Source organism: Ischnura elegans, assembly GCF_921293095.1.
Source record: "Ischnura elegans chromosome 13 unlocalized genomic scaffold, ioIscEleg1.1 SUPER_13_unloc_1, whole genome shotgun sequence".
Taxonomy (NCBI): domain Eukaryota; kingdom Metazoa; phylum Arthropoda; class Insecta; order Odonata; family Coenagrionidae; genus Ischnura; species Ischnura elegans.
The window spans coordinates 9,577,703-9,699,598 of record NW_025791657.1 but is presented as its reverse complement, the minus strand read 5'-3'; the positions used below and the strand labels follow the sequence as shown (position 1 = coordinate 9,699,598).

General features: G+C 39.0%; 2 protein-coding genes and 1 long non-coding RNA gene across 3 annotated transcripts; 1 reads left to right on the top strand and 2 right to left on the bottom strand.

Annotated features, from left to right (window-relative positions):
- Positions 1-8,991: 8,991 nt before the first annotated feature.
- Positions 8,992-41,610, bottom strand: LOC124172044. The gene is made up of 6 exons (XM_046551451.1): positions 41,539-41,610; positions 35,533-35,840; positions 29,100-29,290; positions 25,346-25,535; positions 15,274-15,614; positions 8,992-9,229 (listed from the first exon to the last, which is right to left on the bottom strand). The coding sequence occupies exons 2-6, from the start codon at positions 35,818-35,820 to the stop codon at positions 8,992-8,994; spliced, it is 1,248 nt and encodes a 415-aa protein (XP_046407407.1). The 5' UTR covers positions 35,821-35,840; positions 41,539-41,610.
- Positions 41,611-78,291: 36,681 nt separating this feature from the next.
- Positions 78,292-81,036, top strand: LOC124172342. Its single transcript, XM_046551789.1, has 5 exons — positions 78,292-78,987; positions 79,159-79,507; positions 79,616-79,714; positions 80,274-80,490; positions 80,910-81,036. Exons 1-3 carry the CDS (start codon positions 78,808-78,810, stop codon positions 79,702-79,704), a joined length of 618 nt encoding a protein of 205 aa, XP_046407745.1. The 5' UTR covers positions 78,292-78,807; the 3' UTR covers positions 79,705-79,714; positions 80,274-80,490; positions 80,910-81,036.
- A 3,042-nt stretch (positions 81,037-84,078) lies between these two features.
- LOC124172371 lies at positions 84,079-104,647 on the bottom strand. The gene is made up of 4 exons (XR_006868144.1): positions 104,553-104,647; positions 91,130-91,334; positions 89,110-89,164; positions 84,079-84,570 (listed from the first exon to the last, which is right to left on the bottom strand). It is a non-coding gene; the product is annotated as an uncharacterized LOC124172371 (long non-coding RNA).
- Positions 104,648-121,896: the final 17,249 nt, after the last annotated feature.

Genomic DNA, 121,896 nt, shown 5'->3' with positions numbered 1-121,896 from the left:
AACAAAAGGAGAACTCGTTACCCCGTAGGTAACTGTAGTTAACTTATAAACAAGTAACGGAGTAGAAGGATCTGAGCGCCAAAGTATCAGCTGATACCGCTGATCATCAGTATGCACTTTAATTTGCCTATACATCTGGTGAATATCACACCTAAAAACAATAGAATATAGTCTGGATCGTAGAATGAGATCGCAAATATTGTTTTGCAATTTTGGACCAGATAACAAAACGTCATTAAGAGACACATTGGAAGAGGTTCGGGCACTAGCATCAAACACCACACGAAGTTTATATGGCACAGCATTGCGTTTGAGAACACCATGATGAGGTAGATAATAATTAGGGAATTCAATTGGTGATTCACAAAGTTCCATGTGACGTGAAGAGAGGTAATCCGTCATAAAGTCCACGTACATTCCTTTGAACTCCGGATCCTTAGAAAATCTCCTTTCCAAAGCATAAAATCTTCGCTCAGCATTACTAAAAGAGTCACCCAATGCTTGATGATCTTCCTTAAAAGGGAGACGAGTTACATAACGTCCAGTTAGGTCTCTGAAGTGGGTTGATTTAAAATGATCCTCACATTGTTTGTCTATTACAGGTATGAGGCAAGGGGTTTCTTCAATCTCCCAAAATTTTTTGATTGCAGAATTAATATCAAATGTATTAGTTATGAGGGAAATACATTTTTTCGCGTCTTCTTGATTAACTGAAGGAACTGCAGTTGAACCCATCAGTACGAATCCAAAAATAGTGTCCATGGCCACCGGCATATTTTTCCCAAGAGTACATTTTAATCCCGAGAAAACAAATGGAAACAAATCCGCTCCAAGCAACACGTCGATTGGGCCAGGGATATCAAAACTCGGGTCCGCAAATACAAACGACTTCATTTTCTCTTTTATTTCAGGTGAGATAGCAACTCGAGGGAGGTGAGACGTAATATTTTTCAAAATAATCACAGGATGTCCATGAGCGAGAGGTACGCCACTAATTGAGGCTAAGTTCAAAAATGTCATGCCATTTGTTTTAACATGAGATTGAGAAACTCCTGAGATGGAATGATCAGTCCGCATGCGTCGCACGTTCATAAGTTGAGCGCACTGTTCAGTAATAAAAGTACATTGCGCTGCCGAATCTAAGACTCCTCTTACAATTAGAGACTTTCCATCAGAGTTAGTGAGAGAGATGAGGGTCGTTGCTAGCAGCACTGCGGTTTTGTTTTGAGTGGATGATAAAGCAGCTAAGTCTGATGTAGAGGGTTGGTCATTAGAGAGAGAATCACTAGAAATTCCTGCGAATGCTGGAGTTGAAACAGAGGGTTTCTCCGAGCTTGAAATCGAGGGAACAGGATGAGCAACATGTAACAATGAATGATGTTTGTGTTGACAAATTCTACAACATTGCGTAGATTTACACGACTGCTTATTGTGAGATGTTCCCAAACAATTAAAACGCCAACGTTTTGTACGTGCAATGGATTGACGTTCTTGAGGAGACTTCCTTTTAAAGTCTGGGCACTGGTAAATTGTGTGAGTTTCATTATTACAATATGGGCATCCATTAGCATTTAAAGAGATTAATGCTGATTTTGAATGACGCGCAGAAATATTCTTGAGAGTAGTGCCTACTGCAAGAGGTTTAACGCGTGCGTCAACAGAGGCATCTTCTAAATGAGCACACTCCCTTTCCAAAAATTTAATCAATTCCGATGCTATCGGTAATTCATGATTTTCGTTCCGAGTATCCTCCAGTCTTTTGCGAGTTCCAAAATCCAGTTTTCGGAGCAAAATGGTCACCAACAGAATATTTTCTTTAGTTATGTCATGACCAAGTGCGGAAAATGCCTGAATATTCTCATGGTAGGTAGAGAGAAAAGATCTAAGAGACACAAAAGAATTTCCAGAGAGATTGGGCATATCCATAATCTTAGTAATATGCATTGAGACCAATTTTCTAATATTGTGGTATCTTTTCCTTAACAAGTCCCAAGCGATAAGGTAATTTGAGTCCGATAGTGGCAAACCACGAATCAACTCCAATGCCTCTCCTTGAAGGCAGCTGTTAAGATATTGAAATTTCTCAATACGAGAGAGAGAGAGGCTCTGGTGAATAGTGGTGTCAAACGTATTGTAAAATGACATCCATTTTACGCTGTCTCCCGAGAAGCGTGGCAATTCCAACTTGGGCAATCTAACGGCAGTAGCGCTTTGCGCGGCATCATTCTCGTTATCTACCGTGGGAGTTTAAGGATTGCCATTCAGCATGGGAATTAAAGAGGAAATGATTGCTCTACTTTCACAAACTAAATCACATATTTCATCTTGAAGTTTTAAAACAGTATCCTCGTCGTAATCTGAGGGATCTTCGGAAAGACACAAATTTAAAATATGTTCAAAGTTCCGTTTCTTTTCCACAATTTCTTCATGATAACCAGTTAAGCGTCTTATTAAAATGTCTGTGAGTGAAGACTGGTTGACCGTAATTTCAATTTGACGAACGGCATCATGACACTTTTCACACCTACGTTTTAGGAGATTTGCCTTCCGTACAAAAGTGGCAAAATTCATGATGATAATTATGGGCGGCCAAAAGAACGTAGAAAAGATTTCGTCCTACCATTGCGAATCCAACTGCTGGATGGAAGAAGTCCAATACGTGAAATGCGATGTCCGTCCTCCAGCGCGGTCGAGCATCTCCCGTAGATTAACCTCCAGCGTTGAAGATTGTCCCGCTTGTCAAGTAGGAAGAGGGGTAAGGAAGGTCAAAACTAAGGAGAGGAACAATATTCATACAACAATGAGTAACCAAATATAATACCATCAAACAAGGAAATTCGTCAAGAACATTACGCGAGCAATGATCAATTAGTTGAATTATAACAAAAGCAAAACTCAAACCGGAAGTCATTTGACTAGGACAGGTCTAAGCAAATTGACGAGCACGTGGTCCAAGTTACAATGTGCCACTTTCTCTAAGAACAAAACATTTTTGAGAAAATAAGAAATATCAAACACGCAAATAAATCCGGCTGCAATCCAGCCACTGATCCGGCCCGAAGGACCAAAACTAATGTGGGGTAAAAGAATAATCAAGTGGACTGTATAAAGCGGAAGAGAGACAATTCCCACATTTAATTCGGTTAAGCAATTAAACAAATAATGAACAATTAACACAAAAAATACATAATAGAGAATCCTGGAAATACAGGTCACGGAGAGTCGGAGCAGCGGTGAGAATGCGTTGATCCGGCGAGCAGCATGCAGGAGAGGGCGAGCAACATGCAGGAGATATGCGAACAGCAACGTGCAGGGATAAGCGGGCAGCATGCAGGAGTAGGCTAGCAGCATGCAGTCCGGCGGAACACTCAGCTACGCTGGGGAGGGAGAAAGGCGAGACTGCCTCTCGGGCCACTTATTCGTCAACTGCTCGTCAACTGCAACTGAACTGCACGACTGAACTGCATTGCTTCACCGCGAAGGAAGACGCCAGGAGACTATTAGCGCCCTCCTCGGGAACACGGGGAAGCCTACAGCAGACGATAATAACTGAAGAACGAAAACTATGAGAAATAATACGCAAGAGTAACAGTGTGTTTTATATATACAGTAGATTCCGTTTAATGGGTCCACCAGTTACTTGGGACAGCCGCTTAATTGGGGCAGATCTTGAAGAACAGAACCTAATAGAGGAATATCCCTGAGTATTCTCCACTTAATTGGGACAGCATGCCGCTTTATTGGGCCATGAGTCGGTAACATAGTCTCTATACTAGCGACGAAATTAAAACTTTGGTTTTCAGAATACTACTTTTTTATATTTTCCTCCTTTGATGTACTCTTATTTTTCACAAATGTTCCTATTCTTGCCCTATTTTGAAAGCTCTTGTTGTTATACTATCCGCAAGAGAATAGGACTCAGTAAAAGATATACATTCAGCATCAAAAATGATAAGAAATTAATTAAACTCGCTGATTTATTATTCAAATTCAAAGTTTAATAAATTTATGTTGCATTATAAACATTCTTTAGTCTTCTTTCTATCATTTCAACGTTTGTTTATGCCCATACACAGGATAGTTCACCTAATTGGGGCAGCTGCTTTATTGGGGCAAAGTGCACAAGTCCCGTTACGTCCCAATTAACCGGAATATACTGTATTTTGTATTGGTGATATTTTGTCAAAATGTAACTGTAATTTGTTTTAACCTGATACAATTAATTGTAATGATACTCAGGTTTTGGTACAGGATACTGATACAATTAATTGCAATCATTCATTGTACCTCCCAAACCAATCAGAGGAAAAGTGATAGGCATTCACAAATTTTTGGAAGCTAGTTTCCCATAACACCATAGAAATTGTTGAACGAATACAATTTAAATATTTTTCGTCCAATTAAATTTTCTACCACCCTCCCAAATACTTTCTAAACAGTATTAATAAATAAACTGGGAAGGAATTAAGTATTTTGAGTAAAATATGCAAACCTGATGATATTGGGTCAAATTGACCCACTCGGGCATAATAGGGTGTAAGGATTGGTGGGGCATGCTAGTGTTAAATGTTGCTAACACTATCCTCTTTCATTGATTATTATATCACAACCTGAATCAGTACACACAGATGGTTCAGGAATGACCGGAGTAGAGCAACCATTAGTTCTGGTGCATTCTGGGTGATCACTGGAAAATCCCATTGACGATTTTGAAATTAAAAATAATGATTTTTTGCGAAAGCCTGCAGCCCCACATTATGTTTCCATGTTGGTATCACAGAAAAGTTTGGACAGTGCCCTCATCTTCAGATGAATTCAGAAATTGAACGATCACCCTCTTTGCCCTGCAAATTGAGAACTTACCTATTTTAGAGGGAATAATACTATGATATGCGATGGACCAGGAGAGAATTAATACATGCTAACAGGGGCGGATTCAGGATTTATTCTTGAGGGGCATAAGGGTCCGACAGGTCATCCCATATTTGAGATTTAAAACAAAATGCAGCAATTTCTACAAAAAATATTATTTTTATTTTGACATGAAAGTTATTAAAAAAGGTGCACCCTGGGTGATCTCATTACACTCACTTTACTACAGTGTACTGAGTGAAGGGTCTTAAACGACCTGCTTGGGCAATAATGGTTTATGTACCTTTGAACTGACTATGGTAAAGAATTATCTCATTGTAATGCAGAAGAGAAATGAAAACCTGTGTTTGGTAATAATTGAGAAAGAGGCCACTAGGTGTTGGCCTATCACATAATAGTGTAGTTTACTTCATCAAAGAAAACGAAATGCATTGATTGCGATTCGTTACCCACCAATAGTGTATTCATAAAATACAAATTATTTGGTTTTAGAAATCCCAGTTTAGACGAATGGCAAAGGTCAATTTTAACCTAATTTGAAAAAAGCCAGATTGGTGCCCATGCGATTCCACTCCACGTGACATCACAGGGACCTAGTTTCTATACGAGTAGATAGGAGTTTTAAATTGTCCGAGATTACCAATGCATGCATCAGGCACAGAGCTCAGGGAATCATCTCTTTATAATCACCCATTGAAATTACGTAAGTTTGGAAAGTTTCGTTCATTTGATAGGGTAAAAATAATCCTTATTTAAGCCAAGCGCTACCTGCTAGCAGGGTACTCTGTCACCTGCTAGCAGCCTGCATCGTATCAGTGCTCAAAGCCTCGCCCCAAGGTTACCTCACATGGTGACAGCTGGAACCAGAAATGCGTCATATGGGGCTTTCCCAGCATTCATACTTAGCTGTCACGTTTTCACCCGCTTGAAAATTTTCACTTCTTATTTCATCGCAAAAAATAGTTATCGCCATTCGAAAATCTAAGAGCGTGCGTGAAATGCGTATGCCAGGAGTAATAGTATTTCAATTTAGGCAATAAAGAAATAATAGGAAACCACCCTATTGCTCCCATGGATAACATAATAGCTCTCAGGGTTGAGAGGAGCGAGGGAGTTCAACTGACTCACAAGTTAGTAGAGCCTTGTGGGCCAAGCAGAATGGGGCAGTATGTGGTGTGACGAGGACCTCGTCCCTAATCATTTGGGGAGAGGAAAGATAGGTGGACGTGGGGGCGTTGTCTATGTCCTATTCCTAATCAGAATACAGTCCATTTTTTATAGTTATTTTCAGGCGAATCTTTAAATTTAACATTTTTGTGAAATTGTATTGGCCCAAACAAGCTGCACTAAGACTATCATGCATTCAGAATTTTCCGCGGTGCTAAATTTCATAATCATACAGCTGTTATTTAGTGGAAATACGTTGCACTTGAATCAGTAATAGGTACAGAATAAACTCAAGGAGTGTAGGTAGCCAAAAGTATTGCCACGTTCAGATAACGATCATTCCAGAAATTCTTGAAACTCGTGCATTCACGCAAGGATCATTAAAACCTGTGCTGCCCTCTAGTGCTGACATCTAATGTGAACGAGAAATTGATGGTTAGCAAAGCTGTAGAGGTACACAGGGTCAAGAGATTACTGTGTTCAACGTGTATTTACCGAATAATTATTCTTCCGCCCATATTCTTCCTTCCAAGGACAACTCCATGAAAACAATACAGCAAAGAGAGCTTCGCAAACTTTTCATCTTTCTCTTGTCGCTTCCTTTTCCGGTCTCCAAGCGCCTTATCATCGTAAAGTGGCAACGTTCGGAACTACGTGAACTATTGTCAGGACATGCATTCACACTGCTAGTTCGGCCAACCATCGTTAGGACGATGGCTCGGACAATCGTAATCCTAACGAGGCGTTTAGGAAGCCAAAGATATCTTGAGCTACCTATATTTTATCGTACTGAAAAATAATCAAATAGCATGCAAAGTTTACAAAATTTTTATTTAAACTGGTTGTACACATATACAAAACAATGCCATCTTATAATATTAAAATTTACAATTTAAATTCAACGATGTTCGGTAATTCAGACCCCGCAATAGTCGTACCCAGCGAGGGACAGGGGGGTGATTTTTGCTTTTAGGGGGGCTGCTGCCCCCCTAAAAGCAAAAATCTTAAACCAAAAATCGCAAAAGTCTTAAAGCATGATCAGTACTGGATTGAAACTAAAGCATGCAACAAATTTCCTTTAAACCCTTAAAAAATGTAATGTATTAGTAAAAGATACGTGACTAAATTAAACTATTTTTTCAAGGAAATAATCTCATAAACTAATATCACAACTTGGTTTGCCACCCCCTAGACCATGTCTTACTCCCCCTTAGTTATGTACGTGGCCCTTGGGCTCCGCAATGTGGGGCGCTCCGTTCAGCCCCCCCATATCTATCAGCAAGGCCGTAGCCAGGGGGGGATCAATCCCCCTTGATCCCCCCCCCCGAAATGAAAAAAATTAAATAGATACTTAATGCTCGCTTGGTGCTCACACGACGATACTATATAGTGGTGCAAGGACATCTAGTGGTCCAATGCGATTTAAGTCAATAATTATCTGAGCGAATTTGTAGGTGCAGTGTGTGAAATAATAGTGCTGTGAATTAGTAGAGAGGTGAGTGACTTATGAGCCTCCTGAGGGACCACAGAATTGACATCGACACCGAGGAGTTAATTCATTTGTTCGCTGCAAAAAAAAGCTAGAAGGCTAAATTCAATTTTATTATAATATTTTTATAAGTTCCTTTAAGGGTTTATAATAAGTATGTGTATTTAACTGTATTCGCTATTTTATTTATCTTATAAAAATAATTGTATGTTTGTCTACTATTCCATAAACCCCCTGAAAATATTTTCTGGCTACGGCCTTGTCTATCAGCCACTAAATTTAATGGATGGCCTTTTTACTTTTCACTATGGTTTTCACACGCAACACGCTTCAACCAGTGGGGTAGCCTGGAATTTTGTTGGGGGGGGTCCAAAACTAGGGGGAATTTTTTTTAAAAAGGGTTAATTAAGTAATGGGTTTTAAACTAATTTCAACACTCTTCATAATCGAAAAAACTTCATTTCTGAAAGAAGTACTTTTTAAATTAGTGATTTTTCAATATTCTGTTTTCTTCTATGAAGGATAATAATTATATTTTTATATTTCGGGGAGTTGGTCCAGACCCCCGGCCCCCCTCTCTGGCTACGCTACTGGCTTCAACACTTCAGTACCATCTACCGGGTATTACGCAAGTTTCAAGGCATCTTTAATCCCTACACCACTTTCTCCGGCTGGATACAGAATGTGATGACATAACGAACACTTTTAATACTGATGAGTGAAAATAGTTGCATTTGGATGATGATATCATCAATTCGAATTAACCTTGCATAGGTGCTGATATGTATGCTATACTGTAATTTTCTGTGTTTCAAATTAAAACTGCAAATAAGGACAGGTCGGCCAAATGTCAATTTAATCTACATATATCGTAACAAAGGCTTACCCAGAATAAAAACTAGGGGGGAAACTAGCTGTTCTCATTCAGGTTTTGACTTTTTTGCACAGAAAAGGTTAATGAAACAGAAATTTTAAGGAATTTTTGAAGGTTTATACATTTGTATTATTCCTGAAATATAGTCAAAACCCTCATTTTTTCTACCAGGCGATATTGGAATACGGAAATTGTCAATTGACTTGGTGCCAATTTTTGCAAAAATAATTAAAAATATTGCTCAAATCATATATAAAAATGCTCAACAAACTGTAGTAAACACAAACTAAACAAAAAAAATTTCCTGCTGATTCTAAAGACTTCCATAAAAATCAGTCCTGCGTTGAATATGTTAAGAAACTTGCCCATTTATACGCATGACAAATCGATGAAGAAAGTAGTTACGTATAATTTCATGAAGTTATTAGCTCCAAGTTAATTACATCTTGGATCTTCGATCAATGTGCATTTTCTAGGGGGGGCAGTTTCCCCTCCGCTGGGTACGCCCATGTATCTCAAGAATAAGTGGTAATACTGTTATAAGATAAGCGTATTGAACTGTCATTTTTCAATGTAATTTGACGTTGTATCAAGCCACATTGTCGCAGGTCTTTCTCTCTTCGCTGGCGTCGGCTGGTCCTTCGGCCGCCATCTTGAGGAAGATGTCGTATCGTGGGTCGTCTGGCGTGACGACGCTGGTGACCTTGAGGAAGGTGTCCCTGAGAATGGTGTTGGGGCCAGAGTGGAGAGCGTAGATTAGCGATGACGTCACCCGCAGACGGTCCACCGCAAAATCACCGCCTTGCCTCAATGCTTTCAGCAGGCGCCTGCGACAACAATGAGCGGGGGCAATTATGTCTGAAACGAATGAGAGTCTTTGAAGGATACGTTCGATAGGGTGGTTTCCTTCATCAAAGAAAAAGAAATGCATTGATTGCGATTCCTTATCCACCAACAGTGCATTCATCTACATCTACATAATACCCTGCGAGCCACCTCTAGGGTGTTTGGCAGGGGGTGATCAATCACCAGCATGCAATTGGACTCAAACACGCATCCACACAGTACTAAAAACGTTACGCATGCTAACAAATTTAACTACCATGTGCTGTTAGAAATAATAATAACATTAAGAAACAAGAATTAAGTTTTACATAGGTTAGTTGGCTACACCACAAGTCATGCAATCTATTTATGAGTTCTATCGCTGCCGTTAGAATCTCTTATTGATCGTGGGAAAAATGACATTCTGAATCTGTCTGTTCTACAATCTATCTCTCTTATTTTGTTTATATGATCTGATATTCCGCAGTATGTTGGCATCCGTAAGATATGCTTAACTTCGTTAGAAAAGACACTACTCTTGAATTTATCTAAAACGTTTCATAATATATTCATATTCATTTCATACCCATATTTCATATACATAATATACAAATTATTTGGTTTTAGAAATACTGGTTTAGACGAATGGCAACGGTCAATTTTATCCTCGTTTGAAAAATGCCAGATTGGCGCCCATGCGATGCCACTCCACGTGATGTCACAAGGACCTAGTTTCTATACGAGTAGATAGAAGTTTTACATCGTCTAAGATTACCAATGCACGCATGAGGCACAGACCTCAAGGAAACATGTCCTAATAGTCACCTATTAAAATTTCCCAAGTTCGGAAAGTTTCCTTCGTTTCATAGGGTGATAATGAACATTATTTAATAATATATAATAATAGTCACCTATTAAAATTGCCCAAGTTCGGAAAGTTTCCTTCGTTTCATTGGGTGATAAGGAACATTATTTAAGCCAAGCGCTACCTGCTAGCAGGGCACTCTGCTACCTGCTGGCAGCCTGTATCGTAGCGGTGCTCACAGCCTCGCACCAAGTTGGCCTCACACACCGGCAGCCAGAACCAGAATGACGTCACACGGGCTTTTCCCAGCATTGATACTTAGCCGTCACGTTTTTGCACGCTTGAAAATTTTCACTTTTCGTTTAATCGCGAAAAATAGATATCGTCATTCTAAAATATAAGAGCGTGAAATGCGCACCCAAGGAATAATAATCTTTCGATTTATGCAATTAAAAAATAATAGGAAACCACCCTATTGTTTTTCACTTTTCATTTAATCGCGAAAAATAGATATCGTCATTCGAAAATATAAGAGCATGAAATGCGCACTCCAAGAGTAATAATCTTTCGATTTAGGCAATAATAAAATAATAGGAAACCACCCTATTAGTATTGCCCTCTTTTCACATAATTAGTTTTCGCCCGTGCGGAAATAAATCTAACGAGCCTTATGCCCTGAAGTCCCTCGACACATAAGTAGGCAACAACACAGGAGTGGCTGAAACTATGCAAGCAAATTATGGTACTCAGGCACTCGTAGTTATCTGTAGGACTAGGTAAATTAAATCAGTTAAAGTAATCGTTGTTTACGGGCAAGTAACGATCACAACGATAGTAACTATTCCTCTGTAATTATAAGGAGTAAATTAGAAATTAAAATTACATATCGTTAAAAGTAATCGTTGCAAGTGATCCAGTTACCTTAAATCGATCACCTACCAGCACTGCGTATAATGCCCTATTGTGGAATAGCCCACAATCATCTTTCATACGGTTTATGTTAATTTTGAAATAGCATTTTGGTTTCCTTGCGTATAATATCCCATTGTAGACTAGGCATTAGATTGGAAGGAAGGGCTAGACGGTGAATATTGTTATCCCTTTTGGGACGGTGGAATTCTCTCCTTTGCATGTCTGTTGAACTGAGCCCCAAGAGATTCTTCCGTTCCCTTCATACGGAGTATTTTTGCAGGACATTCGTTAACCCTTCAACTGCGGAAGCGTCAAACTTTTGCTGCCACTGTGTGCGGGACATGATCGGGAAAGATATTTTTCCGTCGACCTCGGGCGTGTGTCTAGCAGACAGTGGACCCTCATAATCCGGGACTGCCCACCTTACCACCTGACGACAGACTACGTATATAATGTCCTTGGTAATTATGCAGTGATGGAAGACCCACCACCGATAGTTTAAGAAAGAGAGGCCAATGCTTTCAAATAAGTTTCCCCGGCTAACTGGCGTGACAAGGTATATGCCTGGAGGGATGGGATGGTCTGGGATGGCGAGTCCCTCCTCCGGGAAAATCTGGGAAAATTTTAGAAAAATGACATGCCAGGAAACACATTTTACAACATTTTAGCTCTAAAAATTGAACTTAAAGCTGATGCAGTTATTATATGTCAAAAATAGTCAATAGATTTAAATATTTTTGTTATTTTTCTGAGGTTTTGGGGGAGATATATATCCCTAACCCCCCATAATTATGCCACTACCCCGGCTAATGGACAGTGGCAAAGTCAATAAATTCCTACGAAATTCAAGGATTCGTTGGAATTGTTTTCATCGCGAATGCGCTGCGGGGAGCATGGAGCTCTTACTCTCTCGGAGAAGGGATAATCCGGGTAGGGCTCCTCGTGGTGAGGGTGCCCAGTCCTCGAAAGATGCCTTTGTGCTCTCTGGTTGGGCCGAGTTTAACCTTTTCCCTACTATACACGTATATATACGTGAGGACGTTTCCTGACCCGGGAGACGACGGGCGTATATTTACGTGTGACATTTCCTGGCCAGGATAACGGAAGCCGTATATATAAGTTTTCTAGCTCTCCCCCTGTTAGGATGGTCGCGGGTTTACGTCGTCTTTGTCTCGGGACCCAACATTGCGGGGTTTAGCATTTACCCTTGGAATCCGGGAGCAAGTACCTGGACCCCTCCTCTTTTATAACCCCTCTTAGCGGTAAGGGACAGCGGTCATACAATGGTTTATCCAGTCAGGTTTCGGAATAAATATTTGTTCATTTCTCAAGAAAAATAAACTAACAATTGAATTATTTGTCTTTTGAGCAGCGTTTGCAATTTTTAAACGAAATTCTACGATAAATATTAACTTATATCTCGAGTTATGTATAAAAATCAACATGGAAATTGTTACTCCATTAAATGCGTTAATAATGGCCTTAGAACTTCGTTTAAAATTCAACAATGAAAAAATGGGGAATTCAACTCGAAGTCTGCAATTTACGTGCAAGCAACAATTATCCATGTGCCAAATACATATAAGCAATACATAAGTTCACCGCGAACCAATGCCGCAGGTATTGTCGTAAACCCGGAAAGGAGGGAGCACAACTACTCTCGGAGTCCGAGATAATGCAAAGTCCCAGCGTGGAGGGGTCTAAAAAGGTTTAACGAGACCCTGCTTAACGAATGTCCTCCAAAAATGCTCCGTACCACGAGAAAGAAGGGTCTCTTGGGGCTCAGTATAGCAGTCATGCTGAGGCGAAAACTCCGCCGTCTCGAAAGGGTTAAGCAACTGCGGAAAGAACGGCAATAAAATCTCATGGAAAGGCTGCCAGTTGTAAGAAAATCTGGTGAAACGTTGAAAGAAGTTTTTCACGCATTCACCATCCAGACCGTTCAAAAACGTTCCCGTAGCCTAAGGGTTAAGAAGGGTCTCGCGGATAATCACACATTCGGAACACCAACCTTTTTCGACCCTTCCTAGCGGAGACTCCGCACTATCTCGGACTCTGAGGGTAGTTGTGCTCCCTCCTTTTGGAGTTTATAACCCTACCAGCGGCAAACATAATGAAAATACACTTTTGTATGTTCCACAAGAGCTTTTAATACCGACCCAGGTTTTGGCAGTACACACTGTCATTATCAAGGTGAATATACAAAAATTTTGCGAGCTTACATATACCTTAGGGAGAGGGGGGTTAAGACAGGGAGGAGGTGGTGATGGTGGGAGGGGAAAAGCTAACGAGGAATAGTTTCCTCAAGGTCAGCGGGTTAACTTGCTGAGTCCAGCAGGACTGATAATAAATGGGAGGAGTGTGAGGGGTACAAAAGGTCGTTAACCACCCTTACATTTTTGTTTCGACATGCTCTTAAAATTTGTAACTGCTCAAGAAAATCCATCTTTTTACCTTTACACACATTGTGGAGAACCTTGACATTAACCTACCAGCGGCATTGGTTTGCGGTCAATCATGCTTTTTTATATGAAATAACTATATGGATATATGGTTCGTTTAATTGCTTAAACTTATTTTGTTACAAAATTTATTATAATTTCATTTCATGTTAATTTTCCTATTACTGTATTCTAATCGTATTTTGTATGTTTTCAAGGTTGTATACATGCACATGGACAAATGTTTCTATGAAGGACTCATAGAAGAGCCACTTTTGTTTAAAAGTTAATATAAAATGTACTGCCGAGCATTGCCTTATTTGTATGTAATGGCAACCCCTAATCAAGACTCATCTTAAGGGGTGTCTAATTTCACTGTTAATGTATGACATATGTTGTAATATTTTGGGGCAGTGAAATAAATATCTTTATCTTTATCTTTATAATTGTTGCTTGAACGTAAATTTCACACTTCAAATTGAATTCCTCGTTTTATTCTGAGAATCATCAAATTTTGAACGAAGCTCAACTCTGTATATTAACGAATTAAATGCGGCAACAATATCCATGTTGCGGAAAAGTTTCTCGGGTCTTCCACGGGTTGATTTTATCCATGTCTCCCGACGTTTCGATCAGCGACTTCCTGATCATCCTCAGGGGATCTTCCGAATGCCTTTCTTTAATATTTGTCCAGTATATATGCACCCCCATCCGTGGTCAGGTGTAACCTTATTGGTTCACGCGTGTTGTGCTTTTTCCGCCATTATTGTTGTATATAAGGGACCTCAATATTGGTCTCCATGCATTGCTGACTGGGAACCCAGTGTCTCGGTTTTCGTTGTTGCGGTTGATTCGGATCTGAATGGCTTCCTTGACAAGGCGGTCCCAGTAGCCATATCAGCAAGTCGCTGATCGTAACGTCGGGAGTCATGGACGAAATCAACCGGCGTAAAACCCGAGAAACTTTTCTGCACCTGATACGTCGGGTTAACCTAAGATCATACAATATCCATGTTGATGTTTATACATAACTCGAGATATAACTTGATATTTATCGGCGAATTTAGTTTAATAGTTATGTAAGCTGATCAAAAGAAATATTTTAATTTTAGTTTATAATTTTTGGGAGAGAAACAAATATTTATTTGGAAAAATGACAACATAAACAATTGAATGACCGCGGGTCCTTACCACAAAGAGGGGTAATATCAGGATAAGGGGTCCGAATACATGTTCCAGGATCTAGACGATACGGCCAAAGTCCCACCTTTTTGGGTCCCTAAACTAAGACTTCGCGAATGTCTCATTCACATTACGATTGTACAAGCCATCGTCCTAAAGATAGTTGACCGAACTAGCCGTGTGAATGCATGTCTTGACAATAGTTCACGTAGTTCCGAACATTGCCACTTTACTATGGTTAGGCGCTGAGAGACCGGAAACGGAAGCAACAAGAGAAAGACGGAAAGTTCGTGAAACTCTTCTTTTTTCATGTATATGTCCTAGGAAGGAAGAATACTGGTGGAAGAAAAATTATTCGGTAAATACACGTTGAACACAATAATGTCTTGTCCCTATACCTCAACAGCTCTGCTTACCGTCAATTTCTCGTTCACTTTAGATGTCAGCACTAGAGGGAAGCACAGGTTTTAACAATCGTCGTGTGAAAGCACGATAGTTCCGACAATCGCTGGAACAGTCGTAATGTGAATGAGGCAGAACCCGTGTACTTCATGAAAGGGGGAGAGCAAGGAAACGTATATACTCGGCATTCCTTCACCTGCGTAGGAAAATCTCCGACGAAAATTTGCGCCTTTCGTCTCCTGGTTCGGGAAACGTCCTGCCGCATATTGTCGTCGTTAGTAGCGAAAGGATTGAATGTACCCACCTGTGTACGACCACCAGCTCCTTGAGGCTAGTCTCGCTGGCCTGGTGACAGTTGATGACGGAGGCCAGGAAGTGCGCGTCGTGGTTGCGCAGTGACGAGTGGAAGCCAGTCGCCTTCAACTTCAGCGCCGAGTAGTGCGCCATGCAGTCCCTTCGCCTCAGCAGTGATGAGGAGAACCTGGCGGCGAAGGCAAGAACTTCTGGCGGACAGCTGCCGCGCATGAGCCGCACGCAGAAGACGTTTAGCAGGCGCTGGGCAAGGTGGACGGAGAATTGGACCTTGTCGCGTTTGAACTGCTCTTCGATCAATCGAATGGTTGACTTCAGGACGTCCATGTTCTCCTGCATTGAAAATGGAATGGTTTTTTATGCTAGGGGACTGCATAGGCCCAAGCAGCATTACGACGTTGGCCCAGAGTCGGACCATTGTCGGCTATTGTTGGTTATAGTTTGGGCCAATATCAGTAGCCGACCTCGGGCTACAGCCCCTATGACACTTCCCAATTTATTGGCCAATCCATTGGTTATTGCATTTTGGTCCGACTGACACACACTAATTTCTATTACAGCATCCTTTTCACAATATTGGACTGATTTCTCGCCCAATTTGGAATTAAGAACAGGTTCTATATTCTCGCGGCTAACCTCCAATCAGAAGTCAGTTTTGTTGACTCCTAGTGGCCAAAACAAGAAGCTATTAAAAAAATCCGACTTGGCTGTAAAAAATTGGTTTTGTCCCCAAAATTCGCTTGAAGTTTCTAAAATGGGGACGAAAGAAGTTGTTTCACTATTGATTGAAACGTATAAAATCACAAGGATACTTATACAGCATAAAATCATTGAAACACAATGAGGTTCTCTAGCAGGATATTAGAAAACTATTTAGGCCATTATTCTACATCGACTTCTACATAATACCCTGCGAGCCACCTCTAGGGTGTTTGGCAGGGGGTGATCAATCACCAGCATGCAATTGGACTTCAACATGCACTCCCCACAGTACAAAAAAATCACGCATACTTACAAATTATATTACTATATGCTGTTAGAAATAATAATAAAATTAAGAAACATGCATTAAGTCTTACATAGGTTAGTTGGATACACCACAAGTCATGCAATCTATGTACGAGTTCTATCGCTGCCGTTATAATCTCTTCTTGATCGTGAAAAAAATGACATTCTGAATCTGTCTGTTCTACAATCTATCTCTCTTATTTTATTTATATGATCTGACCTTCCGTAGTATGTTGGCGTCCGTAAAATAATGTTAACTTCGTCAGAAAAGACACTGCTTTTGAATGTATCTAAAATGTTTAGTCTATTTTTCAATCTATTGTCCGACAGAGATTCCCATCCGAGTTTATCTAAGAGGTCAGTTACACTAACAAGATTATCGTAACGACCTTTCACGTACCTGGTGCAAATATTGATAGGTGTCATACGGTACGTAACTTCCAATATTTTTTACAATATAGTGCGCCAATTTGTTGGCCAATAAATTGGAAAGTGTCATACGGGCTTTAATACTAGGAGGACTACGGTCTGTAAAAAAAGTCAGACACCCGAGTTTGATGAGCCCTATCGTCTAAATGAGGGAAGGAGGTGGGCAGAACTAGATCCATCAATTTTCAGTTTTCACGAGTAACCTCTACTTATTCAATGAAATATGTCGGGATTTTTTTTCGGTCGTCTTCATTTTTTCGTGCTTTAATTTCTTATTTGTTGTACGTATTTTATTATAATATAATTATTTTTTCGCGTAGAAAGGGAGTTATACCACCTGTCTACCTTGATAGACCAACACCGGCCATAATGACGTGTTTAGCGATTTCATTTCATTTGTAAAGGTAGCGCCTGTTTTATTCGGGAAATTGCTATACTTTATTACTTCTGGCCAATTTGATGTTTCACCCAGCACATTTATGCATTTAAAATTCCTTATTACCAGTGGCGTAGCCAGGAATTTCGTTCGTGGGGTTTCCAAAACCAGGGGGTAATTTTTTTGAAAAAAAAGGGTAATAAGTAATGATGTCCACTTCCTCTACGGAAGTGAGGCATGGACAATGACCGCAGCGGAGAAAGCAAGGATAGAGGCCTATGAAATGTGGTGCTACAGAAGAATGATGAAGATCAAATTGATCGACTGTGTTAGTAACGAGGAAGTCCTAAGAAGGGTAGGAGAGAAGAGAAGCCTCATGAAACTCTTAATAAGAAGACGGAACAACCTTATAGGCCACATCTTGAGACATGATGGCCTGATGAAGACAATCGTCGAAGGACAGGTGGAAGGCAAGAATGGAAAAGGAAGACCTCGAACAAAATATATGGAACAAGTAAAGAGAGATGTGAAAGAGAAGAAATACGTAGGAGTGAAAAGATTAGCTGATAGTGGAACTGAGTGGAGAGCTGCATCAAACCAATCCTAGGATTGTTGTCCAGTGATGATGATGATGAATAAGTAATGGGTTTTTAACTAATTTTAACACTTTCAAAATCGAGGTTGCCAGGAATTTCGTTCGTGGGATTTCCAAAACCTGGGGGTAAATTTTTTGACAAAAAGGGTACTAAGTAATGGGGTTTTCACTTATTTTAACACTTTAATAATCCAAAAAACTTCATTTGTCGGAGAAATCTTTAGTAAATCCATGATTTTTCAATATTTTGTTTTCTTTTATAAAGGAACATAATTGTGTTTTTATGTTTCGGGGGGTCCGGATCCCCTTTGAACCCTCACCGGCTACGCCTCTGCTTGTTACATTTTGAAGTGAAATAGGCAGCATATCTTTAGTCCGTTTTACACGGGGCAAGGAATTGCGCAGGTTAGAGCTGCATTAAATTCTAAAATGGCGTGGAATTGCGCGTATGCATGAACGAAATTAGAACAGGGGCTATTTTGCCGTCTCGCATCCACGCATTCTCGCATGTGTTCTAGCAATTCACCGCTTTACACGACGCAACTTTGATTGCACCTTCGCAACGTACGTCAGATTGCGCAATTCCGTGTACCATGTAAAACGGCCTTTTCATACCGAGAAGCGTGTGGGAGGACAGGACAGGAGAAGCAGGAGCAACGTGACCGCTGTCTCTATCAATCTTTTACTGTGAAATTATTTGGATAAAAATTACTCGTTAAAGTTGAAAAATAAAGATAAAGATTATGACTAATGAAGTTATCAATTATTTTAAACGCAAGCGAAGAAAATTAGCAAAAAATTACGGCCCGTTAAATGGTGAATATTGGTGTTTGAGGTAGCCAAGCAACCTCCGTATTTCCAGAGTTGAATACCAATAAGGAGTTTAACTGGGCGTAGCAACGGAGCTTATTTCCAGATCTTCATGTGTTAGGTTAATATATATAAATCGAAGCCATCCTGTCTAAATATATTTTTAAATTGTGGAATGATTTGAATAAAAATCACTCATTGTAAAAGTAAATGAATAAATAAGATTTATCAATAAATTAAAACACAAACAAAGAAATAATTTAAATAAACATTTCCCTTTAAAATGACGGATAATGGTACCTCCAGATGGCATTGCCGCACATATCTTTCCAAGAAGGCCACCGATGTTTGAAACATAGAGGTATCTGGAGGGGGCATAAGGGCTCTGAGGTGAAGCCAGGCATAACCAGGCATAACGGTACTTTTGCGCATTTAGCCATCATGCTCTTCCCCGCTTCGTCGATTTGCCGTAAGCTTACATGTTAAGTAAATATTGTTTTTTTCTGAAACCAGTGGCTACAGAGGTCATATAAAGGTACGTAAATATTTATTAGTGTGTTTATTTTCATGGATATTATTATCTACATCCGGAAACATTCCGTTAGGCAGATATATGCTATTTAAACTTTGCATTCGCAGATGGTTTGCTGCTCGGCTTACGGGTGCAATAATCGCACGGAAAGGAAGAAAACAGGCCTTACTTTCCACCGGTGAGTAAAATATAGAATAAAATAGTCAAAAAAAGGCAATATAGCGTGAGATGTTCGCTACACCTGATACATATTGAATTTGTTACCTACAACGTGCTCGCGTTTGGGGTGCCTTTTAATGTGAATAGTTGATAATGTTATTAGTCAACGGTAGTAATTAAGTATTTTATTTGTATTTTAAGTGTCATGTTAACTATTTTGTTGCGAGTATAATAGTAACGATGGGAAATAATGCGACTGAAACACGTGTCACACACATCTTTTAGATGGCTTGTAAGGTATTATGCGGAGTTATGTGGTGTTCTGTAATTTTTCAGTTAAAATATTGAAGAAGACATAGCAGTTATGAGGCAATTAGGTAGAATACACTTCATTGTTACAAAGAATATGCGGGCAGTTAACAATGTCAATTTTCTCATAAGTCCAGCTTCTGCCCTTTTTAATTACCTTAAGGCATCACAGAACACTGTTAATTACGTTATTTGATTGTTATTCCCAGCATATGTTAAGCTTTACGGGGCAGGAAGTGGTAATTATTGCTAGTACCTTAATTTAAATACATTAACTATAGTAATATTTTTTGGAATTGGTGTATTTATAAAAATAATGGTTATTGTACAGGAAATTTCTTTCCACCTATACATATTCACTTTCGCAGACTTTCTACTTTTTTCAGGATATCCTTGGAAGTTTGCTGGTCCTTTTATTAAGCCATTTCCGAAAACCTTTCACCATTTACTTTCCTGTGATGAATCATGAAGAGTGGCAGTTGCTCACTGGAAAAATTATGAATTGCAATCGCCTTAGCTGTTTGCATTTCGGTTTTGCATTTTTGGCCTCACCCATGCATTGTGTACGTTAACATTTGCTGTTGATCTGCCAAAGTTGAATCTTGTACTTGAACAATGTGAACATTTTTTGTGTCGTGAATTAATCTTTTTGTAATTTGCCCATTAAATGAATTTTTATGCTTGATTTTGTTTTTCTTTGAAAATCATAATATTTCGACCTTTTCGTCAAGTTAAATTTAGAGGCACGCACTCAGACGAGTTCACTCGCGTGCAAAGGGGCATTACTTGATGTAGTATGGATATTTTCCAGGGGCTTGGGTAGTAAAAATAAAATAATTTGTATCGAAAACGTAGTGATTTCGCAATCTTTCGTCCGTCAATCTTACTTGAGCATGGTCAACTGCGGACGTACGCACTCGTAGTGCATTAACTTGCATTACGAGAGGTAGCACCGTTCTTTTTCGGGGGATTTGACAGTGAAAATGGAATTATATGAAACAAAGTCGTGAGTTATTTCTGCGTAATGTCGTAAAACTTATTTTAACTTCGGGTTTGGTCAATATTTCTATCGTACAGGAGCAGTTCATGACGAGTTCAATGGTGATTACTATGTTCGTAGAAGTAACGACGAAGCATAGCAACACATTCAATCGATCTTTAATTTCCGGATTAAGATTCATTAAGTTAAAATTAATGCAATTTTCGAATTGCCAGCCATTGTTTAGCTAGTAATATTGAGTCAATTATGCTTGACTAAAAACCTCATTGTCCGTTGATTATTGTCTTCCTGCAGGTCACAACGGCTATGATCCAGCATAAATTTATTCTTTGGGCATGTATTACTATTTATTTTCATCGTACCTTTCGCGAAAAATGCCTAAAGGTACTATTTAATGAGTTAAAAGCAAAAATTTGTCGTTGCCCCGTAAGACTCTGTGTTATAGCAGGGCAGCGCATCATGGCTAAATGCGCAATTTGGCCACGCCCCCCTGGCTTCACTTCCCGCTATTTGAAAGGATAGGGCGCGCCCCCTCCAGTAACCTCTATGGTTTGAAACCATATCTTTCCGTGTTGGGTAAATCTCTATAATTTGATCGCGGCTATCCTTGTTTATTCTCTATCTTCATTATATACTGGCCTTAACACACCCGACCGTTTGCTCCTAATATTGTAAGAAAGGACAAAGGCACAAAGGCTAATAGTCTGACTGAGCTGACGAAACTTTTTGCTTAATAGAAGATTAATTAGAACCTGCAGAACAATAATGTGTGAGGATCTAGTGCAAGCAGTGATACGCCTTCATTGCGCGGTACAGAGGTCAATTTTGGTGTTTCCACATGCAGCCTAGAAAAGTTTTCCATCTTCCAACTTTCTTCTCCAAGCAATGAGAATTTACTTGAGTGAGTAATTTCTGGAGGGGCTCCCCACATCCCAGAAGACTTTTCTAACTTTTCCTTCTCCGATGTTCCCTCACCAAGTCCAGAGAGGGCATCACCACTGGCAAGACGAGCAGCAAAGCAAGGGAATAGGGTTGTTTCCTTCATCAAAGAAAACGAAATGCATTGATTGCGAATCGTTACCCAGTATTAGTGTATTCATAATAAAGAGATTTTTTGGTTTTAGTAATCCCAGTTTGGAGGAATGGCAATGGTCAATTTTAACCGCATTTGAAAAAGGCCAGATTGGCGCCCATGCCATGCCACTGCACGTGAAGTCAGAGGGACATAATCTCTATACAAGTAGTCAGGAGTTTTACATCGTCTGAGATTCTCAATGCATGCATGAGGCACAGAGCTCAGGCAAACATCTCTTGATAATCACCTATTGAAACTGCCTAAGGTTGGAAAATTTCCTTCGTTTGGTAGGGTATTAACATTCTTCGTTAAAACTTTCGTAGGTGCTCGTCATTCCGATTAAAAGCTTTTGGGTTATGTCGCCGCGTCAATTCTTGGGTGGCCCCAACGTTTCCCGATCGATGCTGGTTGCTTTTTCAAGGGATTATGAAGAGATAGGAATTAAAGATCTTTTTATATAGGTATCTGCGTCAGGTGGTGGGGGGAGGGGAGCGGGAGGTTGGGGGAGTGCGTTGCTGCTTGTTTTTTTTCTTATTACGGGTTGCCAAGTACGGCTAATTTTACTGCCCGCAGTAGAAGAGATGAAGTAGAGAGATGAATAGGCTCTAGAAATAATGAACTGAAAACATTGATTAGAATTTATAGATGAATGTTTCCTAGTTTTTAATGTAAAAAGTGAATTGTTTATGGTTAAAAAAGGTCCAAATCCGTTAAATTTATTTCAATTTTGATATTTATTTGCAAAACAGTATCTATTTATTCTGAAGTACAACTTTGAAAACTTGCTTTCATCACTCCTTGTGGGTTAGGTAAATCTTCTACAGGGTTTGTCCGGAAAGTAATAGGACTGAGTCGATTTAAAAAAAATTATTGAGCCAATCGTTACAATTCCTTAAAAATTTTCAAAATAGGCTCCTTCTGCGTCGATGCATCGCTGCCAGTGCGATTTCCAAGCATTGAAGGCGTCACAGAAGACATTCTTCGAAATAGCCTCGAGAGCCGAGGTGCATGCTGATTGGATCCCCTATGTCGTCTTAAAATTCTTGCCTTTCATCGGCCATTTCACGCAAGGAAACAAAAAAAAAGTCTGGGGGGCACATCTGGGCTATAGGGCGGCTGCGGAAGCGTTGGGATGCCGGCATTGGTTAATTAGCTGTTCACATGAAAGGCGATGTGAGCCGCAATTTCTAGTCGTCAGTGAGCACTTTTGGGACCATCTTCGCGCACACATCTTGCGCATGTTCAAATGCTCCGTCACAATGTCATGAACCACAGATTTTGATAAATGTAACATCTGGGCAATTAAACGAATGCTAAGTCGACGGTCTGAGTTCAAAACTTTGTGCACACGAGTCAAAATGTCGGTGTTTGCCGAAGTCACAGGTCTTCCAGCACCGTCTTCATCAGCAACCTCTTCCCGGCCCTGCAAAAAGGCCCAGTGCCACCGAAACGCACCACTTCTTGCTAAAGCAACATCTGGGTAAGCCTATTTGATCATAACAAACGTCTCTGTCGCATATTTACCGAGTTTCACTCAGAATTCAATCGCGTACCTCTGCTGTAACGAACGCTGCATTTTCGGCTTGCACCACTCACAGAAACACGTCGTGCAAAAACGTCTGTCCTGACTCTCCAGGTGCTCGCAGACAACTGACCAGCCACTCGTTCGTTAGCTAGGAACACCCTCTACCAAATACAGTCGGTGCAAACACGCTCCGAAGAACAGTCACGGTGGAAGAAAATCAGTCCTATTACTTTCCGGACAAACCCTGTATATTATTTCTACTGTATAGATACTTTTTTCTCAACTTATACTCAACCAAACTCTACAAATGAGGTACCAAAATGCACAGAATTTATCAGAGAACATGCGACGGCATATCCTACTTCCTAAATATTGCTATTGTTTCCTAAAATTGGTTTTTAATTAATTAAAAATACGGTAAATATTCCTGACGTTAACGGAGCATAAACTGATACATTTGTTCATTTGCAACAATATCTCGAATTATTTAAATAACTTTTATCAAAATGCGGCTGATTCCACATTCAAGTCTCCTGTTGACACGTAGGTATGAGTCATCATGTGCGTTTAACAGAGGATAGTGTAATTACTTCCAATGTTGTGTTTACAGAGGTCCTCTGACCTCAATTAGTACATGAACATTCCAATTAAATTTGTACCTTAGACCCTTGCTTTTTTCTACATTTTACAATTAGAAACGCGCCTATCCCTCTGTGGACCTGCATTGAAAAGAGCGGGGGAAGCCCACTGGGAGCGGGCGCAGCACGCTCGTCGAAAAGTAATTTTGCACTCGTTGTAGTTTCTTCAGTTACAAAAATCGTGTAGTAAGTTAGTACCCATTAGCAAAGTATCCGAGAGTGGTACGATCAAATGGGTATCCCCATTCCGAACTAATTATAATTCTGTCTCAAATAAGTTTCTCCGCATCTGGGGATAAAACTGTTTGTCCACACGCAGGTTTCATGATCGGATTTTTCATATGTCGTCTGATGACCGAGTGAGGAATATAATATTCAGGGGCAGGTCTATAAATACTACCCCTGATTTCACAGCTTCTATAGCCTGATTGATCACTTCGGAAGTTCTTTTAATACTAGCATGTCCGACCAATCCTTGCACCCTATTATGCCCGAGTGGGTCAATTTGACCCAATATGACCATGTTTGCATATTTGACTCAAAATATTTAATTTCTTCCCAGTTTATTTATTAATAATGTTTATAAAGCATTTAGGGGTGTAGGAGAAAATTTAATTAGACGAAAAATATTAAAATTGCAGTTGTTCAACAATTTCTACGGTGTTATGGGAAACTAGCTTCAAAAAATTTGTGAATACCTATCACTTTCCTCTGACGGGTTTGTGAGGTACAATGAATTTCTATTGTATCAAGTTCAAAGAAATAGTAACATTTTGACAAAAAATCAGTGTGAAACACACCGTTACAGAGCTAATATTGCATATTTCTTTACCTAAGCTTCCCATAAACAAACACCAATTCGAAATCGTCGGCGTACTGCCGCCTTCACGCAGAGAAAATCCGACAGGTTCAGTTTTTCTGCGACGACGCAGCGAGCTGGAGACGTGACGTCATCAATTCTCAAAGACGGGCTCTGATTGGCTCGCTAGCCGCGGCATCAACGCAATGCCGAACTGTGAAGGCACCCTTAGTACCATCTGCTCGAACTGTCGTGCCTGCGACTGACACGTTCTTGGGACATCGCCAACTGCATAGCAAAGTGCCGCTCCACCCGCGGTGATGACACGCCGATCAAAGCCCTGAAGACTGTATTGGCGAAAGGTTCGTGCTTGATGGGTGGCCCTAAGTTGGCGGATGGCCCAGGACTCGGCCCGCCTTTGATCTGGTCCTGGTTGCCACCAACGGTCATCGGATTCACGGATCTTGTATATCAATTACAATCTAGCGATTTGATCGATGGATTATTCTTCCTCATAGGAACATCCTCTAAAATCGCTGGCACATTAATGGCTTTGCCTGGTTTCGCTTATAGTAGGACCCTCTTCGCTTCTATAGCGTTGATGTGCTTTTCCCTGTCCCGTTCCTTCCGCTCCTATCGACGTCGTAAGACTCCTATCGCGGCGGCGTCTCTTTCCTTTTCGCTTCCTCTCCAGCCCCTCCCCGGGTGATCGGGCTTATAAGCCACGGGCTTGGTTCCCGGCCCCGGTACGTTGCATCCTCGAAGAGTTCTCCCAGAACCCTCATGCTCTTTGTACATCAATTACTCACATTGTTCTTCAAGTCGGCGTGTCCGAGGTGTCTGTGGCAGAAGTATTGGACAGCTTCGAGGCGTAGGTTCATGGCAACGAGAGACAGACCGTACGCGAACCTCAAGCTCAGCGTGACGACGCCTTCCATCTCGCTGTTCACATCATCCAACATGGCGTCCCGGCGCATCTCCACGAACACGTCCACGAACCTGCGTATCGAGGGCAAAAAAAAATTTACATCAACTTGTAGTTCATGCGATCCTTTGTGTAAGTTTACGAGTCCAGGGAGATTATTCTGTGTATACAAAGAAAAAAACAAATTTTGAGAACAGGTTGATCATAAAATGAGCCGTTCAATGAGTTTTTATTGACGCTTAAAGATGATACGATGGAAATGAAAGTTTCCAGTGAAACTGAACCGTTTCAATAAGCAGATAATAATTTACTTGTTTCAAGGGTTAGTCCGTAATTTCGGATGAAATTGGTTATTCTGAGAGCTCTTTGTTCATACAATGACCCGCTTGGTTTGTCATTCATTGATTTACACTCAACGGATGACAGGATGGAAACGAAGGACGATCCCGAGGAAATGATTCATTCATATGAACCGTTGAAGTGAGACCAAAGTCCTAAAGATTGCCTTTTAATGACTGCAGAGTGGATTCTTAGCTGCCCGTTAATCTTTGGCAAATAATAGGGTAGTTTCCTTCGTCAAAGAAAGCGAAATGCATTGATTGCGATTCGTTACCCACCAATATTGTATTCATAAAATACAAAATTATTTGGTTTCAGAAATCCCAGTTTAGACGAATGGCAATGGTCAATTTTAACCTCATTTGAAAAATGCCAAATAGACGCCCAGGCGATGCCACTCCACGTGACGTCACAGGGACCTACTTTTTACACGAGTAGACAGGAGTTATACATCGTATGAGATTACCAATGCATGCGTGAGGCACAGAGCTCAGGGAAACATTTCTTAATAATCACCTATTAAAACTGCCTATGGTCGGAAAGTTTCCTTAGTTTGTTAGGGTATTAATAATCATTATTTAAGCCAAGCGCTATCTGCTAGCAGGGTACTCAGATACTTGCTAGCAGCCTGCGTCGTATCAGTGCTGAAAGCGTCTCCCCAAGGTCACCCCACACGCCGACAGCTGGAACCAGAAATACGTCACACGGGGATTTCCCAGAATTCATACTTTGCCGTCGCGTTTTCGCGCGCTTGACATTTTTCACTTTTCGTTTGATATCGAAAAATAGATATCGTCATTCTAAAATCTAAGAGCGTGAAATGCGCACTCCAGGAATAATAATCTTTCGATTTAGGCAATAAAAAAATAATAGGAAACAACCGTAATTGATGGCGCACTCTTTCGAAAATTCGGGTGCCGAGACTTGGATTTTTAAAAAATTTGGAATTGAAAATGAGGACGAATCGACTATAGAGCAGTTTCCTTCATCATAGAAAACGAAAGGCAAGAGGATTGCGATTCCTTACCCAACATTAGTGTATTCATTATACACAAATTATTTGGTTTCGGAGTCCCAGTTTATATTCGTGTTGTATGGCCTTTTAGGTTTGTTTAATCACAGAAGCGGTGCAACCCGATTGTTTTCCCTTGTGTCGACTAATGGTGAAACACCTGCTTAGGAGACCACTGGCCCAGTGGCGCCTATCCTCTGACAGAGAGATCAGGACTCCGAGGTGGGTCCTCTGAAAGATACAACACACCGGTGCCGGGAACCAAGTGCTCGCGCTCCCGGGGAGGGGTTTGGATGGGAAGGAAAAAGGAAAGAGGAGCCGCCGCGATAGGAAACCGTCGACGCCGACGAGTTGGAAGGGATGGGAAGGGGAAAAACAACTTACCGTTGCCGAAGCGGAAAGGGCCTACTTACTTGCGAAACCCGGCATCAGCCATTAATGTGCCAACGATTTTTGAGGATTTTCCTAATAAAGAGAAAAACCTAGCAGTCAAATCGTTGGATAACCTATCCTCTGAACTCCAGTTTTTTTATATATGGTTACATTAAATGGTGATCGAGTGTGACACGAGGTCTACGTCACGTGGGCTGTGCGTACTGATCCGCAAAGTAAAGTAATGTACTCCACCTCACTTCACAATGGTAATTCCTTCACTGCAAAAAATCGAGGTATATAAATTTCCTATATATATCCTAATTTGAATGACGCCTCATTCACATTACGATTGTTCCAGCAATCGTTGGAACTGTCGTGCTTTCACACGACCATTTTTAAAACCTATGCTGCCCTCTAGTGCTGACAACTAAAGTGAACGGGAATTTGACGGTTAGCAAAGCTGTTGAGTTATGCAGGGACAAGATATTACTGTGTTCAACGTGTATTTACCGAATAATTTTTCTTCCGTCCATATTCTTCCTTCCGTGGACAAATCCATAAAAAAAGTAGAGCTTCACGAGCTTTTCGTCCTTCTCTTGTCGCTTCCGTTTCCGGTCTCTCAGCGCCTAACCATCGTTAAGTGGCAGTGTACGTGAACTATTGTCAGGACAGACATTCACACGGCTAGTTCGGCCAACTATCGTTAGGACGATCGCTCGTACATAGAGTTTGAGGGTTCTAGGTGAACCCTTCGCAGGATACAACCCACCGGGGCCGAGAACCAAGCCAGTGGCTTATACGCCCGATCACCCGGGGAGGGGCTGGAGAGGAAGGAAAAAGGAAAGAGGCGCCGCCGCGATAGGATCCCGACGACGCCTCTGGGAGAGGCAAGGTGCGTTAGGGACGGGACGGGTAAAACATTTGAACGCTATAGAAGAGAAGAAGGCCCACTAAATAGCGAAACCAAGCATAAGCAATTAATGTGCCAGCGATTTTAGTGCATTTTCCTATGAGGAAGAAAAATCCATCGATCTAATCGCTAGATGATCGCTCGTACAAGAAATATGAGGGTTCTAGGTGAACCCTCTCAAGGATACAACACACTGGGGCCGGGACCCAAGCCCGTGGCTTGATACGCCCGATCACCCGGGGAGGGGCTGGAGAGGAAGGAAAAAGGATAGAGGCGCCGCCGCGATGGGAACCCACCGACGCCTCTGGGAAAGGATAGGAGCGGAAGGGAGGGGACGGGTAAAAACACCTTAACGCTACAGAAGCGAAGAGGGCCCACTAAATAGCGAAACTAAGCATACGCAATTAATTTTCTACCAATTCTAGTAGATTTTCCTATGAGGAAGAAAAATCCATCGATCGAATCGGTAGATGTCCCTCGCCAATTGGATCCACCCTTGCTGTCGTCACATCCGTAAGTTGACGATCGAAAAGTGCACGAAGGGTGAATAACTGCGAATTGGAAAACGGCCGATGTTTAAAGTACTCGTTTTTTAAAATCGTGCAAGGCAAAAGTTTATAGCTTATTACTTACTGCCCAATAATAACTTATTACTTAATTGAAGAAAAATGTGTATCTCTTATATTTATTTGGTTGTTTGTTCTTTTCTTCATGTTACTTAATGCTATTCCTACAACTTCTTCCTCGTTGTATCTGTGATTTGTCACTGGAAAATTGCGTATCATATGTTTTTCTTTGTATAATGTTGTTGTTGTAGTGTAGTGATGTTATGATTACTTTGTTAAATGAACTCTTTTGTTATATTTTCCTGTTAGTTTATCTATCACGATGAGTAAGTGGAGTTCATTTCATGATATTATGTTTGATTAGTTCTATGTTTTAATCTACTCTATGAATTTGTATTAGTACAATCGTACAATCGTAATGTGAACGGAGCATTACCTTTCGGCGACTATGAGGAGCTTGGCCCTCTTCCGCCTCATATCCCGCGATTTGATGAATCGCCACCCGAACTTCCTCTCGTAGTAGAAGTTGGTCAGGTCGTACATCTTGATGGCGTCGTCGAAGAGTCTCGAACGGAAGTATTCGTCTCCCAGAAGCTCGGCCGCCCGCAACAAGTTGTAGTTGGACCACTGAGAGCGAAGGATGGAAAAAGAAATGCAATAATGCGCCTTGTCAAGGAAGCCATTCAGATCCTTATCAACCGCAAGCACATCAACAGAGACACTGGGTTCCAAATCAGCGATGCTTGGAGACAAATATTGAAGTCCCATACATACAAGAAAAATGGCGGGAAAAGCACAACAATTTTCGAAGAACGGCATTCTGAAGATCCCCTGAGGATGATCAGCAAGTCGCTGCTCGAAACGTCGGGAGACATGGATAAAATTAACCCGTAGAAGACCCAAGAAACTTTTCTGCAACTGATACGACGGGAAACCCCAAGATCATACAAGAAATGCAGTAATTAATACTAGGCAGCCGTACTGCCGTACTGCTTCCTAGAAGGACCAGTCGGGCAGACCGGGTAAAACCGTACGGGGAGCAATACCGTTGGCCATAATTTTAGATCCGATAGAGTATGGCAGTGGCGTAACTAGAAATATGCTTTTGGGGACATAAGGGACCTAGTGGGCGACTCCCTTCCCCCAAAGCAATAGGGGTCCGAGAAAATTTTTGAAAAATGGCATTCCTGGATATGCATTCTACATCATTTTGGTACTTAAAGTTTAACTTTAAGTAGATGCAGTTGTTAGATATCAAAACAAGGCAAAAATTTTATAATAATTTTTTGAAGTGAAAACTTCTTTAGTGGCGTTAAGCACTTTTTCGGGATGGGGAAAAGCATAGAACTCGCGTGAGCGTCACCGACCCGACACCGCGATCGCTACAGCGAGATATACATTTCCGTCTTAAAATACGTCCCTTAGTATCACATCCTCGGTAGTATAGTGATCAGTATCACCGCCTGTCACGTGGAAGACCAGGGTTCGATCCCCTCTGGGGAGGATTTTTTTCTCAATCTCATACAATTAAAAAAAAATTACAATGGATATTTCAACTACGCAGGCTGACTAGGTATAGTAAATAGACTTTGTTAATATATAGACTTAAGTCTTTTTGTTTTAAAAATATTAAAATTGAAAATAAAAATCTATAGTGTATATTGTATAAGTTCATTAAATATAAAGAGCTCATGCATGAACGTGCAGAAGAGTGTACGCGCTATAAAAATACAGGTCAGTACAATTTAAGGCAGTTTTTTTTATGTGCATAGTGAACAATTATAGGTTAGAAGCATATTAAATAAAAGAAATAAAAGCATATTATATTTTAATATGTGAATGATGTTACTTACTATTCATACACATCGTATTTTTAATTTAACAATAAACAGTTTGCTGAAAAAATAATTTAAATTTTTGTTGAAAAATGAGTATTACTGGAAAAATTAGTTCTTTAATAATATTAAATCTATATAAAAAATAAACGGATAATAATTATTTCAGTTTCCACTTCTGTCGGCCAGTCCCACGACTGCCCCGTTTTTTTCTCTGTGGCTTTTGGGGAATCTATGCCACTCATCCGCCCCTTAGTTACGTCACTGGAGCATGGGCTAAAGCGCTGGGAAGTGCTGAGGCGATTATTATTATAGTATTCTACCGATTAAGGTAGGTTTCCATGGAGTATTCGAGAAGCCATCTGGGAGCCTCCCTTTCCTTCCAGCACTGCCTTCTTTAATTCACTGTAAGGCCTACTCTCTTTCAATCTATCCAAAAATCCTATTCTTTTCCTTCCCCTCCCTCGTTTCCCTAACATTCTACCCTCCAACACCATTTTCAACCTCCCCTCACCGCTAAGTACTCGCTCCATCCAAACCTTCTGTCTCTTGCGTATCTCATCTAAAAGCTGCCCCTCCTCGCCAACCATATCCAGCACTTCGTCGTTCCTTTTCCTCTCCGTCCATTTCACCCTCTCCATTCTTCTCCATACCCACATCTCGAATGCCTCCAATCTTCTCTCGTCTTCTTTCCTCAGTGTCCACGTTTCCGCACCGTAGAGAGCTACACTCCAAATCAAACTCTTCACCAGCCTTTTCTTTAAACTCTTACACAACTATCCTCTCAAAAGCTCCTTCCTGTTCATAGCGGAAGGAAAAGAAAAACCGATAAAGATAATTATCCAGGATTATAATCCAGGAGCATCTGACTCTAAACACGTGCATGCAGTGGCGCCAACTCCATGGGGCCTAAGGGGGACGGAGCGCCCCTCAAAAATTCGTTAATGGTGTGAGGAAAAAATGTGTCAAGCCTTTCGATTTTCCCCGGAGTGTCCAGATATCTAGATTCGAGTTATTAGGGATCTAATGCTGATCATATGACTCTTCTAAAATGCAAAAAAAAAGACTAAAACTCACTGCTTATAAAGTGTCCCGGGTAGTAATACCGCACAGAGCGGTATTGCCCCTAACTGATGATCTATCTATGGGTATATGTGCATACTTAAGTTTTCTTGATATGATTGTTTGAGTTAACTTCAAGATTTCATTTCCATGCCCTGATGTGTAAGTTGTGCTGAATTCCATTCGGAAATATCTGATATATTTTGTGATCTCTTTTGTATGTAATATTCATCTTATGTTCTCAATGGACAATTTGTCCAAGAACAATAAATATTATTATTATTATTTGAGTTTATGCACTTTCTCAGCTGATTAAAACCAGCTGGATATATTCACCTATCCCAAGGTAAATTTAGGATTAGGCTCGGATGCTAAGGAAGAGAATTCACCCTATCCTAAACTGTCCGATCATGCCCGAACCAGGAATCTTCTCACGATCTGGCAGGTCTGTAGTAAAACAGCTTTTTGCCCGAGGTTAATCAGTTGTTTTTAATTCCCAGGTCTTCGACTTCTTTTTTGAATCTTTTAGACAAGACTCCCTCCGCAGAGAATATCAGTGGGTGTACGCTGACGTCTTTCAACTTCCAAATATTTTTTATTTCACCGGCCAAATTCTGATATTTTTGTATTTTCTCTCTTTCCGTAGACTCAACATTGTGATTTAGTGGCACTGCTACATCGACTATGTTCTCTCTTATTATTATTATTATCTACATCTACATAATACCCTGAGAGCCACCTCTAGGGTGTTTGGCAGGGGGTGATCAATCACCACCATGCAACATGCAATTGGACTCCCACATGTACACCACCCGGTCGAAAAAACGTCACGCATGCTAACAAATTGTACTATCACTTGCTCTTATAAATAAAAATAAAATTGAGAAACTTGTCATATAGTATACAAGAGTTAGCAGGCTACTCTACAAGTCGTCTAATCTATTTATGAGTTCTAACGCTCTAGTTATAATCTCTTGTTCTGTGGCTTAACTATGGGGGGATGAGGGGATAGATCCCCCCCCCCCCCAAAGACTCAGAGAAATAAAGAAAATATTTCAAACTATAGTCTAGTTAAGACACGTAATAACTGCATCTTATTTGAGCTAAATTTTAAGTGCCAAAATGATGTTAAATGTATTTCCAGGCAAGTAATTTTTCAAAAACTTTCCCGGACCCCCTGTTGCCTCACCCCTAGACCCTGCCATCCCCCCCAAAGCATATTCCTAGTTACGCCACTGATTTTATTGATCGATAATCGATCGTGATGATGAACGATATTGCAAAGAATGTGAGGGAAAAAATAAAGATGGAATGTATTATTTAAATTTATATTCCATCATCCAAATAAGTAAAACATAGCACAATAGCTTACATTAAAATTAAAATAATACCAAACCCCTTATCTTATTTCTTGATTGAAGCGTTCGCGGCTCATGGCGATGAAAAGAGAGTACATGCCGCGTGTCATAGTGGAGATTGCACCGACGTTTCGCGACCAACTGCTGGTCACTCTCTCAAGGGAATGGCGTTGGGATTTGCTTTTTTTTTCAAGATCGTCTCTGGTTTTCAAGATCGGCAACATCCTCCGGAAATTTGACACTAAAGCCATTTTTAAACCACACGCCCAAGTACGACACCTTCTGGGAAATGCCAAGGATAGGACGCCACTTCAAATTGAAGGAGTGTACGAAATTCCTTGCGGAACTTACGTGGAGAAATACATCGGGGAAACGGACGAACGGTCAAAACTCGAATAGAGGAGCACAAGCGGGCCGTTCGACTGGGTCTCTCTTCAAAGTCAGCCGTAGCGGAACACGAAGCCACCGGACATGCGATCGACTTCGAAGAATCAACAGTCTTCGAGACAATGAAACATTTTAAAGCCCGACTCATCCGCGAGGTCATAGAAATAAAGAAGAACAAGAACAACTATAATAGAGATACCAGATTCAGAATCAGCAGTACTTGGAACCCAGTCATCCGCAACATTTCGTCATCTCCCCCCTCCACTCCTCACACCCTCCGCCCACCCCTCCCACCTGAAATTTATAAAAAAAGGCAGCAAAAAACCAATCCCAACATTATTCCCTTGAAAAAGTGACCAGCAGTCGGGCGCAAAACGTCGGGGCAATCTCCAGTGCAACACGCGGCATACACCCGTATGTGACTTATTTTTAATTACGTGTTGCTTGATGGAATTACTAAGTATTAACGGCAGGTAGGGGCAATTTCTGAGGCCATTTCTCTTTATAGGTGAGAAGGGATTTCGCCAGGTAATTTATTTGGACTGAGCGGTTTCAATATATTTTCTATTACGTGCGCACTAACGTCAATAGACGGCATCTTTCGTACGCAGAGATTGTCGACTGTTTCGGATGAGTTCTTAGAAGGCCACCGGAAATACGATCGATCTCAGGCCTGAGGGTGACGCAGTGCGTTGAAACTATGGTAATTATCTAGTAAATATTTTATGTGGAAAAACATAGTTTAATTTTCATTCGACGGGAAAAGAAAGGCCAAGAATGCACTGGAATGAAGTTAAGAAGGATGTGAGAAAGATGGGAGCCCAGCTGGGTGTGGCGGGCGACCGGAAAATGTGGAGGCACCAAGTTGGTGAGGCTAAAGACCTTCTAGGTTTCGAATGGCCATAGGAGTAAGATAATGAGTATTTAAAAATACATTTTTTTGAAATGCAGCCCAGTCCTGCTTGGGGCGGGGGTTCGCAGGACGCTAGTCGTAAAGAAAAGGAGATGCATGTGCTCCCTTCCATTCAGCATTCATTTAAACACATTTATTGTGGTGGGGAAAACGAAGTTACAGCCGTTCGGCCTCGTAATAGGATAGTTTCCTTCATCTAAGAAAACGAAAGGCATTGATTGCGAATCGTTAGCCACCATTAGTGTACTCATAATATACAAATTATTTCTTTTTAGAAATCACACTTTAAACAAACGTCAATGGTCAATTTTAACCGCATTTGAAAAAGGTCAGATTGGCGTTCATGCGATGCCACTCCAAGTGACGTCACAGGGACCCAGTTTCTATACGAGCAGATAAAGGTTTTACATCGTCTAAGATCACCAATGCATACATGAGGCACAGAGCTCAGGGAAACATCTGTTTATGATCACTTTTTTTAAATTGCCTATTGTCGGAAAGTTTCCATCCTTTGATAGGGTATTAATAATCCTTTTTTAAGCCATGCGCTAACTGTTAGCTGAGTACTCAGCTACCTGCTAGCTGCCTGCATCATGGCGGCGCTCATTGCCTCGCACTAAGGTGGCCTCACACGGCGACAGCTGGAACCAGAATGACGTCACACTGGCTTTTCCCAGCATTCATACTTAGCCGTCGCGTTTTCGCGCGCTTGAAAATTTTCACTTATCATTGAGTCGCGAAAAATAGATATTATCATTTAAAAATCTAAAAGCGTGAAATACATACTCCAAGAGTAATAATCTTTCGATTCAGGCAATAAAAAACAAGAAAACACCCTACTTATGCCATCCGTGGGACCTAGAAATTAATAAAGATACGAATGTCATGTTTTAGCGCGACAGACTCCGTATACCGGCGCAAAACATATTAAAGTCGACCTTGAATTAAGTATACGGAGCATGATGTCATGAAAGTAAAGTAAAGGGTCTACGGTGGGGCTCTCGGTTACGCTGTTACGTTTATTAGAAACTACTCTATAAATATCGTGAAGAACGTATAGGATTTTCTTGTTGTCAGTCTGAAATTATGGATTTCTCAATCTATCTTATCCAAGCATTTTCCTTACGAGTCTCTTGCAGCTCTTAGAAATGTTATAGTAAAATCTGTGTTTTACTTTCAGTCCGATCATAGTAGGTTTTGGCGAAACATGGATTAGCTTGGAATATTTGTAGCCGATTAATCGGTTCGCAGACCACCAGTGCGGGCGAGTCCAAAATAACCTAATTTTTTCCTTATTTATTTTCGTTTACTCACCGATTCCATGGTGACGGGGACCTCCCCAGGCATGAGCAGCCAATCAGAAGCGTCGCCCGCGTAGCGGAGGCATGTGACCCTGTTTTTGACGTCATTTCCGCCGGCGTTGAGTTTGCTGAACATCTCGCGGAGGGCGTTGAGGTTCCAGTCGTGTAGGGCGGGTGGCGCTCTGATGGAACCGTCCGTGATCACGCCCCCGAACACCCTCTTTCGGGCGGCGTTGAAGTCACTCGTTGCCGTGGCAACGGTGGTCATGTTGTTTGCGCGGGAGACCCCGTTTGCCGACATCAAAAGGTATTATAAAGATCCTTTAAGAAGTAGAAATGGGTCTTTACGGACAATCAAGGGCGCGCGTTGGTACGTCCGCAATAAATATATGCATGAAAACCTTAACATTGAAACAATACCACAATTCCTGCACGTCATCGCTAAAGCCTTTGAAGACTCCCTACGAAAAACACAAAATACACTATTAACACCAGTCTGGAATTACCAAGAAAACCCGCATTTTAAATATCGTAGATAAATAAGAGCAATTAATCACCCTACCCAGTAAAACAAATAGCTATGTAACTCATGAACCCTTTATAACCCAATGCTGCTTCTAAGCAATACCAAAAATATTTAAACTTTCAGCTCCATTTAGGAGATATCTAAACTAAATATTATTTTGTAGCGTAAATTTTATTTATGAAGCATTTAGCTGGCATTGTAATTATCATTGAGTGTAAAATTTTCGAGTTTTCAAAATGAAAAATCTTGAAATTTGATTTTTAACCAGAAACAGCTCTGGGTTGGAAAGGGTTAGCGCCAAATTGCGCAATATACCGAAAGCCTATTACCAGCAACAGCTGGTTATCAGGTACAAAACTGCTTATCAAAGTTACCACACTTGAGTTGCGTTACAAAGGCGTGGCGTCATCGGGGTGAAGTAAATAATAAGCAGATTAGGGAAGATTGGCAGTGGCGGATACAGAAAAAACTCAAGGGAGGCACTAAGTACATCTTCAGTTGTCTTTACTTTTATCGTAACAAAAATTCTCAATTCAGAGACAGAGTATAAAAAAATTATTTAAAGTGATTATAAACATGTAAAAACAATACCATCTTATGATATCAAAAAGTTATAATAAGGTAGTTTCCTTCATCTAAGAAAACGAAAGGCATTGATTGCGATTCATTATCCACCATTAGTGTATTCATTATAAATAAATATTTTGGTTTTAGAAATCCCAGTTTAGACGAATGTTAATGGTCAATTTTAACCTCATTTGAAAAAGGCCAGATTGGCGCCCATGCGATTCCACTCCCCTGACGTCACAGGGACCTGGATGCTATACGAGTAGATAGGAGTTTTACATCGTCTGAGATTACAAATTCATGCATGAGACACAGAGCTCAGGGAAACATCTCATAATAATCACAGAGTAAAAATACCTAAGTTGGGAAAGTTTCCTTCGTTTGATAGGGGAATAATAATCCTTATTTAAGCCAAGCGCTACCTGCTAGCAGGGTACTCAGCTACCTGCTAGCAGCCGGCGTCGTATCAGCGCTCAAGCCTCGCCCCAAGGTCACCTCGCAAGCCGACAGCTGGAACCAGAAATACGTCACACGGACTTTTCCCATCATTCCTACTTAGCTGTCGCGTTTTCACGCGCTTGAAAATTTTCACTTTTCATTTAATCGCGAAAAAAAGATATCGTCATTTTAAAATATAAAAGCGTGAAATGCGCACTCCTGGAGTAATAATCTTCCAATTTAGGCAAAAAAAGTTATAGGAAACCACCCTATTGTGGTTTTGTAATGTTAGGCAATACTTACGGGTGGATCTGCAAGGGGGGCGCGCCCCCTTCAGTATCCGCCCCTGAAAATTGGGCAGATTATGCGGGACATAAAACATTTGTACGGCTGACTTTTCCCACACATAGTCATTGGGCTCTGAACTGTAAAAAATCGAATCTGATATTTAACCAAAGACAAAAAAATCCGCCCCAAGCCGTCTTGATAACAACCTCTAGAATTACGCTCTATTTCCACTAATACGGAAGAAAAAATAAATAAAATTTGAAATTTTTTCTCAACTCATGATTCGGATGAGGTATGGGACTGGGCTCAAGGGCGCCGACTGCATGGGGCCTGAGGGGTCTTGAGCCGCCTCAAAAATTCGTTATGGGTGTGAGGAAAAAATGTGTCAGGCTTGTCGATTTTATCCGGAGTGTCCAGATATCGTGATTCGAGATGAAAGGGTTCTTATTTTGATCATATAACTCTTCTAAAATGCTTCAAAAACTTAAAACTCACTACTTATAAAATTTCCCAGGGCAAGATCCCCGGTTTGGGCCCCCCAATATTTTTTGTAAGTCCGCATCCCTGATTGGGTTGATACATTATTTGTTTCCCCGGCGACAATCCGTCAAACAGTCGTTATCAATCTGATACTCTGTCATACTTTCAGCATGTAAAAATGTCAAAGTTAACTCCTACAGTTCCTGAATTGATGACGTCACCCTAGCTTCGGTGTAATTAATCAACCATGAATAATGCGTAGCAAGGTTTTCGGGTTTCCGCGTCGTTTAATCTTCATGACGGCAGTTTGACCGGCGTTGCAGCTGGCGTCTTCAGGTTCGAAGTGTTTGATGCAGGTTATTGCCCGTCCTAAATAGGCCTTGGTTTGGGCTAGGTGCGTTCTGATTGGTCCGTTTGGGTAAGAGTCTCTTCCAGGTGTTTGAGAGCGAATAGCAGTCCTCCCTGTTGAATGTGGATGTTTTCGCTATTTCGATAGCCTCTCGTATGAGTCGGGGAAAGTAATGCTTTTCTCTAGCGATGATTTTTGCATTTTCAAAGTCCACATTGTGTGTTGGTCCTTCCCATACGTGCTCGGCGATTCAACAGGGAGGACAACTATTCGCTCTCAAACACCTGGAAGAGACTCTTAACCAAACGGACCAATCAGAATGCACCCAGCCCAAACCAAGGCCTATTTAGGACGGGCGGAAACCTTCATCAAACACTTCGAAACTGAAGACGCCAGCTGCAACGCCGGCGAAACTGTCGTCATGAAGATGAAATGACGCGGAGGTCAACCCAAAAAGCTTGCTACGCATGCTGCACCACCCCGCGAAAGTCTCCATCAACAACCATGAATAATATTTCAGAGAAATGAAAGGAGGCGCAAACTGGAGTGTAAGTGAAAGCGAACCAACTGAAAAGACTGACGATGAGCGGAAAACGAGAACATTGCTAAGTTGGTGACGTCAATACGCGAGGAAGAAGCTTACACTTAACCCTTAACCGGTAACAAGCGGTCTGAGAGACCGCTGCGTTTCTAAAATTATTAATATTTTCAAAATATCAGTCATAATGATAATGACATAATATATATAATAAGGACATGGCACTCTTAAAATTAAACGTTCTTATTATTTATTTCTAAAAACATGAAACTGAATTTGAGTAGCGGTCTGTAAGACATCGCGTCACTAAATTGGAAATCCAGTAAACGTAATGCTAGTGGAAATGAATCAAAAAGGTATTTAAAACAATTCCTAGTGATTTTTCAAGAATAATAATTATATAATAAATTGATAAGGAAGCTTTTTAGTTGCATAACGTGGATAATTAAGTAGTTCATTAAAAAAGTAGCAGTAAAAATAATAACTCAAGTGTTTTTTATATCAGTTTTTAGATCCTGTTTCAAATAACAATTTTAACTGGAAAAGTTTGGAATGCATAATAGTAAATAAAAGTTTAAGAATAGTTCAGAGGCCAAAGAAACATTCAACTAAAAAATAAAAATGAATTTGCAACATTTTACGAATTTTTGTTTTCTTGCGGTCTCCCAGACCTCACGTCACTGGTAGTAAGTATAACAAGAATTGCACGTCATTGGTCAACGGTTAAAGGAAAAGACGCGTTCACGAGAGCTTAAGCTACAACGAACCACCCTGTATCCATACAAAAGACGGAGAAGTAGTATAGAAGCGGGAAAGAAGGCCAGAATGATCTCTTGACGTCATCAACTCATCCAATAGGCTACTATATCGCCGCAAGGAAACAGGGAGCCACTCGGAAAGAGTGACGTCGTGATATTTTCATCAAAAGGGATACCTCCGTCCACTTAACGCCGAGAATAGCACGAGAAGATAGTTTTTAATGAAAAAAATACGGGTCGTTTCACTTTTCAATCTCTGATTGAATTTAAATTTATGTAAAATGGAGGAAGAGACCTTTCGCAAATAAAAACGTATCTGGTGGGCGCTCTCATTGGGGTTCACATATTTATTTCACTTCAGCACTGCAAGAAAGAAGTAACTTTACATCTATATAATACCCTGTGAGCAGTGGCATGTCCCCCCCCCCCAAATATAAAAAAACATTTTCCTTCGTAAAAACTAAAAATACAAAATATTGAAAAATCATGCCTTAACAAAAGATTTCTTTGACAAATGAAGTTTTTTCGGTTCATAAAAGTGTTTAAATTAGTTTAAAATCCTCTACTTTGTACCCTGTTTTCCAAATATGTCCACCCATGATTCTAAATCCCCCCCGGACGTAATGCCTGGCTACCCCACTGCATGCGAGCCACCTCTGGGGTGTTTGGCGGGGAGTGACCAATCACCAACATTCAAGTGAACCGCGACATGCACACCACACGGTCATAGAAATATTACGCATTCTAGTACAATACGCCTGCTTATTCATTAGACAAAACTTGCCAAAGGTTAATTATTCCTATAGGATATGCATGCGAGGTTAGAACATATGGAAAAAATTCCATGCAATGAGTCATCCTAGCGAGTGACGCCTGTATTCCTATAAATTGAGACAACGTTGCTATCCTTATTAGTACGAGGGAAGAATGAAATTTTAAATCTCTCTGTTTTGCTGACTATTTCTTTTCCTTTCTTCTCATGATCACGTCTACCATAGTACGACTGTAAACGAAGGATATTATATACTCATCTACCTGCTCTGCTACCTGATAACAGCCTGCGTCGTATCAGCGCTCAAAGCCTCGCCCCGAGGTCACCTCACACGGCGGCAGCAGGAACCAGAACGACGTGACACGGAGTTTTCCCAGCATTCATACTTAGCCGTCGCGTTTTCGCGCGCTTGAAAATTTTCACTTTCCATTTTATCGCGAAAAATAGGTATCGTCATTTAAAAATGTAAAAGCGTAAAATCCGTACTCCAGGAGTAATAATCTTTCGATTTACGCAGTAAAAAAATAATGGGAAAAGACCCTATTAATTTTTTAGTACGAAAATTATGTGAAATGTATTTCCAGGCACGTTATTTTTCAAACTTTTCTCCGAAGGGGGCGGGGGATTACCACCGCAGGCTATCCCATCCCGCCCAAAGCATAGCCCTATAGTTACGCCACTAAATCGCAGTCAATGCATTGGTAGCTAATCTCAGACGATGTAAAACTCCTATGTATTCGTTCAGCATCTAGGTCCCTGTAACGACACGTGGAGTGGCATCGCATGGCGGCCAATCTGGCCTTTTTCAAATGGGGTTAAAATTGATCATTGTCATTCCTCTGAACTGGGATTTCTAAAAGCAATTAATTTGTATATTATGAATACTCTAATGGTGGGTAAGGAATCGCAATCAATGTCTTTCGTTTTCTTTGATGAAGGAAACTACCTACCCTATTGGTGGGATGCAGCGTGCTAATGGACACTGACACCCCATCCAACTCGATGAGAAATAATTTTAAATTCGGTGAAAATAATTTGAAATTGTATCGAAATAAAAATAAGAAAAGTTATTTTTCTACTTTTTTTGCAAAAAAAACAAGCTATTCCTTCTTACATAACCATTTATATCTTGCCTACAGAATGGGACTAAATGATACTAAACTTATGAAGAGCCGCATTGTATGCACTATTTTAAAATAATTTTAAAATCCTGAAAAAGCCATGAATTTGGCCATTTATGTAATTTAGAATTTAATATAATTTTAAATAGTGGAATGGAAATAAGTATATTTGTTTCACTTACTTTTATGTAGATCCTTTTGAGGTGCACTTCTTGATGTACTCTTGAGATGATCACAACAAGAGAGTATTCCTACTTACTGCGATAAGGATGAACTGTGAATAACTTTACCGCGGAGCCACACTCATCCTACCGCGGCGAGCACGGCGCCTCCTCGCGTGAGTGGCGGTTAACGGAGTCGAGACAACAAACGGTGGGCCGTGATTGGTTGAGCGGATGCAGGGGGAATTCATAGAAAATGTGCCTGACGTCACATCCGGCCGTTAGTAATAACATTTTCAGCTCCTGGGAGATAACGTCGACATTGTTATTATCGCTCCGGCAATTTCGCCGGCATCGGCAGAAAAACAAGTGACTGTGGAGGTGATTAAAATATGTGATAAAGAGCGAAGCCATAACAATGATCTATTCTTAGTCGCGCAATAATCGGGAAGGAATGTTGAATCATGGTATTTTTCCGTACGTGGAATGCGGGGAGCAAGAGTTGCTAGGGGAAACGCAAGCGTAAACAGTGGTGTTTCACGCCACAGGAGACTTGAAAGGGTGTTGAGAAGTACCATATATTCGAGTGAAAAAATTTCATTCTCATTTTTATGTCGAAATTTTTTTGCTACTTGGGATACTTTCCAGGTACATTTGAGTGGGCAGTGGTTCTTATAGTCAAACTGCACATCACATAAACATCTCCTTACCTAGTTTTTGCTGCATGGAATAGGGTGGTTTCCTATTATTTTTAATTGCCTGAATCGAAGGGTTATTACTCGTGGAGTACGTATTTCACGCATTTAAATTTTTTAATGACGATATCTATTTTTCGCGCTTAAATGAAAAGTGAACAATTTCAAGCGCGCGATATCGCGACGGGTAAGTATGAATGCCGGGAAAAGCCTGTGTGACGTATTTCTGGTTCTATCTGCCGTCGTTCTGGTTCCCGCTGCCGCAAGTGAGGTGACTCTGGGGCAAGGATTTGAGCGCTGATACGACCAGGGATACCGACCTACAAAAAATATTGGGGGGACCAAACTGGGAATCTTGCCACGGGAAGTAGTGAGTTTTAGGTTTTTTAAACATTTTATAAGAGTCATATGATCAACATTAGAACCCTGATAACTCGAATCTCGATATCTGGACACTCGGGGAAAATCGACAAGCCTGAAACATTTTTTCCTCTAACTCATAACGAATTTTTGAAGGGGCTCGGGACCCCTCAGGCCCCATGGAGTCGGCGCCACTGGATACGACGCAGGATGCTAGCAGGTAGCAGGATACCCTGCTAGCAAACTACGAAAACGAAGAAAACTTTCCGACTATAGGCAGTTTTAATAGGTGATTATTAAGACATGTTTCCCTACACTATATATAATATTACACTAATGGTGGGTAATGAATCGCAATCAATACCTTTCCTTTTCTTTGATGAAGGAAACTACCCTATTGAAGGAGTATACGAAATCCCCTGCGGAAAGTGCCGGAAGAAATAGATCGGGGAAACGGGACGAACGGTCGAAACTCGATTAGAAGAGCACAGGCGGGCCATTCGACTGGGTCACTCTTCAAAGTCAGCCGTAGCGGAACACGAAGCCACCGGACATGCGATCGACTTCGAAAAATCAAGAGTCATCGCGAGGGTGAAACATTTTAAAACCCGACTCATCCGTGAAACACTTCAAATTAAGAAGGGATACCGGATTAAGAACTAGCAGTACTTACTTGGAACCCAGTCATCCGCAATATTTCGTCATCTTCCCCCCAACAGTCCTCACACCCTCCGCCCACCCCTCCCACCTGAAATATAAAAAAGGCAGCAAAAACCAAATCACAGCATCATTCCCTTGAAAAAGTGACCAGCAGTCGGTCGCGAAACGTCGAGGCAATCTCCATTACGACACGCGGCATACTCCCTCATGTCAATCTCATTTTTTAATCACCACGAGACGCGAAAGCTTCAACCAAGTAATTCGGGGCCGTCTCTTCTTCCCTTTCACCTGTCCTTCGACGATTGTCTTCATCGGGCCATGTCTCGTAATGTGGCCAACTATGTTGTCCCTTCTTTTGTTTAGGGTTTTTAGGAGGCTTCTCTTTTCTCCCACTCTTTTTAGCACTTCGTCATTACGTACGCGGTGGATCCATTTCATCCTATTTTGGCATAATCATCCATTTTCAGCGGAATTCCCCAATATGGAACTGTTTCAGACACATTAATTTTCATTCATCTCCTTACTGTGACTCAATTGCCATCAAATTTGCTCGTTATCTTTTCATTTTTACCACAAACTAAACAATTTAAATGGAAAATTCTAAATTGAAAAAAAGTGAGAATATGTTGGAGCATGCTTTGCCGTATTTCCTAGTTTAAGAATAGGGTGGTTTCCTATTATTTTTATCGCCTAAATCGAAAGATTATTACTCCTTGAGTTCGTATTTCACGCTTTTAGATTTTTAAATGACGAAATTTATTTTTCGCGATTAAATGGAAAGTGAAAATTTTCGAGCGCGCGAAAACGCGACGGCTGAGCATGATATGCTGAAACTCCGTGTGACGTCGTTCTGGTTCCCGCTGCCGCAAGTGAGGTGACCTTGGGGTGATGATTTGAGCGCTGATACGATTCAGGCTGCTATCAGGTAGCAGAGTACCATGCTATCAGGCAGCGCATGGCTTAAATGAGGATTATAATTACCCTATCAAACGAAGGAAACTTTCCGAACTTAGGTAATTTTAATGGGTGATTATTAAGACATGTTTCCCTGAGCTCTGTGCCTCAGCATGCATTAGTAATCTCAGACGATGTAACACTCCTGACTACTTAGATGTATAGAAATAGAAATAGAATAGATGTCCCTGTGACGTCACGTGGAGTGACATCGCAAGGGAACCAATCTGGCCTTTTTCAAATGAGGAAAAAATTGATCATTGTCATTCGTCTAAAGTGGGATTTCCAAAACCAAATAATTTTTATATTATGAATACACTAACGGTGGGTAACGAATCGCAATCAATGCCTTTCATTTTCTTTGATGAAGGAAACTACCCTATTACCATATTCGATTATACTCGATACTCGTAGTTTTCAACTGGACTCGCGGTCAAAAGGTGCTACTCGCACATCCCTACTATGACTGCTATGTCGTCAGCAAATCGCAGCATAGGTGCTCATTTTTCTCCGTGTATATTGACACCCGAAGCTTAAATTTATCATTCCGCTTCTATTAACCCATTATAGCCCAGTGTTGCTCCTAAGCAACATCAAAAATGCACACATATCCTAATGATGTACTTAGCAAATATCTAAACTACCCATTATTTTGTGGTGTAAATTGTAATGACGAGATATTTAGCGGCAACGATTATTATGGTTGAGAGCAAAATTTTCGAAGTTTTCGAAATGAAAAATCTTGAAATTTGATTTCTCCCAAATCAGCTCTGGGTCAGAAAGGGTTAATGTAGGATGTGATCAATATTCCATGTACATTTACTGCAAACTTGCACCGGTTTTTACCCTTAGTTTTTACAAAAGTTATTATAGTTATGAATATTAAGTGGACTACTGTCTGTAAAAAAAAGCAAGATACTCGAGTTGGAGGAGCTGTAGCGTCTAAATGAAGGAATCGATTTCAATGCAATAAAAAGCATACGAAAGAGTATTCAGTTCTACGTTATACCATGTACTTAAAAAATTCTTCGGCTCAATATTATATCCTATATTTAATTTTTTCTCAAAAAAGTACCCGTTTTTTGCGCGTAAAATCAAAGTGCCCAACTTTGAGCGCTTGGCATTCCCGTAGTTTTCAATCCTATAACTTGTAATTTTGATATAACAAAGCCACATCTATTGCTAGCAGTTTGCCGAAAACAAATTGTTTATACCACAAATATTAATGGAGTTGTTGTAAACAACGCAAACCTCTGCTAACTTCCAAACCAGTGAGCCAATTGAAGATTGATTGGTACTGTTGTCTTTCGTAGAATGTTAGTAATGCAAGCACATATGAAATGTATATTAAATATCAATAATAACGTCAATATCACTTATTATTAATCTAGATGTTTCTATGCGCGTACCGGCAGCTCCGTCGTGGGAGGGGGAGGCGAAAAGAGGCGCGTGGTTGCCACCGACTCAGCAGAGGGCGCGCTTCCTTTAAATGACCGACTCGCACAATGAAAGTATCGTTGTTGCACCCTTCAGGTAAACTTAAGGTCAGGTTGGGCTGAGCTTCCATCAAAATGCTTTTCTACGACGTAAATTCTAAGCCATAATAGCGTAAATTTTATCGGATGGTAAAAACTTTTTGTACCTAAATCCCATGTCTAACAGAATGGATCTTAACTTTGGGAGAGAGAAACGTGGGAAATCGGGAACATTCTCTAGCAGGTGATCCATCATTCTGCGTAACGTAGGAAACATATTTCTCAAATAGAAACCGTGCACTGTCCTCCTTATTACTCCAATCGTGAAGTCGTCGATGAAGATCTTCGGCCTTCCCAAAAGACGAACCCTCTTCTGTGCCGTAGGAAGGTCACCACTTGTGTTCTCCTTTTCACAATCCTTCTGTTTAGCCGCGACTCTTTTCACTGATATCAAGCTGATGCCAAGACAATCAGACACAGTTTGATACACAGGATATCTTTTGTCCATACTTTTTTCTGCTTCGCAGCGAAAAAAGCAAATTGCTCTCAATACCATTTGGACTTCCGTCTCCCAAAATCCCGTTCTTGGACGATTGATTCACCGAGGGAATCTGCACTAACAATAGTCGAATCATCCCTAAAGGTAAACGTTTTAAAGCAACCAGCGAATGATTCATTAACTGCTAGGGTACTGTGAGTCACGATGCGCTATGCGGCAACTGCGCACGACTTCGAGAGACTTTCTCTTTTCTATTGCTTTGTTTAGGCCATTCCCGTCAGGCAGGGAGAAGGCGACAAGAAGAGCTAAAAACAAAAATAAATATAAAAAGATATTGAATATACTGCTTACATTTAACGTGTATGATCTATTTATATACATTACTAACATTCTACGGAAGACAACAGTACCAATCAATTTTTAATTGACTCACTGGTTTCGAAGTTAGCAGAGGTTTGCGTTGTTTACAACAACTTCGTTAATTTTTGTAATATAAACAATTTGTTTTCGGCAAACTGCTAGTAATAGATGTGCCTTCTTTATATCAACATTGCAAGTTGCAGGAACAAAAACTACGGGAATGCCAAGCGCTCAAAGTTGGGCACCTTAATTTTACGCGCAAAAAACGGGCACTTTTTTGAGAAAAAATTAAGTACAGGGAATACTACTTAGCCAAAGAATTTTTAATGTACATGATATAACGTAGAACTAAATTCTCTTTCGTATGCTTTTTATTGCATTGAAATCGATTGCTTCGTTTAGACGCTAGAGCTCCTCAAACTCGAGTATCTTGCTTTTTTTACAGACAGTAGAATCTGGGGAAAAAAGGTACTAGTTTATCAACTTACCGGACAGCGTTTGCACTAACGACTGGAAATTGTACTGGTTATCCAACGGAAGTAAATGTCACTGGTAGACTTCAAATTGTATCTAGCAGGGACGCATCTAAAAAGTGAAACAAATGAGTCCAGATGACGTACTTCGTTGCAATTCACGTCCATAAACATAGAAATGGGTAGGCCATGTAATTAATCGCGGATTCCTGAAGTATGGAAGGACACATTTGGCTACAGTTGAAAAGTTATGCTGCCGATGTGACAGTGTAAAAGACAAAACATATATGAATGTACAAAATGATGTGTTCCATAGCACCCATAATGCTTTCATTTATTTCATAAATAGTCATCCATTTTTGTAATTCAATCTGCAATGAAAAATTAGTGTCAATTAAAACTTTGAAATACATGCTCTTCTGAGAAAATATTCGCTTTGACTGATTTCTTTCAAACCGTAAAGCAGGTCTTTTTTATTGTGGATTTAGGTTGAATTATAAAAAATCTCACTGTAAGCATATTATTTAAGAATTTTAATAATCATGTATGACAAAATCTGTCAAACAAGTGGCATTAACAGGCTTAGGATTATATCTGACAGCATAAACGTCATATTCCCATGAGATGGCAATATATGGTAATGCGGGTTGCATAACTGCATATAGATACTGAATTCGGCCAAAGTTGCGGAAACGCAACATTAATTTTTTATCATAAGAAATTTTTTTAAGGCCTATATTTTCAGTTTATCCTATTGAGCATGTTATTAGGCAAAATTAAGAGAAAAAATTATATTTTCAAGTATTTCTTTACTCGGCCGGTACTGGGTTAATAACTTCAGATGTTTGCTTAATTATGCATTTAAAATAAACATTGTATTTTGGATCTGGTGTTGATAGCTTTTATGCACTATCTCCATCCAATCGGTAGTGCAATACATTAAGTACAGGTTCATCCATCACAAATCTGCTGTGTCACAGTAAATGTGATCAATACGCCAGAATGTCCCTACTACTTGTTGCAGCAAACTCCAGCGTCTCCCCAATCCACTATTACCATGCTCCAGTTCTTCAGGCAGTGCGTAAATTGGTTCTTGTAGGAGAAAGTGGCCAGGAGTTAAAGCCTCAAAATCGTTAGGATCCGAACTAACTGGAGTAATAGGCCTTGAGTTTAGTACAGCTTCTATCTGTACTAACACCGTGTAAAATTCTTCGTACGTCAGCACTTGACCGCCGAGTGATCCAAAATCTTGGCTTCCTCACTTAAAAAATCAAAAAATGTTTGTAGGGAAGGCTCACCAACGTTGAGTGCTACCTTTTCCCACCGCTCCCGTAACACGGAATTGAGTTTGCGGCGCAGCATAAAAAGCATTGGGACCGACCAACTTTCGATATTGTGCCCCACAGCGCTTAACGCACCAACATACTCGGTAATTAATGTGCAAAATTTGCGAATAGCTTGACCTTCCCGGGTGATCGGGTTGATATCGAACAAAGCCGCCAGATACGCATTAGTCAACCTGTTTGAGTCCATATAGCGTGCTTTCAAACTCTCCCACGCGACCGAGTAATTAGTGATCATATGGTCTTTTGGGCTGGATTTGTCGTTGTAGAATCAGTGTTGGTGTTAGAATACTTTTGGTTTTCCCTTTCTTGGTTGGTTTTATTAGGGAACGTTGAAAATGCCAGCGATCGACGATGTAGAGTTTCGTATTGCATCTCTCTTAGCGAAGATGGGTCGTATTGATAATGTCGCTAAAGATTTCGAAAAGAATTTGAGTGATGTAAAAAAGAGGAATTTATTACGAGCTATGACAGACCACGTTGATAGTCTTTTGGAGGAATTCAATGAGGGTATTTTGAAATTAGCCTCGTTGTACGCGAAAGTCCCTCCCGTCGAAAAGGACAAGGAATTGCGTAAGTCTACGGAGGAGTTCGAGGCTATGTTTTTTAATACTAAGGCAATTCTTCTGACACATTTCCCAGATATAGAGCCACACTTAAGGTCAACGAGCCATCCTGCGACCGGTGAAAGTAATTCAACTCATACCGCAGCTCTCCCTAAGCTCGATTTAGTCGCGTTTAATGGCGATTTAATGCAATGGCAGTCATTTTATGATGTATACCTATCTGCGGTTCATGAAAACCCGTCCTTGAGTGACGTGCAGAAATTTTTGTATCTCAAATCTATTCTTAAGGGGGAAGCACATTCGTATGTTTCGTTTTTACCTGTGTCCTCGGCGAATTACTCGGTCGCGTGGAAGAGTTTGAAAGCGCGCTATATGGACTCAAACAGGTTGACTAATGCCTATCTGGAGGCTTTGTTCGATATCAACCCGATCACCCGGGAAGGTCAAGCTATTCGCAAATTTTGCACATTAATTACTGAGTATGTGGGTGCGTTAAGCGCTGTGGGGCACAATGCCGAAAGTTGGTCGGTCCCAATGCTTTTCATGTTGCGCCGCAAACTCAATTCCGTGTTACGGGAGCGGTGGGAAAAGGTAGCACTCAACGTTGGTGAGCCTTCCCTACAACATTTTTTGATTTTTTAAGTGAGGAAGCCAAGATTTTGGAAGCAGCCTCATCGTTACATTCAGATACTTGTCTGAATAAAAGGCCCCATAAGCCAATGCAATCTTTAAGAAAGTCTACTAGTATGGTTGTTAATACTGATAGAAAAAGGGTTCAGAAACCGTACCCAAATTGTTCGTTGCCGCATTCTTTGGAAAAATGCAGGAAGTTTTTGAAATTGTCAGTGGGATCTCGGCTAAGATTAGTTAAGGCTAAAGGGTGTTGTTTAGTTTGTTTCAGCCAAGACCATTATTTAAAAGATTGTGAATTCAAAATGCCATGCCCTAAGTGTAAATTGCCTCACAATGAATTAATTTGTTTTGCCAATCGTTAGGGCTCATGTTCGAAATTAGATAAAGATAATACTGCGGTAGAGCAGAAGCAGAAAAACCCTCAATTAATGAGCGCAGACCCAGATGAGACGAAAGAAAATCCAGTTCGAGAGGTGTCTTCTTTCCAAACGTGCACTCATCGGTTGGGGTCTGTCGTGATGCTTGCGACTGCCAGGGCGATCGTATTGGATATTGATGGCAATGACTGCGTAATTACACTCTTGCTTGACACTGCAAGTCAGGGAACCTTTATCACGGAATCTTGCATTCGAAAGCTACGGTTGAATTCCAATAAAATTAGAACTCCTATTTTTGGGTTCGGAAATAATAACTCCGTGATATCGTCTGCAATTGTCAGTTTGAAAATGAAGCCTTTGTCTGAAAGCACGTTGAAATTGGAAGTCAAAGCTATGGTAGTTCCTCATATTGCTCAATGCCCAAAATTATCGGTCTTTAACAGATCATGGCCTCATATAAAGGGGTTGAAACTTGCGGACCCGAGCTATTACGATGAGGAAGAAATAGACGTATTATTGGGGGCAGAATGGTTTGCACGCGTGGTGGTTAACGCGCCGATAATTGGTCCTCCAGGGACACCAGATATTTTGCCAACTGTTTTTGGTCATTGCCTAATGGGGAAAATCGAAAATAAAGTAAATCAAATCCGAGTGTTCTGCTCAACACTTGGTGATAATATTGAAGGTTTACTGCGAAAGTTCTGGGAGTCTGAGGAACCTCCTAAGAGATATCAGTGTAGTACAGAAGATGATGCTTGCGAGCAGCAATATAAGAACAATATTTCTCGTGAATTGAAACAGTATGTTGTTCGTTTACTTTTTATCTCATCTACCCCTGAATTGGGGCAAAGCCATGGTTCCGCGCTGCAAAGATTCTATATGCTAGAACGCAGATTAACCAAAAACCCCGCTTTACGCTCGAAATATAACGAATTTATGAAGGATTATTTTGAGCAAGGCCATATGATTGTGGCAACGAGTGCCCCATTGAGAACATCTTATTACATTCCGCACCATTGCATTTATCGTTCAAAGGCGGAATTATCGCGATTTAAAGTGGTTTTTGATTGTTCTATGAAAACCACTAATGGCATATCATTGAATGATGTGTTGCATAAGGGTCCCAAGTTACAAGTGGATCTAATCGACATTTTGATGCGCTTTCGATTGCATGAGGTTGTGGTGATCGCTGATATACGCCAGATGTATAGAAATATTAAGCTACACACGGCCGACTATGATATGCAACGAATATTTTGGAGATTTAGTCCCGAGGAAGAGCGCCAAGAATATTGCTTGACCACTGTGACTTATGGAATGAAATCAGCTCCATTTTTGGCAATTCGGACACTTCATCAGTTGGTATGCGATCAAGGTGCAGAATTTCCACTTGCATCTCGAGTAATTCGTGAAAATAGTTACATGGACGACATAAATTCCTCAGTTCGAACCATTGACGAAGCATTAGTATTGCAGAGCCAATTAAAGAAGCTTTTAGATCGTGGAGGATTTGAGTTGCGCAAATGGTTGAGTAACCAGTTGGAACTGCTATAGAATGCACCCTCAGAATTTTGCATTCTGAAGCCAGAGTGTTTTACTTTTCAGTATGAAAGCCATGCCAAAGGTGTTGGATGAGCCATTTTCCATTAAATGTGACAGGGCTAATAAATCCAAGTGGATCAAATAAGCGAGCCACCTCCGACAATATGGTTCTTTTCGTGATGACACCAAATCCAGCATCAAACTTATATGAACACATGAAGCATATCAATATCCGCTACGAAGCGTGTACGAAAAGGATACGAAGCGCTCAGGTATACAGTAGCGACGTCATTCTGCCAGCAAAGAACTTTCCCAGCTATCACGCCCGTGGACGTTTATCTAAACGTCCGGAGCAAAATATGAGCAACTGTTTATCGTAATGTGTTGTCCCGATATTGCCAGAAACATGATAGCAACAGTTGAGGTAGACTTGCTCTATAGTAATGGCTGCCAGGTATGGCGTACCTTAGTTCGCGCATTTGAATGTAATCTGCGAGTAATTAACTAACCACTTAGTACCTTTAATTAATAAAAACAATATACCGAATGCTTGCAATGGATAGATAGTTATTATGATGAGGATTTTGTGAATGTATGTATAGAAACATCTACCGCCTTCTCTAAGGCAACTCGAGTTTTATGAATGAACATACAATAAACGTCAACCAAGGCGATAGAATATCCTGGATTGCGAAATAAACGGAGTGAATTTGATTCTTATTCGAACAATAAGTGATTGGTAAAAATGCATTAATTTCCTTTCGTTTATGGTTTCGTCTGCTGGTTATTCTGAGCTTGCGCGAGGGCACTCTGGGTAGAAGAAACCGAACGTGACACGCCGCCATCATTCCACTTCAATCTGTATTTATCATTCCCATCCGTCATATTTCATCTATAATTTCATTCACATTTTTATCGCCGTGGATTTCTGTGTGAGATTTTCACTTACGTATTCTTTTGAGTGATTTTTACACTCGCGAATTCGCGTTTTCATTCGAAAGCGATCGGTGACGCTTGAAGGGAATTCTAGCTTGTGGTTTCGCCGGGAGACACATAAGGTTAGTGTAATTAGTTATGCCCTTCCTGTGGGTCATTTGTTACTCCCTGCTAAACACTTCTGGTCTGGCTCGCATGGCATCCTGGTTTCAAGTTAAGAATTTCCATCGTTACGTCAGTTCCAGGCCATTGCTTGGAGTTGCTTATAGAATTTCTTGAGCCAATTTTGCCGAAATGCCCATGAGTGGTAGTTATATGCCTTATGACTTCATTTGCGGTAGGCAGAGACTTAGGCGTTCACGAATGGAAGCACACACTGTAAGAGACAGTAGTGGGTCGGATAGGGGTGGTGAAGCTCCAGAAATGGTTCCGCCGGCATCTGTTAATGATGCGTGTGCCCCGGGGGTAGCTGGGATTGTAGGTGGTTTGAAGGGAGGAAGTGGTTCTGAAGGTGAAGGCATGCAGCGAGGGTCTGGGGAGAGTAATGTGGAGTACGAGAAAAGTACCTCGGAATACTCGGCTGACAGCATTGATACTGACGATTCCAGTGCCACTTTCTACTTCGAAGTGCCCTCGCAGAGTGGGCTGCAGATGGCGTGGCATTGACTAAGGTAAATGATTTGCTGCATTTACTCAGGAAAACCGCCCAGCTTGAGAGCCCTGCCGGGCGATGTAAGGGCCTTGCTGAAGACTCTCAGAACAATTTCATCAAAATTGATTGAAAGTGGCACTTATTCCCATCCTGGCATTAGGAAGCCTTATCCACCTTGCTTAACATTTACCCCTGTATTGGTGATTGTGACTCGCTACAGTTGCGATGCAACATCGATGGTCTTCCACTATCGAAAAGCTCGGGAAGCCAAGTGTGGGCCATATTATTATGTGTTGAGGATTTCCCTGCCATTTCACCATTTCTTGTGGGACTTAATCATGGTTATGAGACACCCCAGTCATGCAACGAGTTTCTGCTCGACTACGTAGAGTAAATGATTTCTCTGAAAAATGAAGGGATTGAGCATAGAGGAAAAGTTATTAATCCTTTCCTCCGGCGACTACAGCAGGAAAACTTTTCGTGCTATGAGTAGCATAAGAATATTTTAAACCTCTGTACGGAGCTTTTTTTTGGAGTAGCTGCCTGGTTATTTTCGTCTCTCAGTTTTGGGGCCCAACTCAACCCAACTCCCTTACCCCGGCCACTGGTCAAGACCCTCTTACGCTAAAATGAACGAATCCACGGTCAACATAATGCGTTACCAGTGTTTTTTCAAAAAAACCTTGTAGTTAACCCTAGAAGGGCACACTGGGGTCCGGTGGACCCCAGCAGTTTTTTTCTTTGCTCTAACTTTTGTGATGCACAAAATATTGAAAGCTCATACCAATGTAAATTTCCTTTTACATCTTAGTAAAAGTTTCTAGTGTGTGTTGATTTTTTCAACGCGCTTATTGCTTTATAATTTAATATTGAAAATGGTCTGGGGTCCATTGGACCCCAGTGTGCACTTCATGAAATTTTTTTGAAATTGCGAAAAAAAAATTAACACATTTGTTTATTGCCTTTTTTGTTGCAAATACATTTGTTATAATCGTATTTATACGTTTAAAGTAAATAAAATGCCATTTATCATTTTTTATCACTTTGGGATATTTGAGGACATCAACTTTTTTTGTGAAATATCTTGGTTTCCTCTTATGCAAATAATTTAGGAATTTCGGAGTGAAACACGTACGAACAAACTTCAATGGAATGGATTGTAGAACAATAGTTTTGAACATATATTACTCATAATAGTAAACTATTCATCAAACATTGACGTTTGAAATCATTTGGAGATCGAAAGAGAGAGCGAAATTTGGTTTAGGATCTGCCTGGACCAAAAGGAGCAGTGCGCGACGTCAAAACTCCCCGGCAAGCTTGGGAATTACTGTTGGATAGCGCTTTACGAAATAAAATAATGACGCACACAAATGAGGAAATACAACGGCAGCGTCAAAATGTCACAATTCCTCAATCGTACCACGGTGATGCAGATGTTGAGGAGATTGAGGCTTTTTTTGGACATCTATATTTTTCTGGGGTGCAGAAGACGTGCAACACTAATTTTTATGAACTGTGGTCAACTGAGTTTGGATCTACGTTGTTTTTGCTGTCAACCTTGCGTTTTGATGATAAAAACACGAGAATGCAGCGCAGAAAGATCGATAAATTTGCGCCAATTCGTGAAATTTGGGAAGGGTTTGTAGATAATTACAAGAAATATTACACTCCTCATGAGTATTGTACTGTAGATGAAAAACTTCTCGGTTTTCGAGGCCGTTGCCCCTTTCGGATATATATGAAAGGAAGGCCAGATAAGTATGGCATAAAACTTGTAATGATGAATGATGCAAAAACGTTTTACATGATAAATGCCTGTCCTTACATAGGAAAAGTAGTTACCAATCCAGATGAAACTGTTCCGAATATTATGTACGGACATTGTGAAAACCAATTCATGGCACGAATAGAAATATTACGCGCGACAACTGGTTCACTTCTGTTGAGCTTATAAAGGAGATACTAAAAGATTATTCAATAACGATGGGGGGCAGCATTCGTAAAAACAAGCGTCAAATTCCAGTGGATATTACAAGAAGTGCTGTTGTTCAATCTTCACGATTTGCCTTTGACCCTGACATGACCCTGGTGTCTTTCACACCGAAAAGAAATAAAATAGTGCTTTTGTTGTCATCTTTTCATTTGGATGGAGCTATAAATGAAGAATATGGAAAGCCCGAGATTATTTGCATGTATAATGCCACTTAAGGAGGAACAGACACATTTGATCAACTGTGTCATGAATATACAACAGCCAGAAAAACCCTTCGATGGCCAATGCGGATTTTCTATGGCATGCTAGACCAAGCTGGTATGAACGCAATGGTTCTTTACTCTCATATTGATAGTAATGAAAAAATAAATCGGAGAAAATTTTTGAAAAACTTGGCTTTGTCACTCATCAAACCTCATTTGCATCAACGGATTTTGAAAAAAAACTTGTGTTCTTCAATCAGGAATACCATTGCGGAAATTTTAAAAATTGAAGTATCAGCAGTTCATAAACCTGAAATCCTTCAAAGCAAAATACGACGCAGCTTATGCCCAAGAATTAGAGACAGAAAAACAAGAATTATATGCTGATCGTGCCGCGCTCCGATGTGTGACGAGCACCGAAGTTATCAGTGTACTACCTGTACTGGAGTGAGAAATTAACAACAAAGCATTTTTTTCTAAAACTTTATATTTTACCTGTAAAATAAATAATAGTAATGTACATATTGGAGCTATAGGAAGTCCTAATGAAATTTGTGAAAAAAAATTTTAAAAAAATTCACTGGAATATATTCTTGTTTTCAATTGTTGAAATTAATACGTTTTATGGAAAGAAAAAATATGAAACATTTTTTTACATGATTTACATAATGTAATACTTAAGCTGTTAAAATTATTTGTCTGTACATCTACAACATTTGTAAGAGTAAATAAAAGTAGGATTAGTGACTTTCTTAAAGAATTTTTATGTTTTTAGAATGAAAAATATTTTTTTACTTTCATTTTAATATGTTTAAATAACTTATATTTACATAATTGTGTTAGAAACACTTCTATTATTGATATTGACTATATTAATAGTAAAAAAATATCAGGGGTTTGAAATTAAAAAATTTTAAAGTTATGGGGTCCGCTGGACCCCAGTGTGCACTTTATGATTGAAAAAAGAAGTGTGCACTTCTAGGGTTAATGAAATGGCTGCACTATTTAAAATGATATTTCATTGTTTGGATTCATCTCAGCCCTGGATAACATGAACAAACATTAAAAGAGAGACATTTTTCTAAGACTTGGCAAAATTGCAACAGCTTGAAGTTGGTAAAAACTGAAAATTAAATATTTTTTTGTTTTTACCAATTTAATGACAGAGCTTCGTAAACAATTACACTTCGAATGTTAAATATATTAAAAATATTGCAATGGTACAAAAACAATTTACTTCGAGCTAATTATAAACTCAGCTCTAGTTGACACTTAACTATCATATTTGTAAACTAATCTCCAAGCTATTGTTTACTATAGGTATTATCTGTATTCTTGTAGACGAATTAAGCAGTTTGATTTCACTTCCTTGAAACCTTTACAAATTCGTTTCATCGAGAGGTGAGCTCAATAACAAAGTGTTTCCAAAAATGATTGATCACCACAAAAATCACAAACGGTTAATTGAGCGAGGAATTTTGATGTCCTAGAACGAAGATGTGGATTACTCAAACTAGTTAAATCAGGATTAGTTGGTACTCCTTCAATTCAATTCATTCAAAGCTATTGACTGAGAAACAAACAAAGACACGGAGTCACCAACTACCCATCTAAATTTTTTGAGTCCTTGGATGTACCTGGCTAGCCACGGCACAAGTCCCAGCTAAAGGTATAAGGCTCTGTGTTCATAAACTTTCAAAACGTAAACTAGCCAAAACTAGGCAACGGAATGTTTTCGGTGATTAAAAGAGCTGATAATGAATGTGATTCATGGGACTATACTGAAACAGAAATTGAAAGATGAGGAAGTTCTCATTCCCTGGATTCCGCGATCCCAACTTTTTCCATAATAGTTTTTGAGCGTCCACAAATTCAATTTCCAATTCGTGTAGCAGTCGTTATGACGATTAACAAATCAAAAGATCAATCTTTCATGGTATTTGTTATTTGTGCTCATGTGTTCACAAAAAACATGATTTTATTTTTGATTTGTTCACAAGTTGGTAAACCATTCGCTTTGTCTCTTTCATTGCTTCGCTACATTATTTCCCTTCATCCACTTTATCTTGCACCTGATAGAAAAACAAAGAATGTAGTATATCAGGTATATAAGGCGCTTGACTAAAGAGAAAAAAAAACGAATATATAGGGTACAGCATTGTATGTTTACGCACGGAGCACGTTCATTGAGTTCACTTTTTTCTAGCTGAGTTACCATGATTGGGGCGCCAAACGTCATTGCATATTAATGCTGCTCCTAGGGGCTGTTCTTCCACGATTTTGAGCATCAGTCTAGCATCAGTTAAGCACTGTGTAAACTTACCAAGTTTACGCAACAGACTTGGACCTAATATCATTTTGTTTTACGGTTAAAAACACAAATAGCCAACAACTAATGCATAAAATTTTGAAATATTTTGATTAACTGCTTTATAAGACCACAATGTCTAACATTTCACAAGTTTAAACATCAATATTAGCGAATTCATTGAAAACAAATTTGCGTAAACTTGCCTCGTTCTACCCTATGTCCATTGAATAAAGAATTTGTCTTTCTGACACGCAATTTTGATACTTGTTTATCTAGTTTTATCAACCTCATTTCCATATCTTATGATAATTAGTCACAAATGATTAGAAACGGCGCAGCAGCTCTTGATTTATAAATGGTGCTACTAAACTGTTCATTGATTGTTAGGCAGTATGAAGTGTACCGGGTCAGCTAGTTTGTGTGCGCGATTATACGCTTTCGGAGCGATTGCTTCTTTCTCAACGTCTGAGAAAAAATGGGGAACAGGAGCAAGGAGTATGTTGGACTAGGGAAAGTGGAGAAAGGAGGGGGCGCGATGTTAAGTCCAAAGAAGCTATCTTCGCCCAACTTCTCAATTTTTTATTATTTTTCCCTGTTGTTAGTTTCAACCTGAATTAAGAAAAATGTAAAATACTAAACACCCGTTGCAAGTACTTTGAGAGCGCCTCCGTAAAATTGTCACCATTAATTAAAGCTATGCAGGAAAATTTGTATGATATTTTTCTACTTTGACAAGGGAACAATGCACAACACGTTAATGTTACTATAATGGGTACCTCGGCAAGTGACCTCCTTTTTTGCCTCCTCTGCTGGCACCACATCATTAACAGTACACTTCTTATTATCGGGAGATTCGGCACGGATAATGGAAAAACGGATAATCCAAACTTTCACTTAAATGTCTTGTAATGTTCACAATTTATGTAAAACAATCGATCCATTATTATTAATGCCGTTATTCTGTTATTTAAGAGTGCTTTTTTGCCAGTTCGCCATCTTTTTAACGGAAACAACATGGTTGTTTTCATATTATTAATGCTCCATGAGAGGCCCCCCATTCCAATGATGTTCCCCCATTCCAATGATGTTCCCCCATTCCAATGATGGATGCAAAGTTGAAAATAAACTGATTTTTCAGGATTAAGAAAATAGGAGACCTTAAAATTATTAAGGAGGTTTCTGCGGTGAGTTAATCGGTGATTGTTTTTCGGGTACCTTCCATGTTGACTCATATTTTGCGGTATTTTCTTCTCGTGAAGCTGGTCATAGCCAAAATGGTGTGCCCCCAAAAAAGTGAGTGTTTTGTGCTCTCTCTCTATCTCTCGTCCGAAGAAGAGGAAAGACCAGTGTTTTGTGTCAATCACTCATTGTTCTCTGTTTTCTCAAAGTTGCATTGACGATAATTCGTCTTTCTCAAACAAACTGACATTGCTAACGAGTGTTGATCTCACCATTGTGGATGGGTTGGTTTAATTTGCCTTAAAGACTAAAATACTGCTCTTTTTCGAAGGCATTAATTAATTATTCGCAATTTCGTTGTTTAATCAATATTGTGTACGAGGGTTTATTAAGTGTTAAGGTATATTCGTGTTTGAAGGTATATTTTTTTGTGTTTTTATGGAGGGTATTTCAATGTCTATGGGGTTATTTTTTGTTGTTATATTGTTAACTGTCCATTAAAATGGATTTATGGTAAAAGGAAAAGAACCGGAATATAATTTATTTAAGGTGGGAATTTGGTCACCGCACATAGCGATTCTTCTGCCCCCCACCAATTTTACTAGCTTTATTGCAAATCCAAAGGCGCTGGCCGCCCGAAACCGGTGTTCTCTAACCCCGGATCGGAGGAGGGGAGTGGTAGACGGAAGCAGTGACTCCTCCGACTCGGGGAAAAACAATTACGTACGTGTCATCTCGTTTGCAAAACCCACTCGTCCTAACGGATCGGAGGAAAGGAGGTGGGGGGTTTTGGGCTAAACCATACCAGGGAGACGGGACCGGCACAGTACGGAGCATTTTTGCTGGACCTTTGTTACGAAGGGTGTCACAGATAACCACACACTCTTCAGCCCCAAGCCTTTCTACCCTTTCTAGTGGGGACTCCGCAATATCTTGGACTCTGAGGGTAGTTGGGCTCCCTTCTTTTGTAGTTAATAACCCTACCATTGGCATTGTTTGCAGTCAATCATGCTTTGTTTATTTTAAGTATCTACATGGATAATTGTCGCTCGAACGTAAATTGCAGACTTTGAATTGAATTCCTTGTTTTATTCTGAGAGATTTTGAATGCCTTGTTTTATTCTGAGAGATATTGAATTTCGAACGAGCTCTCCCATAAATATTAATGCAGCAACAATTTCCATGTTCATGTTTATACCAAAATCAAAATATGCGCTAATATTTATCATAGAATTTCATTTTAAAATAGTTAAAACTGCTCAAAAGGCAAATAATTCAATGCTTATTCTATATTTTTTGAGAAAAGAACATATATTTATTTTGCGACATGACTGGACAAACAAATCCATGACTGCAGTCCCTTACTGCTAAGAGGGGTAATATAAAATGAGGGGTCCAGGTACTTGGTCCGGGTTTCAAGAGTAAATCCTAAGCCATGCTGTGTTAGGTCCTGACGCAAAGACATCACACACCCGTGACCGTCATAAATGGCGAAGAGCTAGGAAATGTATATATTCATCATTCGTTCACCAGTGTAGGAGAATCTCTGACAAAAATATGTGGCTTTTTGTCTCCCGGGTCAAGAAATGTCCAGATGCATATTTTCGTCTTTAGCGGGGAAAAGCAGGGATGGCAAGCGAAACTAAACGAAACGGTTTAGTTTCGACCCGGAGGGAAACGAAAATGCGATGCCAGGGTTTAGTTTCGTTCCTGCACGAAATTAAAATCACAAAGGAGGATAGTTTCGACCCGGGACGAAATTTTATCCCTAGGAATGAAACTAAATTAATCTAACTCCGCTACTCATAGTTAAGTTTCCATCCCAAAGTTGATTGGAGGGGGATACGAGAGAATAGTTTCGATCCCTCACATTTGAAATACTTGTAGAGAGGAAAAAATATTCTGCTAAAAATCGAATGGCCAGTTTCCGTTTACCGTTCAGCCGTTAGTGGTAAATGAACTGACCACGTAAGGTCACAGTCAACGTCATAAGGACGGCAAAAAGAATAGCATACCAAAAAGGTGTCGATTCTTGGGTTTTAAAGAGTGCCCAAGTCACTCTAACCATGGTATTCTCCAAATACCCGTATTATCCACGAATTGCCCTTCAAGATAAATACGGAGGTCAAAGGTCATAGAGTTAACTGCCTGGCCATCATGACACCAACGCGTCGAACCATAGGTTTTAAAGGGTGCCCAAATCATTTTTGCAGTTCATGGATCCGTATTGTTATTTGTTGACCTTCGGAGGTCATAATGGGGGTCAAAGGTCAGTGAGTTAACCGCCTGGCCATCATGACAACCAACATGTTGAACCATAGGTTTTAAAGGGTGCCCAAGTCATTTTTGCAGTTCATGGATCCGTATTGTTATTTGTTGACCTTCGGAGGTCATAATGGGGGTCAAAGGTCAGTGAGTTAACCGATAATGACAACCAACATGTTGAACCATAGGTTTTAAAGGTTGCCCTAGTCATTTTTGCAGTTCATGGATCCGTATCGTTATTTTTTGACCTTCGGAGGTCATTATGGGGGTCAAAGGTCGTAGAGTTACTTTTTTACTGAAGTTACTTTGACGTATCACCATATTACCTTTAATGAAACCCTAGTATGTGGGAACGAAATGATAATATTTATGATAAAGAAATATGTCTTACTAGTTACAACATTGAGACTCTTGTTAGTCTCGACTCGATGCGGGCAAAAGAGAATATAAAAAATATTTCATTTAATAATGTAAACATAAATGAATATGTTTTGCAAACCAAATATATACTTACTAGCTAAAAACTTATCGCATTTGCTGTAGTAAAACACTTATACAATGCTTTATTAATTACTAGAAACCGAATTATAATCCACCTATCATTTATAAGAAATGAATACATTTATATCTAATCTCAACAATCAACGCAAAATGATCAATAACTCCGGTGCTCGCTTGTATTATTAGTAGTACCACGATCCTTGCGTACGAATGACCATTTCGCGTTCAGTGTTCTATTTGTGGTCAAGATATGAGTGCACAAGTGCCCCATGCAGCAAGAGGCACAAGGCCGAGCCTCGCCTTCATTCAAAGCTGCTTTTCATTTGATGAAGAAACCGGCTGCTCTACCTGTACCATTGAAGACGACAAAGGAATGAAATGTGGCCAAACATTTAAGGTAAGTTGATATTTTCCATGCATTAATAGAAATGAAAACTATAATTATAGAATAAAACGGTATGAGATAGTTCGCCTATTATATTAATGCTGTTTTCTTTTGCAGGGAAAGGCATCGTGTAAATTGGAGTAGCATGTGCATACTAAACATCCTGCATCAAATGCATTATGTGCAATTATTAAAGCTAGGATAGAAATGGAGAAAGAAAGGATTCAGAAAAATAAGTGGCAGCGTTAGTTTTTCCGAATAAATTCTAAATGAAAGCTAAGTGAATTTGGCTTTATTTTTCAATGATTTATAAAAATTATGTTATCAGACATAGCAATATTTAGATTATAATAGATTAATAAGACGTTGCAATATATCCATAATTTATTTTAGCACGACACCACAACATTCTCAATTGTTGAAACAACGACATGCATCATGCTTAAATAAATTTAGTGGAAATACTGCAATACCTTATTTAAATAATATTAAATTCTTCCACCACATCTTATAACATATGATACAAGATATAATATAAAATAATTTCAATTAACTTGAATTCGTCAAGGCTGTGTTTACAAGCTGACATTATTCTTTGTTTCTAAGCTTGGAACAAAATATGAACAGAATAACGTGGACAGATAAATATGAACACGGAAATGAGGTCTGCTGTTATGGCAAATTGCGTCACGGATGAAGATTACATTCGTGGGAGGCCTCATTGTTCCTCAATTATTCTCATTCAACGAGTAAAGGTTAACTTTTTAATAACTCATTTCTTTTTCAGGGTATTCTAATGAACACAATGAGCAAGAGAGGCAGATCAACACTCCTGGACCTTCCAGAACAACTTTTTCGGCCGTGAGAAAGTGCAAGGCAGACACAATCACGATCAAGATGTCAAAGACTCGACTCTTCGAAGCCTGTAGAGAGCTCACGACAAAAAATGGGCGTCCATTTAGTGTTGTAGAGGATCGTGGGATGAGGATGATAATTGATCCCATAATAAATGCACTAAGGGAACAATCTGGAGAAACCAACTTATGCGTCAACCGAAAGAATATTCGGGATAGTGTTCAAGAAGAGGTCGCTGCGATGCGGGAAGAGATTAAGGCAGATGTAATTGGTAGGCTAATTTGTTTAAAATTAGACTGTGCCACAAGGTTAGAGAGATCTGTCATAGGAATAAACATTCAATTCATAATGGAAGGGAAAATAATCCTACGCAATGTTTGTGTCAAACAGCTTTATTGTGCACATACGGCTGAAAACTTGAAGACCGAAATAAAAAATGTACTTCATTCTTATGAGATTTTGTTAAAGCAAATATATTCTATTACAACGGACAATGCATCAAATATGGGTAAAACAGTTTCCTTCTTGAGAGAAGATTTTATGGAGAGCTGTTCCAGCGAAGAGGAAGAACCTATGGAAAGTGATGAAGATGGTGAAGAACTGGACGGACAAAAAGTGGATTTAGCTTTAGGAGTCGATGGTAATGATGAATATTCAGGTATTAGCACTGATTCCTCGGATAATGCGTCTTCATCCTTATTGCTGTGGCCTAAAACAATCGATGATGTACTACACTCTCTTAAAGAATGTGGCATTATGGGCCAACGGTGTGCGGCCCATACCCTTGAGCTGGCAGTAGGTGACGCTCTGAAAAGTCACAGGGGAATAATAAATAAAGCACAAACCATGTGCAAGTCACTAAGAAATCCCTCGTCGTCAGAATTTCTCCGTGGCCTAGGGCTCGCAAAGCCAATAATTAACTGCGAAACTCGTTGGCATTCTACTGCTGACATGTTAGAGTCCCTATTGCGCCTGAAAAATGTAAGTGCAGAGGCAATGAAAAAATGCCGCAGAAAAGTTTTCTTATCGGAGGCGGAATGGGATGAATTGTCCAACATGAGTTCTGCCTTAATTCCATGTAGGATAGCCATTAAGAAAGTACAGGCCGAACATTTGACAGTGGGTGAATATCTTGAAGCGTGGCTAAGATGTAAGCTGACTTTAGCGGGAATGACCTCAATACAACTAGCACAAGATATTTTTGACGCGATGCAACGCAGAGAAAAGACTATTTCACCAAGATACAGTTATTGGAGCGATTTATATGGATCCTAGGTATCAAGTGTTGCTGTCAGGGGACGAGAAGGGAAGTGCCATAGAGTTCCTCGCTTCATTGTGGTCGCGTCTACAGGAGTTGGCAGGTATAAAAGAAGCTCGGAGAGAACCAGCAGTTTCTGACGAAGAATTAGTTGTACATAATGACGAAGATCCACTTGAAAGCCTTATGAAAAATAAAGAGAGAATCCAGAAGCAAAAATCACCAGGGTACAACCATGGAATTTCCATTAAAACGTTATTGGAAGAGTTCTCTGGGGTCCCGAGAATAAGTAAAAGTCAGAACATTTTACTGTATTGGGAATCACAGAAGTCAAAGAAACCTGAGTTGTATGATTTGGCTAATGTAGCATAAGCCCTACCGATGACGCAAGTTAGTGTTGAACGGATTTTCTCGTATTTAAAATTCGTTCTCAGCGTTCTGCGCGGTAAACTATGTCCTCAAGTGGTAGAAGACGTTCTGCTTGTCAGATGCAATAAGTTATTCAAAGATAGTTAAATATGAACCAATTTTTCACTACGCTTCACGGAAGTGTTTGTTATGTTGATTTTTTAAATAAATCTTAAAGCGTTTGTACCATTAATGTAGTGTCACACCTTTCTGCCATTTATAGAATTTATTGTTTAAAATTTTTGGAGTTTTGGCATACAAATATTAAAAATTCTAATTTTAAAAAGTTTGTTTTCTTTAATGCGGATTAGCATCTCCAAACTTGTTCTGTAGTTGAATGCTATTTCTTTGTAATACAGTGAAATGCAATTATCGCATACGCATATGTTACAAAAAATTACACTTATACATATACTAGGGTTTCAATCAAAGATAATATGGTGATACATCATCGTAACTTCAGTGTTGGCACCAAAGATCCGCTCTCGCCTCCCGAACCCTGTAACCCTAAAAAGTTGGAGAATGAATCCCGAAAGTTCGGAGGCAAAGGAGCAGGTGGGAGGTGTTAGGATTAAAAAGCTATATTTATTTTATTTCTATTGCCTTATGTTGATTGTAAAGCAATTAGAGGAATGTTAAGTTTTTTTTTTGTAAATACAAATTCACTCTGTTATTATTTGGAATGTGTGAATATATTGTATCTATTTTGCTACAAAGAAAAAAAAACAAATTATTTTCTTTTGTTATCTCAGCCACAAATTATTTTCTTTAGATTTCGTATTTTTTTATCTAAGTTCATTGCCTCTGTAAATGGGAGGAATAAACTCAAATCCGATAGCCACGTACGTCAATAATCAAGTGTGTTTTGTTTTTTTATAAAGTTGTGTGCATGTATTTGAGGTTTGTGAGCACTCAGGACATCGGCGATCCACGGGTCCGCGGTTGAGGGACTGGTCACCCCTGGCCGTGGTCTGGGCGATACCCGCCTTCTTCTTCTGACGGCTGACCACCGCAAGAGAAAAGGTCAGGCTAACGCATGGCGCAGACTAACCAAAGCGCCCAGTTTGGATTCCCGCCGGCGAGGAGGCGCGCGCAGGTGTATGTGCCACCGGAATGAAGCGTCTGCTAGTGTGCGATGCTGCTGCTGCCCTCTGTGAGGGAAATGCTAGAGAGAAGAGCTCGCCATGAAAAAGCTCTCTTTGGCCAACGAACTTTCAGGAGTCCACATCTCTCCATCAAGTGTGCTTAAAAATTCAAACCAGTGTGTGTGTGTGTGTGTGTGAGTGAGGGATTGAGGTATGTGGCTAAAGGGCTTTGATGATTTCTAATGTTCAATTTTGCTTTTCGTGATTTTCTGTTACGTGCCCGTTATTGGGATCTAAATTCTTAGCGTTGATTTTGGTTTGTGTTCCTTGCTGTTTCCAATTCATGTGCATTTATGTCAGGTCTTCGGGACCACGTGCGCCTTATGCCAAACTTTACTTTGTGGTTGGGATTTCTATAGGCCTCGATGAGGCGAGAATGTATTGTAAATTTGTCGTTCTTTCTGTGAGCTGCCAAATATTAAATTAGTTGGGGGAAAACATTATTTTGTGATTAGGATTGCTATATTAGCCGATGAGGCGAGAATGTATTTTAAAATTGTTGTTCTTTCTGTGTGCTGCCAAATATCCAAAATAGTTGGAGAAATAAATATCTTACCTTGGCTTGTAACAGCTACTATTGAAACGTGTCGTTTTCTTCAAGGTCATTAGAAACCCTGGATAGTACCTTTAATTATTTCCGTTGCTTATTATCTTATTTGTTTTCTTATTATTATTCACTCCACTTTTAGCTATCCGCGTGCTTACGTGGTGGACGGGCCTCAAGTCGAAATAGGCTGAATTTGCAAATCCGACGAGAGACACCCGTAACCAATGGCGCCCGAACAGGGACCCTAATGGGTCATTTAGATCATTTATTTTTGTTATAGATTTGTTGGATATTTGCTTTGCGTTTAAGGGGAGTAAACTGTGTTTTCGAATGGTGACATTAGTGCTCTGTGGTTTATATCTTTGTTTGAAATACTCATCGTGATGTCGGAGGAAGGTATTGAGGAGTTATTACATTTAGACAATCCTTCTTCAGCTGCAGGAGGCCCTACCCCTCAGGTTAGCTGGGTATATCACCTTCGAAGAAGTGGTTTAGTGGCAGAAATGACTGAGAGGAATTTGGTTTCCACCGGGAACGTGTCTCAGTTGAGGGCTCGGCTAATTGCACATGTGAGGGGAGAATCAGGCGAGATAGCGGGAGACGCTAGGGCGGATGAAGTTAATGTGCAATTGCTGAACGCGTCTCCAAGCCAGATTAGGTACATAATGGACGTCGTGAGGCGCTGGAATTTGAAGTTTTCAGGGGCCAAAGGGGATAGCGTCGGAAATTTTCTGATTCGTTTACAAGAATTAAGGGAAGGCTTTGGAATTACTGAGGATCAATTATGGATGGGTATGCCTGAACTTCTGAAAGATACGGCTCTTTATTGGTTTCGTTTGAACAAATGTAAGTTAAATTCCTGGTCTGAGTTTGAGTCCGCGTTGAAAAGTCGATTTACCGATTACGATTTCCAGGAGCAGTTGGAACGTGAGATAAGGGAGAGAACTCAAGGGCCAGATGAGTCATTGGCAGACTATTTAACGGGTCTTGGTACGCTATTGAATAGGCTTGAGCAAATTCCTAGCGAGGAGGAAAAGCTTAGATGGGCGTATCGCAACATGAGACCAGATTATAAACTATTCATAAGGCGTAGAGACTTCCATACGTTAGACGAGTTATCCAGTCTGGGGAAAGAATATGAATATATTCACAAATTAAAAAGCAATTTCCGATCTCCACCAAATGCTGCTCAGTCGGTAGTACCGGAGGCCGCATATAAACCTTTCAAAGTTCATAAAAGCGAAAATTCATTTCATGATAAAGCCTCTCAAGGCAAGCACTATCGTCAGTCGATTGAAGCCGTCACAGTGACGAGGGGAAGTCAGGGCGTTACTCAGAATCTGAGAGTAAGACGGTCGGTGGAGAAGGGAAGCTCTGAGGAGGGGCTGGAATTCACACCGCACTCAAAAAGTTTAGAGCTCAATAGGCCGTCATGTTGGAATTGTGGTCAGGTTGGTCATAGATTTTCTCAGTGTTCATTGACTCTAGGTCGTTTCTGTTTCGGATGTGGTCGGCGCGGGGTAACGAAATTTACGTGTAAAAATTTTCAAACGGGAAATGGGACCGGAGTTTCGTACGGAAGGGAGCACGGAGCTCCAAGCCCTTAATTCCCTTCTCATCCTTAAAACCAATTAAGGAATAAAGCCTACCAAGAATCTCGTCCATTTTCGAATTTTCAGGTTTCAGGTGATGGTAGGTGGTATTTAGATTTGACTATTGGACGCAATGTACTTAGTGCCCTGGTAGACTCTGGTTCCGGTAAAACTTATTTGGGCCTAGGGGGTTTAAAGGTAGTGAAAGACATGGGTTTATCAATCACTCTAGTGCATGATATGAAGGTTACTGTAGCGAATGGCACCACAGAGCGTGTTTTAGGGTCAGTTGACTTAGCTATTAACTTAAAAGGAAAGACGAAGGTAATTAAAGTGTATGTATTGCCTTGTTTATCTGTTCCGTGTATCGCAGGTAAGGATTTTCTTTCGCTATTCGCCCTTATAATAGACACACGGCAAAACGCGTGGAGTTTTGATTCTTCTCCTAGAGTGCGTTACAACTTTCGGACTGAGGGTAAAGTGACGGAGCAGATTCAAGGAGTTGTGAATTTGAATCATTTTGAGAAAGAACAACTGGAAAAATTTTTAGAGAGGGAATTAAGACTGTTTGATCACTTATCGGGTTGCACCAATTTAGTGTCACATCGCATTGACGTCGGAGACAACCCTCCGATAAAACAAAGATATTATCCGGTGAATCCCCGTATGCAGGAAGTAATAAATCAAGAGGTTGATCGTTTGTTGAGTGAAGATATTATTGAACCGTCGCAAAGTTCCTGGTCGAGTCCAGTGGTTGTAGTCCGTAAGCCAGACGGGAAGTATCGTTTTTGTTTGGATTTTAGAAAGGTAAACGCGATATCCAAGAAGGATGCATATCCTTTGCCGTACATGTCGGCCATTCTAGATAAATTGCGTAATGCGAAATATATCACAAAAATTGATCTGCATCAGGCTTATTTCCAAATCCCCTTAGAAAGCGCTATTAAGGAAATCATCGCTATTACGGTTCCGGGGAGAGGTCTATTCCAATTTAAGCGAATTTCCTTTGGTCTTACAGGGGCACCCGCGACCTTCCAAAGGTTGCTTGATAGATTAATTGGACCGGAGATGGAGCCGCATTGCTTCGCCTATTTAGATGACATAGTAATAGTTACAAAAACATTTGAACATCACCTAAGGCTATTAACCGAAGTTTTTCGGATATTGAGGAGCGCCGGATTGAAGATAAATAAGAATAAATGCGAGTGGTGTTGCCAAGAGATTCGATATTTGGGGTTTTTAGTCAATAAACACGGTTTGTCGGTGGATATGGAGAAAGTCAACCCAGTTGTAAATTATCCCGTGCCACGGAATATTCAACAATTGCGCAGGTTTCTTGGCATGGCTTCCTGGTATCGACGGTTTGTTCGCAATTTTTCCTCTATCGTAGCACCTTTGCGTCACTTGTTGAAGAAAGAAATTGTGTGGAAGTGGGATAAGGAGCAACAATCCTCATTTGAGAAAATAAAAGAATACTTGACTTCCACTCCGGTGTTATCGTGTCCAGATTTCAAAGAGACCTTTTATTTGCAAACGGATGCTAGTTCTATCGGTTTAGGGGCCGTGCTTACACAGTTCTTAGAGGGCTCTGAGAGGGTCATTGCATTCGCGAGTCGCTCACTTACAGCACAAGAACAAAAATATTCGGTGACCGAAAAGGAATGTATGAGCGTGCTATGGAGCATTGAGAAATTTCGCTCATATTTGGAAGGCTATCATTTCGTGGTCATTACTGATCATAGCAGTTTAAAGTGGCTTCACAAATTAAGTAATCCAAGCGGTCGTCTCGCTCGTTGGTCATTATCCCTCCAAGGATATGATTTTGAGGTCTGGCATAGGAAGGGTTCGGAACATGTGGTGCCGGATGCATTGTCTCGTATCCCAGAATGTATAGATTTGGTTAATATGGAGACGGAGGAACCACCTAGTGAAGACACATGGTATAGAAAGCGTTTTCTTGGAGTGCAAAGTAGTCCAGCGAAATATCCGGATTGGAAAATTGTTAACGGGGAATTGTATATCCATGGAGAACGGGTAATAGACCATTTGTTAGAAGGAAGTAGTTGCCCATGGAAATTGTGTCTTCCGAAAGAAAGGATAAAAGCAGTGCTAAAGGAGAATCATGATTGCCCTCAAGCGGGTCATCTGGGAATAGAAAAAACGTGCTCTCGAATCAAAAGATTTTACTATTGGCCTGGTCTTGCGTTAGATGTAGCGCGGTATGTCCGTAAGTGCGACGTCTGTCAGCGGTTCAAAGTTGAACAACAACGCCCAATTGGCAAGATGAATACACGTGAGATTCAGGAACCTTGGCTAGTAGTAGCAACTGATATTATGGGACCTTTTGTACGTTCATCAAAAGGAAATCAGTATGTTATAGTATTCCAGGATTTATTTACAAAATGGGTGGAATGTAAGGCCGTCAGGCGTGCGACGGCCGAGACCGTCAAGGCAGCGTTGCGGGAGTTAGTGATTTTGCGATGGGGAGCACCCAAAGTTTTAGTTTCGGACAATGGCCCGCAATATGTTAATCGTATTATTTCACAATTGGCGGAAAATCATGGCATGTCATTATCGTACACCCCGCCCTATCAACTGCAAGCTAACCCAGTTGAGCGGGTTAATAGAGTCTTAAAAACTATGATTTCATCTTTTGTAGGAACAGATCATAAGAAATGGGATGTCCATTTAACCGATTTTTGTTTTGCGATGAACTCAGCTGTTCATCCATCCACAGGATATTCTCCCGCGTTGTTAAACTTCGGGCAAGAATTGAATATTTGCAAGTCCGAGAGAAGGTCAAGCGAGAGAACCGATGAGGTTGAAAGGCGCTCAGTAAAAGATTGGGCCACTCGCTTAAATAGATTGAAGGAATTACATGATTTAGTGCAGCGGAAGCTTACCGAGGCATATTCGCGGCAGAGTAAATATTATAATTTGCGACGAAGAGGTCGCAAATATTCGCCTGGCGAATTGGTACTAAAGAGAAATTTTGTTTTATCTTCGGCAGCTCAAAACATTTCATCCAAATTATTGCCAAAATTTGTGGGTCCGTTTCGTATTAGATGTTCTATTTCCCATAATGTTTATGAATTGGAAACAGAGAACCATAAGAGTATTGGAAAATGGCATGTTAAAGATTTAAAGCCATATCTCAACCCAACCTCATAAATTTTTTTTTATTAAGTAAAGGGGGGAATATGTAACCCTCAAAAGTTGGAGAATGAATCCCGAAAGTTCGGAGGCAAAGGAGCAGGTGGGAGGTGTTAGGATTAAAAAGCTATATTTATTTTATTTCTATTGCCTTATGTTGATTGTAAAGCAATTAGAGGAATGTTAAGTTTTTTTTTGTAAATACAAATGCACTCTGTTATTATTTGGAATGTGTGAATATATTGTATCTATTTTGCTACAAAGAAAAAAAAACAAATTATTTTCTTTTGTTATCTCAGCCACAAATTATTTTCTTTAGATTTCGTATTTTTTAAATCTAAGTTCATTGCCTCTGTAAATAGGAGGAATAAACTCAAATCCGATAGCCACGTACGTCAATAATCAAGTGTGTTTTGTTTTTTTTATAAAGTTGTGTGCATGTATTTGAGGTTTGTGAGCACTCAGGACATCGGCGATCCACGGGTCTGCGGCAGAGGGACTGGTCACCCCTGGCCGTGGTCTGGGCGATACCCGCCTTCTTCTTCTGACGGCTGACCACCGCAAGAGAAAAGGTCAGGCTAACGCATGGCGCAGACTAACCAAAGCGCCCAGTTTGGATTCCCGCCGGCGAGGAGGCGCGCGCAGGTGTATGTGCCACCGGAATGAAGCGTCTGCTAGTGTGCGACGCTGCTGCTGCCCTCCGTGAGAGAAATGCTAGAGAGAAGAGCTCGCCACGAAAAAGCTCTCTTTGGCCTACGAACTTTCAGGAGTCCACATCTCTCCATCAAGTGTGCTTAAAAATTCAAACCAGTGTGTGTGTGTGTGTGTGAGTGAGGGATTGAGGTATGTGGCTAAAGGGCTTTGATGATTTCTAATGCTCAATTTTGCTTTCCGTGATTTTCTGTTACGTGCCCGTTATTGGGATCTAAATTCTTAGCGTTGATTTTGGTTTGTGTTCCTTGCTGTTTCCAATTCATGTGCATTTATGTCAGGTCTTCGGAACCACGTGCGCCTTATGCCAAACTTTACTTTGTGGTTGGAATTTCTATAGGCCTCGATGAGGCGAGAATGTATTGTAAATTTGTCGTTCTTTCTGTGAGCTGCCAATATTAAAATAGTTGGGGGAAAACATTATTTTGTGATTAGGATTGCTATATTAGCCGATGAGGCGAGAATGTATTTTAAAATTGTTGTTCTTTCTGTGTGCTGCCAAATATCCAAAAATAGTTGGAGAAATAAATATCTTACCTTGGCTTGTAACAGCTACTATTGAAACGTGTCGTTTTCTTCAAGGTCATTAGAAACCCTGGATAGTACCTTTAATTTTTTTTCCGTTGCTTATTATCTTATTTGTTTTCTTGTTACTATTCACTCCACTGTTAGCTATCCGCGTGCTTACGTGGTGGACGGGCCTCTAGTCGAAATAGGCTGAATTTGCAAACCCGACGAGAGACACCCGTTACATTGTAATTATTTATACGCATTTGCGTTATTAAGAGAACGAAGACCCTCTCAGTGAAGGGAACTATCCTGTGCTGTACACATCAGATCCACCAGGAATTTCGAGTAATGCCTCAGACGCATTGGCCACTGATGACCTGGTGAGTGTACTTCAGCTTTGTTTAGCACAGTTTTACTACGACAAAAAATCAGTCCTCCATCGATTATTCCGATATCAGTGGAGCCTGAATCACACGATGATTTTTCGTTAATTGCGAGTGATCACTTCAGCAGAGACTATGAGGGTTCTAGGTGAACCCTTCAAAGGATACAACGCACCGGGGCTGGGAAGCAAGCCAGTGGATTATACGCCCGATCACCCGGGGAGGGGCTGGAGAGGAAGGAAAAAGGATAGAGGCGCCGCCGCGATGGGAGCCCGCCGACGCCTCTGAGAAGGGAAAGGGACGGAAGGGAGGGGACGAGGGAAAAACACCCCAACGCTGTAGAAGCGAAGGAGACCCTACTATTAGCGAAACCAAGCATACATATGCAATTAATTTTCCGCCATTCCTAGTGGATTTTCCTATGAGGAAGAAAAATTCATCGATCGAATTGGTAGATAATGATAGTAGATAGGTAGATTATCTACCGATCACTTCAGCAATCAGTCTGTGTCGAATCTAGTGATGACTCTGAAGTGAGCATCGGGTGCAATTGTTTTTTTTTTGCGATCACTCCAGTGATGAGGATTGCCATCACTTTTTTCATCACTCGTTCGGTGCTTTTGTCCGTTGCTGAAACCGTCACTGACACCTCATATCAGCCAATCGGAGCGCATTCCCGTATGGAGCTATGGCAGTGCAAAGTTTGACAATCATGGGAACGACAGAGCTCTGACATAGGAGATGATGCGAAAAGTGACAGCAGGAGGGACTTTGTAGTAGTAGTGTTTCTTTTATAGGGTGCGTCGGCGGCTAAGGCCATTTTGCACCACTCACTGACTGGTATTGATAAAGGGGACTTTGTGATTCAGAAAAAAAAGGTCACGCGAGCGAACACTTTTCTGGTCTGGAAAAGTGATCACTTCCCACACAGCACACTCAAAATTTATTCCGTATAAAACTTGCATAAATGGATAGGTATAATATGCAAATAATATGCCAGCGATTTTGTTCATAAAATTCGAATAATATGCACGTTATATTTAAATATTGTGCCGTCGTAAACTGTGATTAATATTTACATTATATTTACATCATTACGTGGTTAGTAACATTTCATCGTTAATTATGATTCTTTGCGTTTTTTAGTTGCGCCATGGCCTTGCATGTGGTCTGCTGCGCTCATCCGCCGCATCATTTGGCATCTTTGAAAGCCATCTGTTGGATAAAATCTGCACTTAGGAATCTGGGAGTTTCTATATATTCCCTCATTCGCCCATCTACGGTGACTTCGTGTTAAACCTGGTGTTTGGCTTGCCGCCTCCTGCTTTAACTCGATTGGGTTTTTCGTCCTTTGCACATACCTCAGCGTGTTTTTCTCGTCCATCATCATTCATATATTTCTCGTTTCATCTTCATTCATTTTTCATAACCGTCATTTCATTAACCTCGCAAACTCGCCGCCACGTACTTATCGTACATAACCGGTGCGTGAGCGTGCCCAACGCTGAGAAGTGAGAAGCTAATCGGTGAGAATCCGTCGCCATCTCACCTCATTTGAAGAATATTTCTTCAAATACAATTGCCGCTTGAAGAGGATTCTCGAAGGTAACTTAATTTAGACGTTATAAACTTTTTATGAAGTACTTACGCGGTCATAACTGAGCACGCTTTGTGATAAACATCGTGTTATTGTTCTCTCCCTTACTAAAGTTGCATTCCATTCACTGCTAAATTGTTTTGGTTTATATTGGTTTTGTATCTCTCTATAATATTTGGCTTGTGCAGTTAAAATATGATGCCGGAATCGGTGCTTAATTTCAGGCGGAAAGGCTTTCCGGCACCTCAGCGCGGAAATTTTTGGGTTTCACATTTCGACGCTGCGCCAGCAGTTACGAAAAGGTTTTTTTTATGTGGTAAAACTTGATTACTCTTTGTAATTTTTATAACTACGCTAAAAAATCGAAAGTTTCATGACTGCACGTCGCAAACATAGACTAGTAGCTAGGGAGAAACATGCTAGCTCATCCAAAGTGAATCCTGCCAGTGTTGATATTATAGATGAAGCAAGGGAAATGTCTCTAATCGTTGAGGATGTTGAAGTGGAGCCAATGGAGCAATACGACTTTTCTAGCATGAATGCTTGTGATGAGGCAGGAGGAGCCTCAACAGGCAGCTCTGACGATTGCATCACAGAATAAGATGAATTTGTAGTTTCTGATTTCGTAATGGGAATTGCAATCTGGGCTTCAGATAACATAACTCACAGCAAGGTTAACTCACTATTGAGGCTTCTACGCAAAATTCCAGCCCTTAGGTCACTATCACTTGATTGCAGGACTCTGCTAAAACGCCTCAGTCAACTGTGGTGAAATCAATGGCTCATGGTCTCTATAGCCACTTGGCAATTGCTACCAATAGCGAAAGGATTTCTCAGGTTAATCCTGAAGTTATGGACAAGGGTACCATTAGACTCAATTGCGATATTGATGGCCTTCCACTGTTCAAATCAACAAGTAGCCAATTTGGCCCATAATGATGTCTTTGGTGGATTATCCACAGATATCACCTTCTGCTTTGGCCATTTATCATGGAAGCGGGAAACCGCAGTCATGTGATTAGTAGTTGTTTGAGTTTGTGGAGGAGATGAAAGCTCTGAAGGAATCAGGCTTGTTTCTAAATTCGAAGCGCTTTGAAGTTGCCCTTGATGCGTACATTTGTGATGCTCCAGCTGAAAGCTTTATTCGTCAAACTGTTGGGGATACTGGATACGCATCTTGTACCAAATGTACCGTTTCAACAACAACAGTTTCATTTTTGGAAATTGATTGTCCATTGAGGACTGATGAGAGCTTTGCAAAGTGTGAAGATGCAAAGCACCACAATGGATTGTCTCCACTTCTACAGATACCTGGCACAAAACTGGTTAGTCATTTTCCCCTTGACTATATGCACATCATTTGCTTAGGGGTGATGAGGAAAATGCTTACAGCTTTCTCAAAAGGGAAGCTGACTGTGTGGTTGTCACCAGTCCAAATGGGACAAATAAACAGTAGACTGGAACTTGTGAAGAATTTTATTCCCTCAGATTTTGCAAGGAAGACGAGATCACTGAGAGACCTTCCACGATTTAAAGCCACCGAACTTAGGCTTATTTTGGTCTATGGGGGTCCATACGCTTTCAAAAATGTGTTGAGTGAGGATGTCTTCATGCATTTCTGCTGTTTGCATGCTACTGTGAGAGTTTTACTCTCAGCAAGGGTAATGGGCAAGTACCTGGACTTTGCCCATGACCCAATGAAGTATTTTGTTTCCTGCTTCTCTATATTGTATGGGAGAGAGAGTGTCTCCCGCAATGTCCATAATCTCATCCACATTGTGGAAGATGCGAGACGATATGGCCCTCTGGATGACTTCAGTGCATATAAATTTGAGAATTTCCTGCAAAGCCTGAAGAAATTAGTAAAAAAAGTGAAAGACCTTTGCAGCAGACAGTGAGAAGGTTGGCTGAAAGGAGTTGTGCTTTGGAAATGAAAGAAAACTCCGATCAGAAGCATCAAGAGCCAACTCCAAGCAACCTTCCTATTCCGGATGGTTTCAGTGGCCATGGATTTAGGAAAGTGTGTGAGCAATTACGTGCTTTCTACATACTCTCCAAATAACTGTTTTTTTGCATTGTGGATCAATTATGCTCATAGACTCTATAGGAAAAAAAAGACTCCAAAATAGCTTTCAAAGGAAAAACGCTAAAAAAATCAAGGACTTCTACTCTGAGCCTGTATGATCAGAGAAAGTAGGAATTTACCTGGCTGAAGTTTTGTCTGAGCAGATCATTTGTTGTGCAAATGATATAAAGTGCATGCAGCTGCCCATGGAGTCTGGGAATTTCTACGTGGCTGAAATACTTCACTGTTAAAGGGAAATGCTGCAGTGGAGGTATGGCTTCTAGCAATGGATGAACAAGAAATCTCAACATTTGAATGAGATGATTGAGTTTCACTCGCTTAAACAGGTGTGGTGGTGCATTAATAAATTTGAATATTTATATATTAATGGCTGAAAATATTTTCCTAGATGTCCCTCACCAAGGATTTTGTGGTTGTGGAGATTTTGGAGGACAGCAGGACTGTTATTTCAGTGGTGCCAATGAATTGGATATGCCACGTTCAGGGCAAGAAAATCCTCCTCTGGCCACCTCAGGCCAGTGGAAATGAGCTTTCCCTAATGAAGTCTTTTGCGGAACCTGACCGGAGTACTTGGAGAGAGTACAATGTGCTTGGAGAGAGAACAATGTGCTGAAAGCCTCAAAACCCATTGGTATGTAGCACTTCATATACATATTCGATTTATGTACAAATCCTGGGACGTAATTGGAGGTGGTGTCGCCTCAGACAATGATCTGTTATTTTTAAATTTTAATATATTCCCCACTGTTAACAAGGTTATTTTAATTAAAATGATTACCAATTATGTATCACTGATAATTGGCGAGATATTAAGCATGGAAAATTTTATCCTCGAATATAATAAAATAAAAATGCCAATTTTAAATAAAACTTTTGTAACAAATATTTTAAAAGACTAAAACTATTTTTATATAATTAAGATTGTATTCAAAATGTACCTTTTGAACTAAGAAAAAACTATTTGTGTGTTATGTGTTTTTTTCAGAATTGAGATTTTGAATTTATATAAACTCAACAACAAGAACAATGAAATTTTTTTAAAACTAATGGGTATAAAAATCCAAACAAATATTAATTGCAAAAATATTGTACAAAGCATGATTTGAAAAAAATAAAAAGATATTATTTAAAAAAAGCCTCAAAACCCATTGATATGTAGCACTTTTTACTATATCAGTTATCCTTATGCATGTATGTGCATAGACAAATTGAGTTACTTTTGTTTACTACTAGTTTGTATGTGGTGTAAAGGAGTATGATTTAATTGATTATATCTTGAGGTATTTGAAATTTTAGGAATTTTTACCGATGCGGTAAGAATAAAAGAGTTGGCAATGAGAATGAAGAGTTTGCAGAAGGCAGAAGAGTTGGAGAAGTCGGAAGAAACTGGGAGGAGAATGCATGTGCCATAGTCATCTAGGTATGGTTTCGAGTCGACTTCAGAGGGAAGTGCCTTGGAAGAAGACTGCACTGCTTCCGCTTCTTCTCCAATGCAGAAGGAAAGCAAGAAATTGTTGCCTCCTCCACCAAAGTTTGTGCCGGATGCACAGGTAGCAAAGAAGAGGTCTTTGGAGAATGGTAGCTATTATAGATATGCAGATAGATTTAGAGCCTTGAATTATATTTTTAACTAAGTTTGAACCCCTGAATTCGATAAGCAATTTTTTTCCGATCATGATAGAAGCTTGGGGAAAAGGGAGGTAATCAGGGATATCACTGAAGATAATAGGTTCCATAAGGAAATTTATATTACTAATATGAGGCATGTTTAATTCTCTCTTCGCGTCAAGTTAACTGTTTTCTTGCTAAAATATTCTCTTAACTTTTCAGATGACTACCCTGAGGAAAGGACTGGACAGGAGAAAACTAAAGATAATGAACACACTGATTTGTATCAATCTATTTCAGGGTCAATATGTTGTGACAGAGAGACTCTGATGTTAGATAGTATCTGTTTCCAGCATGAAAGCCCTTTTCATGAGGATTTTTTTCCTTTCAGATGCCAAAACTGCGGCTGAGAAAGGTGATAGTAGGAAGAGTAAAGGTAATCATAGGCGGATCCAGGGGGGGCACGGGGGGCAGGGGGGAAGTCACTTAAGCATTGGATACGGAATCAAAACTGATATCTTTACCAAAAAATAAACTTTTTATGGATTTACGAATCCAGAATCATGACACCACATGCGGTAAGAAATAACGTACGTCAATTGTTTCTTGCAGCTCAATCGCGCGCAAAAACTTACTTCTTCCTGCTTCCGGTTCATAGGAATTAATGGTGTGGTCGTGCATGTACTAGCTCGTGGTGTTTACAGGTGAAGGCTTCGTTGTTGTGAGACATCCAGTCCGAATTTCGCTTATAATTTATTACGTAGTACTTATTCGTCGTAGAAGGTTTATATTGTGATAAAGGTGCAGTCGAGAGCGGCAATGTACGCCTATTTGAGGTATTTGGATGATGATGTTCGGGTGATTGTGCATGTATCGCACATCCAGAACTTCTCACCCAGTTCTACCAAAGACTTTTCTAAAAACAAAATTTATTATGCGTTATGGAGTACATGTGAGAAGGACCGAATCAAGGAGCGAGGAAGTTAAGGCATGGAGGAGGATTTCTACAAGTCCCAAATTCTCTAGTTGGACGGTGAGTATTTTCTAGTATAAATTCTCGGTATTAATTTTGATGTATTTGCAATTGCCCAGATGTATTGCTATCTCGTACTTTTCAGATACGCTGTTAGAACTGCGAGCAGCAATTAAGAAATCCAGGGTACCAGTCACCAAGATTCGATTTTCGGATGAGGAGTCTGTAACCGATGATGAGGATTTGGCAACCAGTAGAAAATCTGTAAAGGATGTTCAGGTGAGGCTAATGGTGGCATTCTTTGCAATGGGAACTTTGTTGTGCGCATCACATCGCCGTGTGTAACGCATACGGCAGCTTCCGTTAAACGTTTCATTAAAATTTCAATTTGCATATTTTCCTTCGTGTTGTTGATGTTAATACGATCTTGTCGTTTGTTGGATTTTTCAGGCGGTTAAGAAATTGAGAACCTCAGAGGTGGCCACTGAAAGTTTTAGGGAGATATTGAAGGAAAAGAAGAAAGAATTAAAGAAGAATTCCTCATTCTCAAGACCTAAATCTTCCAAATTTTACATTGCCGAAAATACTTCTGATGAAGAGGACGGAAGAACTGCCTCTGGGGAACTGGAGGTGAAGTACAGTAAAATGATGTTGGCATATAGAAAGAAAGCTTCGGAGGCGATTGAAGCCAAGGAGGAGGTGAAGATGCTCCAAGATAAGCTTTCCAAGCAAGAGGAAGAGTTGCAGACATTGAGGAAACTCAATATTGAACTGCAACAGGCGTTGCTGGGAAAGTTAGGTATGTTTTCTTTGTTGCAGAGGTGGTAGTCCATGGAATTTATCGACAAGTAACATTCAAGATCTTTTTTGTGTACATGTGTACAAAGTTCTCAAAAATCTGTTACAGGAGCTGCACCAGTACCTTCAACTCCTCCAAGGGATGCAATGCCAATAGATGTGCCATCAACACATTCCACCAGGCAAAGACTCCATTGAAGATGGAAAGGTGAGTAGTCAGGCCTAGTTATGTCTGGAGAAGGTAACTTGCTGCATTTCTTATGTTCAAAGTTATAAATTGCATGGTGTTAGGCAGTGGCATAGCCAGAGGGTCCAAGGGGCCCGACCCCCCCTTCCCGGAAGTACAAAAAAAAACAATTATTTTCCTTCATAATAGAAAACAAAATATTGAATAATAATGAATTAGTCAATATGTCTTTTATAAATGAAGTTTTTTCGATTATGAAAATTGTTGAAATTAGTTTAAAACCTATTACTTGGTAGCCTGTTTATCAAAAATTTTCTCCCATGGTTTTGGACCCCCCAACCCAAACAAAATTCCTGGCAACGCCACTGTTGCTAGGTAAGGTTCAAAGGGATTTTTGTCTTTGAATGGAGAGTTAAAAAAGAGTGCGATTTTCAGGTTTATTAACCAGTGTAGATTTTGAAAAATAACTGAAATTAGGGAGTTTAGGAGGTAGGAATCGCATGGATAACAACCTAGGGAATAAACATGAGTGATTATCAAGCGATCCATCTATGAACTGAAATTGACATTTCTTTTTCAGGTGTTTCTTGGTGGCAATATCTTTATGGAGAAAAGCAAGTGGGATGTGATCTCCAGTAATATGAAGGACACCATCTTCGTGAAGGATCTTGCCACTGCGACATGGGGCAAAGAGAATTTGAGGAGGAGTATAGAAGGCATTCCATGCAACCGGTTGAAGAGCCAGGGAGCAACAACTTAACCCGCCTTAACTCCTGAAAAGTTAGCTGTGGTGAAGGGTAAGTGTGCATGTAAAATAAGTCAAACATTTGTGCTAAGTGTTCTGTATAGTCTGGCAATTTTGTAACTGTTATTTCAAAAGATCACGTAGTACCTGAATTTTACTTCATTCATAAGGTTGATCTATCAAAATTAACTCCTTTATAATGGTATGTTTACTTGCGACTTCTTTGTGTGTATATGGGAAGCTTCAGGCACTTCTCGTTAACTAAGTATGTAAACTCACACATTACTGGTCCCGACAGCCCATTATTTTAAGTATTTTTGGCTATTTTTTTAATTGTTTGACTTTGTTTTTCCAAACAAATTTGATAATTAGTGAGTGAATCCGATAAAATTGAATGAGTTATTCATGAAGTGTAATAACAGTAGTACTTGTTAGAAATTGTCTGTGACTGGGGTATCTTTTTTGTTTTAGATACATTTGAAGATTGGCTGAGGAGTAAAAACATTCAAGAAGAGGAAATTACATTACGCCTTAAGAAATATAAATCTTATATTTCTGATAAAATTATGTATGTAAACAGAAAATATGTAAAAGAAAATGCAAATCACGAAACTGTGAATGACACATCAAATTTGTAATTATTTTAAATTTTATATGAATTACAAGGTATCATAAATTGTAAATAGTTTTTAATTTCATTATTTGAGAATCATATTTGTCATCTGTTTATAGATGATGTTCGATTGCCTACCGAACCCGGTTGGTTACAGATGATGTTCGACTGCCTACCGAACCCGGTTGGTTACGGATGATGTTTGATTGCCTACCAAACCCGGTTGGTTACGGATGGGGTTCGGTTGCCTACCGAACCCGGTAGGATGTTTAAAAAAGCTTTTAGCCTACCGAAACCGGTAGGAAAATTTTCCAGCTGGGTACTTCCCTGCATTTTTTATTTCGTTGCTAAGTAAACCTAAGTATCAATATTCTTGTTTTCATGTATTTATATAATTTTAAACAGCCTCTTGCCTGTCTTTATGAAAATTTTTAAAGTATATTTAGCATAACCACCAGTGCTAAGTGTAAGATAGACACAAAAAATAAGGGTGATTGCTAACATTACAGTACATTCATTGCAGAGGCTATACATAGGAACCAACTGTACAAAGATGCCTCAGAGAAAGACATCGAGCTGGCCATCCCTTTGCTGCACCGTCACCCTTTTAGTCGCCTTCTGCGACAAGCAGGGATACTTGTTGGACTTTCTAGTCCCCCATTCCCAGGGAATGCTTTCCTAATGAGAATGGCCAAGAACATGCAACAATCAGAACTAAGTCCATTATGCTTTCATCATGTTTGCTTATTCGCAATCCATGCAATGCAATGTCAAAATGTTTTCACAAGGTGGCGTACTGAATACCAAATTGTTTTGCCACAGGTTAGAGCAGTGTAAAAAACTGATGTGCCTATAGGAGGGTATGATTAGCTGTGTACACCCAATAGCTATTTAATTAACAATTCAGCCATCATAGGGTATATTCCGTTGCTGTGCCACTAAGTTGCAATAGTTACAACCAACAACCGTTGCTACAGCATCCACCAGACAGCCTAGAAGACCCATTTTCAAAGCACTGTATCCAGTCATGTAACTCATTTGTCACGCAATGCTACGCCTTACATATTCTCTCCACAAAGTTCAACCACCACCAGCACTCCAATTGAACCAAGAATATTCACCTTCATCACTATAATATCTTAAAACTGCCCACGACGAATTTTGAATCAGTGATGGCATTGATAGGCATTAAAAGCGTGACATGCTAATGACATGCACTGCAAAAGAGACTGAGGTGTGGGACAGAGAAAGTGAAGTGATTTTTCTCAGATCTAGGCGATAGCGACAAAAATTAAAAATGACTGTAATGATATAGATATTCATCAGTGATTCTTGGTTTTATTTCCTCGAGAGTAATGACATTTAATTTCATAACGTAAAAGATGCGATCACATTGAGCTTCCCCATGTGATACCAAGATGTTCAGGTTTTGTCCATGCCCACACCTCCAGCTCACAAAGCAGACCAAACTATTGCTATCAGGCACCTAGAAGGTACTAAGAGCAATCTGTTTTTATTTAACTTTCCGAAAGACTTCTGTAATTGAATAACAATGGATTGAAATTGTAGACATTCCTGAACGTTTTTGGTTGGATATCAGGATGGTGATATTGATGTGTAAGCCAATAAATTCATGTGAAAAACATACAGGAACACTTAACTTAAGCAAATAATTTTGAGTAATAGATAGTACATTCAAGCCATGACAAAATTATGCAACATTACGGGCTAAAAACTTAATTTTTGTTTTAATTATTTTCTTCCTTATGAGCCAGCACAAAAAATGTGGGGTGCTTGTGACTAGTGAGGGCCCGGCTTACTAAAGTATATACTATCTCTACATTTTTAAATTCAGTGCTACACTGCACGTGTTAGCATTGAGATGAATAGTTAACTGTTTTTTGTATTTCTTGTTTCCATGACTATGATCCACTTCAATTTTTTTAACTTTTAAAATTCAAAAGAAGATAGTAAGATCTATGCATAATGATAAGTTCAGGAGCCATATCCGAAGTCTTTTTAAAAAGTTAGAATTGCTTACTATACCATGTATTTATGTTTGGTGTACATGAGTTTTTACACGGGAAAATTTATCTTTGTTTGTGAAAAACATGTACTACCAAGAAAATATAATACCAGACAGGTAACTGATCTATACCTTCAACAAAATTTTTAAGTCTCTTCAAGGAGAGACCTAGAGTTGTGTATTAAATTGCGCAATGTCCTTGCAGTGCATCTAAAAACACCCCAACAATGTCTGAATTTTAATGCCAGCTGAGGTCATTCCTATAGTCTAAGTATTTTCACAGTGTGGAGAATAACTTCTTGTAGTTTTAATCTGACCTGTCAATTACAAGGAACAATAACTTTCATAGTTATTGTGATTCCAACCCTTTTAGTCGCCTCTTACGACAAGCAGGGATACTGCGGAGGTATTCTAGAATCCCCTCTCCGCAGGGAATACTTTCCTAAACAGCTACTATAAAATACTTGTTACAATAAAGAGTATATCTGATGTTTTATTTTTCAAGAATAATTTATAAGGAACCTAGGTCTTTGATTGTGAAACTTCGAGAATAAAGGAATAATATCAAGTTGCTAATTCACAATCAACATTTTCATTACAACTGAAAGCAATGTTGCACGTGAATTGCATGTTTTCTCTTCCAGAGTTAGGAGAACAAGTGTAACTGCTATGTAGAAGTAAAGGTATTCCAGTACATGCAGATTGTAAAAAAATTAACGGTTTAAGAAAACTGATTTGATGGCCCACTGTGCTGTAAGTATAGGGAATATACACTTTTACAATCGAAGACAATGACATGATGACACCAACAAACTAATTTAAATGTGATCCTACAAATTAATCAAATTCTTAACTGTATACCTTGAACTGTCTGGGGTAATACTTACTGAAAAATACTTTGGTAGAAGTCATGAAGTAAAATCAAGTAGTCGACACACATGTAAGTATTGCAACACAGTTACAAGCAATGTAAGGATAATGAGATTATTTAGCAAGAGCAGTAACAAAGGAGAGATTAATCTTTATTTATCACAATCAATCGAATTTTTTGCCAACATTTACCAATGGTTGTTTCACATTTTTTTTAGTGATTTGGGTAAATAGTTCAAATTCAGGCCATTTTCTTTCCTGCAACAGCTATGCCATTCGTTCCTTTCCTATTCCTGAGGTGACATTTGTGAGGTAAGATACTACAGCAGTGAAATACACAGGTGGACACCATGGGTTTCCCCTTCTGGATGCTCAGTTGTATGCAGGCAGATCAGGACTGCATTCTTGTCATTAAAGCCTGGATGAAGATGAATGCCTCATACTTAAGTACTTCTGGGTTAACATCCATACATCACTTCACAGCCTTGAGTTGAGCCTCTGGGTCTATTGAGGCACAAAACTCTTCAGTGTATCCATATGTTGTTTGGATAGACAGAGGGATGAGATTTCCTGTTGTCCAAGTTTGCCTCTCCTCTGCCCTTCACATATCTTAAGAAATCCATCTGGAACAGTCAAGTAAAGATTACCTACATGACAATAATTGGACAAACAAACTGGACAAACTTAAAAACTGCCTCATGAAATTATAGGTTTTGGAAATAATGATTAAAATTATGATACTTATTAAGCATATTAGGAAGTTTAATAATCTAATAATGTGGATATACTATAGTTGTAACAAGTTAAGACCCTAGAGGCGATTCCACTGATGAGACTACATAGCCACTAACCACTTCTAGCCATTGCCTAGAGATGTTACAGCATTTTGCAGCCTCTTATTAATGGGAGCGGTAGGAAGGGAAGTGGATGAATGAGGGACTGTTCAGGCCTACTGAGGGTAGAGATTATACCAGAGGTTACATAGGTCAAATTCCAATCATTACCAACCTCTTTATGGAAAAACTCGAGGAGAAGGCCCTGCGGACACATGAAAAAACCTCCAAAAATTTCCTGAGATATGTCGACGACACTTTTGTCGTGTGGCCGCATGGAAAATCTGAACTGAACAATTTCTTACGGCACTTGAACATCCAAAACAGCTCCATCAACTTCACCATGGAGATCGAAGAAAACGGTCGGTTACCCTTCTTGGATGTACTTGTCTCCAAAAAACAGAACGGAAGGCTTGGCCACTCAGTGAACCCTTAGCCAACGCACACAGATCAGTATCTGAATGCCAACTCCCACCACCACCCTCAGCAGAAGAGAGCCACCTTTAGCACTCTTTACCAACGTGCTTTTTCGATTTGCGACGGAGACTCCATTGAGAACGAGAAACGCCTCATCATCAATGCCTTCAAGAAAAATGACTTCTCTGTCAACACTATTGTCAACATGGTAGCGAAGGAAGAGAAGAAGCACAAACAACTTGCCCAAAAAAACGACAGCTGAAAAAACGGAGTGGGATATAGAAGAGAAGAAAATCTTCAATTATGCCGTAATTCCCTATGTAGCTGGGACATCGGAAGAATTCTGGGGAAACATAATATAGTGACACGTTTTAACTGTGTCACGAAGACACCCAACCTCCTATGCAAGGCCAAGGATCGCGTGCCCATGAATACCCAAAGTGGAATATACGAAGTTAAGTGCTCTTGCGGAGACTCATACATCGGCCAAACACCAAGAGCCATGAAAATCAGAATGCAAGAACACCTAAGGGCCACCAAAAATAGACAGTTTCGGTCATCCGCCATCGCCGAGCACGTATGGGAAGGACCAACACACAATGTGGGCTTCGAAAGTGCAAAAATCATCGCTAGAGAAAAACATTACTTTTCCCGACTCATACGAGAGGCAATAGAAATCGCGATAACATCCACTTTCAACAGGGAGGACAGCTATTCGCTCTCAAACACCTGGAAGAGACTCTTACCCACGGACCAATCGGAATGCACATAGCCTAAACCAAGGCCTATATAAGACGGGCAAAAAATCTGCATCGGATACTTCGTACCTGAGGACGCTAGCTGCAACGCCGGTGAAACTGTCGTTTTGAAGATGAATCGACGTGGAGGTCAACCCGTAAACCTTGCTATGCATGAGAACTAACTACATACAACCAAAGCCCTTGTACAACAATACAGCCTCCAAAAAAGTATAAACCAAAATAAATCTCTTAAATACCGTGTTGTGCTGAAGGATATGCATCAAATTTACTGATAGAAATGGCGAATTGCCAAAAAAAGACCATCTTAAAATATGAAACCATTGCTGAGAGAATCATTGCATATACAAGATGGTTGGTGGAATTATGGCAACTGCAGGATGGAAAATGAAATGTGTGCACAGAGTTTCAATTTATACGTAGTACCTACCTTATGCATATATTATTGATGAATCACCATAGAGAAATATTAAAAGGTACTATGTATCACCACTTAAGTGAGCAACAATACTATGAATAATCAACCAGTCATAACCAAAAAAATGCATAAAATTGAACAAAAATTTAATATACTTGATAAAAATTTTTAGTATCTTAGACACACAACACGTTAACATATTAGAGTTGAAAATAAGGAGATGAATTTACCACTTGAGGCTTTTGAACATGAGTGCATTATATTTAAAAATCCAATATAAATGAACCCATGCCTGCCGATCCCTTCAGTTTCACCAACTGGCAGGATCCCCAACCATGGGTGCCCTAATGTCACCATAACTCGAGAACCCTTCTAAATAGGCCCTAAAAAATACTTTTCCCATTAACATTCATGATAACATAGAAACCGGATATCAAAGATTAAAGGAGAATATTCCACCCCTCCATGTGACAACAGAGCTCCACAATCCTGTGTAAAAAATGGCTGTAATGGGTAGATAGGCTATACAAGTGTACTCCAAATAACCTCCTTCAAGAGCTCATGCGTTGATATATGATGCAATATGCTTCTTATTCCAGCACTCACTGGCAACATGTCATGTAATGATATATTCGCATTGCTAAAATAAAAAAAATATATTTCTCGCTGTTATGGTTTTTATTTTTTTTATTACATGCATTAAGTGCTAGTGATTCATAGCATTGAACAAAACATTCACCACCAGCCATGCAGAACTGCCACGAATTTCAACTAATGCCAAAATCATATCAAATAACTCATACAAGGGATCAGGGTAAGTTGATATGATGTGAATAAATTGTACAATAGCATGCTCCGAAGAACCTCCTTTTTGGAGCTCATGCATTAATATATCGTGCAAGGTGCCTCTCATGAAGGCAAAGGCTATTAAACTAAAATAAATCTATTTTGTAATGATGATCAGTTTGTTAAATATGCCACTATAGCACCTATACCAATAAACACACGATCACGTAATATTCGTGTTTCATGCACACACATGACTTTAAATGCATAAACAACCAAGCTTTTCAGTTAATAGAAGAATTAACTCGTAACAGATGAGCCCAGCTGTAGAGAAGACATGGTGAGTGGTCAATATGGACGTCAAACTTGGCAATCGACAATTGATTATCAGCAAACAATAAAATATAGTGAAATCTCCAGCAAGGAATTGATAATATCCTCTGAAGAAGATTGCAGGACAAACAGTTACAGGTACGTTAGTCTTTGACAGGGAAAATGAAAGTGCAACAACAATACCTGGAGGGAAGCTCAGCCAATCAACACCGCCCTCCACAAACCATGAAAGAACAGTATTGCAATGCATTTATTCAACAATTAAAAGCTTCTTCCTCTCATGCACTGGCTATTGAAATCGAGAGTGGCTTCATATGCTACAATGAGTTTAATTAAACTGCTGTCAGAGTGCAAATTAAATTATAATTTAGCGACTTCTACAATATTTTCAATGCCACCTACTCATTAAAGCCTAAATGTTTTCACTGTCTTCGTTAAAGAAACAGCTATGGTGGCATTGACCAAAAACGAAGCAATGTGGAAATGGAAAATGTTTTTCAGAATCGTAATGTACAGTAATATCCATCACTTCCCGAGTTTAAATAACCACATAAGGAAATGCAAATGCTGAACTGGTATAACGATGTGTTATGGAAGGAAAATAATATCATTAAAATGTTAATTGGTATTGGCATACAATTGGTATGAAAATAATGGTTATGGGGTACAGGTCGCTTAGTAACCCAATTTTTTGAAGCGCTCTTTCATGGCTGACTAAACGAATATGTTGTATTCCTGAATGAATGTATCAAGATGAAATTAGTGTAAATGCTTTTGATTCTTAATACAACAAACACATTGACACCCAAATATTTCCTCTAGCTTCGAAGGAAATCAGCAATTCATTTAATGATAAAGAAGTTTCGAAAATATTGTGAAGACTGCCTTTGCATGTGTTTATGGTACTTTATGTTGTAAAACCCTGTGTAATAAACATACATAGTTAAAAAAAATGTTGATTCACTTCCCTTGACTACCAACAGCATATGTCACCACCTATTCTCTGGTTATTCCACATTACCTATCGAGGTTATCAGGCAAATGTTTCTTGATCTTATACAGGAAATTACCCCAACCCCCTTTTACAGGCTTACTATGAAACTGTTAAAAACCATGCGTTTTTACTCCATTGTAAAATACTTAGGAGAAAGCACATGCCTTCCTGGTTAAGGTGGACACCGTCCGGCCCCCTGCAGTAAATACTCCTCTCTCACCCGACAATCCCAAAGAAAAGGTGTGATAACGTCTTGAAATCCACCAAAGGTATTTGAAATCACCAGAATGAATATCATGTTAATGCATGAACGCAATGGCAACTGTAACACAAATGAATAATTTACATAATTATGAATCAAGTGAGTGAAAACGTCTTAATCTCCCTTTTTAGTATCCATCAGCTGATGGCTACATAATGACGCCAATGTATTGTTTCCCCATTGGGCTGGAGCGGGGATCATGCTTAATAGAACCACCCTCAATGTCAAGCAATGAATCCTGAGAAGTATCCGATGGAAATTACTCATCAGGTGGTGAAATCTTACGTCCCTCCTCAAGTCATTGTATCCTATTGATAATATCATTAGAGAATAGAAGCATCCAACATCCAGCAAAACTCACCATAATTCCACCGTGCTCTAGCCGGATACGCAAAGACCAATGGCAGCGGGACAACCTATGAGCAAGGGAAGCATTTAGCATGGAAAATTAGTTGCATTAAGGATTCGTTGAAAAAATTCTCCTTCCTCTCTCAAGGTGGTACCACCTTGAGGGATGCCAACCCCAGAAAATGGCTGTCTCCCACCATTATGTGCCTGTAAACCTCGGGTCTATCCATGGAGAATCCAAACCAATAACATGTGGAACACTACCAATTGACTACGAAAAGGCAAGTGTGGCCACGATAGGCAGGGTGAAGATCAGCCAAATAACTCCCCCTTCCATGCCTCATAAAAAAACACACCCACAATGCACTTGGTTGAAAATCAGGACGACCTCTGTCTCTCATCTCCCGATTGGCATAATAAGCTACTCTCAAGTTCAAACAGGCAACCGGATAGAAATAAAAATGTTAGCGACCTCTGCATTATTTCCAATGCCACAAAACCCATTGATGGCAAAATGCTCAATGTGAAAACGCATATAGTGACACCGAATATAAAATGAACACCGTGAACGTGTGTAAAATGTTTTTAAAAATAAAAGAATCCAATAATATGCCCATACTTCAAACTGAGTGACAAATTGCAGAAATATTTAATCACAGCAAGGAAACATGGAATAGCAAGATGGCAATCCATTGAACACATTGCTAATTTTTAAAACAACATTAAAAGCCATGCAAAATAGAACTGCTACAGTAAGTATATAAATAAGGTTGAGTAACAGTTTGCAGCAAAGCACCTTTACATGGTTGATAGTAAACAACAAATTCGTGTGACTAATTCAATATAATAAAAATATATTGCTTTCAGTGCATTTAACCTTTTCTCTACTACAGACGAAAATATGTGTGGACATTTCTTGACCCGGGAGACGAAAGCCGTATATTTTCATTGGAGATTTTCTTATGCAAATAAATGAATGCCGAATACATACGTATCTTAGCTCTACCCCTTTTACATACAGGTTCCTGGAGGGGCATAAGCCCTCAGATGTGAAGCCGTGCCTAATGGTGCTCTTTGCGCATTTAGCCATCATGTCGTGCCCAGCTTTGTCAATTTGTCATAAGGCTGCATGTTAAGAAAATATAGTTTTTCTGAAACCAGTGGCTTCACCTTGCATTCTTTAGACTAATGCACCCTTTAGACAAATTAAATGCAAGAACAATGACTTTCGACCTGTGAATTAAAGGAGATTATAGGGTTACCACTCTGCCTACATATTGAAAGTCACAGTTTTTTCCAGGTTTTCATGGTTTTTTCAGGTTTTCAGTCTCAATGTCGTCAAATTCACAGTCTGTTAATAAGCCAACAATAAAACAATCACCGGCCCTATATCAACTAAAAATTAGCATATGCAACAGATGCCGTGAATGTAAATGCAGCAATGAAAAGTGATATCTGTTATGACATCACCTATTGTTTGCAAAATTCAGGAAGGCCCCACCCAACTCTTGCTCGGACTGTGCTTTTGCCTGGACACTGAATACCAAAAGCCTCTTTTAATATGCTATTGCCCTCAGGACCTTCTTCCATCTGGACACTGGAAGTTCTTTATTAATTCCTTGCCAAGAGAATGTTTTTTGTGCACTTTGTTATTACCGCACAGTAACCAGATTTCCCTTATGCAAATCTTTCAAATTTTACAGGGAATAGAACATGTAAGGTATTTTAACATTAGTATAAATTACTGTGAATCGTAAATAATATTTCTATTTGAAAAAGTACCTAGTAATGCAATAATTTGATGGTGGACTCATGGGCTACAGGATCTAGTACAGCTCCTATGGTAATAGCCGAGATGCCCATTGAGTTGTGTCCCTAATCAGAGGGAAGCAAACACAAGAGAAGTTTACTCCTCACAAAATTACACCTCAATAGAGACATTTAAAATATTGTAATGCTACTTGTATAATGGCAGCAAGATTTAAGTATGCCATCTTCAACATGGAGTTTGCCTTAATCAATAACTCACTGACCCCAGGATCTTGCTCAACTCCAGCATCAAGCAGCTGTTTTTCCCGTGGCCTTTACTCTCCAATCATAACTATTGCTGGAAGGTGGAGTGTTACTCAAGACACTGGGGATTCTGAAAACACAGTAGTCCTCATAGATACTGTTTTACGTCAGCTTGTCCAGACAGACAGAACAGATGCACCTCCGGAAGCCATCTGACTGCGCAACCTACAAATCAAGATGGAAATTTTCCATAATAATAATAATAGGTCCAATGAAATCCTTTCTTCAAATTTTCCTCAGTCACAATTGTGATCGTTGAACAATGATGCCAAGTCAAGAAAGTCAATTGATAGACAAAGTATGGCTTGATTAGGGCTGAAGTGCGTGAAAAAATTCCTTAAAGTTTAGGGCCCCACAGTGACAATATCTCTAGTTTTGTCTAACAATTACACCTCGACAATTAACAAAATTCTACACGCATTATAGAAATAAGCAAGAAAACTACTTACTTCAATTTGATATAAGTCACAATCACTCAAGAAGTTTTTTAAGGATGCCCAAGACAGTGGAGCAATAAACATATCCCTCTTGTTAGTTTTTGACCTCTGATGAATACGTAGGGGTCAAATGTCACAGAATCTTTCACAGGAATATCAGGACAACTTCCATGACAGACAAAAGACTTTAAAAGTTGTTCCAAGGTATGTTGCTGTCCACATATCATAAGGTAACTCTACATAAATTACGAAGTTACACATTGACCTTATTATGTCTTAAAAACTGTTTGATGCATTTTTCAAGTATTTTCATGCAGGCCACCTTACCTCAGCAACAATGTTACCCATTTGGGAAACTCTTCAGCTGCATGTCTCTTTGGCATTGGCTTGTCTTTAGTCATAGTGGAAAGAACCACCATGAAGAATCTTACTCCTGCAATCAGGGCAGATATAATCGAGACTTACATATTAAATGGAAAGTCAGTTATCAAAACGATTCCTAAAATTTTCTTTGAGCATGGTTTGCCTTAGAAGCACAGTGGACCACAGGTTATACGACAAATGCAGGAAGGGAAATTGTTTCATCCTGGAACATCTTAAGAAAAGGAATTGTAATGGACACCCAACAATGTTATCAAAGCACAGAAACACAGCTGTGGCTTCAGTCTTCAGCCATCAAGATCCATCCACCATCGTGCACTTTTATTGGGCATTTCCATATCTGTGTTACAACACACTTTAAAAATTCTAAACTTGGAGCCTTATAAAGTGAGAATGGTGCAGGAGCTTTGTGAAGGAGATCATGACTATCAAACTCATGGAAATGCTGAGAAAGTGTGGTTGCAGCAGGATGGAGCTCCTGCACACAGGTCTTAGGCAGTCATCCATGGGCTGAAAGAGAAGTTTGAAAATTGGCTGGTGTCCATGGGGACAGAAGTTGAGTGGCCACCAAAAAACCCCAATCTCACTCCGTGCGATTTCTTTTTATGGGGATTTTTAAAGCAGTTAGTGTATAAGAAACATTCAATAATGTTGAAGAACAGAAAAGAGAGAGAATAAGATGTGCAGAGTTTATTACCCCAATTATGCTTGAAGACATTTTTACTGGATCATTTGTCAAGTGAATTCAATTATGCGTGGCACAGGAGGAAGGGCACATTGAATAATGGGTGCTTTATATTTATTTTATTATTATTTATAAATACGACTTTGACTTTCTCATTAATATAAACCAAAATTTTACTTTCACTTTAATGCACAGTTAAGTTTGAAATTGGCTCAAATCAACCCACCGTCCCTTCTTAATCACTAATTTAGTAACATTGAAATGGGAATGGCACCACCCTTTCCAACACATTTGAAATTTAGAATTTAGCATGGTGTTCACCACTCCATTGTCTTGGGCATCCTTGAAAACCTTCCGGTTAGCAGGTTAATTCCCAGGATATTTTTGTGCAAACCTCAGTGAATGTTGGCCACCTTATGACCTCAGGAGGTTAACGACTTAACAAAATGGGTACTATGTGTACCACGCAACTCACTTGGTCACCCTTTGGTTGGCGACATTAGTTTCCTTGATATATCAAATCATGCCTTTATGACTTTTGACTCCCATTATGACCTATGGAGGTAAAAAAATCAACAATACTAATAAATAAACGAACTGAAAAACTATCGTAATTACCCTTAAAAACCTATGGTTCGACGTGCTAGTTGTCATGATGGCTCGACGTTTACCTCTAAGACCCTTGACCTCCTAAGGTCAAAAAATCAACAATACTGATAAATGAACTGCACAAATGACTTAAGCACCCTTTAAAACCTGTGGTTCCACACGCTGGATGTCACGATAGCCCGACATTTACCTCTATGACCTTTGACCTCAGTATTAGCCTTGGAGGTCAAATACTGGAGAAGACGAGTATTTGGACAATCCCAATGACTTGGGCACCCCTTACAACCTTTGATTGTATGCTATTCTTTTGGTCACCCTTATGTCCTTGACTGTGACCTGACTGGGTCAACAGTTGAATTTTCATGAACAAAAGTGTTATTTTCGGTTTCCTCATGTCCAAAAATCTAAGAAATAACATTCTGATCAATGAAATTCAGACCTTTTTCTAACTAGATTTTTTTAACATTGAAATCCTATTAGGCTAATTCAAAATTTTGGTTTGGGCTCACATTCTGAGGTCAAAGATCAAAATTATAAAATTTTGCTTACATTTAATAAAACTTAGGACCTTTCCCCATAAGTATGCCAATTTTGATGAATATTGCAGGAGTGGAAGTTACTAAAATTAGAGGTCAAAAATGACACACGACTGTTGGGACAGTCTGTACAATAGCATAAATCCAGGAAGCGAGATGTATAGATCATTATTCCTGCAAAAAATTTTGAGGAAGTTGGTAGTCATTTATAAGAAGAAGATCGGAAATAAAATGATCTCAAATGAGCTGAAAAGAAAGACTGCTTATTTTGCTGATTTATCAACACAAGAAAGCGCTACGAAGCAAAGAAAAGAAAGAAGTAGTAATGTATCGTATGTCCACAGAATAAAGACATTAAAACAAAATTGTTCCCTTGCTCGTGCAATAGTTGGATGTGCGTGAGCAATATGATTTATATTTCCAAGACTGTAAGAAAAATTCTAAGGATCACTAACGAGGAAAATAAAGGGTAAAAATATCAATATGTGTTTATCTATATTAGGAACCTAGACTACGAAACTTTGATAAGCTACGGAAATATGAGTCAGCACGCAGAAAAAAAGGACTACCCTGCTTATGCCATGATAACATTATTCACAGTGCATATTGAAGATTCTGAGGAAGTAAATCTTGTAGATGAGGATTAGGTGAGAGATTATGAGAGACAGATGAGGATTAGGTTATAAATTTTGGGGGGAACACCACCCCCAAGTACAATCTCAGGATAATCCAAGTATTATCAGGTATGTATTGGAAGCGTGAACAAAAATTTCTCAGATGGAACACTGGGTCACAGTGGTCATTGCTTCACACATGTCAACCCTACAATCGAGCATCGTTTTTCTGGCCAAATGTGAGTCACCTCTGCCACGAGAATGACACTCTCCCTTCACATTAAAACAGCAAGTAAAAATTGATTTAAATCATAATAAGTACTTTCAGATGATTAAATGACAAACTCAAACTGAAATTTTTCCCTTCTATTAGATTCCTTCACAATAAAATCTAATTCCACTTGTTCACCTCTATTGTATTGTATTTGGGCACTGATAATAACAATAATTAAATTGTTTATTCCTTTATGGGATGACCCATTGTAGATTCATTGATGCTATACTTATAACATTAATCCTGGTAATTTTTTCAAATAAAATATTGTCAAACCCATTTTTTTAAATGTACTATGTGGTGTCAGGAGCACCCCCCTCGAGTAACCTCGATCGGTAATCTCGCGTGAGTTATGCCGGGTTATTATAAGCTAAAACTAAAACTATACCAAACTGTCTGTGATGACTCAAAGATTATAGAATTCAACATAAATTTGTTTCATTCAATTCTAACATCAAATTTATGGGTTATATTTGTAAAAATTAATCAACTCATGTATTTTTTTGAATGCTGAACATTTTTCACTGCTTTGTCGATCATTTTTAAGCTCCTTTCATAACATTTAATATCATTAATTAACAACTTTAAAGCTCCATTAAGTTTTGATCTCTAATTGATATGCTTTTTCGTAAATTTTGCATGTAATACTTTGATGCAGTCACTATGTATTACATACTTAGTACTAAGTATTACACTATACTTTGGCCGTCGTGGCAAGTGATTCTTCAAATACAAGATTTAGTTACTTTTTCAATCTATTGCTATAATCCGTCAAGCCCACATATACAAACAATTTGCTAAATTTTTCATTCTCGTTGATATGAACTTCAAACTATTAAGGCCGGGCTACATGGTACATCAACATGAACAAGATAATATCTACTTGCGCGAATTATTTCACATTATTTGAAAGTTACACAGGGCTTACAATGAAAGAGAAATGAGAATAAATCACTCTGAAGTAATTTCCAGACAAATTTTTCTCAGTTCTGTGTCAATTTTATGACAAATATTTCTAAAATCAATTGAATTTGATGAGCTCTTTCTAGCACAGTGTGCATGAAGTGGCAGGTTGGCCATCTCCAACAGCAACCTACGAAAGGAATGAAAACATATGCAAGAGATTTTAGACTTGTCATGGAAAACATGCCCATTCAACGGAATAAAACAATAACTAGGGAAATAAATTAAATGTAACCCCACAGTTACTTATTAGTCGATGAAATCATACAAGGCATCCTCTACAGTTATCTGGCCCGCCACATTTGAAGTGAATATGTTGTAATAATAATCATTTTTCTTCATGCAAAGTCTGCACAGGAGTGCCCTCGGAATGGGGAATTCTACTGGAAATGAATGATTATGTGATAAAAAAATATCCTTTGTGCTGTAAATTTAAGTGAAAGCAGTTCTTCTCTAAGCTTCGTATAATTCGCAAAATTTCACTTTGAAAATTATATAATAATTTTGCGCTCAAAAGGACCCATTGCCATGTTGGCTGAGCGTGACATCAGAGGCCAGTAAACAATAGGTTTATGTGGTGCCAGTAGACTATTTGCCCCAGTTTTAGTAAGACCTATGCGTCTCTCAATAAAATTTATTTTTTAATATCTTAATTTCATCATCAGTCATGTGAAATATTTATCCTGAATAATTGACAGGTTTAAAGAATGTATGTAAACTGGAAGATGCAGCACCATCTTGACTAATAGCGCTTATTACTTTCTCATCCTCCTCATCCACGGCGATTTCCCCAGTATATGCTTACTGTTCTCACTTAATGTTCTGGTGTCAACTTAGCCTCAACAGTGCAAACATTCAAACATTAACATCACATATTTCAATATTGCTCCAAGTACACATGAAAAACAATGAGTAAATGACAGTAGTTACATGAGACACAAACCAAGCTTTAGATTACTAGTGAATGAGATTATTGATTTAATTAATATTACATTTCAATTTCGAAGCTTCTCAACTCCACACCAAGAAATCTTCATTACTGGAGAAGAAATAAGTGGCTATGAATTAATGTACTGATTTGTGAATGAAAAAAACTTTGCTGTTTCTACAATTTGGAACTTTATTTCATTCACAAATCAGTAAGATGGATTTCTACAACGTGAAGGTCTCTTGTATTCAGTGCATCTATTAATCTACCTTCAGAATGTTCCTAAGATGAGTCTTTACGAAGTCGGAGTCAACCATTGCACAATACAAGCACCATAAATCTTTTAAACAATTCACACATGATTTCACACACCCTTCAAATAATGAATCAGTATCGTTGTAGATGTTTGTTATCGTCATTACTGTTTTGTTATTGCCAAGGAGCAAGTCTGCTTCCTCGCTGATGTCACATGGCATTTTTGTAGCATGAAAGAATTTGGTAATTGCTCCGAACTTTGAAGCTCTCCAGCAACAAGAATATTGAGAATCATGAATTATTTATATTGCATATATATTTTATATGCAAAAATATTAATTTGCATACGCTAATAACTTTAACTACACAAGTTATTTAGTCAATGCGTGAATGACTTTAGCAGACCAGAATGAAATATGTACATATGCATTGACCATATCAGAACAGGATCTATTTTCTATTCATGCATTCACCCAAGTTGTGTGGTTACACGGTGCATTTTTGTTTACATTCATGGATTTATTTATTTAGATGATAACTAGTACAGGTAAATGCATTGAGTAAACAGACCTTTAAGGAAGAACGGTAGCGCAACGACCTCTACTGATTTAAAAAGCAGTACAGAGTTTAATATCCCCTGCCAGAATTATGAGGACTCTGCATGGGAAAAACATCTAAATACATTAAAAAAACAGTATATCACAGCAAAAACCATGTCTTAGAAATAGCATACCTATAGAAATGAACCCATTTTCCCCAAGCAATGAATGTAAACCACACTTTCATTTTTGACAGCACCAATATTATGTACACAAAACATTATTAAACAAAAAATTATTTGAATAAACATTTTTTTACCCGAGCACATAATTATTTTATAAGCATCTGACATATATAATTTTAACAAATAATAAAGTTATCAAATCAATCAATTACGAAACAAATATAAAAAATGCATATCTATATAATTCTGTAACATAGTAACGAACAAGTACACTAAACAGCCAGGTATCTCAAATCAATTTTCTCAACTTCTTTTAAAATATTTAAATCGATTTGTTGAAATGCCTCATTGGATATTTTTGCAGTAGAATTATTCTGTTGTAAAAGCAAAAAGGAGGTAAGAGGCAAAAGAAATACATCGAAAACATATTCCACAAAATTCTTCACGTTCATTGATATGTGTTATGAGTTGGTCATTGGTAAATTCAAATTATCCACTTTTTTGACTGATTTTAAGACTTTAAACACTAAGTTATACCAAAAGAGAAAGTGACTTCGGTCGTCACCATTGAGGTACCAACTGCGAGTTAATTAACACTAGAATGCCGAAGGGTGTCATTTTGACACCCTACTCCTACATTTGTTACGGAGTTGGCCCTTAGAGTGCGTTGTAGAAAAAAATCTTTCCTGACTTTTATTCATTTTTAGATCTTAACAAAAAGACAGTAAAAGGGATAACCCTCCTAATGTTTTTCGTCTCAAAAATTCAAATTTACCTTGAATGCCGGGTGGTGTCATTTTGACACCCAGTATATTATATCAATTCTTTCTTCGGTTTAGGTGTCTCGTGGGATGCGGCTTGATAATTATTTGTCAAATTAGTATAGTGTATTACATTATCTTCATGTGTAGTACCTTTATGTAAAGTAAAGTATATTTTAGTATAGTATATTACCTTCATGATTGATTGTTTTACATAATTTCATTGTGCCTCGGCTGAATACTACTTTTTTCAAAAGTTTAGTAGCTTGTAAGGTAAGTATATTCCGCTGCCTTTTGCAAATAATTCGCCTACAAACCAGCTAATGTGTTTACCGTGGTTTCACTTATTTTCCCTGAAACATATCAGTGAAGTGATGCGCGCGACAATGCAGAGCTGCTGCCGAGCCTCTGTGTTCGGCTGCCTGGCTCACGCGTGTGTTTTGCGGACTGGGTCGCTAGTGTGTCGCAACCTGCTGCTTGACTTGCTTCAGCAGTTCTGTCTTGATAATGGCACTGCATAGACGTGTTACGACGGAGCAAATTATTGCAATACTAAACGATATTTCTGGAGATGTGTCGTAGAAAGGGTCTGATGCAGATGTTGAGTCGGAAAACGATTGGGTTGCACAGGAGGTGCAATTTAGATCATTCGAAAATGATGAAAATAGTAAGCACGGTCAGTGTCAGTGTTTTGTATATTTCAGTTTAGTAATTTAATCACGAAAGATACACATATTTATTTTACAATACGCATATACACATAATTGAGTTACTAGATCTGCACTGGTTATCGGACAGAAAAGAAATTGTGCGTGGTCGTGACATGGTGTGCCGACATGGAAGGGGCACTGGGTAGACTTCAAGGCGACGTTAACTCCTTGTTTAAGATCCTAAGGAGATGGCCATGCTGAAGAATAATAACCTATAACCATAACATAACCATTGACGAACAGCTGTTTCTAAGCAAAGCTAGACGTCCATTCAAGCACTTCATGGCATCAAAGCCTGATAAGTATGGGCATAAATACTGGTTTGCAGTATATAAAGACAATATGTATTTGGTAAACTAATTCCATTAACTCCCAGATTGACCAGAGGTGTCCAGGACGGCTCTCTTCAAGCTGGCGATCACGTTTCAGATCATGTTGTGTTGAAACGTATGCAACCCTACATGAGCAAGGGCAGGAATGTAACCACTGGCATTTGTTTCAAATCACTTATGCTAGCTCTACTCGAAACAAAAGGGTACTTGCCTTTCGGGAACCGTAAATAAGCGAAGAAAGGAAATACCTTGTGAAATAAAAGCTTCTCCGGAAAAGTTACAATGAACTAAATTGAACAAAAATGGGTGGCGAAACACTGTTCATAAGGGCAAACAGAAAAAAATGTGTTCTTGTTCTATTATCTCTTCGCCCTCATATTGACATTAGTAACAACTCTAACAAACCGCCCGAAACTATAAGGTGTTGTAATGAGATAAACTTTGAAGTAGATATTATTGATCATGATATGATATCATTGATGGCGGAAATATTTGGTCAGAACCAGAACCAGGCGATTGCCTGTTTTTTCTTTCCAGAATACTTTTGACTTGGTCACTATAAATTCCTGGATAATATATATAAGGAAATAACTCCACAAAAAATGTCCCAAATTATTTTTACAAAATTTATCAGAATAGCTTGCTTTTCCTTACATTGCGTTAACTAACCCATTATTCCCCAGACTGCATATAGGGCTTTTAAATTAGGTTACTTGGTATTTTACGGTTTATTTTGGCCTAATTAAGATTAATTTTCAGAAAAAAATATTATATTCATCATAATATATGATTTACATAATGTTGCGTTTACGCAACGCTGGGAAAACTCCGGTAAATAAAAACAAAAAATAACTTTTTAAAACTTAGGTTGTGTATTTTATTTTTCATCGTCTTTTCTGATGTATGTTCAATAATATTCAGCGTGGAATTAAACGTAGCACTTTTCACAACATAACTTATCTTTGATTTGCACACTCGACATCTTTGCCGGGAGTTATAAGTATGCTTGCGGATGAAATGCCCAATTCTCCCTTTACGGGCATCTCTTGGTATGTCATTTTTCCTAAGGTGTCCCTGGCATTAAAAAGGTGACCTAATAATCGGTGCCAGCGGGCACCGATTTTTATGCCAATTTAGCATATTCATCAGCATTGTATTGGAAATGATTACTTGCCTCAGTAAAATTTCACGATCTCAGACCGAAATTCTAACAAAGGAATTGCTTTGCCCGTGACTTTGGCGTAAAATCACCACGGAATCACCTCTGCACTATCAACCCCTTTTCGGAATAGAGGTTTTTTCCCTAAATCTGGATATGGTAACATGCAACATAATTATCGAGTAAATCTACCCCTCCCATTCCCTGATTGTAATCGTTAATGATGTTTCGATTTTCCTCGGGAATCTTCGTGAACACCGGCCCTTTCTATGTTTCGTCCTTACTATGGGTTCCATATTCCCGTAATTTTAAGCAACAGCGATGACAGAGTTATCATGTCATCGTACTAAGAGAATATGTTTTGACCTGTCAAACTAATAGTGGAAATTCCCGTAAGGTTCTTTTTGGTCAAATCTCTCGAAGACATATGTGCATAGTTTTCCGTTCTATTTTGTCTTACTGCTTCCGTTGCAAAATAACAATTATAACTTAAAAGCTGTTGATAGATTGTAACTGTCGAAGAAATTATCAAAATACTCCGCATGAAATGTTGGAGACCTACAAAAAAATCTGCAAATTTAGAACAGCCCGTTCTCCTAGTGAATTTAGAAATCATATAAATATCACTTTCAAGTTCCGCCTCTCCATATGGCAAATAATGATAAAAATAGCCTGTAGAATAGGCCAGACACCACAATGTATAACCTACTCTGAATTGTTCCCCACGAATAACATTTTAGCTGTGTGCCACCTGAAATATGGAACCATTTGTTGGGAAAATTCATAACTGAATGGAATTTTCGTTTAGTCTGTTGAGAAAAGATCCGACTTTCAAAAATTTATCACTTTGTGTAGTTGAGAATTAACGGAGAGCTGTCGATATTTATTTAGGTAATTCATCAAACCGAATCCGCGTCATACATTGCCTCACAATTGCGAGAGACATCTCCTCTTAGCTTGTCCAGTACAACTTAGTGCGCGGTAATATATGATACCCCGACAACATACCCCGATACCCAATTATATTTTTTTTAATCTGCCTTACTCTTAGTAAATGCATGGTTATTTATCTCCTCAGCGTAGATATTTGAGTACCTAGCTCAAAATAATTTCAAGTAATTTTCGACTGAGAAATAAGTGACAGATTGGTGAGTGGCCTCCATACTGAGTAATAAGTGTTTCTATTACTTTTTTCACGCAGAAATTTTTAATTTATATTATTTAAAAATTATATTTCACGCAGTACTACTACGGAGGTAGATTCTATTTTTTCACATTTAGATGAACCTGTTTGTTCTCTGCATCTTTTGCCTGGGCGTGTGCGTTTACTGGACGATATTTCTTTAGATACTACTTGAGTAAATTGTGATTTGCCCTGAATTGCCTCCCGCAATCATTCATATTTGAAATACTGAGAAGATGTAATCCCCATTGTAGTTACAAAGTTTAGAAAATATTATAAATCGCCTCTCCTGTTAATTTATATTCTTCAGGTACCTTCTTGACCGATCTTCTAAAGTATACGTCTGAGGCGCAGATATAACGGGTAAAATTTTATTCACATTTAAATCTGAATGAAACCCCTGGATGAATCATTTTGCAAAACGCCGAGCAAAAACTACTGCGGTATTATTGATATAATTACTGGATGAGAGATAAAGATGCATTTCAGAGGACTATCTAACTGATACGAACCAACTGAAGCTAGATTATTAGCCTTACATCACCTAAGCGGTAAAAGAAAAAATAGGTAACTAAGGATTGCACGGAGAAAATTATTTTGAGCGACTAGAGGAACGCTCCACCTTCCATCACAATCCTGCTTCAACTAATACGTTTCTCACCCTCTCATTCTACCACCTCTGAAACTGAATGCACCTGAAGCTGGATTTAACGTCTACTAAGTAATCCTTCCACTCAACGACATGGAAGTGACATTGCCCTGTATCGGTTCCACGTGTGCGCGCAATAGTGTGACTCCACGAAGTACCAGAGAGTTCAATGTAAAATTCTTACCGATGCGATGGCCATTTTGGAATTCAAGATGCCATTCACCTTTTACTTTGTAAACTCACAACCTCTGAGTGCCAAAAATGCAGCTAAACTGCCTCCAAAAGACTAAGTTGTCGATTAAAAACCACACTGACGAGTTTCGTTATGCTTTGAGAAAAGCCCTCTGGTCTACCAGAGAATTCCCATCGTTGCGTAAACGCAACATTATTTACAACAACCATATTTATACCAGTAACAATGGAAGTTGGTGACAAAAATAAACATGATGAATAAAGAAACTTCGAACCAAGAGAAAACATTACCTATGGTAGGATTACTCAATAAATATTAGTAAAAAATTATTTACAATATGTAATACTTCAACGCTTCGAAATAGGCAAATTTCTAAGTAAAATAAATATTATTATTTTTATGAAAATTTTTCCAAAAATAACTGAATAAGAACAAATGGTATTTCAGAAATTCAGAAAACCAGAGAAAAAATTATCCTGACGCAAAGGTTTTTACTAATAATTACGATTCTATAATGTTGCGTTTACGCAACGCTGGGGATTAATGGGCTAATATCTGGCAACCAAATCCAGAACTGACTAGGGATTGTCAAGTATAGATAAAATGCAATGAGAACAGAACTGTTGCTTTTTGTATGCTTATTGAAAAGTCAGTAAACCTATGGCCAAAACAGACCAAAAGTGCCAGAATGTAGAGAATCTACTATTTAGAGGAAGCTTTTTGTAAGCCTGTATGAAAAAGCATTCAATTTCTTTTTGGGTTCATCCTAAGTTTTTGTATTTTATTTTTAAAAATTTCGTACTTTTGTGGCCGCAATGGTTTTATTTTAATTTTTGTCTTTTGAAGCACACTTATAGATTCTATGACGAAAAATTGATGAAAAAAGTTAGCAACAATAATAAAAGAAAAACAATCCTGTCATATTCATTATAATTGTTTTATGCACATAAATTTTAACCAATTATAGTGAACTATAAGTACTGATAAAAAAGTATTCAATGATTATATATAGGTATTATTACACTTTCATGCATCCTTTGACGTTTCAGCGCAATCTTTTTGATAGATGCCGCATTCCAGGAGAGAATTTTTTTGTAACACTTTTTTTACTTCAATGGTACTCTGCTAAAACATTAAGTTTTTTTTTAACATTAGGACACAAAATCAGTATTAAACAAAAGTTGACACTATCGACTCAGAAATAAAACTAATCTGCAACGTAACATGCATATAAAAACATGGGTGTCAAAATGACACCCTCCCGGCATTCTAGGGGATACAATTTTCCCGGCATTCTAGTTTTAATGCCTTGTCAGGATTCGGAAACACTATGTGGGAAATTGGACTTTTTACACTGCTCCGTCGATCATTGGCGAGGTCCTTTCATTACATTCAATATTTTTAACTAACAAATTTAATGCTACATGCTAAAGTTTTGGTCTCTAATAAGAAGTGCTTTTCAGTTATTTTTTCATGTAATACATTTATGCAGTCACTAAGAATTAAGGCCTGTTTACACGATACATTAACAGGTATGAGTTAATGCACGTTTCCGTAAATGAATTATGTGGACCAGAACGGTACATGTACGAATGCACGAACCAAATTGGAACAAGTCATCTTTTCTGTGCATGCATTCGTACAAGTTGGGTGGTTACACGGTGTATTTTGGCGTTCATTCTCGCGTTCATACATTTAGACACCAACCCGTACGTGTTAATGTACCGTGCAAACAAATACAATACCCGTCGTATACTTCGTAATCGTATACACAATTAATTACATTTTCAAGTTATTGCTAGAATCTGTTGAAACCACAAGTACAAACATTTATGAAAAACTTCATTCCAGTCAATATGAACTTTAAACTATTAAGGCCGGCCTACACGGTAAGTTAACACGAACAAGTTAATATCTGGTTACGTGAATGATTTCACATTATTTGAAACTTACACGAGGCTTCCAATGAAAAAAAATAAGATGCACTCACCCTGAGGTTATTTCTACACGAAAACTTTGTCAGTTCTGCGTCCGATTCATGACAAATATTTCTGAAATCATTGACTTCGATGAGCTTTTTCAAACAAAATGGACATATAGTGGCAGGCAGGCCATCTCCAACAGCAACCTACGAAAGGAATGAAAACATATGCAAGACTTGCCGTGGAAAACATGCCCATACAACGGAATATAACAAAACTAAGGAAATCAATAAAATGTAAACCCTCACTTACTTGTAAGTCAACAAAATCGCACTAGGCATCCTTTACAGTTATTTGGCTTGCTGCAAACGAAAAGAATATGTTGTAACAATAATCATTATTCTTCATGCAAAGTCTGCTCGGAGAACCCTCCGAATTCCTTTCTGAAGCCTCAGAGAAATTCCCAGCGGTAATACTCACGTTTTCACAGCAATAACTCATTCTATCTGTAAAATCAGTCAACTCCTCAAACAAATCATCCACACAGCACTCAGTTATATACAAATTTCTAATACATTACGTTCATTTCTATGACTTACGATAACGCAAAAACTTGAGAATAATCTAGGAGAAGAAAAAGCTCACATTTACATAGGACCTCAAAAATAAATCGCATTTCAACAGAAAATACATCAAATATCTTACACGAATTCCATTCTCATTGACGCTCTGCTTTCAACTGATCAATATTAAGGATTAGCTTGCATACCGGACTTCATTTGCGTATTGCACCGCTAGAGGATTGCGTATGCAACAGGCCTAAAATCGAAGAATGAAATATTTCCAACAATAGGTGATATATTGTGCTTGTTTATTGTATTATTTGAAAAAATATATATTTTAAAATTTTTTCATTCTACATTGTAGAATTTTGGAACTCCTTCTCATATTTAAAGACTGGGGATGTAATCTGACCTTGTGGACACCGAAGTTGGGCTTAAATTTCGTTTCCGGCCAGGTGATAGAATAACTTTTAACGAAACATTTTACACTACAATTAGTCTAAAATTTGACGAATTTGAAATGAAATGGTCCGTTATTTTTTTTAATGGAAAGAAAATACTCATCAAACACTGATGTTTGGCCTGCTCTATAGGTGTGCTGTTGGCGGATAAAGTGGCAACTAGAAAACATAAGTTCTATACTGAGGTTGAATACATATTAACAAGTGAACGTTGTGGATTTAATTTGTCGTGGATGCTTGTCCAAAGACTTTACAATTGTATCATAAATTGTTGAAAAGTTTCTCAATCCATGCTATTGAGTCGTGATATATCTTTCCGTCGATTCATCATTTGTTGGATTTTGTGTTCCTTTCGTTGAGCATTCTAAAGTATTTTATTTTCACTCAGCATCTTAGTCAATGTAGTTTCCTTGTTGGATTTTGTGTTCTTTGTCAATGCCGAGTAGGTGATTTCTTTGACGATAAACGTGATTTAAAAAGTGAAGGAGATTTTGAATCGAAAACATGAGTCGCACCATCGGGATTTTCACGGAATCTTCACATAGGAATCCAGAAAGAGACCTTTGCAGACTTTGCAGGAAAAATCATGATTGTTGTTACAGCATATTCACTTCGAATGTTGCATGCAAAATAACTGTGAAGGATGCCCTACATGATTTAGTTGGTTTACAAGTAAGTGGCACATCAAATTTACTTGAAATGTAACAAAATAATTATGAATAATGCCTTACATAATTTAGTCGGTTTACGTGTAAGTGGCACATTAAATGTTTTCGTTTTTCTTGACAATGGTGCTTACTTCATTTTATGATTTAATTCCAAACTATTGATGTGTAACTTGTTTATTAATATCTCAGATTGCTGTGGGAGATGGCCTGCCCACTACCATGTGTCCACCGTGTTTGAAGAAACTTACGGAATTCAGTGTTTTCAAAAAGATTTGTTTAGAATCAAACGCCATTCTGAGAAAAAGTTTGCCGAGAAGTTGCTTCAGGGTGAGTACTTATCGTTTTTTTTTCTTATTTGAAGACTGGTGTAGTACCTATAAGTATTGCGGAGTTTAAGGTGAAACTCTGGTTTATGTTGACAACGGTTGGAATAAAGAAAGACATATTTTGCGAAACTGTTTACGGAAAAGTGTAACAAGTCCAATTTCCCGTAAATGGTTTTTCCCTATCCTTCAATCCTTGGCAAGGTCCTATTAATGTTGCTGATGGTGTTACAGTGGCGACGATGGAAGACATTTTGCCTTCTACTAAAATTAAGTGTGTGCTAAACTACGACATCCAGGAAAGTATGGCATTCAAAGTCACTATTTATCAACTCAAAAAGGCAATCTACCCACTAGGCTATACCACGCTACCTTTTTAAGTATTTGATTAGGTAATCGGAGCATGTTAAAGGGAACAACAAAATCCCGGACGATTTGCTGGTAAAGATTGAAGTGTCAGAGACCCAGAAATTGGTTTGTCTATGCGTTGTCAAATAAAGTCAGTTGCACGTAAATATATTACCTTTCTTTAGCTCGGGACCTCTTTCTTACCTTTAACTATGATCTCATGAGGCTATGGTTATGTATAACTAAAAATATCTTTGCGAAGTTTCGGAAATTGATTGTTTATTTTCAAGTCATCTTGTATGAGTAGATGGTGGTTACAATGAAGGCAAGATTGGCAAAGTATTAGAAATTAATTTGAGTGCAGAGAAATTAACCCGGGTAACATTTTCATCAACAATGTAAAATTTGAAAGAAAATTAGGAATTTTGATGTGGCATATCTTTTCTGTATTTGTTGGGTTTGTTTTTATTTTGTTTACTATTTTCCAACATTGGAATATAATTTTTATATTTGCATCAACTTTGATTTTTTAAATCACAGCATATTTGGCTAAAACCATTTCTGTTAGTGGCTTTATTAAAATTATTTGCATTTGTGCTTCTAAAAACCGTTATTTACACAATCTTTTAAATAAACTATTTTGTTTCTAAAAATACATTATAAAATTTGAAAGTTTTCTCCAATTTTTATGGTTAGCAAGTTTAAATATGACCTTAGCATAAATAAGTTCTAAGGTTACCCGTGATAAGAAATACATTTTTAGGCACTGAGATGTTTATCCTTCATAAAAGTCTTCAAAATCTTTGCAAAGAATATGGCATGCAGAAGCTTACTCAAGAATTCTCAGATTCTCCTACTCCATCATGGCCAACATTTCTATTTCGACGAGTTGTCCTGGTGCCCCGATGACGATGGACAACTCGTACATCGAAACTTCGGCTGATTGTGAGATAGAGTTGGAGAACCTGACCCACTGGAATTCTCATGTAACCTTTAACGATTCTATACACAGGGAAAACCTGTGATAATTATTTTTATGATATGCATGCCGGGCAAGGTTATTGCATTCTTAATTTTTTTGGGGCTATCGACGTAAATAAGAGCTATAAATTCATGCTCAGAGTAGCTCAATTCTTACTATCTATTTTTAGGTATATTCTCTTCAAACCTTTTTTATTTCTTTTGATAACATTTTTTGTGTACTGATTGCATGATATTTGGAATGGGATTCTGTTTTAAATTGTGCATCAATGTTGCTCAATGAGTGTGGAGTGTGTTGACAGAAATATTTTCTAAGTGCATGAGGAATAATTCATGCTTTTTGCTGATTTTTTAGAATACATTTGAATTTATGCAGGTAGCTGTGGTGATAAATTGTTTCACCCAACTGTAGAGTTAAAGATTTAGTTTGTGATGAGTATTTATTTTGTATTTTAATGTTTGATGTGATTAATAATTCATAATTGTGGTTAATTAATAAGGCTCTGTCCACCCTATGATAGGAATGTAGCTATTAGAATATCTTATGGGTGTTGTGTATAAGGAAGGATGTTGTCCATTGCTAGCTGCTGTTTTTCCCCATCATTGTGGCAGGGCTTGAATACTGTAATGGTTGAACGGTTCATCTTGTGAGGCTATGCATGAATGAAGCCATTTTTCAATGTATTCATATGAGTGCAACTGCTGATCTGTCAGACCATGTAATATTGAATGCAACAAATAATGATCAGATGATTCATTGTCTAGGGAATTTGGTGGGTGCATTCAGCCTTTGCATTTGAGTGTTTCCAGCTAGGTTTTAGTGTTTAATTGTTCTAGGCTAGTAATGTGAGGTTGAGCATTTCATGGTGTGGAATTACTGTTGAATCATTGGGAACACAATTTCCTTTCTGGGCACTAAATTCGCAATGCATGCAATCCCTTCGAAAAAGCTTGGGAAGAAACTAAATACAAAGTAGTCTTCTTGATAATGGCATTGACCTTCATTGAGCAATGCCTCTAATTGATTTTCTCTGGAGGTTTTTGGCCTTTCTTCACATAGACAGTTGTCATCATTGAAATGATTGTCTTTGAAGCAATGATACCAATTGTCGTTGTTGGTCAGGTTCGACCGTGTGCAATTAAAAGAATGCAATTATCCATAGATGTTTTTTCGGCGAGGTCATACAGAAGACTGCTAAGAATAGTATGAGGTTGACAAACAGGTGAGGTGGCGCTGATGCCATCTCACGGCCACTGTGGCAACTACATCAACACCAATCGTGTAACAGTGTTTCTGTTATAGCAGCATTTCGGTTAACTTTATGGTGCTCTTCTCTCAACACTAAGTATCTAATGATGTGAAATATTCATCATGGTTGTTGAGCTGTTTGTTTACCTAATGTCTAAGCTTGAGTCGTGATGATTCTGGTTGCTCAAAATTGACCAGCAATCAGTGCTATAGCCATCTATTGACAGGCAGTAGGAACTCTGTTTCGAGCGTAATACATAACTGCTGTGTCATTGATTTTGCATGTTTTAAGGATAATAATAACAGGGTAATTTAAAAAATTTCATGAAATAGTTTTGGAAGAGAAGATGATTTTGAGGTCTGTTTTCTTTCTGCATAAGTATTACACCCTGTACTCTCTTCCAGAGTTTATATTTGAATATTAACCGGAGGTAAAAGAACATAATAGGTACATTGAAAACATGCTCCACATGTATTTTCCATGATTCTACAGAAGAAAGGCGTCCTGACCACCCTCTTCCATCGAGCCAAAGCCATATCGGATGACGCCCACCTAATCCAGGAAATTTCACATCTTAAGTCCACCTTCAGAAAGAATGGCTACAACCATCGTGAAATCCAGGCGGCCCTAAAAAGGACCTCTCTAGAAAGGAACAACAGAGAAGAAAAGGAGAAACCGGTAGCCAGAGCCTGTCTCCCCTACATCTCCAGTGTCAGCAACAAAATATCCCGAATACTCAAGAGACATAACATAGAAGCGATACACAAACCGTCCAGCAAGATAAAGACCTGCATCGGAACACCGAAAGATGACCTGGGCCTCAAGACGTCGGGAGTATACAGCATCCCATGTGAATGTGGCCACGTTTACATTGGGGAAACAGGCCGCACCATAGAAAAAAGGCTGACGGAACACGAACGATGCATACGCTTGTTCCACCCACTGAAATCAGCGGTGGCAGAGCATTGCCTGGACCTCGGTCACCGAGTGGATTTTAAAAGTATCAAAGTGCTATGCCGCACAGACAACTACTGGGATCGAATTGTCAAAGAAGCCATACAAATCAACATACACCAAAAGAACCTAAACAGAGACAAAGGCTTCCAGTTAAGTAATACGTGGAAGTCAGTGATCAATCACTATAAATCACCCCAATTCAGAAAGGACCAATCAGGGCCCACTTGAACGGCCCTCTTGTGTATAAATACCGGAGAAAAAACTTGGCTCAACATTAACCCCTGATGACGATGACGGACTTAGTCATGGAAACGTTGGGAACTACAACCCGATACGACACCCGGTGGGAAACCCGAGAAATGTTCCTACATGATTCTACTGTTGGGAAAAGAATAAAAAGTGATTTTGGCCTTTTAACAGCTACTACCACAAAAATGATAATTGCTGAAGTAAATTGAGTGCAAGAATAAGAAACATGATGAATTCATTTTCATAGCTGCAAAAAATTGAATCTTCAATCTCTCTTTTGATTTCTCATGATTTGAAAAAAAACGGGAAAATGATACATCTGAATAATCTCCATTCTCTGTCGTGTATTTTGCTGTGATGGGGCAGTTTCCATGGCCCCTCAGATATTTAGAAAAGACACTGTGTGAACTTGGAATATCAGGGATCTTCTTGTCAATTTTTTTCAGTTTGTGCTGAAGTTTTTCAGTATTTGATTAATGGGCATGCAGAGACCAGGCTATTTTTATATGTTAGCAGAGGCTATATGCATAATATTCTTCTTCGTTATGCTTAGAGTATTCCATATATGTGTTTTTAAAGATTTATCCATTTAAGAAAGGTTTATCCATGTTACTTTTTCTGCAGAGTTTTGAAGGAGGAGGGGCAGATGATGAGGAGTCAGAGCCAGGTTTGGAAACTAAGGACTGCATTCAAGATGTCATTGGGAACACTTCAGAGTTCGCATGCTCAGCCCAAATGACTGAAGTATACATTCCTGTGCCAGACTGCTTATTGCCCAGGGAGGATAAGTTGGTAAGTTATATTCTCATTCACTGTGAAAACTGAGTCTAATCACCTTCAGTTTTACAAATTTCTCGGTTGTATGAGGAATGGGGATGTGTCTGTTATAAATTTAAGTATTTTTGTGGGAAGTCACTGGCATAATGCGACCTTCAGATGTTCTATTTCTAGTGGTGACACATGAAGCAGGAAGTGGAACCACACAAATGTTTTTTCTTGCAAGTTAATAGCAGTTGTACAGCATAGATAATCTGTTTACAGAAATGTCTCTTATCCCGTGGAGTATAATTTTGGATACCCTTGTCAAATCTCTGTTCAAGCCGTTAGTGGTGGCTATTACAAGGCTGTGTCTCATGATTGCCCTCAATTTGTTCAAGCCATCATCCTCCATTATTTCAACAGAGGAACCAGTATAAACTCTTGTGTATCCTTTTCATAAGCCTAGGCGTAGAAATGATGAAGACAATTCAACGTACAGTGGAACCTCGATGTATCGTTCCCACTGTGGTGCCCTTACTGTAAGTGGCCAATACTCTCATTCTAACCATTTGATGTTGGTGGCATAGCTCTACCCTCCCTAGTTGAGTATTTATTTGCTGAAGTTTGATCTGTGAGTCGCAAGAATCTCATGAGTATTTTGGCCAGCTGGAGTGGTCTCAATTAAATGAGGACTTTTCATTATCAAACGAGGTTATTATTGTTTGGCCTTTATTGAGTGACGCCCATTATTCTGTTCTAGTTTCATGTGAAAGATGAGAATGAAGACCCTCTGAGTGAAGGGAACTCTCTTGTGCTGTACACGTCAAATCCAGCTGGAAATTCGGGTGATGCCTCTGATCCATTGGCCACTGATGACCTGGTGAGTGTACTTTTGCCAAGTGTAATTCAATTTTTCTATGGCACAATGTCATTCTTTTATGCATCATTTATTTATGCCTCTCAGCAGAAACGTACTGCATTTTGCCTTGCTTGTTCAGTCATGAACAACTACAGAAAAGCTTTCATGTTTGAATCATTTAAATTAAATGTAATGAAGTGATTTGGTGTATTTAGCCAAACTGGCTGCTCAACTTTGCTCACTGAGCAAGTAAGCTCTCTGACATCTCGGCACTAAGCAGTCATTTGTTATGTGATCATACAAACACAGTTTCACTTCAGTTTACCATGGAGCGTAAGGGGGGATTGTAGGAATTGAGAGTTAAACTGAGTACTATTGACTTAGGTACAGTGAAACAGATTGACCGTGACATCGTGATGTAGCTGCTAGTGAGATTCAACCTCATAACTCGCATTCCTTATGAGAGATTGATGTTCAGGGGAATCAAATTGATGCAGATTTGGATTTTATGATGAATGTGAAGAGTAATTAACTGTGGGGACGAGGGACATGTTAGACCTTCTTTATCATTTTTGAATTGAGTGTTGGACATCGGCGATGCAGGTTGATAGCCAAAAGATATCAATTTTTAGTGATGTTAACACTTTCAATGCTGACCATGCAAAACTCAAATAATCCCCCTGTGCAGCTTCCGTTTTTCCCCCTCCCGTCAACTGCACAGCGGGATAGACATGTGATGCAAGTTGCACAAAGTCAGCTATTTCCCCGTGCCATGGTTTTCTTCATTTTTTCCGCACGATGTGTCCAAAAAAGTACAAGGAAAATTTATTTGTAATGTTGTAATTGTATTGCTATTGGTATTTTGCCACTGCCATAGAAAATTTGTGGTTCGGATGGATGTACACCCATGCCTCCTATAGCTCAATTTGGATGTAGTGCAAGTTCGTTCCTTGGGGAAACATCGAAATGCAGTGTAGGCTAATCAAAAAACTTTATCGCTCTCATGATAACACATGAACTTGCGCTCATTACACATCAAAGTGCTATCATTATTGCTTGCCTCAAATCTTCTTTGTTTAAATATTAATTGAAATCCATTGCTGTGCAATGGACAAAAGCATTACTTGTCATTGGGTCTAGATAGTCGGCCTTCCGAAGTAATTTATCTCCTCGCCTTAACAGAATGACAATAGTTAATTTAGATCATTAATTATGCGTGGAGCTAGTGTAAATGAGTTGTTTTTAAGCAATACGGTATGAGATGTAATTTTTGCCATCATAGATTATCAGGCGATTTACTTCCAGGTAGAGGATCTATGCTAAAGCCTTTGTGGTCATCGGTATTCACGCGGAAGAAATGGAGTAGTGGCCGAGTTGTGTATGAATAGTATCAACACATAAAGGGTCTGCCTTAGTTTCAAACACATTGGCATCATTTCCTCCCAGCAGTGGTAGGCCCCTTGTGTCACAGGAATACAGTGCAGTAGTAGGTGGTTTTGATAGAGCCATACAGAGGGAAAACCAAGAGAACAATGGCCAAAAATAGGAATGGGTGTAAAAAAATCAATAAGTTATCAAGAAAAACCATTAACCTTGTAGATAAAATGAAAGAGGTCAGTTGCTTTGAATATAGAGATCATCAAAGCAATATTGCGTGGAAGTTTAAACTCACGATTATCTCTTTACTGTTCTGCAGCTCTAAATTTTGAATCCACCATTTATAAATGTGTTCTATACTTAGAATCTGATGCATTGTTTCCTTACCTCTGTATTTGAATTCTCAGCTTTGAGTAGATCATTTTTTTTGTAGAATGCTACCTGTGCCTTTACTATTCCAATTGATAATTCTTTCTTGCTTCATCCATTACTGGTTGCTAGACTTTCTGTGGCTTATCAATGAACTGGTTACTCTGCTTTGTGTAGCGTAGCATATCAGTTTGTTTGTAAGCTTATGAAACATGAAAATCACATATTATTGAAGCCATGGTAAGTAGTTGATTTATACTTCAAAGTGGTGACGTTATCATTTGCTTGTTATTTTTTATCATGGATATATTCCTTTTCCACCTGAAACAACTTCACTGTTTGAAAGCATTGTCTTATACCTTTTCAGCAAATAAGTTGTAAATGGTTCAGTTATTTCCTGGAAAACTAATGATGTTCTACTTAAATTGCATTGCAAATTTTTATTTAGTCCCTGGATGTAAAAATATCTCAAGAAAACACCACTTATGGGTAGGGATAGGAATTTTTTGGTGGTTTGAGAGAGAGAAAAGCTGCACTTTGAAATTGGAAATTCGGTTCTTTCAAATAGACATTTTGGTGTTTTCTCAAAAACTGCAAGTTTAAATATATACTTAAATTATTTTTTATTTCGAAACCTAGAAAAGGGTCAGTACCATAGGTTAACCAAATATATCTCGGTTATGTGACACTTTCCTTGTAGCTATGTCATGACTGCAGACAATCACCTCAGTGGTGTAACCGCGAAAGTGGATCTCAGTTGAAAAGTACGTTGTAATACCTGTCGGTAGTGAAATGGGGAGTGTGACATGTGTAAAAATTGCATTCTGTTTAGTGTGGTTAGTAAGTATTAATTATTTCTAATATGTAAATTTTAATCTAAATTACTTCTTTTACAAATCCCACTGGATCTAGAATAACATAGGTAACACTGTAGAGTCAAATCAAGCCTCCAGGATAGCTGCGAGTCAATGCCACTCAACATTTTGCATACTTACACTACATGATCTACTATATTTTGTTTCTTTCAACCTTCAAAGTATGCTTCAAGAAACAGTTCTAGATTCTCTTGAGCTAAATGATGAGGCCTATCACCCAACACTCTTGTGTATGTAGAAAAGAACCGTTCACAGTCGACATTTGCTCAAGAAATCCAAATCGATTTCAACACAGCTGCACTAAATGTTGGAAATGTTAGTGACATCCCTAGCAATACTGCTGTAACATCTACCTTTAGCTTTCCAGTTACAGGATTCTTCACAAAAGATTTCAGTTCTTTGTAGCATCGCATTACATCAATATCATCCAGTTTGGAACACAAACTTATTCTCTTAATTTTCTGCTCAAGTTCTTCAGTGATAATCATTTTTATTATTTCAGCCGGGTCAAATACATTGATTTACTTACAAAACTGTTAAGTGGGATCATTAGCCCGTAACTCCAGTGGCTTGGTTACAGCATGGGAAGCTGCAATGGACAGGACTGCACTCATTTTCCCCTACTTACTGTCCTTCCACAATCCTCTAGCAGTTTAATAACATTGCTCCCCTAACTCCTTCATGCAATGAGTTCAAGTGCTTGCTGAATTCCCCTAAGCAGCCCATCTAGAATAGGTACAGGTGGCTGTGAGTGTCCTTCCAGAAATGTGGTCATTTCAACGAAGTGTTTGCCATATTCTGTGATGAACATAGCCTGTATTTGGATTGATTCCTAGTCTTCTTCTGAAATACTATGGAGAAAATCAACCCATCGTTGTCACGTGTCATGTCCTCACTGTGCCTAAACCCTACAATGGCCTTTTGCATGTGTTGCAAGATATGCCACAGATTCACACCATGAGCTCCACCTGGTTAAGAATGGCTGAGGAAATAGTGGCACTTGCTTTTAAGGGTAGGCTGTATTCAAATATGTTATCTATAAAGGTGCTTCCTTTTTCATGTGTTTAGGAGTGCCATCTTCACTTTGGATACTGCTTGATGCAAAATATGCAGATGTTTCCCAAGAGTATACAGTACTAAATTAAGTTCATGGGCCCAGGACTGAATTATCAGAACATTGTCTGACAACAAATCCTCCATTGCATGAAAACATTTTGTCATGTAGCGAGCAGAGTCGGACACTAATGATGTTACATTATCGGGTGGTATTTTATACTTCTTCAGTGTGTCTAAAATTGTTCTTGAGCATGTTTTTGAATTAGCTGTTTCCAAAGTACACACGTCACCAACTACAATGTCCAATGCATGTATCAAGAAGTTCAACAATTTTTAGCTAGATCACAAAAACATTTTCTTCTCTCTTGTCCATTATTTTATTGCAAAAAACTATCACCTACTTGTCCTTCAGTTGAGTCATCATGTTGGCCTTTCATTGTATTTTAGAACAGGAATATATTTGTCCCTTAGTTGACGAATGCATGAAATTTCTCCAGCACCTGTAGCGAGGTAAAATTATTCAAAGTGGTAAATAAAATGTTAGTTTTCCTATTACTATGGAAAGGATTAGAATGCCTTGACTGAATTTACAAAAGGCTGCTGTAATGGTATACTTGCCATCAACGAATTCATTCAAAAATAATAAACAGTAGCGGGTGTAACTTTGTGGAAATCCATAATCGCAGGAATAAAAGGATCAACAACTTTGCTATTTCCACATGGTAATTAATAGAGACCGACCATGGTTTCGTCACAGTGACCTTGATAATTTTACGCTGCAATGAAACCATGGTCGGTCTCAATAAATCACGATGTGGAAATAGGAAAGTTGTTGATCCTTCTATTCCTGTCGTTCAAAAATGACTTCATGTGCTCATTTTCCAATTGGTAGAGAAGAATGTCAGCTTTGAGAAAGTTTCATACTACCCACTTTCCAAAATGATGATCAATTTGGTTTTTTTCATGGCAGCAGTTGATGCAGATAGAGATTGATGTTTTTAACTTTAAAGAATATCCATACTTACCAAATTTTGCAGCAGTTAGATGCTTCGAAGATTTCCAATGTTTTTCAATCGAGTCTTTCCTTTCCCAAGCTACCTGACAATTGCAGAATTTGAACATAACCATACTTTTATCGATACAATAAAATCCATCCTTTTGATACTGAAAATACCTGTCCCTTTTCTTAATTTTTTAGTCGGCTCTACAATAACTCGTCAAAATAACTAGAATGTCTGACACACCAGCAGCAATACTTAACAATGGACACTGGATAAACAGTTATTTGACAGACATAGCTTAGAGGTAGAAATCGAAACAGCAGGTATTCAGGCTGGTGCAGTCCATGGGTGCATTCATCAAGCTAGCGCCGGGCTAGGGGACAGTTCTACTTGGGATTTACCGCTGAAATCTGATTTTAATGCTCACGGAGTGACAACAGTTCTAGTGGCATACTTCAGATTCCTCTACTAATGTAATATTCCATTCGTGATGTTGATAAAAAAAATTGCATATATTGCTCTTCTATTGTTCAATTCAGAGAGCAAATATATGGTTATTCCCTCAGAGTAAGGATGTGAGATTGCCATATATTGCCTAGTATTGTAGCAAATCGAAAACACACGATGCCATCCTCCCGGGATTGTATCGTAACATTAGTTATCCTCTTAGGAACTGCACTCGTCCACATACCTAAGGAATACTCGCACTTGTGTTAATATTAATCGAATTGAAATCATTCTGTGTAATGTAATGCTTGTTCCTGTGCTTGAAATTATAGTTTCAAAATTTTCTCCAAAAAAATAAAGATTCGTATTTTGGGACACAATTTGTGACATTTCCTGAGTTCAAAAGTCTTATCCTCAGTTACTTTGAGTTAGTTTGTAATGTCTTACCTTTACCAGGACACTTTGTGTCTAAATCTGCAAAATTCATGATGGCAAAATTTTCCCATCCCTACTTATCAGTTGTCCATGCAGAGTAAATGAACCTTCATATTTTCACATTGAACCTATGTAAGCTTTGTTCTATAAGGAGTTTATCTACAGATTTCTCTTTTTTGTTAACTCAGAATGGCCTTCTGTTACATCTTGTCTGAGTAAGTTTAATTTATTATTCAAAATGTTTGATGTCTCTAAACTGAATTATAAACCAAAATATACACTAAATTTATCCTCCATTTTTGCCCCTATTTCCATGAATGTATGTTATTACCTATGAGCTCTGGATTCTCACGCAAAGTTCTTTCGTAAAATAAGTTACAGTGACAAATAAGATTTTATCTGGAGTTCTGCATCTCCAGAAATGATTGCACTGAGGATCATCATGTGGCTTTTGGAGGGATTTTGCGATGAAAATAGGAAGTAATAGGAATAAAGTAAAGTGATAATTTTAACAAAATAAGTATAAATGTTATAAATTCCTAACATTAATTACCTTGAGGCAGCTTGCAGGGTAGTATGAAGACTATATCCATTTGAAACTAACTTTAATTTTATTTGTGTGATAATTCTGAAAAGCATTTCTATGTTTCTGTATCTCAATCGTTAATGATGATGATTGGGGATTATGTTGCAGCCCAATACCTTAACTGCTTCCCAAGGCGAAAAGCTCAGGGCAGGGGAGCCATGGTGGCAGACCTGGACTGGACGCTGGTCGGGGCAAAGGAGGAACCATCTCCTGAGGAGAATGCCCAGGTATATATGGAATTATTGCTATGGAATTTGATTAATTGTTGGAGGAGATAGTGGGCAGAAATGTTAGTCAAGAAAAATGTGATGAAATTTTGATTTTTACACAGCTTTAAAGGTAACCCATTTGATTGAAAGTTACTAATTACTCGAATAAGTTTTCTTATTTTAAAAAAGTGTTTTTTTCATGTTGTACATTTGTATTGTAGTCTTCTTGCCTTATAAAATCCTGGGATGGATAAACTAAACCTTATTAGCCCTCCAGTGGGGACGTGGGGCTCCTTGGTGGCCCATAGTGTTTCATTTGTTTGCTCTTTTTCACATGATGACATAAATTACCTGTGATTGTCAGAAGCTACCCATTATTTTGGCGTCAAATGCCTCACATAGATGCTTGTTATTAACCTGCACATGGTTGGCGTTTAATAGCACACAAAAGGAAGTTGGCATGTATTGGTCACGAGCAAACAGTGTTTGGCATGTTTATGCTACTTTTATTGGTACCTCAACAAGTGGCCCACTTGCTTGCCTTCATTGCAAGGGGGTGAGGTGCAAACGATCTAAAGCTCTAGCTTTACAAGTGATCAAGCTCAACTTTTTTCCCTGTGGTGAGTAACAAAGAGCGGTACTCCTGCAATGCAAGAGTGTGGATTCCCAGAGGTACATGTTTATTGGAAGAATAGTGACCCTTCTTCAAATTCCTTTCATCTTATTTAGGCTGAGGCACAAGTATTTACAGGCAGTGTAACCTATTTGATTCAAAGTTATTTATAACTGGAACAATCACATATTCTTATCTGAAAGTAAGTCATATTTTCCTCTTTATTTTGTATTTAATTGTTGTAGTTTCCTTGCCTTGTATTTTTTCTATGTTAAATCTTGGTACCGATGAAGCAAATATCAATATGATATTTATTTTACTATAAACTATCCTGTGACCAATAAATCATGCCTCATGAAGACGTTTATTTAACAATATGAAATCCCAGGACTGATAATTCATTGCTCATTAAGAAAATCAGGTCTCACATTTCAACCAAACTCTGTATTGTTGTAGTTCATTGGGAGTTGTCCACAAATCTCCTCCCATATTAGGTTATATAACCAATGCTTTTAAAAGTGGAATGCAGTTCAACATTTATATACCTAATATAATCCCATAGAAATGGTCTCCCTTCAAGTAGGAGCGGTAGCCCGGTGTTAATGTCCTAGGTTTGATGTTTACATGTAGCACTTTTCAACATTTGTTTCTACTTTTCATTTTACAAATGTCAGCTGTTCATCATTATCTCCATAATTTTCACTGAAAAATTTACGAGGGGTGTTTTTAAAGTAAGTACCGTTTTGTCATAAAAAAACTACAAGTAAATTTTTTTTTTCTAAATTAATTTATTCACTTGTAAGGCCATACTTTACTCCACATTTCTACATAATTCCCATTATTATTGAGGCATTTATCGTATCTTGGGACCAGCTTTTGTATGCCATCGTCAAAGAAGCTTGCCGCCTGATTAGACAACCACTGCTTCACGGTCGTTTTCATTTCGTCATCATCAGAATGGCGCAGTCCTGCCATTAAGGGTGTGTTGCTAGTCGATTTTTTGACTTGCAGCGACGCAATCAATGCAGCAGCGGACTGTGCGACTGTACAAAAAATGCACTGCACTGTTCAAAACAAAAGGCGTGGCATGCTGAGTTCATGTGTCGTTTTGCTCCATGATAATGCCCGTCCTCACAGAGCCAATCAAACTCAAGACTTTATCACTTCTTTTGGCTGGGAACAATTAAACCTCCCTCCATACAGTCCCGTTCTAGTGCCGAGCAAACATTTGTTTATGTACTTGAAGAAACATCTGGCGGATCAGCACCATTGCGATGATGATGAAGTGAAAATGACCATGAAGCAGTGATTGTCTAATCAGGCGGCACGCGTGTTTAACAATGGCATACAAAAGCTGGTCCCAAGATACGATAAATGCCTCAATAGTAATGGAAATTATGTAGAAAAGTAAAGTATGGCCTTTCAAGTGAATAAATAATTTTTGAAAAAAATTTACTTTTTTTTTAATGTCAAAATGGTAGTTACTTTAAAAACGCCCCTCGTAGTTTTCTATGTGGAAATCTTTTTCTGCAATGCAGTGTCAGATTTTATCCCATTTTTTCATTCAGATGCCTAGTTTCCATTATGTAATTTCAATTTATTCATTGCCAAAGAAACCTTAATTATTATATGGTATCGCATGAACTAAATTGCATCCATTACAGAGCTATCTAATGAAGATAATATCACAATGCAGGCGGAACATAAATCAAAGACTGTTTACATGTTGAAAAAAATGGAATAATATATTATTCCCTGAAGTGTTGCAAATATTTTTATTTTGTAAAGCCGATGTCCCACGGTCAAATTTGCGTCAAAATATTTGCATCAAAATTTGATGCAACTGACGCGCACCCTGTCCCACGGTCAAAATTTTGTCCAACTGGCTTTTGGTCCTATCGTTTGTACAAATCACCGATTTGTACAAATGGATAGGACAGGTTCTAATTTTTCATCCAATTGGATGAAACCAACCAATCACAGGGCCTTTGACAAAAAAGCATTGCCAAGCGCTGACACACAGGCCAAATAGGTTAAACTTATTTATCGTCTGCATGGGTATTTTAATTAATAATTATGTATATTATGGACACAAAAATAAACTTTGTTGTATTCCTCACAGTATGCATTAAAAACCCAACCGGTTTCCACCTTTTCAGGTCGTTTCCATAGTCGTAAACCTCTAGATAAACACCTGAAAAGATCGAAACCGGTTGAGTTTTTTCATTATTATTGTATGGAATACTAAAAGGTTTAGTTTTAAATTTATAATATCACCATACTACGAAGTGAATTCACAAAACATTATTTCAAATATATGTATACGTTCGTGATTGTCTATTTCATCGCCTGGTGTGGCCCTAAAGGTAAATATGAGCAAAAATTTGTCTTAGTGATAGGCGATGGAAGCTCTCAACTAGGAAATCCGTAATAATTAGTTGATCTTTAATAGAAAGGAAGCGATATTTAGAATCGCATTACCAGGAGGGATGTTTTGGAAATAATAAAAGATTTACTTAAGGTATCGAGGCCGAATTTTACGCTTTGTGGAAGGTATACAATGCGAGCGAGCAGCTGGAGAAATGACTAATATGAACTGACGATTGTACCTGTGGAACACTACAGCTGCCCATTTCTATTACTATGATTATAGGATAAGAACCTTATTTTAGAAACTGCTAGATTAGGAGAGAAAAATGTGATTCAAATGCACGCTTACAGCACTATTCATAACATCTCCTCAACCACAATGTCCATCATTTATTAATAACATTTTCCTCGCGGGAATAAACTGCCTCACGTTTGTATCCTGGCGTTTTATTCTGCCCTCAACCTTGCTGATAAGGGACATGAAAATATCCTTACTTGTCGTCAATTATATTATCGATAATAAATGGTAACATCGGCGACCAACTCCTTCTCCAACATATTTAGCATGCTTATTCCAACGCTTTTATACCTCCTTTCCAGCCAAGGCCAAGTTCAGCATTCCTTCTGTTTTCTTTTTTCGCATCTTTAATGTTCAA

Coding starts and splice junctions, on each gene's coding strand:
- LOC124172044 (XM_046551451.1), bottom strand. CDS start 35,820: ATGTCGGCAAACGGGGTCTCCCGCGCAAACAACATGACCACCGTTGCC. Junction 29,291..35,532: donor TCCCCGTCACCATGGAATCG/GTGAGTAAACGA, acceptor CTTCGCTCTCAG/TGGTCCAACTACAACTTGTT. Junction 9,230..15,273: donor GAGCTGGTGGTCGTACACAG/GTGGGTACATTC, acceptor TTGTTGTCGCAG/GCGCCTGCTGAAAGCATTGA.
- LOC124172342 (XM_046551789.1), top strand. CDS start 78,808: ATGTATTTGCAATTGCCCAGATGTATTGCTATCTCGTACTTTTCAGAT. Junction 78,988..79,158: donor AATCTGTAAAGGATGTTCAG/GTGAGGCTAATG, acceptor TGGATTTTTCAG/GCGGTTAAGAAATTGAGAAC. Junction 79,508..79,615: donor GGCGTTGCTGGGAAAGTTAG/GTATGTTTTCTT, acceptor AATCTGTTACAG/GAGCTGCACCAGTACCTTCA.